Source organism: Coffea eugenioides, chromosome 10 (assembly GCF_003713205.1).
Source record: "Coffea eugenioides isolate CCC68of chromosome 10, Ceug_1.0, whole genome shotgun sequence".
Classification (NCBI taxonomy): Eukaryota; Viridiplantae; Streptophyta; class Magnoliopsida; order Gentianales; family Rubiaceae; genus Coffea; species Coffea eugenioides.
The window spans coordinates 1,852,805-1,971,311 of record NC_040044.1 but is presented as its reverse complement, the minus strand read 5'-3'; the positions used below and the strand labels follow the sequence as shown (position 1 = coordinate 1,971,311).

Below are 118,507 nucleotides of genomic sequence, written 5' to 3'. Positions count from 1 at the left end.
GTCTTCTTCGTCTATGGTTTGCTCCATACAGCTGGAACTTGGCGTTGGGCGGCTGTGGAAATCTCGTCTACACCCCAGCCCCCACTTCTCCCAAACCCCCCCCCCCCTGCCCCCACTTCGCTAGTCTCTCTCCCAAGTCTCATCTCTCATAGGAGATTTCAAAGCCCTTCACTTTTTCCCATTTTACCTTTTCATTTATTAACCATTAAATTATGGCCCTTCCCAACTTTTTTGTCTTTCCTTTCATTTTCATGCATACCGTTTTTCTGCTATAAATCCTCCCCACCTCTACCTCAAAAACCTCTTCCTCTTCTCCTCTCCTCCTCCTTTTAGCCTTTGTAGATCTTATTTCTACACAGCTGCTATCTTCTTCTTTGTAGTTTACGTAAGGCTTTGCTTTCTCTGGGCTGCCTTGCTTTCTCTCCCTTCAGATTCTGCTTCCTTAGGGCTCTGATTTCTAGTTCAGTGTCCTCCTCCCTTTGCTTATTACCAAAAGCCCATTTGATCATCTAGCTCATAAAGTTTCAATCTTGGCAACAAAAGTTTCGATCTTGGCAAGAAGAAGATTGAATCTTTGTTGGTTTTTTTTTTTTTCTTACTTAACAAAAAAACTTTCTTTTGTCTCCATGAATCTTGAAGCTGCATATGTTCCAGTTTGAGACTCATGTCTCCTGTTGTTAGTGAAATCCTCCGTTCCGGGCTTATGATAAATTCCTCCCTCAGGCGCAGGACCCATCTCGTTCAATCTTTCTCTGTTGTTTTCCTCTACTGGTTTTATGTTTTCTCATAAACATCTCGCTCACTAGTGCTTGATTTATATATATGTATTAATAGTAATTAGTGCTTAATAGGACATATCATAAAGCTATTTTAACTGAAATAAATTTCTGGGTTCTGCGTCTGTTTTTCTGGATTTGTAAGTTTAGGATTACTATTTTATATAGTATATCATAAGCTGCTTGGTGTAAATAGTGTAGTTCTGTCACCATGGCTTCTTCTAGTGGTAATTCTTCGGGGTCAACTTCTAGTCAGATCAAGAACTCTGGATCTGAAGGAGACCCTCAGCTGTTGATGGACCAAAGGAAGAGGAAGCGAATGCAATCCAATAGGGAATCTGCAAGGAGATCCCGAATGAGAAAACAGAAGCATTTGGATGATCTGATGGCCCAGGTGGCTCAAATCAAGGAGGAGAACAGCCAGATTCTCTCAACCATGAATATCACTACCCAACAGTTCTTGAATGTGGAGGCTGAAAATTCAGTCTTGGGGGCTCAGTTGACGGAACTAACTCAGAGACTGCAGTCTTTGAATGAGATCTTAAGTTACATGAATACCAGCAATGGCATGTTGGACACTCTGGAGCTTCAGCCCAATTCTGAGATTTTCATGAATAACCCGTGGAACTTGATTTATCCTAATCAACCAATCATGGCCTCAGCTGATATGTTTCCTTATTAATTGGTGATTATTTTGATCACCAACTTGGCCTGCTGATCAATAGTATTTTGTTTGCCAACAGCCTTCACTGTGCCCATTGAATGTGTGGTGGAGAGGGGGATGATGAGTAGTAGCCGTCCTATTGAATTAAAAGTATATTACTATTTAGTTATAATTAGCATCTGAGATAAGGTGATGGAAAACTGCTTAAGCAGTCAAAAAAAAAAAGAGTGATGTGGGGACTGGCTTATTTGGCATGTAAATGATGCAGTATTACCATGGGAATTGAATCGTTTGTGTTGACTTACTGCTCTTTCCATTTTCACTTGATGTTTAATTATGTCCCTGTTTTTAGACTAGAATATCTATTGTTATTGTTATTCTCGACTTTTGATGTGTAAGATCTTGCCGTAATTAAGGTCTAAACTTCTTGTTTGGCCATCTTTTTTGTTTGTTTGTATTGTTTGGTTCCTGTTTCCTGGGAAATTAACGTTCCTTGAGAATTGAGTTTCAAGGGATGTAGTAGTAGTCTGATGAGCAATTGAGCATTCATTAAGAAGAAACTGGATTTATTCCGTACTATTGCAAACCCACACAACAACAATGATCTAACTGTGGAAAAAAGGCTTGTTTTGGAATTACAATAATAGCATCCGACGATTCTAAAAGTCATTATTATTATTATGGTGCTAGATCTCAATGGAAAAATTGGATATTGTACAAGCAAAATTAGTTGAAGAAGTGGACGGTATGACTGAGATGGTTCCGGTGGCTAGTCATTGAATTGCTGGTGCTGCGTTGATTCCTCTGTTATTAAAGAATGGTAAATGGCAAAGCAACCTGCCATAGCAACTACTTCTTCGGTTCTTCTTCTCCTTCTTTTAATTTTTTTTTTTAAAAAAATGTTAATTCTATGAATACTGGAGAAACGAAAGTTAATTCTAGGTGGTGAATTTTTTTTTTTCAGTTTCTAATATACTGGTTTTTTTTTTAACAATTCTATCCATAGGAATTTTTTAAAACGTTACAAAATTTTTAAATGCACACCTAAAATACTGAAAAGCACACACCCAATTTCTCAATCCTCTCACCACCTTTCTCAATCATTTTCACTTCTTCTGCAGTTGCCAAAGCCGGCTCACCCTTCCTTCCATTTTTCCGTCTCTCCCTCCCTTTCCTCCTTCCCCTCTTTCTCCTCTTCTCTCTTCCTCTCTTTTTTCATTCTTTCCCCCGCCACCCTCTCTTCCTCCTCTCTCTTCACCTGCCCATCTTCCATTTAACAAGAAAATGGTGGAATTTAAGAAGTGGAGAAGGAAAAAAAAGATTAGGATTCTGGACCTCTAAATCCTCAGGCAACCTTAAAATGGGAGGTTAACCCATTTTTTTCAATTTTTTTGAACCAAGAAAAATAATGAAGAAATTGTACTTAAAATCAATGATCAGATTAAGAATTTGTTCAATAGAACTTTAATCTCTTGCAACATATAATTATTTGAAACCGCATCACCCCCCCCCCCTCCCAAAAAGCCCCACCCCCACTAGAAATTTGGCCAAGAAAACGACACCATTTTCTGAAAAGCCCAAACTTTCCGTGACGCATGCTTTTTAGGATCAGTTTGATAATATAAAAAAGTGCTGAAACTGAATCTTTTCAGACATTCAGATATTTTGAGTGTTTGGTAAATGAAAATCTATCTGCTGAACTTGTATGTATTTTTTTGTTTTTGTTTTTCGTCTGTCCCAAATTGTAGTCCACTTTCCAATTGAAGAATGTAGTTGTCTTTTAATTTCTCTAAAATACCCTTATTTAATGTATGTTGTTATTACTATAAACTACCTTATTTAATATAGATTGTTAGTATTGAATATAACCTACCCCATTTAATGCATTTAGATTTTCCAAAACATATTGATATATGAAAAGCCAACTTTATTTAATGTAAGTGTATTTTAGGAAAATAGTAATCTAAATTTGTTTTTCCAATAAAGTTAACTACTTTTTCTTAAACTGTGTGAAAAAAAAACTAGGACTATCAAAATGGGACAGAGGGAGTAATTACTTCAACTACCATCTCTTATCTACCAAATTTACCCTTATTTATTAATTATGTTCAAAATTCTTATTTAATTAAATAATATGATATTCTCTATCTAACGGTTTTCAGTTTCTCTTTTCTCCCTTTTTAATGACTTTCACATCTTCTCCATACTCCTCATATAATATATTTCATCTTTTATATTAATTTGATTTAAAAATAAATATTGTCATTTTCATACCTAACAATTTTAATCTAATTAAATCATAGGTTCTATTTCTTTTTTGAATGAAAAGATATAAGGGCAAAATTGTCAAATTAAACTTATTAAGCATTCGGTTATAAATATTTATCAAATAGTATAAATAGGTTTAGTATTAAAATTAAGACATTCATATGCTTCTTTTCAATGTTTAAAATTCAGCAAATTAATTATTTCAGTATTTGGATTTCAGAATTCATATTCAATTTTATCAAACAAAACCTTAGTGGCCATCCCTTTGTGATCTACTGTGTCTTGCAAACCATTTTAAGGTTAGATCAGATCACAATTGCCAAACCTTTTGGGTTGGGAAAATGGCCAGGACAGGCTACATACCCAACGCAACAAGGGAATCACGACAATACATAAAGGTTAACAACGAAGGATAGTTGGCTGCAGGATTTGAACTTAAAAGTATCCAAACTATATCAACTTATCTAATTCTATTCCATGGCATACTCAGTCTAATACAAGAGGTGCAAGCGAAAGAAATGTAGGCCCTTTTAATTATATGCCAAAAAATTCTTGTGGAGATACTTCGTTCTAGTCTTAATTACTGAAATTAGCTTACTTGATTATGGACCAGGACTAAATGATAATGATGTAGATGGGGACGAGTGAGGCCTGTCACGATTAAACTTGGGCTTCCACTTTAGCACCCATTTGATTAAATTGAGTTTAGGCTTTTTTTTTAAGCCAGAGAAAAATGAAATTTTTTTTTTCTTGGTAAATTAAAGGTCTTAAATTCAAAACCTTCTACTTACTATCTGTTCCACCTTATCATATAATCCATTACTTTCCGCAAAATGTGAATGCATTACTTAGTATCTTATAGTCCAATTAATCAATAGACAACAAGGAGGTTTCCATTATTTAGCTTCTAAGCACTTCTTTGAAGATTTTCAAATTATTTTTATTCAGTCGGTCCTACTACATAATCTACTAACTATCACAGTCGCTGCATTTAAGAATTTCTTGGGATATCTGTACACTAAGCTGAGATTCAAAATCACATATAAAATTCTGGAATCTCTGTTTAATCATTTATTATGAAATTGAACATATATTTCAGCAACGGTTCAAGTGGGCAATCTCGGTGTACAATGAAGTATAACAAATTTACCTAGGATTATTATCAACTCATGGTAACTTCTAATTTTTTTTTTCTTATAAAAAATTCATTTTAATTTGTATACTGGAAGCTGCAGACTCGTGTAAATTTTTTTGTTTAAATGTTGTTCTGAAAGGAAAACTAATTAGTTTTTAATAATTTAAGATTTGACGTGAAATTTGGTGGAATTAAAACGGAGAGCAAGTGACACTCGTACTAATCTCAAGGAAAGAAAGTGTATCATGCTGGGGGCTCAGCCTAAAGAGTCCAATCATGTAGAAATGATAATTTCCTTTGAAAAAAGGTAGAGGAACCCTCGAATGAATATTCTATCTGGGATTCCTAGTGTATCACAAGGAGGAGGCCACCGCATTAAAATCTTAGTGGTACGAAATAATGAAGAAGATGACAATCAGATTGCAACCCGTGGGTGGTCCGTTAACTGTTGATTTCAACTTAAATTCTTGATACTATATTTGACTTGTACAGGCTTTTCTGCAATGAACTGGCTACCCAAGAGCTGTTTCATGGGCAACGGAATTATCGACCTTAAATGCAGTTCTCCATCGATTACCTGTCCAAATATGTACGAATTTTGTTGTAGTTATGAGTTGGGGTACGTGGTTATTTTTTCTTGGTCAAATTCGAAATGGGGATATCAAATTTGGTGAACAACGCACTCGAAACCATAGAAATGCCACCTAACCGACCTGCTATTATTATTTTTCTTTGATCGGTTTAAATCTCAAATTGATGAGGGCCCTGAATTATGGAATTTTCTTTCCATACACTCCCAACCAGAAACCAGAAAGTAGAAAGTAGAAAGATCTATTCCTGATGAAGATTAGGAACATTCATTACTGGCTTTTCCTTCTCAAAAAAGCTTAGCTTAGCTTCCTCTTAAATCTTTTACTCATTGTTACTCAACAGCTCGAGCTTGTCTATCTAATCAAATAGAACTTGTCCCTGCTTCCATTAGCATCAGCATTTTCAGCAGCTCAAACTAGATGGAGGATTATATGGCGAATGTAGTTGTATTTGGTGTCATTTCATGGACAACATTGTTCTTGATAGCCAGAAGGATCTTTCCCAAACGTTCGTTTGATTTCTGCAATCGCCTGGTCTCAACAGTCCATGCAACTTTGGCAGTTGTTTTGGCTTGTCTTTCTGTTCAAGATTGGAGCAGCCCCGTTTCTCCCTTGGCCTCAAAATCTTCTCCAAGACAGGCACGTCACTGAATCCTTCCTCTGTAGAGTATCTAGTTGTGTATTAGTGCCAGTTATGCTTGCTCGTCTTTTTCTGCTGGGTTTCTTGCTGAACAAATTTGGAAGAATACAAAGTTCAAGATTTCGAAAGAAATTGGTGATTCCCCTTTTAGTACTAAAGTAGTTTAAAGTTGTTGCAGATGCAAACGCTGGCGGTGACCACTGCTTATCTCATATATGATCTGGTCTGTTGCCAGTTTGACAAGAACGTCAAGATTGATAATGCAGTTCATCATTTAGTCACTATTATCGGACTTGGAGCAGGCCTTGCCCATCAGAGGGTATTTATTACTCGCTTTGGTAGTTCTTTATTCTCTGTTCATTATGATTCACTCACATCAAAATTTTGTGATGCAGTGTGGAACAGAAATGGTGGCAGCATTATGGATTACGGAGATATCCAGTCCATTTCTGCACTTGAGGGAGATCCTCAAAGAGCTGGGCTACAAAAACACGGACTTCAATTTGGCTGTTGATGTCAGTTCATATCCCCATAACTCCCAACTTCATTATCTTCCAAATTTTGATATTATAAAATCTGTCAGTCACCCTGCATTAGAGTTACACATTCATTATCTGCAGTTAATTTGGTTACATTATTTAGCAGAGAGCTGAAATGAAACTCTGGTATGTTACATGTCCATATTTATCTTGCTCCAATATCTGCTGTAACCAATTTTAATTTGGAACAGATCTTGTTTGCAATCGTCTTCACATCCGCAAGAATGATTGGTGGACCATATCTCACTTACGTGACTCTCTCCGCCGACAATCCGCTGCTCATAAAGGTAGTTTCTTTATCTAGTGAAAGTTTAATTTACCCTAGCATAGTACACTGCTACTATGCCCTTCGGCCTTGGAGAGACTGAATTTTCTCCGCTATCCTATTGTGTTTTATGCTGTATGAGCATCTTTTTTTTTTCTTCCTTTTTCTTTCAGGCAATGGCTCTGGGGCTGCAGCTTGTCAGTGCTTTCTGGTTCTACAAGATTGCAAAAATGGTTATGTACAAACTATCCAGACGGACGTCATCCAGAAGGATGCAGTCAAGCTAGCCCCCTTGCCGGAAGTTCAGCGCCTTCATACTCTCTTGACTCCAAGAAATTCTACAATTACTTCTAAAGTGCTTCAAAAAGTTTTGAAGTTTGATGAGAGCTGACATTTCAAGAGGTGGTTATACACCAGTCAATCATATCATACAGTTTTCAAATTTTTAATGTCATTCCTATAAAAAGCGGCACATCTTTGACACTATCATAAAGATGATCAAGGTTTTCTGGTACTCTGATTTTCATTCCCCTCCCTATGTTATGATTTTGCAGTGACATGGATGGGGGAAGAGAAAAGTTTAAGCATTATTCTTTGCTTTACGCAGAACATCCTTTAAAACAACAGAAATTCTATGTGACATGTGGTGTTCCAGGAATATTTCTTTGACCCTCTCGTAGCCCTTTTTGCCCATTCTCAGCCTCATATTAACATCGGTTGAAAGTTTGATAATGTTCTCTGCAAGAGCTGTCACACCTTCTTTTCCAGCAGGATGCAGCCATCCGGTTGTTCCGTTTAGTACAATCTCCATTGTGCCTCCAGCAGCTGTGCCCTGTTATGAGAATAATTCATGTAACCAAACAATTTTACAGGCAGAACAGAGCTGAAATACAACAAATTTAGACTATTAACTACTTATCCCACGGAAATAATCTGTTTTACTAGATGTGTAGAGTTAATAATTTAGCCTGCTGTGGGTTACCTGACATAATCAGTAGACCTTTTTCTCCATTATGTTTCGGTGGAAGCAAGAATGATCCTTGCCAAAGATGGTTGCATACAAATACATGATCTCACTGTCTAATAGCCTGAATATCAACTCAATCAAGAAGCCGATTTAAAAGGCAGAGGACGTTCACTTTTCCATTTCTAGTAGAATAATTAATACCATTCACAATAAAAAGGTTGATCATTCAGATGCTGAATTAGGTGGAGAATTCACGGATGAGTAAATTGTAATAATAGAAAAACTAAAATTCTAGCTCAAGCAATGTCATTTAAATGGTTTAATACGAAAAAGAAATGGATACAAAATGAAAAAGAAACAGGGAGAACGGTTTAAGGCTCACAAGTACAGGTAGCTGGAAAGCCATAGCTTCAATAGTAATCCTCCCAAAGCATTCTCCCCTGGCCTACATTTTAAGAAAAGGTTAAGGAGTCGAAATTCTGCAGAGAATATAACTAAAACCACGTACAGAGAATCAACCTGAAAGATCAACAAAATTCAATCTGCTGGATTACTACATGTGAGCATAAAGTACCATGTGAATGAAGTAATCTTCCAACATTTATTGAAGCAAAGTGGCCATAAAGTACCATTACGATCATAGTGATCAACTAGGTTATTGCTTAAAACCCAACGGCAACGCATTAAAATGAGGTGAATTAGCAGAAAGTACCTGAGAGTTCTGGACAAGCACATCAATTGAAGCAAGGTAAGGAGATACATTAAGGGTTTTATTTACAAAGTGGACCCGGTCGTGAATCCTTTTCTCCACTACAAAGTTACGAAGTTCTGTTTCAAATTTGGTCTGCGCATTCATGTCACTTCCAACTACTACTGCATGTAATGATGGAACCTGCAGTTTCTTCTCTTGAATAATTTGCAGACTCTCATAGAATGACCGGAGGAACAGATCCTGACCTTTCCCACGAGAAACACCTAGAATAGTACAATGCCATTGCTCAGGAGATACATATCGAAAGGAACTTTGCAAATGAATTTCAACAAAGAAGAAATAACTTTTAAAGTAAGTGCCATAATAGCGAACACAATACAGTAGACAATACTTCTCTCTCATAAAAAAAAAGTGAAAGAAGGTCATGGAGAATGGAATCTTCTGATTAGAAGGTGAGGAAAAAGATATAAAAGATAAATTACCAGCACAACATATTTTAGAATTCAAGCAGGCAGCATAATGGTCCAATGATTTGCTTACATCTACATAAGTTATATCAACACAACCGCACAAATGGGTAAAGAATCTCCAAGGATGAACTGAAGTCAAAAACAGGCCAAAAATATGAGGTACCGACACTGAAGGGTTTCAACTTATTGAAAGAAAAAATGAAGTTTGTAAGTTACATTCAGTTGGAGAAGATATAGGCATCACCCACAATAATCTATTTTCAAATTAGAAACCAGCAGTGGAGCACAAAATGCAGGTGAATCCATAACATTATTTCATACATCCGCCGTCCGTATGTGAGTTCTTAACCTGACTATCTAATATGTATCCAGGCATTGCTATCATGCTTTGATGGCTACTACATAAGACCACAACAAATTTTAATTGGAGAAAGAAGGTAATGAAGGAGAGTATATTTTTCATGAACCAGAAAACATACTATTGATAATGGCAAATACTAAATCTTCTTTTCGCACTCCAAGTGATTCCCTGACATGCTCATGAAGGACTCTTCTTGCCACAGTGTCTTCAGCCACTTCCATCAAGTCATTGCTATTCCCAAGGTGCACAACATAGGTATCAGGCATCTTAATTCTGCACCATTTGAAGTAAAGATAAATACCGGACAGGTAATGCATTAGGGATTACTTATTACATGTAGTAGAGCATATTAAGAATGTTACCCTAAACGCTCTTGGGTCCTATTCTTCCAGTAATCTGCTGTGGTGTGCGAGTCAATCATGGCACCTGCAACAAAAGGGAGGTGCTTAACATACTCTAGTTTAAAGTAATGCCCTCGCATTTCATGAATCCACCACAAAACCTTGGGAAGAACACGAGAAACATCTTCCTTCAAGACAGCATCGAGCCACTTCCCAGCAACAGCAGTATTTAAAATGATCATATCAGCTTTTAGAGCAGTATCAATAGCCTCCTGACCCTTAGCTGGAAAAACCTAAAGACATATAAGTAACTAAGCAAGTAAAGTCAAAGCTACACCTAACCCAACTGAGAATTGAAAAAAAAAAAAATATTTAAATCGAAGCAGAAATATGACATAAAAACTTAATAGCATACTTCCTAGGACTACCTTTACTCCTTTTTCCAGCATCTTGTGTTCCAAGCTGTAAATAACTTCATCCGGTTCCACGGGTTTTTGATTAGTAATCCACACAACTTCTGTGCCAACTCCACTTAACAAGAATGCAAGTTCCATCAATAGCAAAGGACCACCTAATTATCGTTTAAGAGAGCAACAAAGAAAAAGCTTCAGTTTTTCTATCTCCTGTAGCCTAAAGGTTATGAAATAACACAATCAATAATGAAATATATAATGGACCCAATTATGAGAATCCCACAAAAAATATATAATCCTGCATATCCATCTCAATTGTACTCAAAGAGTTTGGCATCAGTAGAGGAAACCAAATAAAAAAAGAGTACCAGAAAGGGAGAGTTCGTGGGAGACTAGGAGAACGAGCTTGAACTTCATGAAAGCCAGAGGACTTTCTTGGAATCTCAGTGAAGGAATTGGCTTTAACCGATGGAAACTTTCTGTCTGGACATACCCGTGGGCATTGCAAGAATCATAAGCCGCTTTGATGAAGAAAATAATTGCGGTGAAGAGGATTATCAATAGCAGAACCATCAGTGGCCATCCTCTCACCGCCGCCGAATTCTTGGCCATCCTGCTAAGCTGTAAATATGAGCATTCAGATGTCAGCGGTGTAGTTTGCCCAGTACCCGGCGTCGGTTGGCCAGATCTAACAAGTCTCAGAAGTTTAATGAGAGGTTTCTGATAATTTCATTGAAGTTTTAAAGTTTTAAAACTGTACAAATTATATTTTAATCTCTTAAAGTTTTAAAAATTATATTTACCTCCCTTATCCTTTTAGAGTAACAATGCAAACTTTAAACATTTTAATCAAACTCCTTACAAAGATATGCATATACAAAGAATGGTTTATAATTATTTTTTCTTTTCCTTTTTGCCTTTTTATTCCTCATTTTTATATTTTTACTAGTAAAACTATAGAAAACTATGAACACCAACTACCCTAAATGTTGAATTAGTGACCATTTTTTTAAACAACTTTGAAAGTGATCAAGTTTTTATTTGTCATTTTTTTTTGGTATCAAAAGCAACACTAATTCAAAAAGAAATGATAAAAAATACTATCAAATTTTGGTAATTTGATCAATCCAAAAATTCACACAGTTTAAAAGGCTTATGATGATATTTTCTTCTCCAACTTAGAAAGAATATGTATCTATGGTAAAGCACCATTAAAAGCATTGTGTCATAACGATAGAATTATTGTCATAATTGCTTATCAAACAAAAAAAATATGAAATTGAAAACTTGATACTCTTTACTTATATTTGTGCGAAACATATTATAATTGCTTTGAAAAGTAATTAAACTTTATGAGCTGAGGGTATTTTGGAGGTATTCATTCAAATTGTTGACCAAATGTAAGATTTGTAGTTATCAAAAGTGACAAATCAAAATAGGTAGGCGTAATTTTTGAAATTTCAAGAAAGCTCAATAAAATTATCAAAAACCTCAAGGATGGTTCATGAGATTATCCCAAAACAAATGCCATAGTTGAGCATATTTGTTTTCCCCGCTACATCGATTTACCTTAGGAGGAGGAAGAAACAGATATAATTATGTACTGAGCGCTCCTTTGTGCTATTATAATTGAGCAATTTGAAGGGACTTATACAGGATTTATAATGCTCAATGAGTCACCTGAAAATTTTTGTCAAAGAATGTTGGTGAGTTGTTGTGTCCATTTCATGAAAATTTTAAACATCATTTATGCTTTTAGATTTTTGCTCATTCTTGAACTCGAGCTTTGTAGAATTTCTTGTAACACTTTAAATGATATCTCTGGAAAGAATAATTTAGCATACCCACTAAAACAGCTTATCCCTGCTTGGCTAAAGTTCAATTTACTTGGCATTCATCCGACCTAGATCACATTGATAATAATTTGAAAACATAATGCATGCAGGGGGAAAACAACAAAAAGAAACCCTTTTGAAGTATAAGAATATTTTCATACTAGCAGATTTAGTTGCGTTAATTTTGCGCAAGTATCTAATTAGGCATATTGAATTTCAGGGGTTAACATCATCTATAGCGGATGATGGAGCTGCGAATTTTCAAAAGAACCTTGACACGTATAGTAGCTTTGGGGGGCATCTGTTGTCATTGTTCGCATGCATAATGTCCTGACGACTCAGTTAGATGTTCCTCTTTTTTGATGAAGAAAAATGGATTTGTTGATAAAGGCAAGTCTTTTTCACAATTGAGCAAGTCTTTTTTCACAATTGAAAACTTTGACTTGCCAGTTTGCAGTTTTTGCTTTCTAATCATCAGAGAAGTTTGCAATTTTCCTGCAGTATAGCAACACCTATCAGATATTAGATGGCGTACGCACAAGTTTATTATCTACTTTGTATTTGATGAAGGCCATAAGCCACCTTCTTGTCCATGTTCTCTTGCGAATTTGGCATGTTAAGCTCGGTGAGGCTTTAACTCCCCTAGCTGGGGGAACCAGTTGACTTGGTTTTTCCACGTTTTGGTCTCTTAATGGGTGTAATGAGATGTTGATGGGAAAAGGTACTTCCAATCACCCGGTTGGATTTTGGGACGGTGGATTTTCAGGCTTTCTTGAGACAGTGGAATGCGTGAACTAGATTTTGTCTTGAAAGTCCAAGCTGCTTTATGTAGGTTGCATTTGAAGGCTTCGTTTTTCAGTGTACGTGACGCATCACAATTCAAGAACCAGGCAAATTTTCTAATAAGCAGAGGAAGACAGGAAAGTATTTATTACTATTAGGTGAATCTACACATTTTCTTAGAGTAAGAAGATAAATGCATGATCTTCAGAACACTAGAGCATCTTCAAGACATTGAAAACTTCCCAGAACTTTTGATAAGCTGGTTCGGAGTAAATCCAACGCAAACTGCAATATTGGATGGTAGACACGCAAGTCTTTTTTAGTTGATGCGACGACAGTTGTTCCTAATTTCACCTTTCGAGCCGGTAAGAGGTTTAATGTTGCCCATCTTCATCATAGAATTAGCAAATTGGTGGAAGAAGAGGGATTCATCTGCAGCATAGCTTTTCACCAATTCCATAGTCCTGGCCACTTTTCCAGTCAGAAGCACTTCATCAGAATTGAGAAGGCCTTTGCCATACAATATGAGCTTGTAGTATGTGTTGTCAAATTTGACTGGGGATGCAATGTCCAGGGGCGAGATGTTATTATCACCTCCACTGTTAGGACAAACAGCTTTCAGACCGTTGTAATAGGTTCTCTCCAATGTCATGTCTGGTTGGTTGTTTCCATTTTGATTGTAAAGCCTCTGCCTGAATGTCACACATCTTGCCACCCCTATGGTGTGGCCACCTGGAACAAAATCACAGCATCATCAGGCAAGTTCTTGGACTTACCATCTTGCAATTTTCTTTCCACCCTGAATACTGATCTTAAGAATCATTAGCCAAGCCAATAAATAGGAAAGTTGCCAACTGCGGGTATATTCTTTATTTTGTAACGATCTCACCTGAAAGAGCCACAAGATCTTGTTCATTGAGACCTTGGCGCTGGAAGAAGGTTATGAGGTTTTGGATGGTAGAATTTGGTGCAGGAATGTCACTGTTTGATTTACTCAGGCTTGCTGTTCTTGAGTCTCTCCTCCCCAGTGGGACTTCCCAATGCGGTCCACCACTCTGTTTCACCATATTTACCAGCATTAATTTGCTAGCGCACACGCAGAAATTAATTTCGAACAATTTACCACCCCGGTGATCTGACAATAACTTGGGGCTGGGAGTTTCACATTCTAGTTGATAAATGGAGCTAATATATGTTTGATATAGCAAAAAGAAAAAAGCCACAGGATTCTTTAATCTTAAATGGTCCCAAGTTGCTTACTAATACAGTTGAATCGCGTGCAGCAAGGGCAAGAATATCTGCGCAGGAGACTGTATGAGGACAAACTTGCTCAAGTCTAGCCTTAATTTCATCAATCACTTCAAATCCCCGGATAGAATTCTTGTTTGGTCCAGAATTCTTCTCACTTTCTATTGTTGCACTATCATCTAAGAGTATTGATGCGTCACAACCCTGCAAGAAACAGAACATAAAATGGAGCCTGATCAAACCACAAAGTCTTATGTTTTAATTATTAGTCTCATGGCCCAAGGAAAGTTTCTGTTGTTAACCCGTGCAAGCTTCAGGAGTGCAATGGTACCTGCACAAAGCAATCATGAAAATGGAGCCTGAGCAACGAAGCTGCCATTCGGGGATCTTGTGCAATGGCCCTCTCCAGAACGGACATGACAATTTCATTAGCTTGTGGGCACGAGAACTGATAGAATTCTGGGAAAAGACCAGGGTAGCCAGCGCCACCACGACCAAAAGGGAAAGCTTGGGATGGATTGCAAAAGAGAAAAGCTGCTAAAATGAGGCTTAAAACAACCATTCGAGTAGCCATTTGTCTGGAACTGAAATCCTATGTAGTTAGATCTTTTTCAGAACGAGTTTGTTTTGTGGACTTCATAAGCAAAATCACGTGGATTTATACATGCAAATCCACAGTAATCCTAATCAACTACTTCGTTACCAAATCCTCTAATAAAATGGCTTGAATGGTCATCTCTAGCGTCAATGCGTGCAATGTACTTGCACTTCTGACAGAAATGGGATTGAGAGAGTCCGATTCCCCCGACAGTGCTTTTGGTTTCAGTTTCACCTGCTCCATTGAACAAAATTGCGAATGGTACATTGGTTGTTCTATTTATCCAAACTTATTTGACTGATTAAATTGTCATCATGCAGTAAAAACTTTTTCTTTCCAATTCTAAATTAGGACCTGAATAAAACAGAACCAGCGAAAGATATGCAGACATGCCATTTCCCCTACACTAATGATTTAATTATTCCGTCCATGGGAACTCCCCTCTTTGATTGAGTTGATAGAATAATTACCGGGAAAGAGACTTCCAAGGAACTGGAAAAATTCACTTCTTTTTATTGTTTTTGGCGCACAAAGGATCATTTCTTCTACAATGCCGAAGCACCGACTCCTGTGATTCTACATTTGAGAATTACACCTACCTTATCAAGAGTCAAGGCTCAAGATGAGGGGTGGTTCAGATGATGACGAGAGGCCAAGACCAAGTATACGGTATGGGCTGGTTTAACGTTCACAATGATCCTATGCATACACAATGGATGCTAGTCGCACAGGTAATCTTACTCTTATATTCTAAAACCAGCCAAAAGAGAAAAACAGAATTGTACGCTTTCATAATTTGCTGCTGGCAAATCAACCCTTGTAATAGGATTGGGCCAGTAGTACTTGCTAGTATACTTTTCTTCCCATTTTCTTCCTTAAAAACATTGGAAGGGGAGACCACTACCAAATCATGGTTCCATCAAAACTGATGTATTATTATTTAACGCCAAACATGGCAGGTTTCAGACCAATCAATTAAGGGGACGGGCGCACCCTACCCCGATCAAAAGTTTCATGAAACATTAGATTAGGATATCTGGTGCTTAGAGGAACACATCCAAAGGACTCCCACAGAAGCTAAAAGTGAGTGGACATGCCAACATCTACAAGCTCTATGTACAAAGATGCATGTACAACCAAGCCTTATCTTGTGACAAGACACTCTGAAGAAGGATGACATTTCATGAAATCATTAGGTCAACAATGAGCAATGACAATCTTCTTTATCGCCATTGTTTCCTTTGCCCTAGATGAGTTGCTTTTCGTGTTTGATAGTTGGCCATGCAAGCATCAAAGTAGTTTGGTATTCATGAATTGGTCTTCAAACAACCCATCGCATCCGAACATCATTTGTACAAATCCAAAGTCATGATACACACATCTGCCTCATTGGCGTCAGAAGCCTTGCAAACCGGAGAGGCACATGGGCTTTAACCACTGTTCCCTTGTCGATGTATTCCTGGTAACAGAAAAAGGAGAATTCGTATTTGTAAGAGAAGTAAGATGGGACAAGTATGTTAAAACAAGCATCCTTGCAATGTATAAAATGCACTCACAGTTTTCTCAACCATCCCTACACGATGGATGGTACTAAGAAGTTCCCCTTTGTCAAATGGGATCAAAGCCTCAACCCAGACCATTGTATTCTGCTAGACAAATGTGTTTCATCATTTAAACAAGAATCATACACTTGTCCTAGAATACCTAGTTAACATGAATAAGGTTCCAAAATTTGATCTTTTCTTCTGTACAAAGTGAAAGTAAAAATCAGTTCAGCACCTTAAGCTTTTCCTGGACCATATTGCAGAAATCATCTAACCCTTCTCCAGTTAGAGCAGATATGCATACAACATCTTCTCCCGTCTTGGCTTCCAATTTTGTTTTTTCAGGATGTTCAGCTTTATCAACCTAGAAAACACAAAGGGTGAGGAAGATGCACAGAACAATTTACAAAACAAAGATACATACAAAAAGAGGTCATGGCAATGATAAACTACATTATGATGCAATCTCCTCAATCATGCAATTGAAAAGTGAATTAAGAAGGATATTTTAATGTCATTGGAAATGTATGAAGTTTTAGGCCCGAATATGTGGATGACTCCCATTACCTTGTTCCAGACCATCAACTTTGGAATCGATGTGGCATCAAGTTCAGAAAGAACTTTCTCCACAGCCTCTATTTGTTGCTCTGCCAGTGGATGGCTGAACTAAACGAAACAGATATCAGTGGCTAATGATACTTGTGTTTAAGGAATGCTTTTGGTTTATGAACTATACCTTATATCCACCACATGCACAAGAAGTGATGACTCTGAAATTTCTTCTAGTGTTGCCCTAAAGGCAGCAACCTACAACAAAAAGACTATGTCAAAGTAAAACACAAAGAAAATATTTAATCCAGAATTTAGTAAGATCCTACAAGCACATCAAGATGCATAAGAGATAAGAGCCAATGCTCTCGGGACGAAAAAAAGCTTACCAGGGTTGTAGGTAGCTTTTGGATAAATCCAACAGTGTCTGTAAGAAGAAATTCCTTCCCATTTTTCATCTGAATTGAAGACACATCAATTAACAGCCATACTTAATCTATTTCCATCGCATAGAACTACTGGCCACTTGTAAATAAATATTCACAAACAAATTATCATCGACCTCTAACTGCAACATATTCACATCAGATATTCTAAAGGAATGTCTAAATGAAAAGATTTTTGCTTTGATTATGAGACAGGAAACCAGTTCTAAACCATGGGAACAAGTATGAAAAATCAAAGCTTCTTCAAGTGTTGTTAACCTGTACTCTTCGTGTAGTAGGGTCAAGTGTAGCAAATAATCGGTTCTCAGCAAGGACGTTTGCACCTGTTAATTGATTTAGTAGTGTACTCTTTCCAGCATTGGTGTACCCAACCTAAATGGTGCAGCTGGATACAATTAGATAACATGTTCATTCTGGTTGTCATTATTTATAGGTTTGATTAAAAAAGGAAAAAAAAAAAAGTATACGCTATTTATTCCTCACCAAAGATACAACAGGAACAGGGACAGAGATGCGCCTAGTCCTATACTGCTTTCGATGTTTCCGAACCGATTCCAGCTCCTTTTTTAGAACACCAATCTGCCAGTTCAACAAAAACAAAAATCTTAAGCCTAACACATGAGGAGAAACCAATTCAAGAAGCAAAGCATAAGCTAGACTGCAGAGCAAGCAACTTACTTGAGTGCGTAGGATTCTCTTGTCCACTTCTATTTGTTTCTCACCCATACCTTTCACCTTGCCTCCAGCTTGTCGCTCAAGATGCGTCCACATTCTTGTGAGCCGTGGCAACTGGTATTCCATTTGAGCCAATGAAACCTGAAAGGTTATCCCACTGAGCATCAAAACATGCAAAATGATATTTATTACAGAAATATAAGTACCAGTAAAGATTTACTTGTAATGCAGCTTCACGGGTTGCTGCCCGCTGGTTGAAAATATCCAGAATGAGGGCTGTCCGATCACACACTCTGACATCTCCACCGAAAACCTTCTCCAGATTTCGCAACTGTCTAAATTGATCATTAAATATGTAAAAGATACAGATACCAGATCTCGCAATTTCCTTCATTAAACCATAACCCTGCCTTATATCACCTTATATCACTACAAAACCATAAATGTCTTCATAAGCATCTAGAGTAATCTCCGTCTAGTTATCTGTTGTTAGGAAGTTAAAATATATTTGACATACTTCACCATCAATCTTGCTCCTTATTTGTCATAAAAATAATTGCATTGTCTTTTTTTTTTTTATTGGGTGTGAACATTTTATCATACCATGCAAAGTATGGGTCGCTAGCTCATTAACCTGTAAAAGTTAAACATATGAAGCAGTACTGTTCTTGAAGTATTTAATGATTCATTTTATCTCTAAAAACTCGCAATACAAACTTTCAACAAAAAAAAAAAGAAAATGGACATTTGACTCAAAAACAGTGATGATATCAAGCTAAATTCAGTAGGCACCAACCCTGGTGAAAGCTCGTCATCAAATATCACAGTCTCAACACCAAATGCTTGAATTGTGGTCTTGATTTCTGCAACTTTCCCAGATCCTATATATGTCCTTGGATTCAGCTTGGAAAGTCTGCACCATGAAATAACAAAGAGATTACATTCCATACACATAGGAATAAGAAAGAGATTGCTATCGCAAGTCGCTCAAAAGCTTTTCTTTTAAGAAGACTCAGCCTCATCTAAAATTCTAGATAGCTACAAGTTGTTGCGCACTATTCAACTAAAGAAACATTAACACTAATTTCAGGTGCTTTTAGTAATCTAGCTAGGAACAAGTCATGCAAATGCATAGGTTCTTTCATAGAGTTTGCGAAGTTGTATTTACAGCATTACGCCTCACTAGTTACATACAGAATAGGAAAAAGTGAAAGCAAATACTCACTTCTGATGCGTGGAACCAACAACCAATAGTCCAGCAGTGTCAGCTAGCTGGGCAAGTTCTTTAAGTGATTCCTCTATACCAAATGAATCTTCTTTATCACCTTTGCAAGCAACACCAACAAGATAGGCTTTCTCTTCAAGAACCTAAAGTACCCACCAAAAAATAAAATCATAATTTCCCCACTAAAAATGTTATCTTTTCAAACAGAACAATGTTCTGTCAGTTCCGGAACTAGAATAAAGCAGGGAAACTGCAATCAAGAAAGCCACAGGGATGGAACTACAAAAACACAACAAAACAAAAGAATGAATCAGAATCGTTTCCTTTCCTTCTCAAAGGAGAGTTGAAACTGAACCCAACAAAGAAAGGTGAAAAAACAGGAAGGGCCCGAGTTTATATACTACCTCTTTTCCGTTTCTAAGAGTGAACCTATTATCATCATCAGACTCTTTTTCTTCCTTGTCAGCAAGTTGTTTCTTTCTGGGACGGGTGTTGGGTACTTCTTCCTCTAACACAGTAGCTGCTACTCCATCATCAAGAATGGCTTCCTTGATTTCTTGGTGGGTGGTATCCTCAACAACTGCTGGGTAGTTTGGTAGTGAAACGGTGTCGTCAGGAGGAGGAAGGATTCCAGTTCCCTCCTCTTGAACAGCCCTCACAGAATGGTTATGCTTCTGCTGCCTAGTAGAATTGTGGTAATTGAGGAAGTGACTGGGCAGGGTGGTGAATTGAAGATACCTCGTATGCTTTGGAATCAGCCATCGAAAAGCGGGTTCTGAAGTTGGAATCGATGGTTTAGAGATTGAGCAAAAGCACAAGCTCATGATAGATTCTGGGAGGAATTTTGGTGAGGATTAATGGCCAGTAAAATATCAAGTTTATCAGTCCTCTGTTTCCTCTGGAGTCTGGACTGTAAAGCTCAGAGCTTGCCCATGTTCGTCCTTTGTGGATTTTGGGACTGGCGACGGAAGCGGGACGTACCGTTCACGCCTTTAAGTGTTGGATAGGATATCAGGCGAAGTGTGATGCTAAGCCCACAGCCAAAATGAGCCCATGCCCATCCTAGTGAACTCAAACCTGCCCCTATCTCGGCCCGTAAGCTGGTTAGCCTGGCTTCTCATTAGCATCCTTTTAAAAAAAATAAAATAAAATAAAATCTTTCTCTACGGGAGAGGTAAGATTTAAAAAGTAGAAAGGGGAAGAGAGATTAGAATTCATGAGCTCTAAGTCTGGAGTTTCAATTTCAACCATTAGATCAAGATCTCCTTAATTGTTAATACTTTATATTAGCAAAGATGTTATACAATTTGATTAGCGAAATCACTATTTGTTTACAATTCTTTTATAGTATTATGAGGGTTGGAGATGAACTTCTAGACCAGACGAGTGCAATACTACATTTTCTTGAATGAAAGAAGCACAATGCCTCCTTATAATGTATAATGTATTAAATGGTGTTTGAACTCCAACAATGAAACATTCTTGTTATTTTACCAAGAAAGTTACTTTATCTAATTTCCAAATGTAGTAAGTTTAATTGCAGAAGTTATATCTTTGTTATTGTTGACTAGTAATAGCGAAGTAAGACCATCAATAGAGCTGGGTCAATTCGAGTTTGGCCTATTTGGTTCAAAACAAATTCGCTATGTCTAAATTTTAATTGGGTCAGATAAAGTTTGGGCCTAAATCTTGGACCCAAACTAAATGTGAGTCGAGTTTGGGCCATACTAGGCTCAGGCCCAATTAAAGTTCAGCTCATATACGAGTATAATTTTATATATAAAATATGTATTATAATATATAATTATACATATTTTGACATAAAATGTTAATAATTTATATATAAATTTGTATTAATTCATAATTATAAAATATATAGGAAAATATTATTTGCACTCTTATTTTTGTTAATCACACTCTCACTATTATTCTAACCATATAGTTTTCATTTATTAGACTATATGATAAAGTAAATTGTGGGAGTGCAAATAACATTTTTAATATATATTATATATAATTATGTATTTAATTATGAATTTTGGCCAATCCCAATTTGGATCCAAAACTCATATAATATATAATAGTATGAGTTGAGATTGAGCCCTTTAATATGAACCTGAAGCCCGAAAGCCCAAAATTTGAAAATCTATATAATTTGTGAGCCAAGATTGAACTTGCTAAAACCCGACTCAAAAAGTCTAATTGACACTTACAAGTTACGGCAAAGTACCAACTCATATGCAAAAGTTAACACTTTGTTTGGGTAAATTGAACTCTTTATTAGCAAAAGTTTTCTCTTGATTAGATTAGATATGTTACTTCATCAGCATAACGTATCAATTCACTACAAAAAAGTTACTGCTTCTAAGTAAAATGTTTAACTTAATCGGAAAACTTATTAAAAATATACAAGGAATCTCCCAAATAGTGGTAGTTTTTTAAAAGAGTTTTCAAATAATAAGAATTTTGAAACAATTTATTCAGTAAATGCATTCTTTATACAATGTATTCACTAAATGCTCTTTTATATATATAAAAAAAACTATTTAGAAAAAATCAACGAACGCATTTGATGAATGCAACTTTTGAATAAACATTGCATTCAATGAACACGTTTTTGCCTTTTACAAAGAGATTTAAAAACTACCACATTTTGAGAATTTTTTTTTTTTTTTTAAATCACTCTTCAAGAATTCACTCTTTTATATACCTATTCACTGGGGAAAAAAAATCCCACTCTAATTAGAAAGATGATATCATGCTCCACTTTGCTAGAACTCTACAAAAATGTACTGATTCATTACTATAACATACCACCTGACAGATAGAAATTACAACTCCTTGAGCAAAAATGTACCACTTGACTAGAAATTACCCAATTGATTGCGAAAAATACAAAAACAATGCTGATGCTATCCGTTGTTGGGTTTTTTCCCCCTATTTTCCCTCTCTGCTCCGTTTGGATTAGTTGTTTTTGGGGGTATTTTTGAAAAACTTTGCTGTAGCAGAGTTTTTAGAGTATATTTTGAAATATTTTTAAAAAATATTTTAGGATATTTAAGAGAAGAAGAGTTTTTAGAATATATTTTGAGATATTTCTTAAAATTTTAAAAAAAATTAAAATAATTTTTAGATTACCTTTTAGAGTACTTTTTAAAAATTTTAGGGCAAATTCCACTTTACCCCCCTGTGGTTTAACATTTTTTCACATAACCCCCATATGGTTTCAAAAGCTATACATAACCCCCTTATGGTTTGAATTAAAGTGTCAAAGTAACGGAAATAGTCACTCGTAACGGCGTCACCTAAAATGTCAAAAATACCCTTATGTAAGGTTGAAATTTATGTATTAACCAAGGGGGGTTATGTGTATATTTTGAAAATCATAAGGGAGTTATATGGTAAAGTATTAAACCATAAGGGGGTTATATGGTAAAATATAAAAATCATACGGGGTTAATGTGTCATGTATTTATAAGGGTAATTTCGACATTTTTAGAAGTTCCGTTACGAGTGACTATTTCCGTTACTTTGACACTTTAATCCAAACCATGAGGGGGTTATGTATAGCTTTTGAAACCATAGAGGGGTTATATGAAAAAAGGGTAAACCACAGGGGGGTAAAATGTAATTTACCCAAAATTTTATTGTATTTGAAAAACTAGTTTTTGAAAAACACCCAAAAAACAGTAGATCCAAACAGAGAAATTATACTGCCACCGAGAGATAAATGTAGTCCTCCTTGATTTACTATTTTTGACCAAAAAAGGTAGGAAGGGAATACATGTCATTTCATGTACTGGAGAAGAGATTTTACATCACAAGAAGAGTTTTGAGGAAATCCAAGTGCATTGACTAATCCATCAATTCCGGATATCAACAGGACTAAGATATCCTTTCTGTCTGCATTTTCCTCAGCATTCCAAAAATGACAGTCATAGCCAGCAATTGTCCAGGAGCATTATCCTGTTCCATCATGTCAAATGTCACTGGCCTCCATGTCTTGTTCATCAAAACTTCTTCCTGGAAATGCTGCCTACATATATAACATGGTCCAGATCAGTGACTGAATAGCCTCCAAGATGTCTAGGCTTCAGAGCATGACAAACATCAATTATTTGTTCTTTTATGCCATTTTACTGCTGCACTTTTGAGGAAATAGGACTTGTAAATAGACGTGTAATGTTAAATCAGTGAGATGGAATAAACTGGGAATGGGAAGCATCGATCTACCCCGCAATTAGATCTTTCTGCTTTTCAGTCCTCAGCAGAATCTGCAAAACCTTCACGGGATATTGATGGATTGGATTCAACAAAAGACTCCGCAAACTCCTCCTTGTACATTTCTTCGATCATTGGCTTCCACAGCCGAACTCGGGCATTTATGAACCAATTAGAAACCTGAGAAGCAAATCATGAAAATGACTTGTGTTGATACCCTCATTGGTCAATACCTGTGTATACTAGTATTTGATTGAGAGGAAGAGTTACTTGATTCTTTGACAGGCCCGTTTGTGATGCCAATGTTAGCTTTTCGGAGTCATTTGGGTAACTGCTGTAGAACCTTACTATCAGTAGGGGTAGAACTGTAGAAGCTATAGAACATGGAATCATTAGAGGAAAGAAAGAAATACATACGGATGTAGAAAATGTTCGAAAAGCCAAGACCGAAGAATTGCCACTGAAGTTTCTGGTAGTCCTCTGATTGGTCTCCATGCTTGTCTTGAGCTTTGGATCATGCTCAGCTGTTGTAGAGACAATCTGCTGTGCCTATTCTCTTGATCAAACAAGCTAAGCTGCGACATGTCCGAGCTAATTTTTGGCATGTCTTCTGATATCTTTCGCTTTGTGACATAAATTTGGGATAAAATTGCCTCTCTTAAGCAGCAGAAATGCCTGGACATTGCTTGAAGTGCAAGAGCAGTGTATGATTTACCTGCTCCTAAGCCTGCTATCATCTCAAATGATGACACCAACTCATCCATATGGTGATAATATTGCTCATACCTTCTTTCCACCTAAACACGGAGGAGACAATTAACATGAAAACAAAGTTATGATAGTGCGCAAACTAAACAGTTTTTGGAAAAAGTAAACCATTAGAAGCATTGGGTTGATTCCAACCTCCTCCAGCAACGCAATGAGCTTTAAAAGCTTGGCTTGAAGTTCATGTTTCTCGGTGAATACTTCATTGTTAGGAAACTCCAAATTTATTTCAGAGCGAAGTTTCAAAGAGCCCCGTTTGCTGCTGCTGGATAATCTCCTAGCATATTTCTCATTGCTTAAGTCAATGGCCTTGCTTCCAACCTTAACCACTTCATCCAGAAGCCACTGAGCAGGTCTCAGATATTTGGAATTGCTAATGGCAACAACCAGAGCTTCAGTTCCGTAGGAGATGCAAGAGGATTGATGATTTGGCGAAGTTGAAGATGCAGCAAAAACACTTCCTCCAAAAGAGTAACTACTGTTTATGCTGTCGCCGCGGGGATTGCAAGCTTCTCTTGCATTGTCTCCAGAAATTATGTATCCAGGATCCACGAGAGTAGAATTCAAGGTTCTCTGCCTTCCAGCCACGGGAGAAACGAGTGTACGGGTGCCTAGGGACAGTGACAGCCTCTGGGCGTGGTAATTAGCCTCATTTGATGCCCCAAGAAGATCCATGAGATGTCTAGGGTGGTTAACATCAGATTCGTCAGTCAGCTGAGGAGCATTGACAATATCTATGGATCTGGGAATCCTTTCCCCGAAACACTGAAGGCTAGGCGTGGAACCAAGTGAATCATATGTACTCCCTCCACTCAAACCATTTGCATAAGCATCAAAATGTTCCCCACCAAACTGATTTTGGCTAGCAATGGAGTTTGAAATGATGAACTGGTGTAAGATACTTGTATTAGGATTTGACGGCGAATCTTGTGAAACCATACTTAAAATATTGGAAGATGAATTCTACCAACTATGAGAAGAAACTTAATCAAAGCCAATTTTTAAATTGGCCTTGGGGGTGAAATGTGCAAGATTTAAAGGTTCTAAGATGACGAGTTTACTTTCTTTCAATTTTGTGGGAACAAAGTAGAAAGAAGGTTTGAGACCTCTAAAACGAGGAAAATGCAAGAGCAATGGTATGACATGGAACTAGCGTTTTATAGTTACAACTGAAACTGTTGTAAATTTGTAATGTAACACAGAACAATTTGACATTTTTGCGGGGAAGATCAATGCATCATCTATCACTATAGCATACAACAATGTTGTATATGCTACGCATAAAATGGGCAAAATAAAGCGAAGAACCAGGAAGAGATTTAGGAGTTACTGGGAGGATTGACACACAACCAGGATCAAAAATGATGCAGAACTCAAGTACACGTGAGACAACAAAATCTATGGATACAAACAGAAGAACAGAAGCGTTCAATGAGCAAGTATATGAATAAAAAGAGAGGAAGAGAAGAAGAGGAGGTACATTAACCTGGAAAATTAGGATGACAAGTCCGTATATAAAATGAACTCTAAGCAAGCATAATTAAAGAGCTTACATATTGTCAGGTGAGCAAATTTCGAAAAGAACAAAGGTTATGACTTGTGAGGGGCAAAGAAATATACATGAATGCGACAATAGTTCATTCAAGAAAGAAAGCAAAGATTCCCTGCTTCCTCCTCTGTGTGTGTGTTTTTATCCTTCTTTTTTTTTTGTGTGTGTGTGTGAATGTATGCAGCAGCTTAAGCTATAGGACCTAGCTAGAAGTATACAGGGCTCTGCAAGTTCCCAGCGAAGCTAGACACAATTAGCCAAGTGAAAATGCTGAAAAGGACGGGAAAATATGGTCCCCCTCCTTCCCTGACTAGAAAACAAGCAGCAAAAGCACCAACACAGGTTCAGCTTTAATGCTTACTGTTGCATTTCTTTGGAAGACTCAAAAAGCGCTTTCAGCTACAAAAAACTTCTCAGTCTCTCTCCCCATAGTCAGTACAGTAGTCACACAGAAGAAGTAAAAAAAACCGAGATAAGATGGTTTTTCTGAAGGTCTCTCTCTGCTATCAGTAAAAGGAAAGGAAAAAGCATCGTGTCTTTAGCACACTCGCAGTTTTAAGATTGTCTGATAGTGAATCTGTAACCATATGGGAATATCTAGTCATTTTATTGTTAGCTGATGTTATCATGCATAAAGATGTTGAAGGGACACTGCAATTCACAATCTACCAAGGGGAAATGTGCGCAGAAACTACAAATGACTTTGTCATGAACTGATGACGCTCATAAAAAGATAGGACTCTGCTCGACCATACTGATTTTATGTTGTTACATTACAATGTAGGCATTGCTTTTTGCCGGGTTTTGGACACTTTTCTTGTCTAAAGGGAAATGAAACTTGCATCCCAGTTTTCTCCTTTCTTGTTTCTCCTCAACCTCCTTCCCTTCCGTTTTAATCAGTGAATATGGTATAACCATATTGATGCGCTCAGAAAAATGGGGTGATGGATTCTAAGTAGTAGACCTTGGGGAGACAGTCATCCATCCTTTATTGTATTGGCCCCCGCTCTCCACCTGTTACCCTTCTGAATATTATAGTTGTATTGGTTAGAACCTCAAGGCCCACTTACTGATTAAAGTGTCTGCACCATCTGAACGGCAAGTAAATACCAAAGAGAAGTTTGGCTACGCTAGCTCTCCTGTAGCTGATCATCGGCTTCCCAACCAAACACCCCAGTAGAAGATGAAATAAATATGAACAAATTATGACTAGTTAAAAGAACAACAACTTTGAGGCAAAAGCATTTTCAATCCTTTTAAGGTTCGCAATTCCGCTTAAGCATTACTGCACTGCTGTGTTGCTCAATGCATCCCATATGTGCTTACAGACCAGATTGCTATCATACACGACAAATCAAAACCTCCTTCAAACAGAGTTTGGAGCAATTAGTTGGCCGGAAAATGATTGCATGACTCCTTGTTTTGTCAAAATTGATCCTTGAACTAATCTGTTGGCTGAAAACTGATCGACTGCAGTTTCTTGTTCGTAACGCTTTGGTGGGTGATACTTTTCTAGCTGGCTAATAGCGGGATAACTCATTACAGGTTTTGAGCTCTGATCTTGAAAAGAGCACTCGGGATGAGCATAATTTTTCCCAAATACATTGCCCGAATGAGCTTCATTGATTTGATGTTATTAGTATCATTTTCCAGATATTCAATAAACCATCCTGGAACCTACTTCCAGATATTCAGGCGGGTCAGCCTCCTCGATAAGGAAACACAAGTATTTCGTGTTTATAGACAATAAATAACTTTAAAACCGTCCATTTACTAGTTCTAAAGGATTTGATATACCAAAGAATACGCAAGAATGTTTGTACCGTCTTTATAAATGAGCTAATCATTCACCAATTTCTTTTCTATTATACAGCAGATTATCCATATGCATATTTACAGGCATGTTAACCCATTTCGTCAATAATTTCAGGCAGAAAAAGCCTGGAATTCATGAATCCAGCCAAAGCTTCTTTCAGACACTGTCTCAGTCTCTTGCGCTCACGCAGGCACACGCACATTTACAGATGCTTTTAACTGTGGTTTTTGCTGTAAGAGATATTAAGAATCCAATGACAAAAATGCAGGAGACCATATTCTCACAGAACAAAATCAGATAGCAAATGAGGGTGGGAAAATCTTTCTTGTTGGTTTATTGCATCTAGACAATAGTATTCTGCTTTGTCGAGGCCCACAGAAGAAGCAACTGTGTCATCCACTCCTGTATGTGTTCCATCAGATATAGGTTGCGAATCTTTTGAAGGATGCTGTAATCCTAGTGCAAGGGAGACTTGATTGCCTACTGGACCAGCCAACATGCAGAAATTATGCGCATTAGCATCAGAACTAATGCTTACTTCACCAGTCTGATTAGACCTGATGGTCTCAATGGCGCCAACTTTATGATCAGCCATGCTAACTACATCATCTCTACTTGATTTATTCACATGATCCATGTCATTTTCTTCGAGAGAACCCGCCTGAAAGCCCATTCTTGTTGCGTAGGCATGTACTTTAAGGTCAGAAGTGACATCATTCCTCAGCTCGCTAGACTGCGCCAATCGGCCACCATCAGCACTGGGAGACATCAAGCTTTCATGAAGCTCTTCTCCCGTGTCCTCAGATTCTGACTTCAATCTTCCTGTTGGTTGTCCATGTTCTTGAGAAGATTTAGAATCGGCTTCCATGTCAACAAACTCCTCTTTGTACATCTCCTCAATCATGGGTTTCCAAAGACGAACTCGTGCATTGATAAACCAGTTTGCAACCTGAACCAAAGACGAGATTATGGAATGCCAATTGACTATGACCGTTTATAAAGATAGAAATATTTCTTCGCTCATCTTTAAAGTGCCGATAAGATGATATAGGCGTTGGCAAAAGCAATCGTCTATCTAAACTGAAACATATTAAGGAAGCATGTTTCTAATGAATGCTATATTGCTATGCTTAGCTTCAAAATTTGAGGAACAATGGTGAGGAAAGAATAGCAGGACATTGCGATAAGCTACCGGTGAGAGATGAAGTCTACTCTAATAAAGATCAAGTTCCGGAGTCAGTGCAGTAGAAGCCAACAACTAACAAGCTTCTTTATTAGCAATGCTTCATCATCTTCGAGATTTTTCTAACACTTTGCCAGGACAAAGAATGACACAGATTTCAAGTGTAAATGTATACCTGGCTTCTGGTCAAGCCTGTCTGTCTTGCTAGCATAATTTTCTCAGAATCCTTGGGGTAACTGACGAAACACATAATATTAGATTAGTTAGAAACCACGATATCTATAATTGACAAAAACAAATGAGATGTAATTTAACCAAATACATACGGATGAAGGAAATGTTCGAAAAGCCAAGCACGAAGGACTGAAACAGCAGTCTCAGGCAAGCCTCTTTGTGGCCTCCAAGGTTGTCTCATCACACCAAATTGCTGAAGTGCCCTTTGTTGCCTCAACTGCTGGTCCAGATGGCGGAGACGAGATAATCCTCCACCTTGACCATTGGGAACTGTACCTTCCTCGCCTAAGCTTTGCTGCACAACTTGAATCTGGTTCTTGATTGAATCGCGTAAGCAACGGAATTGGCGGGAAATTGTCCTACGAGCAAGTGCTGTATATGATCTAGCAGCCCCACATCCAGCCACAATTTCAAAAGAGGATACTAAAACTTGCATCTGCTGGTAATATTGTTTATATCTCCTATCCACCTGGAATGGGGCAACAAGAAAATCTTCAGAAGATATTTCACCAAAATACATAGGAAACTCAGTATAAGACTAATTACATTCTACATAACCAACAATAAGTTAACAAAAGATAGAGACCTTCTGAAGCTACCCACAAAAAACACGGGAATAAGAACGCAAAACTATAGCTAATTCTGGAGTTCAGTGGATAGTTTTCCCTACTTGCGAGTTAACATCTTATTTCACTCACTCTATATTATGGAGAACAAGACGTTCACAGGAGACAATATGATCACAGAGCATGCCATACAGAGGAATTTAAGCCAAACGTGATGGGTTCTTTAAATGGAAACACAAAATTAGACAGGCTAAATTCAGAAAATTATTCATATTTGACCAATGGTGTGCTTTTTCAATGAACTATGGCTGAATTTGTTGTCTTTTGGAAGCATAGCTGCAAAAAGTTCCCACTTTAATGATGGAGAATATTAAAAAATACCAAAGAAGTTAACATGATGAATAAAGCATCTTAAGGAAATGAATGCAGCAGCCAGCTGAAAATTATATTAAAAAAATACCAAAGAAGGCAACATGATGAATAAAGCATCTTAAGGAAATGAATGAAGCAGCCAGCTGAAGATTTTGTCCCCACCTCATCCAACATGGAGAAAAGTTTAGTCAACTTGTTCTGCAGATCATTCCGTTCAGCAGGTGAAAGCACATCAGAAGAGATCCCAGTCTTAGAAGGGATTCCAGATTGATATTCAGCTTTCAACTTGGTCGCTTCTGTGACACCAAGACCAGAGGACTGGAACTCATTGCATTTTTCCGACTGATTCAGGGCCTGGTGAACATTAACCACTTCATCGAGTAACTCCTTAGCTGCCTTGAGATACTTGGAGTTGTATATCGCTCCTGAAACAACTGTTTCCTCGTGTAGTTTTGGATCAGAATTAATCCCTTTGGAGCTTAAGGAAGACTGAGGTTCATACACTGCTCCAACTTTGGAGCTATTGTTAACTCTTCCAGCTAGATCAAATGACAAGTATTCAGCTGTTTTAAGTTCACTACTTTCAGAAAAGCGATCAACTAGATGCTCAACATGGGAACTCAACAGAGAAGAAAGGCCTGAATTTGAATAAGGGTTTTGATACGAAGGCATCTCAACTGAGGACGCTGCCTGACTGCCCAAGCTGAGAGATAATCCTTGATTCTGAAGATTCTGGTCAGCGTTTTGGAGATGGAGCAGTTTTTTAGTGAAAATTTGATCCACCACAACAGCATTACTATCTGAAAAATTGGGAGCAAAATTGAGATGCTCGTTAATTGGTTGCATCATAACAGGGTTACCATGTGGGGCAATGAATAGCATCTCTTCTCTGCTTTCAACAGATTGAGCTTCAACAAAGTTGTGTGCTTGCAAGGAAGTTCCAGAAAACAACTCAGGACGCAATGAGGCAGTAGACGGCGGGTTTGGATATATTATTTCAGGAAGATCTGATGATTGATAGGAAGTAAGTTTTGGATTCAGCAAATATTGAGTCTGCAGGACATCTTGTTGACTGGTTAAGTTTGGATAATAAGCAGACATCTTGTTCTTGCACTGCCACAGAAACCCCTAGTGCCAGTTCAATAGCTTCAAGTAAAGTACAAATCATTACCCATGCTCTTGATTCTGATAAACAGCTGAAACTCTTTGGATGCTGGAAATGAGAAATGGAAGAACATCATTGATAGAACCATTCTAAAAGAAGTCAACAGTTGTTGGGTGAGATAAAACCAGAATAACTATTCTTTCTTTCTTTCTTTCTGCCTGGTTCTTTTCTTGGTTCCTGTTTTGACTTAGGAGGAGGTGCTTCTGAATTCCAATGACATTAATCTTGGAATCCCTCATACACAACTCTTTCAGTTCAGAACCATCAAGTTCGCAGCATTCAAAAGCATAACTTACAGTAAGCGTGATAATTTTAACTTGAGCAAAAAGATAGACCATAAAAAGGAAACAAAGGAAGCCGAAATCTTTTATCCTTGCTCAGACAAACTGGGAAATGGATTCCAGAAAATACTTGGAGAAGAAAGTAAGTTCACATACAGATAAAGGCTTAAAATTCTGTAACATGAATCACCCGGAAGAGCAGAAAGCTTTTGTATCTTCGTGATCATGAATGATGATGGTCGTCATCATTGAGATAGGCAATAATACCCAAATCACAAACATCATCAAGAAACAAGCTATCTACATTAACCCCTTTTAGTATATCATTTAATCACCGCATGAACCAAGAAACAGAAAGAGTAAAGGGAAAGGTTAACAAAAAGAAGTGAGGACTACCTGGAAAACAAATGCTCCTGTGATTGCCCTGAATTGGGGGAGCAGACAGAAGCAGAGAGTGATTGAAACAGGGATTCAATTGGTTCAAAACCAAGTCTTTCTCCGGATGGAGACAAAAACTGATCCAAATATCCCAAACACACCAACCCTCCTTATCATTGAACAATGACACCAACCATATAAATACTCAAAAAAGGCCAATAATAATTAAACAGAAAGCAAGGATGACAAGCTCCAACCTTCCGTTCTAGAGTTTAAGACAGTGGTACCATATTCCCTATATGAATCATTCCACCTTTCTCACGTGGGGACAAAAAAGTACAATCCCAACAAGACTTGTCAGCCAGTACCTTCTTTTTCTCCTGTTGGGAACATTTTTATTTCCCCCTTTTTTTTTTTTATTTCCAACAAGAACTCAACATTGAAAAACATTCGTAGTGGTTGTTTTGGGGGATTTGTCAATGTTAGTATTAGCTTTGATGGTTAGAGGTTTTGAACCGGTAACCACCAGTTGGTGGACCTAAACACTCGTTCTTAAGTTTAAGCCTCCAACCGTTAGTTGAAATCATGCACAGTATTATAATCATTTTTAATCGATATCTCTTGCCATCAAATACTACTCTTTATCTTCAACCAGTTTTGTATTTAAAACTACTGAAATGCTGGTATATTCATATTCTTCCACCCATTGAACTTAAAAAAATGACACCACACCATACCTAGAACTAACACTTGTAAACAACACACAGCTTTGGTTTCTTGCGTGTCGGGACAACGTCACATAATCTTTTGGCCTGATTTAATAATGATGACCAATATGAATGGGGAATTCAAACTCTTTGATCCTTAAAAAAACCGGACAATATGTCTTTTTTTGTTGTTGTTGTAATAGTAGTAGATTGACATGCACGGATGAGCTAAGTTGTGGGCTTGTTTGGGGAGGGTAACTTGAAAACTTGGCTGGACAAGTAGGACGGATGGTTAGGTGAAGTCGTGAACGAGACAGATCCAATTCGATGACAAACTAACACGTTTTCAAACCCGACACGTGTATTTCTACGATATGTCATTTTTTTTGTTTTTTTATCATTTTATGTGCCGAATCTTACACGCATCGGCGCCGGCGGCCAGTCCAGCGGGGCCTTTCTTAACTTGAGCGGAAGAATCGGCAAATACAAAGAACATATATATATAGTAGGATATAAATTCTTATTGGATGACAAATTCATCCACTTTTACCTTTAGGCCTCTCCGTGGTTTAACCTTTTCTCACTTTTACAACAAACCAACTCATATGTTCTTGGTAACCTATGAAATTGTCGGTGCGTGCAATGTCATACTTGCAACTCCAAATTATAAAATCCTATCCAATGCTATGTTCGATTACATGTATAACCCTAATACTTGTGTAAATTACAATTGAACTCCTTTAATGAGGGGTACCACTACAAACCACCCTGCTCGAGTTTAACAATCTAGTGTTAAAAGAGTGCTAAACTTGGCTTGTTTTGATGAGAAACTTGGCTTGTTTTGTTCATCAAGCTGAACTTGAGGGAGTTTAGTTTATATTGAATCAAGCTCGAGTAGTTTTAATTTTTTTTTCTCTTCTTTTACATATGAATTTCAAATTTTATAGTATTCAAGCCAAATTCTAATTGAATATAAAACTTTATCGAACACAAAAATCCTGTTCGTGTTTGACTTATCAATTGGCAACTCAAATTTCTAACAACTCGAGTGTATCACAGTTTTTTTTTTTTTTTTTTTTGCGTTTTGTGAGGGGGTGTTTTTTTTTGTGGGGGGGGGGGAGACGGAGACGGGGACGGGGACGGTTCATATAAAAAAGAAGGATAAAAGAACAAAATAACAAAAATGGAATTGCAGCAACAAGAGAAAAGATTATAACCTCAATTTATATTGTTTCTTTTTTCCTTCTGTTTTAAATTTTTTTCAACAATTTAAAAAGCAGGGACGGGAAGAGAGATTTAAACCAAAACCACTAAATTCTAAGATCTCAGCCTTAACTACTAGAACAAGACCTCCTTGCCCAATAGCTCTATTGTTTCGATTATGAACTAAAATAAATAAGGTAATTTACAGGTTGTGCTTCTCTTCTTAGCCTACGATGGTAGCCATAATACTTTGGGCGGCAGGGCGGTTTTATGATGTAACTGTGATGTGCAGGAGAATTTATGCATATAAATCTAAAGGGATCTAATCTGTAATTTGTCCAGATATCAGGGGTATATTCTTCTAGCAGGGTCTGAACTCAATCAAAGTATCAAACCCTTTCATATGAACGGTTTATGCGCTCATAGAAAGGGGATGAGAAAAAAATACAAATTATCAGTCAATTGACAATAAACACTGCTTATTTTCACTTTGAGTTTTAGGTCAACAATGAAGCATGGCTGCAGAAATCATAGGCCGTATCTAAGAGTGGAAGACAGAAAATGCTAGAAACTACTGTTAATGTTGTGTAGCCGTTGTAACTTAAGCCATTTGATTCTCATTAAAAGAGAGAGAGAGAGAGAGAGAGAGAGAATGTTGGACCATATATACTTGAAAGAGACTAGAATGTTAAAAAAGGGAAAGATGCCAAACTACAAAGCTAAACAAGAAATTATCAGTAAAGAAGTAATCAATCTAACGGGTTTTGTTTCTTGCTCTGGAAAATTGGTTATGATGGTCTAATGCAATGGTGACATAAAGAGTACATAAATCAGCCCATCAAAATGATTACTCTCAGTTTAGCGAATACTAGTCTATAAAAACTTGCCGATCCTTTCCCACTTCCTTTTGACCCAAAAAGATAATCTTGCTTACTAGTTCCAGGCTCACATTCGCAATCACATTGCCTGAGAGCATGGGGATTACGACAGGGACATAGGATTGCCAGAAATGTATCTCTACCATTGACTCTGGACGTTTACATCATTTGGTATTCCATGGCACATGAGAAGATGACCCTTAGCCTTCCTCCAGCAGCGACATCTGGAAGTTAACGCAGGTCAACCACATGAAAACAATTCCTAGATTTCATTTAATATAATTCTTCGCAAGCTAATGGTTATATTTATGGATTGAAAAGGTGCTATGAGCAAATCAGAAGATTGTTTACTTATGATTGAATAATTAAAAAAAAAAAAATTAGCTTGTTGGGATGCTTACATTCTTGTGGCACTTCATTCACTATGATCTTCAGTTATCTTCTGATTCAAATTGATTCCCAAATTTTCTCAAAGCAATAGAATATATTGTTTTTCTTCTCACCGATGTTCCTGCAGCCACCAATTTTACCGCCTGCAATCTCACCCATTATGGTTACTGCTAATTCTGCTTCATAGCTTTGTGATTTTACAGGAGCAAAAAAAAAAGGCTATAAAAGATGTACAGATTTAGCTCTGCTATGCTACATGAAATATTTAATATACAAAAATACAGTTGGCATGCTGGATCTTTTATGTCATGTTGATTAACTGGTACAGTCGACATGCTGTTCTTAGTCGAAGACATTTCTGACTGCAGTTTGATTTGATTTATAGATGAAAAAAACCAAGAATTAGTGATGTCAATAGTTTATCAGATGACACAATGCTCCTCAATATTGTGGTTCTGTACATTATAAAAGATTGAGTACATTCCAGCTTCCAGTGAATATGATATTGTGCAGGTTCAATTAATGTAAGAAGTTCAATCAGATGGAAAGCATGAAATAGAGTTAATGCTCTGAAATGCAAAACACAAATCTGAACATGTTAAAAAGAGGACTATGAAAGAGTAGACCTTTTGGAGATCATTACAGTATGAAGAACAAGTATGGTCATGGAGAAAGAATACCTCTGAAAGAGAATTCCCTTTTGAGATCATTTCTCTCAGATCATTTTCCAGCTCAGATTCTGACGGAATTTCATCCACACAAGTTGTCTTTCCTTCAATGATGAATGTAATTTCTCCCTTGGGCTGGTTTGTTGAGAAGGCTTCTTGGGCTTCCTTGACAGTGCCTCGCCAAAACTAAAGTAAAACTCAAAAACATAAGCCGCCCTCAAATTGATTAACAAATGGCTCTGATATATGTTAATATGATGCTTTACCAAACTACGTAAATCCAAACGAGCAAAATTCATAAAAGAAACATAGCACCTCTCAGTTTCTATGCAATCAACAATATCATCGACCAGTATCATGGCTTACTGGATGGATCTTTCAAGTGCATGGACAGTAGAGTCAGTATTTCTAGATGAAGCACCTTAATGCCAGATATAGTGTGTGTTGAATCAAGGAACCTGAAGGCTTGGCCAAGTAAAGATTGAAAAGTTCCTGATATTAAAAGTAAAGCACCTTTTAATTTCCTTTATAACACCATTCATTGTCACGCAAGAATCAAGCCTATCCTCCAAAATCCTAAGTGTTTTTGGTGTCGATGTGTTTCCTATAGATCCAGCAATTTTGATTACGCTTTAAATATGGGGATTGCCACAGGGTGCATCCCATCAGAGCACCCATGGTGCGTTTGTATCCTTAAAAGAGAGAAGGCAAGACATGCACTTTTGGGGAATGCTTATTAATCCACTAGTTTCGTGATGGGTTATGCAGTTCAACAGTTTAAAGATCCAAAGAAAGACCAAGGAGAGACCATTTATTGGTGACAAATTTAGAGAGAACCAACCTCTTCGTGTACTTTGGTCATCTCTCGAGCCATAACACATTGCCTACAACACCCAAAACAAGTTGTTATTATAGAATCCTAAAAAACAAACTTCCACAGTCTAGTTTTGGAATCAAAATAGACCAAGAAAATACCACGTGAAGCTGAAGTTTTACCTAGAGGCACCAAAAAGACAATTAATTTCCTCAAGAAATTGAGAAAGCTTGTGAGGAGGAACGAAAAAAATTTGAGTTGCTGCTTCATTAGCTGAAATCAAGAGTCTCTCCTTTCTGGAACCAGCATGTTTAGGTAGAAAGCCAACTGCATGGATATACAATACCAGGCATCAGAATTATGAACTTGCATTCGTACAATCTCATCAATGTTTCCTGGTGTTCAAGTAAGACATATTGAGACCTTACCAAATGTAAATTCATTTGTAGATAGTCCAGAGGCAGAAAGAGCAGCTACCAAAGCAGAAGGGCCAGGAATAGGGATAACTGGTATGCCCTTACTTACACACAACTTGGCCTGCATCATATTCCCGAATGATCAATGTCATCATTATGGAAAGATCATGTAGGATGCCATTCACTAACTTAATGAATTACTCTTTGCTAACACGAAATGTACTACTATCTACAAAACATATGGTCTCCTACAATATCAAAATAAAATGTGCAGGCCATGAAAAATCAATTGCAGAAGACACAGACACAAGATATGTTTTAACCAGCAATCCTGTTCTGAATATCTAGGTGCACATCGGGTCAGCAGAACACAAACTAGCAGCACTCGTACTCACCAACTCTGTACCGGGGTCACTGATGCCAGGTGTCCCAGCGTCACTGATTAAGGCCACCATTTCACCATCTTTCAACCTTTTCAATACTTGTTGTTCCCTTTGAGCTTCATTGAACTTGTGATAACTCAGCTGAAAATCTAAAGTACACAATCAGAGAGATCTAAATACATGTATTACATAACAACCATCTAAAAAGTACAAAAATTCAGGATATACATACAAGTGGTGTACTTATAGAGTAATGTTGAAGTAACTTCCCAGAATGCCTTGTATCTTCTGAAAGTATCACATCGGCTGATTTCAAGACTCTCAGAGCTCTGTATTTGTCAATTGAACGAAACCCCACGATGATAAGGAGATCAAAAACTGGAACTTGATTTAAATGCAAGTGAATTATTGAGTTTAAAGGGAAGCAAAGAAAATGGTATTATTGATGCTCACCTAAGGGTAATGTCTTCAAGATTCCCAATTGGTGTCGCCACTAGATATAAGCCTGGTTTTAAAGTACCCTAAAATATATTTCAAAAAAAAAAAAAAGTGAAAACCTTTTGCCTTTACTAAGCATCAAATACCTGCACCACCATTTCCTAGTGTTTAATAAACAAGAAATGGGACAAAACGACATCGAAAAGGTTCAGTCTTTACAGAAAATGTGCCTGAATTATCTAGGAAAAAGAATAAAAAAGAGAAACAATAAACAGAGCATTGAATTCAGTTCAAGAAATTTGAAAATTTTACTTGTTTCGAGGACTCTGATTGGGAGTGATCAATAGAACAGAAGGAGAATGCAAGTTTGGGACGAGGAGGGTAAAGGATTCGATAAGGCACGGATGCTGAACGAAGAGCTGAGGTGTAAACTGGGCAAAAAGAGCCTCGCCATCGGATACTGGCATTGATAGAGGAGGAAGATACCACCATTGATTGAAAACAGCCTCTCAACAACATTAGCAGCTTCTCCCCGCTGCAACTCTTGTTAGTATTCGACTATTTTCCACTGTTATGATTATCAACTGGGCTCAGGAGAAGATAAACTCGATTATGTTGTCGATACCCACTTGATAGAAGTGAAATAAAATGTCCGCTTGCAATTTTTCGGCGAAATGTCTGCAGTGCAGAATTTTACTCCATGGAAGAGTAACTTTGGATAAATTTTTGGGTAAAATACAAGGAACCTCCTCGTGGTTTCGCGAAAAGATACCTTACCCCCCTCTACATAAACACCCTAAACTTCATAATTAAAATGGAAATTATCTTCTGAATCGGTTGAGTTACCGGCAGCAAATCGAATACCCAAAATACCCTCATTTATAATCGAATACCCTCCCAGATAGATCTTTTTTTTGAGGGTATCTGTAACCATATCACCACCATCCGATTCCAAAGGGGTAAAACGAGATCCAGAAATCTGTTTCCTCCCTTTATCAGCACCAAAAACAAAAGCACTATCCCCTTTATCCCTCCCCAGAATTTTGGGATCAGCATCTCCCAATGAACTCTTCTGAATATTTTCATTTTGATTAGGTTCCAACTTTATCGCTCCCTTAGTCTCCTGTTTTTTCGGCAATGTCGACTCCATAGCCACCGCCGCAAAGCTCTTCTTGGACTGCGGCTTCCTATTTGACGATGAAGCCATCATCCAAGGATTAAAATGAACCTCGCGTACTATATGGTGCGAAGTTTAATTACCCGTCTCTGATGATCACATCCATTTGTAACCAGCTGCTAGGTGCTGAGCTTTTCCACATGATGATGAGTGGGGATGCTTGAAATGGCACGACGTCCGATACTTTGAGTTTTTGGGGCAGGGCGACTGGTAGTAGTGATCAGGGCAGTGGTAGTGGACGACTTTGTGCCCCGGCTACTGAAAACAAGTGATCCTACCAGGGGGCTGGCAACACATAGCAAAAGGATGGCTTTCCTAGAAAGTACTGATGATTTCCTAGCCCGCATTCTCTTAATTTTTTTTTCGAAGAGAGGAGAGAAGGGGGGGAGGTCAAGTTGCCAGGCTCGTGGCCCTGAGTTCAACAACAAATGCCACCACAATCCAACAACGGTTGGCCTCTTTTCTGTCAGCACTCAACTGCAGCTTTACCTCATGTGTTGTGGGCTGTAGCTGCCGAGCGCTTTGTTGCAGAAGTTCTTGAACATGCATGGACCAAAACGCAGATGTCTGGATGGACGAGGATGCAGTGGATGGACTTGGGAAAGTGGAAAAAATTGATAATAATGATTATCAATATATATATAAAAGAAATGGTCGGAGCTTGAATTGTTTTATGGAAGAGATAATTTGTTAGAGACGCATGTAGCTAGCTAGCTAGTGTACCCATTTGGCTTGGAAGCTAATCGATATTTATTGAGGGTTAATTGGTGTATCTGCTGTTCCATCATGCATGGGAGGCAGCCAGTAGCTGGAGACGAAGCGGGGGAAAAGGGACTAATTATGGGAGGGCAGTTTAATCATGTGATTTTCATGTTTCAACAAACCCACTGATATCCTAGCTTCTGCCAATATTCTTGGACTGAAGGGTAGCTTGGGAATGAAACTCAAGGTCTTTGAAAAGGAACCTCGCGTACCGATCGTCACTAGGTGGCACACCCGGTTACAAGTTAATTTCCATTTTAGTTATGAAGTTTAGGGTGTTTATGTGGAGATTTCTAAACGATAGGGAAGTAAGATGTCTTTTCGCGAAATCACAAGGAGGTTCTTGTATTTTACCCTAAATTTTTTGACTCATCGAGGGAGAAGAGCGGTGTTGGGGTGGGCTTAAAGGGACCGAGGAATAAGAGGCTAATGATCCTTTTGGGCTTCGAATCACAAGCTGAGCGTCATTTCAGTACGTGACGTGAGAGACAATGTCAAAAAAGTTTCATATTTTGATGGTGCGCCGTGATGGTGTAGAGCGGCCCAGATCCGTTTTTCAAGCAACTCCCGTGATGATGTGTCTAGACCCATGTGAATGAAATTTCCCTTGAACTAAAACGAATAGACAACTGAAATTTCCTACACAGCACTTTTTTGTCCCTTGCTTGTGAGTTTGGGCTTCTTACCAGTTGACTATTTTAACTATAGATTCTAATCAGTTTTGGTGTTATTCTCTATTGCTTTTGTATTTTGATTATGAATTTTTTAATCACTCAAAAAAGTTAAAATTCATAATCACCTCAAATGTAACTTTTGCTTATTATGATTATTTTCTACAATCAATTTCTATAATCAAATTTTATAAAATCTAAAACAATAGAGAACAAGGCCTTTATGCATTGGTGTATCCTATAATGGATCCTCTCACTGCTAAAACTTTTTGCATAATTAATGCTTGGGTTAAGAATAGTGACCAACAACTCAGTTAAATATCGTGAGAAAAAAACAGCCACCATAGGTATAATCCGTAGTGTTGTGCTCAAAATGTTAAAGCAAAGATGTTTCTAGTAGTACAAATTTGTTTTGCTCACCAATAAAAAATTACTGATTGGCTATTGTAACCTCCAAAAAATAATACCGATTCCATAATCGCAAATAAAAATTTTTTGTAGTACGATAGTGAAACCAGGTCGAACCCAAGGGAGATTTAATTGTAAATATGCTACAAGAAACTGAAATTAGGGAAGAAAGGAGGATTTGAATTATGAATTTAATAAACAATTTTAAGAAAAATTAAATAAACTAATCAATTAAAAATGACTCGGTTCAAAAGGTAAAACATCCATTCCATAGACTTGTTGATCATTGAAGTGCCAAAAATCATTCCTTTAATTCATACAAATAAATTTGATTAGCCTTAAAGTTAAGGAAAATGAAGATAGTCATTAATGGTACAATTAACCAGAAAACTTCCAATTAATTCCTTATTATCAATTGAAATCACTATTGAAAAGTAATTCTCATTCACCCATTAATAGTGTTAAAGTACTAAATGTAAATTTATGCCAAGCAACCATTTGAAAGTTTAAATGATTTAATCTTATCTTATTTCTCCCTAGCAAATTAACATAAAAGGGGTAGACAATCAAGTTAACTCACTTTATTTCTTGTTCTAATTCCTGACAACAACTATGGATTAATGAGAGGAACTAGAAAGCATGTATGCAATCATCAAAACTACTTCAACAGGCAAGAAATAATAATATGTTGCATAAAAATCGAACAAAGTAGAAATAAATACTTGATTATAAAGGAATTACAAATGATCGACGTTACTACTCAAAACCAGATGATGGAGGCGAAAGTTGTTCCCCTCGAATTGAAGTAGAAAAACTAGCCACTTATCTTCCAATGAAAATGCAGAGAAAACTAAAGGAAAAAAATAATAGTATGCTTTGGTGTCTCTATTTCTCCCTGTTTATACTAAAAAAAACTACCTTAATATCAAAGCTAAAAGATAAAAGATAAGACATTTGAAAAATCTCTCAATTTCCACCAAAGTTCTTTTCAAAAATTGGATTGCATCTGAATTCTCTTTTGATTGGCCAATGCGTCATCACTTGATAAAATTTCCAAAATTCAATTGCATTTCTTTCATAAGTGCTTCTAAGATATCTCTAAGCATATCTTTGCTTAACTTCCAAGCATAATATCCTTGATTTTCCTCCACATTTTCTCAATTCAAACTTTCAACTTGTTTTCCTGAAAATCATAGAAACTAATTAAACTCATGATTTGACAAATCTATAATAAAAGTCAAGCAAATCATATCATAAATATGTATATGCAAATAATGGATTTATCAATTACTTAAGTTAATTGTTTCTTCTGTTCAGCTGTGAATTGAACTTTGAACAAGTAAAAAAAGTTGGAAGAATTGAGAAATTAGAACACAACAAAAATTAAAACAGGGCTTCGATTCGATGGGCTTTTACAATACATCATTCATGTTTTGGACAGGAGCTAAAGAGGAAGTTGACAGAAAATGACAAAGAAAACGAGTGATTGAGGTGAGTGCTACTAAATATGATGGCAACAGGTTGGAGTTGCTAATACCAGCTGAGCACGCAAAAGGGGCCAAAATATGTCATAATCTTGATGGGGATTTACTCGATCTGTTTCTTTCTCTGCCAAAAACCGAGATGACCAACAAGTTACACTTATTGGCCAGATAAGCTGAGGATTGATGTAAGATGAGTGTGGACTTCACTTGATGTGATGTAATGATAATTAATCTAGAAGAGGTAGAGAAGATTGTACTACTTCAGATAAACCCACGTAATCTTATGCTCGCAATTATATTCTTTCTTTCACCATGCATCTTGTCACTAGGAGCGGAAGATTGTATTCTATCAGTTTGGTACATGTCCAGCAATTATAGGATACATAGACAAGCAATATCCGTATAACTTTCGTTTTCTTGAACGAGTAAGACAGTATACGTAATACATTGTCCGGTAACTGCAGAGAGGATAGGAAACCAAAAAGCACCGGCGCCCCAAATCTTTGACAATCATATATACCTGAATCACACACATTCATATTATTGAGCATTTGTTTAGTTCTCGTATTCGAATTTTGTCTCGTTTACTAGTTCTGCTGCAGAAATCAACATCTGAAATCTGCTTTGTTTTGTTATTATTTCGCTTTTTGGGTTATTTTAATACTCCGGCAAATTTGTGTCACGGTTTCATCAGCAGCAGTTCAGTACTGCAGATTTTATAGTTTACATGATTAATAGAATTGTGATGCCATCACGCACATATATATATACATATAGAAAATGAACAATCTTGATCAAACAAGGTAGCTATAAAAAAACAAAAAGGACCATCTCTGATTGGGAAGATATGCATGTATTTTCCATTTTCTTTGACGTAATGCATGAAAAATCTGGTCAAATTAGTGGTGTTCCTGATTCCAGAGGGGCGAAAATAGCCTTATCAAGATTCTTACCCTGGCAACTTGTGAGACAATATCAAAATCAACACTACTGTGTTTTATATTTCACGTAAACTTCCAACTTATTCGTTCATATATATACAAAGCTATGAAACAAAAAGATGGAAAGAAAAGATAGTATGAAAAGGTGAAAGCCACTGGGACAAACCCCCAACAGTCAATAACATGATACAAGAGGTTAGAAAATTGGAAAGAGCCATTATAATCTTGAGAGGGACCTGAGTGAATGATTAAGCAGTTATAGCTGTCAGATGCCAAGCAAATTAAATACAGTGCCCAAATAATACTAGTAGAGAACAGTAATAAAAAGGATCAATTGATCCCTGCCCATGACAGGGCATGGGACCCTTAATTTGTGCTGCTATCATGATGTAGCACCTGATAACAGCCATCTCATGCCCATCATGCTGTAATAATCAACCCGGATTCTGCCAGATATTATTCCCTCTGGCCTACAATATTTGCATTACATGCAACGTTTTTAATTTAATGATCTATGACATGTTTAGGGTTTATAATTGCTTCTATTATTCGTGTGTATTAGATGGGGAGGAAGAAAGGAAGAAGCGTCAAGTTGTAAAAAATCCACCAATTCATCTTTCTTGTTATATCATTTTTCCTCAAGAACTCAAGGCATAATGGCAAATTGGCACCTGAAAAAGATGGAGATTTTTCTTCATCTCAGGAAAATCTTGTGATTATCATTGCTGTTTGATTCGACAGCATAACCTATATATGTGTGTATATATTAACTCTTCCACTCATTCGTATGTCTTTTTCACGTCTAACTGTCAAACACAAGATTCAAACACTAAATTGACACTAAAAAAGACTTTGAAAATCCTATTTTGATCACTAGGCCGACTCCAGTGATTACAGCTTGACTTTACGAGTATAAAGGAGATCAAAGCACACGTCTTCATGGAATCTAAAACATGGGAATTTTCACCCTTAGTTCATGAATGCCATATCATTAGTAGTTCAATTTATCCATTTCTTTTGCAGTCAATGTAGCTATTAATCTATTATCAAGATTCTTTAATCATGTTTCACTGCATATTAAGAAGAACATTCTACCCATTTTCTTTGCTTAAAATGCTAAAATCATCGAGCTGAAACTCGATATGGCCAAAATACAATAATGAAGCACATAGTAAGACCACAATCTTGTAGTTTTTGCATTGCCTGCAGGTCTTCCGTTGGTTTTAATGCTCAACATATCTGTGAATTTTGGGAAAAGACGAAAAAGAAAGTGGCTTACTAGATTGAATTAGTAAGAAATAAACAAAAGATGATGACTAAAGAAATGAAGAGGGTCACGATTTCCTTCACGAGCCAGAACGAAACCAATTCAAGACCTACTATCAGACAAGGGAAACTGGGATATTTCTTAGTAATTCTGTAAAGCTGTGTACAAACTCGGAACAGCTGCTCAAATTCAGGAGAAGAACGAGTCTCGACATTCAAGTTGTAGTCAGCTTAATGCTGTTAGACACATGAATCAAAATACTAGTATTTTACTGTCAATGGTACAAAATACTAGTAGTATTTCTACGTTGAAAACATGCAGTACTATATATGATGCGATCTTAAACGGATCCCTAGAGTATTAGGAACTGGATACAAATGCTTTCAACAATAATTTGTCAAGAGTGCTTCCCAATGATATACTTTATTACAAGAATCATCTCAAATTCTTTTCTGTTTTCTTTTAGATTTTCTGAACCTTGGAACTAACAAAATAGCTAATTAACCAACTATATATAAACTTTCTAAACGAAACACCTCCAGCGCTTCCCAAAAAAAGAAATAATAATAAAACATAATTAAACCAATGCAAGTTAATTTATAGTAAGATTATTCCGTCACATAAGATAATTCGAGTGATGTGGATAGAGCATCATGGTGGATATATTCCAGATTTAAAGGTGGCCCATTAATCGGGAACATGCTCAAATGGAACCATGTGTGCAGCGTACGATTTTGTCTTACAACACGTACGAAGCTTGAGAAAGTTCAGCTGGCCAATCTTGCATGTATTATCTCTTCTTCAACGAACGCTTTGTTATCATGTCCATGTGTGTCGTCATGTTCTGGTGTTTTTAGTGATTCCATGAAACTTCCCTCTGTTAATCACTTTGGAGATCGATTTTCCAGTTTGGCTGTAGTTGTGATCTTATATATGAAGCTCATCCTCCATGAGCACGGAGCACCGAAAAAGTTCATAAATATGTTTAATGTCTCTTCCATTCTGTCCTCCTGCTGGCCACCAACATGCCGCTGCAACCCTACCAAAAACAAAAACAAAAAAAAAAAAAACAAAATGATGATAAAAAACATACTCATATGGGACGTAATTATAATGTGTGGCATCACCATATGGTTGTGTCACTCGTTTTATTTGTCTCCCCAACTTCATTACAATATTGTCGTATGTGCCACCATTTTTTCTTTGGTTCGTATGGCATTCAAATTTAATTATAACCCATAACAGGAGAATTTAATTAAATAAAAGTTCCTTTTCAATTCTTGTGACTAAGTAGAATTCCTAATTAAGGACTTGTTTGGCATACAAGTTTTTCGTCAAGTTTGTCTGCTACAAGTTTTTTTAACAACTTTAACTACAGTAACTTCAAAATACTTCTTAAAAATTTTAAATTATACATTTCCAAATATCCAAAAATTTATACGTTTCAAAAATTTTTCTTACAACTTTTATAGTAAATTACAGCAAAGTTTTAAACAAACACTCAAAAAACTCATTTGTCAAACGAGGCCTAAGTCCCTCATGTGTGTGTGTATATATAAATATGATCGAATCGACCTTTAGGTTTGAGCAGCTAATCTATTTCGTAAAATCATGCAGCGGCTACATGCACTAACTAATGTTTCCTGAATTTGTGACACACATTTTATTGTATGCACTATATCCACCTTTTACGAGATCTCTAGGATATGGAAACCCTAAAGTTGCTAAAAGCTTTTTTCGTACAATCTATCTTTCAAGTTCTAAAGCAACAATAACTGGAGTAGAAAAGAATCAAATCTGAGGAATAATAAGGTTGTCAGCGAGAAAAAAAAAAAAAAGGATTAGTCTCTCTTGCGGATCGAAACAAAAGTAGCTGTCTTCTTCTTTTTTCACTAGCGGCTCTCTACGAAGTGCCACTTGAGTAGGTCCATGTTGCCTTTTGCTCGACACTTTTGAAAGAGAGAAAAAATACGGGTTCTGCCCAAAAGAGCGACAAAATGATGGAATGATATGGCAAAGAGATACAGAATATTGACAATCGATTTCAGCCACCGGAATTTCAGAATATGGGTTACTTAACAGCTAGCTGAAGAAGTACCCCCACTGCGCTGGGTGACAAAATATAATTGCGCAGCTTCGCATTTTTCTTGTAGGTTGAAGAGAAATAAGATCTAAGAGCTAGTGTAAAGATATTATACGAGATACACCAGCTAGTGTAAAGAACTTAAACAACCAAGAACAGAAGCAACAAATATCCAAAAACCCAAAAGGTACGTAAAAAGCCAAGAAGATGATTCTCATGAGAACGAAAGGATTTGTTTTGTTGTCTTAGTATGAAAGTCTTATTGAAACTCCAACACCCTCTTTTTTGATCTTCGTTATATATTCTATCCCCCTCTTAAAAGGAAAAAGAAATAAGGCACATTAAGCTGCATATTTTGTGATTGATTCTTGATGGACATATCGATCGTCATGAAGACGTGATTCCAAAATCAGATATATGGCTTCTTAGATGCTCGAAACGATCAAAAGAAGTCCTGCTGGTAATCAATCTTTGTCAGGAAATCGGAGGAGCAAATGGTTTAGGGAAGGTTACAAGAAGTTGAGTTCAGCCACCACTCACGTTAAAATCAGTAGATTTGTGCTACTTTTGGCAAGATTGCATGGGAAATGCTTGATTTCCTTCAGAAAAAGAACTAACCACAAGCAAACATATATACCGGAAGCATAATGGGAAGGTACTCATTAATGTAGTACACAGGTTTATGAAATTGCGGATCACGTAACAAGAAATATATTTGATTTTGGAATCACATCTCGATGACAACGATTGAAATTCTTATCAAAAAGCAAGGGATTCTTCTTAAAGGAGAAAATAAGAACCTTTTTTTTTTTTTTTTTTGCTTATGTCAAGGAGTGGTGGACATAATCACTCAAGTGGTGTCTGTTTGAGTCGCGAATTGAAACTTCCTGTCGTTGGCAATTTGCAAAGATCGGATTGTACTTTTGAGCATTATTCAATTTTAGCCACTTAGGTATAAAATAATAAATTTGGTTGTTGGCATGGAAGATTCGTATTCCAATTAGCAACAAAAGATATGCCTAGATCTCCCGCATCTCTCTCTTTTTTTTTTTTTTTTTTATGAAAAAGGAAGCCAACAAAGTTTTTAACTCAAACTATATATCATTTCTAAGTATAAACTTCTGACCTACCTGCTCTTGTTTTGGCCATTTTGGTTGATTTCCGGCCGGAACCCCTTCGGCACTCGAATTAATTACTGCTGAGTTTGTTAATAGAGAAGTCGTTTTTCTCAAGCAAATGCACTCCTGTTAATTATCCTCCAACTCAATGATCAGGAAAAACAAAATCCAATCTTTTCTCTTCCCGAACATATATATCTATATATATATATAAAGAACTTAAAAAACACGCAACCATATTCTTTCATATTTACTTTTTCTCTAGTTTCTTACGTCTTACCTTGCTCTTTGTTTTTTCTTCTCTGGACGAATTTCAATTTCTAACATAATAAAACATGATTAGATTCTAGTCTACCCAAGTTGAGAGAGATATATATATATATATATATATATATTGTAAATTTATTGGGAAACATTTTTTCTATTTTTGGTTGTTCAAAAGCCATATCTAACATCAATTGATTGATTAGCTCATCACAAGATCTATATATAGAACCCTTAATCTTATCTTTATCCTGTGTTTGAAAAAAATGATGCTAGCTCTTTGCCATATATAGTACCAAGTACCAATTTTTACTCTTCTGGAGAGAGTACTAGAAGATAGATGGCCAAACTGGTGAGGGTTCTTCTTCCTTGTTAAATATATATATTGGACATATGATTCACATTACGCTCATTGATTGACTGGTCTATCTACTAATTTATGTATTAATAGCACAGTTTGGTTGAACGACCAACGTCAGCACAAACGTGTAATAAGTTGATAGCCACAAAACCAGTTGCCATCAAGCTATTTTAAATCACACTACTAACTTCAGCTTTTGATTAACAGTCCAAATTTAGACAAACTTGCTAATTCAGATGTCTTTTTTTTTTTTTTATGAAAGCCAGGATGATTTTTGATCATTTTACAAATCTAAACCCCGAGAAAATCACAAAAGCCGGCAACTCTTGAGGTTCCTCAGGAGACTTATAAACTAACCCAAACCCCCCCCCCCAACACTCGATGTGGGATAACTACCTTAAGCAGAACAACTGCTACTAAGATCTAAAGAGACCTCACTAACCCCGGACAGGCAGTTGTCTTTTTTACCAAAACCAGGATGACTTTTGATCATTTTGCTAATTCAGATGTCAAGTGGATGGTTTCTCACATACAATAAAATCCGTGGTGGATCCACTTATCTCTACATCTGGTTGACCATGACGTACTGATTTTCCTCCTGTCTACTACTAACCACTTCCTAAACGAGGCTGCTGCCGTATGATTTGGAGAATTTGCGGAGTTACTCGTCAACTATGGCTTCTTCTTTTTTTTGGCCAAATTCCATTTAGAGTTTCCTTCGAGCAGCCACCAAAGACCCTAGTAATGAGCCAAAATCCATGAGCTTCTACATAGATGATGTACCTTTCCAAGTACGAAAGGAATATTTGCTAAATTTAAGTGTTTTGTAGCGTGAAGCAATATAGGCTATATATATAGCCAACAGTTTAAGTACAATGGATTCAAAATTGGTGGCTTCTCAGTTAATAATTTAATCTGATGGGAATCCACAGCGGTGGTATCTCATGTACGTATATGTGCCTGAAATCAAAGAGTATTATAGTGCTGTGAGTTATCGATCAAGAGGCATCTATGTTACGTAGGAGTAATAACAAGACTGAGTGACTATTATATCTCAAATCTATGTTATTTATTTTCTCTCTTTTTTTTTTCTCCTTCATCTTCTTTTTTTTTTTCCATTCATTCATTGGTAATCTTTGAAGAATCTATCGTCTACATGATCAAGTGGACATAATCATTGATTTCAAGTCTTTCTGTTGAGCATTAAGGTAGCCAGTAAAGGGCTAGCTTGCCAACTAGCTAGCTCGATGTAGACTGATGTGAACAAACAAACTAGGAATTTAAAATTTCTGGCTACACCATGGCAAAGCCGAGCTTGCTGACAATGCAAAAAGTGTATGACAACCTGTAATGGCTTTTTATTCTGCTCGTTGCTTCCATTTTGCAGTTAATTTTATCAATTAGGTTATTTATTCCTAAGTATTGAAGAACTTTAATTTGCAGATAAAATGCCTAATGCATGATGTAAGTATCACACACACTTGATTACTCCTCGTACAAAAAATGCAATATAGTGCACGAGTCTTGTGAGGTTGAGTTGAGCGAAAAATTGCAATAAGAGAACTCACTATTGCACCTCTCAATCTATTTTTTTTTTTTTTTTTTTTTTGTCGATACAAGTGTGTTCGGGTTAATCCCTACGGGGCCCGATTAATTCCCTGCAACCCGGGCCTGACGCCCCAATCCGATCCAAACACGATAAGTGCGTGGAAAAATTCAACAGAGCGGAGACTCGAACTTGGAACCAAAAGATCACCTCTCAATCTATTTGAAAGGAAACTAATTAAAGCAGTGTCGTGCCAAGTGCCAAATGCCAAATGCCAACCAATGTTTTTGTAAATAATAAAAGCTCATATCATCAGAATAGAATGGATGGACCGGCCACTTGCAACATAATTGGAGGCTAACTCACCGCAAGTACACTAATTAGCATTTTCCATGAGATATAACCTTGTCAGGAAACAGGAATAAACCCATTAATAAAATGTGCAAAAGTACAGAGAGAGAGAGAGAGAGAGATACAATCTAAGCCTAGATATGACATCCCTGATACGATATATCCTTGGAATTCAAAATTACTTACCACCTCTTCTAAACTCCAAACTCCAACGTAGTTTCAGTGATAATGACACCATCATTCACTTACATCCATCCATCAGTTCCCACCACTTCCTACCCCAGAAAGAGACTAATCTCTTAAACAAAACTTAAAAGCTCTCTCTCCCCCTCCCCCCTCAAATACCAACCACCTCCTCAAAAAAACAAAAACAAAAACAACCAAAAGAAAAAGTGAAAGAACAGGATGCCAATACAACAGAATCACCACCCTCTCTTGGTCTTTGACCTGCCTCCCATCCCATGCAGCAATTGCATTGCAATCTTTTTCCAGTTTCTAGTAACATGAGTATATGCTAAAATGCTGCTACTCTTGCACAGTCTCCTTTTCACGATACAATCTTCCTCCAGTCTCTGCAGCCACGTGAACCTTTCCTCGCTCCTGTCCCCACATAGATCCCTCCGTATCCCTTTGTAGGGTCCCTTCTCACACACATCCTGTGGACCCCACTCCCTCCTCACACGTGAACAGCGCCCCCCCCCCCCCCCCCGGGGTCACGGCACCAGAAAGAAACTTTCTCCTCTTTACCCTGTAGTATAGTCTATGCCATCCCATGTCCTATAAATATAAAACCTGTACCTCATATCCTAGACACGACTCGCAATACGGACCCGAGTTCCCAACCCAACTCCCCCCCTTTTTTTTCCTTTCTTGCTCGCAATACAAACTCAAGTCTCTAAAACGATACGCTACTCTTTTTCAGAGATCAAAGAATCATGCAAGCTTTCTAGCTAACGCAGAGAAAAAAGCGCACAACCTTATTTCGCTTTTTGCTCCTGATTTTGATCTCTATCAAAAGCTGAGAATACAGAATCTTTGCATGCTGCATAGTAAATCTTTAAAAGCGCAATCCCAGCTTACGTTTGCCCCGCGACTCCCCACCACTGCTGCAAAGATATTATCCTTCCTTTTCCACGACTCTCACGACAATCTTCCACCGGTGTGCACATTTTCTTATCCTTATTCTCTTCCCCCTTCCCTCTCCTATATATAAATATATTCTTTCGTCGGCACTGATATCAATTGCAGAACTTAAAGCCCCAAACCCAAGGCTCTGCGTCGTAAAGCATTCACGATGGCTGCCAAGCTTCTTTTAATGTTGGCAATATGTCGATGGATAGTGACTGTTGGATTGATGCTGGACCCGACGGAGCTTCTGCTGCTGGGAGTCGAAGAACGGCTCAGCGTGGATCCGTTGGACCTGGAAAGCGCTTCTCTAGACTTCGGTGGCTTGCATAGAGCCGAGCCATGGGGGGTGCTTCATCCGGCTTCGGCTCAGGACGTTGCCAGGCTGGTCAAAGCGGCGTACGACTCGAGTCATGGGTTTACCGTGTCGGCTAGGGGTCACGGGCATTCCATAAACGGGCAGGCTATGACGACTAACGGAGTTGTGATTCAAATGAGTACTGGCTCCGGCGAAAGGAGGAGGCTTGGCATCGGGCGGCCGGTTGCACCCAGGGTTTATGAGAAATTCATGTACGTGGACGTATGGGGAGGAGAGCTATGGATAGATGTGTTGAGGTCCACCTTAGAATATGGACTCGCACCAAAATCATGGACAGATTACTTGTACCTTTCCGTGGGTGGTACGCTCTCCAATGCTGGCATCAGCGGACAAGCTTTCAATCATGGCCCTCAAATTAGCAATGTCTATGAGCTCGATGTCGTTACGGGTTCGTCATCACTTCTTCATCCAAATTGACTTGATTTTCCTGTTTTTTGTCGACATGCCTTGAATACTGAAAAAGGAAAAGGTGAAGAAGAAAAAAAAAAATTTTATGGGTTCTCCTTTTTTTTTTTTTCTTTTTCGTGGGGTGGAGGGATTCTCTTTGTTGGGGTTGGGGGGTGGGGGTTGAACGAAAGTGATTGTTAGTTAGAATATTTGGTGTAGAGATGACCGAGATGGTAAGTAACTAATAAGGCCGGTTTTGTTTCTTCAAAATATAATCTTATGTCTCTATTTTTTGCAGTAGCTGTAATTGGAGTCTCTGTTTGTCTGAGGTGGTTTCTTGTATGTCATCAAACGAGTACTTGACATAGTCTACAGCATATTCTCACATGGGTGGTTTTTTGTTTTATCCAAATGATCTCTCACTAATTGAATGTTCTTACGTTTGATGCAATGATTGTAATTCGTATGTCACAAATTATATCTGATTTTTGGATTCGCCCCATGACTGTAAACTAGCAATTATCGTCTTTGGCTTGATATGGGAATTTTTTTTTTTTTTTTTTTTGGCAAAACAGGCAAAGGGGAACTATTGACGTGCTCAGAAGAAGATAACTCAGACTTGTTTCATGCCGTTCTTGGTGGTCTTGGACAATTTGGGATCATCACTAGGGCTAGAATTGCTCTCGAGCCAGCTCCCCAAATGGTAAAACACGGTTAATTTCCATACGTATCATTTACTAATATTCTAGCTAGCCAGGTAGAAATTTTCTTTTTCAAGTCTCTGTCTCCTCATACGGGCATATACAAACTAACTAGGTTTCGACCAATTAACGAAAGTGTAACAGTAATCATAACCTTTTAATTGTGGGTTAAATTAAATCCAGTCGGGATCTTGGCTGGTTCCATGGTGGGACAGATAATTTTGTTGCTAAACTTCTTTTCCAACTGGTATTAATTAATGAGGAGCTAAAGAGGAAGCAAGTATATGGTGAGCTAAAAGGGTGTGAAGATTGGTTGGGTCCATATGTTCTTTTTAACCCCATTCATTCGAACGGCTGTCCGAAAGCTGGCAATGTTGTTGACGCTTCATTTTTAGCTTTCAAACCTAGTCATTTTCTCTCACTTTTCTTTTGATTTTTGGACTATCAGGTGAGGTGGATACGAGTGCTGTATTCGAATTTCTCCACTTTCACTCATGACCAGGAGTATCTAATCTCCTTGCATGGTCAATCAGACAGCCAGAAATTCGACTATGTGGAAGGTTTTGCTATTGTCGATGACGGCCTGATCAACAACTGGAGATCTTCCTTTTTTTCTCCAAGAAATCCTGTGAAAATTTCGTCTATTGATGCTAAGGGCAATGGTGGCGTGTTATACTGCTTGGAGGTTACTAAAAACTATGGAGATTTAGATGCTGATACCATCGATGAGGTGATTAATTTGCTACAAACCAACTACGTGAAAGCACTCTTTTCTTTATTAATTTAAGCCGCTTCAATTATTTGCTTGTTTATCGTATTTAATTACAAACTCACACATGCTTGTGTTAATGTGCTCTGCATGTGTATAAGGAAAGCAAAAGCAACAAAAGAAACACCTAGCTATAATTAAAGTGGTCTCTTAACCTTTTTTTTTTTTTTTTTTTTGCTTTTTTAAAAAAGAAAATATGGAGAAACGAGACCCCCTGTGATTGATTGTTGATTCATTCTGTTGTAAGAGTCCATTTTTTGTCCCCCTGATCCTACGTTTTCTTTCGTAGCAGTAGTAGTATTCTTTAGAGCAAGCCAATCTAGAAGAGTAAAATAGCTAAAGAGGGACCTAAATTCAGGCAAAAGAAGCTTCTTTCTTCTTCTCCAATGGTACTGAATAATTTACGTCCGGAGAAAAAATTAAAACTTTTTGTGATGTTTTTTTCATTGTACAAGCACCCACACAAAATAAAACAAGAAAAATAACCATGTTTAAGTATGTCCCTTTTCTTAATTAATGTTAGAACATTCTACTTGCATCGCTGTCGTTGTTTAGACTTCGTACATATCCAAACCATTTGCATATATATATATATATATATATATAAGAATATGTATATATTTTTTTCGTTGCCATGGTAATTAATTGTCCCTCCCTCCTATAATACTACTGGTGATTACTATAATACGATCAGGTTAGTTTTTTAAGTACCTAGCATTATTTAAAGGCTACATCAGTCCATCAAAGGATGAAGCACAATAAAACACACAAGATCTTCTGCAATCTAGCCATGAGCATTATTAGTCGCTGATTTAATGTTTTAAGAAAGGGTTGTAGAGTACGGATTAAAATATTACTGAATCTAGGCCGTCCATCCACCAAATTATTCCCCCTAATTATTCACTTTTTGCATTAAAATATGCACATATAATCGGAGAGTTGCATGAAACCAAAGTTATCCTGCCAAAAGCACCACCAGCTGCTTTTTCGTACTTTGAGTCGTTTTTTTTTTTTAAGTTGCTTTAGTTCCTTGGATTCAGAATTTTCCTTTTTATAAAAATAAAAAAAAAAATTTGAGCGGTTTAATTAGTACTTGCAATTTGAGAACCGTCGTTTTTTTTTAATTCTAATAATTTGTGCAATTCGCAGGAAGTGGACGCTCTATTGACGAAGCTAAATTTTATTCCAAACACGGTTTTTACAACGGACCTTCCCTATGTGGATTTCTTGGACCGGGTTCACAAGGCCGAGCTAACTCTCCGGTCCAAGGGTTTATGGGATGTACCACACCCGTGGCTCAATTTGTTCGTACCCAAATCAAGAATCGCAGACTTCGACAGAGGGGTATTCAAAGGCATCTTAGGCAGTAAGAATAAGACCAGTGGTCCGATTTTGATCTACCCCATGAACAAAAACAAGTAAGCCCCTAAAATTTGATCCGTATTTTTTTTTTTGTTTTGGTTCGACAATGAGTTTATGAACCCTGCGCATATATGCATGCCCTGCGGGTACAGTTTGTATGGTATAATAAGTGATCAACTACCAACACAACCATCATCTCTATCTCTATATTTGGCTACATAAAATATTGAGGTCGATTTCAACTGTCTTCGAGCAATGATACTTGGGTTTTGCATATATGTTATTTTATATTATAAACATATATAATTCGGTTAGATTGTGGTTTGTAGGCATATGTCTCAGGATTCCTTGTCTTTATTATTTGATTGAATCGTAACTGTCTGGAAACTAATATATATAGAATTAGGATAATCTGAACTACTAGATTCGAGTACTACTTGCAGGTCTGGTCTGAGTGAATTTGTTGTACGTGTTGATTTCTTCCCTTCATCAGCCTTATCCTTATAGCTGTTGCTGACGTCCAAAGAAGAACATGAATCTATGATCTAATCAATTAGACCCCAAACATTAGGAAAATTTGATGTTGATGTACCCACCCTTAATTTCGTAATGTGTTGACAACATGACAAGATTTGGATCACAGAAACAAACGCAGTATATATATAGATATACACTTGTGCATCGTGTAATTAATGACACTTCTCCATCAGGGTTACAGAATATTACTAACTTAACTGCTAGCTAGGATCGTTTTCTTGAGAACAAAACAGTAGTAATTCACAGTTTTGACCAACTGGTTTGCTGTAATTGGTGGATTAATCCTTCGTAAAAAGGGAAAAAAATAGCACATATATATATATATGTATAGGTTGACAAGGAGGGTTTTCTGCGTTATTTTTAGGACTCTTTGAGTTCTTTAGTCTTTTTCGAAGTCACCAAACAAAACATGAAAGATTCTGTTGGAACTACTTATACTGCTCATTCAATAGATTGATTGGGTTGCAATAAGAAATTTGAGTAGGGGAAAATAATACTCCATTGGAAAGGAATGCCCATCAATCCATTGTCTCTTCTCTACTTGGCAACTGGCATGGCTTGTGAAACGTGGCACTTACAGTGGTACACGTGGCCGTCATGCAATCAACCAACATAGCAATATGGATCCAGATTTTCGGCCAGGTAGGAGCTACAGCATGATGACCACCCCAAAACCTCTCGTTATTTTATTCTTAAATTCTGACTGCAATCAGACAAAATCAAACGGTAGAGATGGGCCAAGTTGGAAGATCTTCATGTCAGCTGATCCTGCCTACCGGACCCCCCCCCCCCACCACCCCCAAATACTGTCGTCTTACAACATAGTCCCAACAAACTTTGCCGTTTGTACAGGTAGGTAATATGTATGACCCTGTGCAGCGTGCACCAATCACGCCTTCTGTTGGACCTTCCATCAATTCCAAAACCATCAATCCACTGCCATCTATGCAGGATCCATGTATATTTTCCATTTCTTTTGATACCAAAAAAGTTTAAGTGATTTCTTTTGATACTGACAAAATATATTTACTGAGTTTATTGATACAGACATGTATGTATATATATATATGTGTGTGTGTGTGTGTGTGCTGTGTTCTTACGTAATTGTCGTGTACGTACGTAGGTGGGACGAGAAAACTTCAGCGGTGACGCCGGAGGAAGATGTGTTTTACTTGGTGGCATTGCTGAGGTCTGCATTGGATAATGGCGATGAGACGCAGACGTTAGACTACTTGAGCGATCAGAACCGACGGATCCTAAGGTTCTGTGGTGATGCGGGAATCAACGTCAAGCAGTACCTTCCTCATTACACCACACAGCAGCAATGGAGGGACCACTTTGGCCACAAATGGGCCCAATTTTACCAAAGAAAATTGGAGTTGGACCCCAGACACATTTTGGCCACCGGCCAACGTATTTTTAAACCTTCTTGCAATCCGACCTCAGCTTCATGGTATTGAGGAACGATAATAGCAGCAGCAGCAGCAGCAGCAAATTGATTAGATTAGATTAGATAGGCGACATCTGAGAATTTCCCATATCTTATCTTGTACAGATGGGCAAATAGTTAAAAAGAATCTTGGCAATTTTTTGCCGGGTTAATCGCTTAATTGTATCAATTGATATATTTTTAGCAATACTATGATTACTAAATAGCACGCAGGATTATTAGACGTGAGGTCTTTTCTTTCCCTTTTTTTTTTTCCTTGATGTACCGGTACTGTTTTTTAGGTTTTATAAGGTGGTAACAGTTGAGGGTGGGCTCTAATTGTCCGTTTCGCATATGTAAATGTTATTCTCCCATGACGATCGTTATAATGACGAAACAGTTTTTACCTGAGATTACATGTTATCACACTTTTAACGACCATTTGATTACTTCTTAGACCCATCCACTTGAATAGAATAATGTCTAAAAACTTGGTAGTAAGTTTCTCATTTAAAATAATAAGTTAACATAGTAAATTAGTAACTTTTATGTCTCATAAGATAATTTGAAATAAATATGAAACTTACTCTTTCTTTAAATAAATAAATTACTACTTTATCTTCCATACTTACTTTTTATAGAGTAAGTTTGGTTCAAATAATAGTAAGTTTTTTCCAAATAAACAGTAAATCTTACCGATGACATAGTAAATTTGATCATTAAGCATTTTCTATCTATGTATGGTTTTGTGTAATTTTTCTGGTGGTGTTGGTGGTAACTGGTAACTATTATTCGTCTTTTGTCTAGATTCTTGTTGGTCTTTTGAGTTTTTGTCCCTACCTATATCACCAGATCCATTCAACACGTAATTTGCTTTTTTCTTAATTAACAATTTGCTTATTAAGTTTTTTGACCAAGAAATTTGATGGATTGGTGTTTAGCATACTTGTTAGGATTGGTTATATGATGCATTTAAGAAGAACTATATGCTATACTTCTAAAATGCTGCTCTTCCTCGTATATCTACGTAAATTCGTGAGCTTCTCCTTGATTGTAATGAAATAGAAAAGATGGAGGATTAGCATTTTAAATTTCTTGGATGATTGTGATGGAGACTAATATTTACCCTAGTCTTTTACAATCATTACCAATTCCTACTCATGCATGATCCCACATTGGCATGGACTTCATTGAAAAACTACCCTTATATGGAGGTTTTGACACAACACTTGCGGCAGTGCACAGGCTGACTCAGTTTGGCCATTTCATACCCTTGACCTATCGTTTCTCAACATTGCAAGTGGCCCAAACATTCTTAGACAACATCTACAAAGTCCACGGATTACCAGAATTTATCATCACTGACAGGGATAAACCCATGTTTCCATGGATTACCAGAATCTATCATTACTGACAGGGATAAATCAATGTTTGGAGTCCTTTCTGCAATGTATGACAGGAGACATACGTTTTCAGTGGAGCAAATAGCTCAGTTTAGCGGAATGGTGGTACAATTCTTCATTCCATACTAGCTTGAAATCTTCACCATTTGAGGCACTTTATGGCTACAAAACCTTTGCCATTGCCCACGAGACCTCACTTTGATACCATTATACCAACAGCTGACACACTAGTACAATATAAGATTCACATGCTTCAAACCATTAAAGAACACTTGGCCAAAGCTCAAAACAAGATAAAGATTTTGGCTGGTAAACATAGAATTGAGAGGCAGTTTTCTGTTAGAGACTAGGCATATTTAAAACTACAACCTCATAGGCAACAAATAGTGTGGCATTGAGGAAGAGTTTTAAACTAATTGCAAAATATTTTGGCCCTTTTTAGATTGGAGAAATGATCAGTGCAGTAGCTTACAAGTTCTAACTACTTCACCCCATCTTCCACGTATCCCTCTTGAAGAAAAAGTTGGGGCCATAGATGAATGTCACACCTAACCTGCTATAACTTGACTCTAATGATCAGTGTTTGTTAGAACTAGCTGCAATCCTCAAACGCAGGGTCATTACGAGGAATCAATAGCAAGTCATCCAATATCTGATTAAATGGCACCAATTAAGTGATGAAGAATCCTTTGAATTGCTATTTTTTGATTTGATGTATATAAGATAAAAAGTTAATTGAAAAATGTGTATACGAGAAATGTAAAAAATTTTTGAAAAAAAAATGCCTTTCCAAACAAGGCCTAAAACGTTTATTGAAAAACAGTTTCCTCAGTTTCAGCCTCAAGTACAAGGCTCTTTTCACTGGCAAGGAGGAATTTGTCATGCATAGAAGGACATTATAGCAAATATTATGAATTAATGGCCTTAATGGTAAATAAATAGAGTTAGTAACTGTCAGAAGAGTTATGTTCCGTTTGATAAAACTGAATTTGAATTTTGAAATTTGAATATTGAAACAATTAATTTGCTGAATTTTAAACACCAAAAAGAAATATATGAATGTCTAAATTTTAATATTGAATTTATTTATACCATTTGATGAGCATTTATAAGTGAATGCTTAATAAGTTAAATTGTACAATTTTGCCCTTCTATCTTTTCATCTAAAAACGAAATAGAACCTATGATTTAATTAACTTAAAATTGTTAGGTACGAAAATGATAATAATCATTTTAAAATCAAATTAATATAAAAGATGAAGTATATTATATGAGAAGTATAGAGCAAACGTGAAAGTCATTAGATAGGGAGAAAAGAGAAGTAGAAAATCGTTAGCCCTGATAATAAAAGGTTGTTTAATTAGATAAGAATTTTGAATAGAAAATATCAAATTGTTTAATTAAATAAGAATTTTGAATATAATTAACAAATAAGAGTAGATTTGATAGATAAGATACGATAATTAAAGTAAATCCATTGATTCTTATCAGGATTAAACATTCAATTACGATTCTTGTACTGAAAAAAATACATACAAATTCAGCATCGCTTAACAAATGTAAATCAAACACACAAAATATTTGAATGTTTGAAAAAGTTCAATTTCAGTAATTTTTTTATGTTGTTAAATAGACCCTTAGTTAGAAATATTGAGATTCAATTAGTCAGTGAAAAATCAATGAGACTTAGTGACCACCGAAAAAGAATTAAATCCCTCTCTGAACCATAGGTCGGAATTCAAAAGAGGTGTCGGAACACCTTTTAGTCTAGTTAGGTTATTCTATATACTAACCCTTATACACAGTCAGTTTAGCCTCCCCTCCCGCAGAGTATTATAGATTAGGTTAAACTTGAAGAAAAAGACGAGCAGCTCAGACGAATTTTACCGGCCAAACTTGAAGAATAAGACAACTCCGTAATTCTGTCTCTCTCAATTCTCTCTCCCTCTCAATTTCCCGCTCTTTTCATTTCAGTTCTTATTCTCATTTCTTCTAACTGCAACTCGGTCACGAACTTGAGTTCTTGACAGCACATTCACCAAAAAATGACTTAGCACATTAATTTGTGCTTGACGACGCTCTTCTGCTTGTCAATTTAACGAAGCCCTTTCCTCCCTCCTTAGTCCAGTGAGAGTAGCGACGAGAAGGTTCTTTACAAAACGAGAATACAATACAAAACGAGAGAAACAATACAAAACGAAAAACTAGAAAAAAAATGTCCTCGGAGAAGTTCTCGGCTACACTGAGTATAGGGGATCTGAATGATTATATAGCACCATCTCAGGGATGCGTTGTTTCGTTCAAGGCTAATTCCAATTCTAATCCCAAGGCTTCTACTTCCTCCTGCTCTTCCAGGCTCGATAAATCTTATGCTGGGGTGAATTACTTCTTTTTCCGCGGCCTTTTTTCCATTTTTTGGTTGATTTCTGGATAATCATACATCAGTGTTATGATAAGGATTTTAATTTCAGCTCCTAAATTTTTTAAACTGTAAAGTAGTCATCTTCTTCCAGCTATCTTAGTTAATCTCAATTTTTTAAAAAAATTCCCAACGGAGGAATTTGCTGATTTCTGGTCTGGTTATTCTGGGGGTTTTTGGTCTAGTAATTATGAAGGAGCAATTTTTTCCTTGTTTTCTACCTGAACATACGTTTACTTAAATGGTGAGTTTGTGAAATCGATATTAAATGAAAAGAGGCATATCTTCTTACATGATTATCGGAATTTCACCTTCGTTTTGTCTAATTCTTTGTAATCTTTGTTAATGGGCAGAACTCTGCTAAACTTGGGTCAGCTATCAAACCATTGGAAACTGAACCTGTAAAAATTTCACTCAATGACTGTCTAGCTTGCAGGTATTATTTCTTTCTCCACCTGCATCGGTCCTCTCTCCTTTCATCATTTGAACTCTATTTTGAAATTACAGATAGCTATAGCAAGTGGCAATACCTTTATATTCTTGTTTGCTTCATCTTAAAGCAAATCTGGGATTAATGTCTTACGTTTTCAACAATGCATATAATTTTTACATTGCTGAATGAGAATAGATACGGTAACGATTTCATAGTAATAAATGCCTGTTTAAGGATAATGATGGTGCAGATTCTGAAGGTCCTCATTGTGGATACAGAACAGCTGTTCATTACTGTTTCTAGCTGTTGAGGTGACATTTTGACACGTTAGTCTAGACGTTGAAAAAGCTCAAGTAGAATTGTGGTGACTCGTACATATATAGATCCATATTTTGGACTGACAACAATGCTTAGGTTTCGTCTTTTACCTTTATTTTCAAGGCTGATTTCTGCATTGGTATTTCTCTGACTATCAGTTTCATAACATGAGTTGCTTATCACTCCATTACTATATTAGGTTTAACAGTTATAATACACTAACTATTGAAATGAAAAAGTGGTCAAGAACTCATTATGAGGTTCATAACATGAGTTACTTATCACTTCATTACTCTATTAGGTTTGACATGTATCGGACATGAAATGTTGAAACAAAACAATTGGTCAGGAACTCATTATGTGCATGGTGATCTTTGCAGTGGGTGCATAACCTCGTCCAAGACTGTGATGCTTGAGAAGAAGAGCTTAGATGAATTTCTTTCTAATATCAATAAAGGAAAGGCTGTCATTGTCTCTGTGTCTCCCCAGTCTAGAGCTTCTCTTGGTGTTGCCTTTGGCCTTTCTCCGCTTCAGGCAAGTTTATTTTCATACGTAGTGTTATGGATAGCAAACCAAATGAGCTTTTCACTTTGCATTTTAATCTTATAATGGCTTTATATGCCTATGACAATCCTTGCGCTTCAATCCAGGTTTTCAAAAAGCTGACGACATTATTTAAGGCGTTGGGAGTGAAAGCTTTTTTTGATACCAGCTGCAGCAGAGACTTAACACTTATTGAATCTTGTTATGAATTCATAACTAGATATAGACAATGTCATTCTACTACTGATAAGAAATCCAAATTGGGCCTACCCTTGATTTCTTCTGCCTGTCCAGGTATACCGAACATCCAATTCCTTATTGACTTTTATTCTTGTTACCAGCCAAGAAACCTTGATATTTATAGTTTTACTGAGGATCAACATGTAAACAGCTTTTAGTGGAGCTACTGTTTTGCCGTTTTGCATTCTTTTTCTTTGTTGTATTCTTCTCATTGGCCTGGCTATTTAAGTGCCTGCTCGACTCTTTTATGTGTTTGTTATATGATTGTGATTGTTCATTCTTTAAATGCAGCCTGGATAAACTATGCCGAAAAAAATCTTGGGTCATATATTTTGCCTAATATTTCATCAGTCAAGAGCCCTCAACAAATCATTGGAGCTATTATTAAGAACCACGTCTGTCAGATGCTGTACCAAAGGTAATATACCATACGAGTGCCGAAGTCTATGACCATTCTTTGTCCTGGTTATTTACGCCTTTTGGCACTTAAATCTTGGACTAGTTACTTGACCATTGCTATGATGCTGAGAGCTGAGCTCTTTTTAAGAGAAGTTCAGGATATATGGGGATAAGATAGTAAATATTGCCATCAATATATATTATTGCGAGTACTTACTCCTTGTGTGCTTGAAATGTGGAACAGTGGAATAGTCACTTTACTATTGCTATGAAGCTGCTGATTCAGCTCCTTTTAATACAACTTCAGGATAAATAGTACCATCACTTCCTTCCCAGATTAGAACTTCACATTTAGAGGTCCTAACGTAATGGTGTATTGATGGTCTAATTACATATTTGTAAGCAGTCTGCGAGAAACTGCACTGGTCCTTTTTTGTGCCTTTTGCTTGTTGACTCTTTCGAGTTTGAGAGTGGTTACTGGAGCTAGCAAGTTGTTCTTCTTGTTCAGGACAGGCAAACAAGTAAACTAGTTGCTTGGTTGCAGTATATGTATACTGTTAACCCATTTGGTGTTAATCTGCATGAAGGAATCACATGATGTTTGATACTGGATGCACAGAGATTATATCCCAGTACTTTATTACATGGATTAAATTTCACTGTTGACAGTGATTTGTTCATGACAGGCCGGAGGATATATACCATGTAACAGTGATGCCATGTTATGACAAAAAACTCGAGGCTGTTAGGGATGCCTTTGTATTTCAACTTGATGCACAAGGTGAAAAGATCGTGGAGGTGGATTCAGTGTTAACGACAGTAGAGTTGTTAGATCTGATAAAGGTAATTTTTGATTTCTTTAAATGGTAAAATGGGCTAGCGCCAAGGGAGAATATATACTTTTCTAAGATCGAATTCAGTCCTGTGGTTGATGGCATTGTTTATTATTTGGAAGCATGGTCCGTTCCCCACTTTCTCCATCCTCCATCACTTTATCAAAAACATTTCTTCAAGCATTTGTGCTTTTGTGGCTTTTTTCTCCTGGAAAGTGGGTTGTTGCGGATGTTTGGACATTTATTGACATGCTTCCTGAATTTGATTTTTTGCAGTCAAAGTCAGTTGATTTTGCAAGCTTAGAAGAGTCGCCGCTAGACAACTTGTAAGAAAACTTGTCACTTTTTTCAATTTCTCTTGTTCTGCAAGAGCAGCCGTTGACAATACTAGTTTTCACTTCCTACAGGTTAACGAATCTTGATGAAGGCAACCTCCTTTATGGCGTCCGTGGAAGCTCTGGAGGATATGCGGAGACAATATTTCGTTATGCTTCTAAAAATCTTTTTGGCAAGGAAATTGTTGGTCCTCTCAACTTCAAGACTATAAGAAATCCTAATTTCCAAGAAGTGACGCTTGAAGTAAGTCTGTCCATTTGTCATATTTGCTCTATCAACTCACAAGAATGGGAAGACTGGGTCCTTTCTAATATTTAAATGTCTAGTGGACTTGTAGCCGTGCATGGGTATCTGGAGTCTCACCATCCTATCAGGAACTAAATTGATTGACACCTCCTTAGACAGCTGACCATTCCTTGTGAACCGCATCTCTTGTTGAGTTAGCATCCATTTGTATGGAGATACTTAAAGTTCTTCCATGATCTCAAATATACATGTATCTAGTTTTGGCTGGCACTGAATTGCATGATAGCTGCTTCAAATTGTAATTTATACTATCATCAAGTTACTAATGATGATTACTCTTCTGGACATTAGATGGCCTTGTAAGTTCCAAAACTTGATCTACATTAAGTTGTAATTTTTGCTCATGTTAATCTGCAGGTAGAAGGAGAGACCGTCTTGAAGTTTGCTCTCTGTTATGGTTTGCAAAACCTGAAACAGGTTGTTAAGAAAATTGATTCTGGAGAATGTGAATATCAGTTTTTGGAGATCATGACTTGTCCCTCAGGTAGATGTGTTCTAAAGCTGCTCGTTTGCAAGTCATATTAATTGATTTGTGCTATAGCATATTAAAAAATTTATGTGAAATTGTGTCTTTTCCACTAGCAGGATGCTTAAATGGTGGAGGTCAAATCAAGCGTAAGCCTGGTGAATCTGTCCGGTCGTTGGAATTGAAATATATGGAAAATGTAAGTCCAGGATTCAGACTTTGTACTCTCTGATTTCAATCTCTCTATTCTGTTTTGGCTTGGAAGTCCATCCCCCATTTAACACACACAGAAAAAGAAATTTATCTCCGTGGCATGCTTAGAGGACCATGTGCTCTCTCTTTGAACTCGGCAGATGAGGGCAAAAGATGAATTCAACTTTCTGTACAGCATGACCGGTTAATTGACCTTTCCCCACTCATGCCTGTGGTTTGTAGAGAGCTCCACCAGTTTCCTATTTATGTCTGCCATCTACCTTACGATTTCTCAGTCGAGTAGTCAAACTGTTATTCATCCAATATAAAACTGTTATTCATCCAATATTTTATACATATTGTCAATGTGGAAGGTATGTTGTATTAGCATGTCCAGTATTATGTGCACTAGTGCTGGGAAATGTTCATGCTTTCTGCTCCTCTTGTTGTTTAATAAGGGTTCAAGTAACTGGTAAATATTTTTTTTTTTGGTTAGGTTATCGAGGCTGACCCTTTTGAAAATCCCATCATTAAAGGATTATATACTGAATGGCTTGATCAACCTGGTTCAGAGAAAGCAACTAAACACATGCATACAGAATACCACCCTAGAGTGGAAAGCAGAACTTCTCAGTTGCAGAACTGGTAAGCGGCATTGCAGGACTGGTCAGCCAACAGCTTTGACGAGCGTCTGATGATCTCAACTACAATTCTGGTGAACCACTCTTCAAGCACATTTTCTAGTTTCTTCGTGTGGCTGTTTCTTTTGTTGATGTTTGTCTCCTTTCGTACCAAATCATATCATCTATTACCATCACATGTATCCTTTTTATTTAATATGCAGTAATGAAAGATCGAAAATGACGGAGCATCCAGAGCCATCATTTTTGCCTTTGGGTTGATAGAGGCCGGCTTGTACCACAGCTAGAGCTGGCAAATTAGACCCTCCTTGGCCTTTAAACTAATCAATTATAGCATTCACGGACCACCCACTCAAAATTCACAGACTTTCCCAACGGTTTTGAAGCACTCATAAGCAGGATAAGCAAAACCCAAATACCATTCTGCAGAACAAAATTATAAAACTGAGAAACTCACACAAACACAAAGAGAAGCCTAATAAATCTTCTTCTTTAAAACGGGATGCAATGCTATGCTTACACAAGTCCTATTGGTGAGAAAAGACCCAATCATGTTGGTTACCTAATTAACAAAAAAAAGTAAAAAGCTATAAGCGCAGCTATACATTGGAAAACAAAAAGGATTCATAAACCTGGAAGAAACTTACCCCTTCAGCGGCATGGATTTGGGAACGACTTTTGAAAAGGGAATAAACATGTCAACTGCAAAAGCTAAACCTCTACCAATTTTGTTTGAAAGCAATTAGGAAATGTAAGACTCGGATTTCAGAACGCCATATTCTAAATTTCCTTTTGTTTTACTCAGAGAAAGTAATCGTTGTGTCCTAAAAGAGGAAAAACCTGGAATTATACTTGTTCTTTCTATAATATGATGCTCAAAACCAACCCCCCAAAAAAAAAAAAAATTTGCTGTTGTTTTTGAGTGTTCAAATGGGTTAGCTATGTGTCTAATTTTGAGTGACGCTGGGCCCAAGATCTGTCACCCACTTGACTTGACCTGTGACTGTGAGACTTTCAAACATGGGAACCAGCTTCAGACAATACCCAAAAAAAAAAATCATATCAATCAAAGTCGCCCTTACCCAATTTATAACGGGCCCATAAGCGATGGATCCTATCTAGACCCAAAAGAAAAGCCATACCCACAATTGCGCTTACGTTTGCTCCAGCTTTCCCATGTGTAGGAAAAGAGAGAAGCATTTTATGCTGTCAATTTTTTCTAGGGTCCGGTCGTAATAATGGAGCCATTATTGTTATTGTTTTCCCTTCTGGATTTCCAATAAAGGGCGAATAAATCTGAAGTCAGAAGAATAAATAAAGCATGCGATTCACTGGAATATATTACCCTTATCCATCATTTTTTGACTTATGAGAATTTTAAATCTGATGCTCCAACTTGACAAATATAAAACATTATTGAATTAGCTGTCCATTTTCATTCTCTCTCTCTCTCTCTCTCTCTCTCTCTCCCTTTTTTTTTTTCCCCTCCTTTTGTTTTGTAAGATTCCCATTTGTTCGATCTTATCAGCGGAGAGTTGATCATCTCAAGAAATTATTCCAGTTTTGGTTCACTCATTTCCTAAACACCGGAAATCTTTCGTTTCTATCTCTTCAGCAAAAGTTATGAAACAATAATCATTCACAGTTTTGATGCACGGGATTATTTTGACGTTAAAATACATTTCTTTATTATTTTTCCAGTATATTAGCAGATATTGGATGGTAAATTTTGAATAAGGTCATTTATATAATTTTTTTTTTTTGGTATACTTTTCTGTCTCATTGGCCTAATGGCATTGCTATAAAGTAAGGATTTGAACTCAAGACTAATGTCCTGAGGCCTCAACCAGTTTTTTTTTTTTTTGGTCTAAATTAAGCACTCCAAATTCTGTGAGTTTATTGCTCAACATTTTTTTTATAGTGTAACTTTCTAATTCCGTCAAAATGGAAAAAAGGCACACATATTTTTTTTAAAAAAAAATTTTTGATCTACAAAATATAGCACTCAATCCATTCCATCAAACCCTCCCAAAAAAAATAAAGCAAGGAAATTTTACCGACTTTTAAAAGTATTTTTACTGTTTAACCATTTTAATTGTAAAATTTAAAAAAAGGATTTAACATTTTAAACAAATTAGCACTTGCTAATTGTACTCAGTTCAAGTGCTTTTAAAAAAAAAAAAAGAAGAGAAAATTGTCAGTAATATATAAGGATCTAATTATGGACGTTTAGATTCTGTTTCAACTGCTACTTTTTGGGAGAAAATTCTTCATTTTTTATGAATATTTATTTTACATACTATTTGTCAATCAACATTTTACTTCACATATATTATATTTTAAGAAGCATCACAATAATTTTCTCCAAAATTTCTGTAGAGATCGCAATCCACACAACCTCTTGTATTCTTCTTGTATTCTTGCAAGAGACTAGAGGCAACCCTCCTCACGCTCACATGATAGTAAGGTAGTTCGATTGATACAACCTTGGCTAAGTTTGGGAGTTTAGGATAGAAAAGAGAAGAAGGGAAAACTTAAGTTACGAGAGAAGAGAAGAGAAAGAATTGTTTTGTTGTTTGGGAGTTTTGAAAATTAGGGAAATGATTTTGAATATGAAAGTCATTAAATATTTGTTCCAGACATTTTTAAGGACAAAATAGGTATTTTAAAAAGTTTTCACAAGTTTTTTTCAACTTTTTCTCAATTTCTCTCGAATTTAGAAGGAAAAATTTTGTCTACTATTCATTCTCTCAAATCCTTTCATTTCCCTTCTTTTCTTTCCTACTAAAAACTAACAAATAAAGGAAAAGTTAACTTTCTCTTCTTTTCCCATTCTTTTCTGTCCAAATCCTTCGCTCCCAAACGAAACTTAAACGGACAAACTGAAATTTTCAAAGTAAAAATTTATTCCCCACTAAAAAAAAAAAAAAGGGCGTTCCAGATCAGTTAAAAGTTGAGCATGATCTCACCCCGCCCCAGCAGACAGTCTCGCTAACACATGCGCCCACTCGCCCATCCCACTCTCTCTCAATAGACTTTTTCTCTCTGCATTGGGGAAAAAAAAAAAAAAAAAAAACCGGACGCCATGAGTAGCTCTTCTCCTTCTTCCCGTAAGGTAAAACCTATTCCTGTACATGCATAAGAACGTTAGTTTGCAAATTTTTGTTTTTGGTTAAAACTGTTGATTATGTTATCTAAATATTTGGGTGATTTTAATTGGGGGTTTTAAAATGAGGCCTAGGGTTTGAGCAAGATCGCATGCAACCGCCTACAGAAGGAGCTGGTGGAGTGGCAGGTGAATCCCCCGGCTGGATTTAAGCACAAAGTTACTGATAATTTACAAAGGTTCTTTCTTTTCTTTTTCCTTTTCCCCCTTGTCCTCAGAACCATTGCTCAAAATTTCGAAATGAGATTTTTTTTTTTTTTTGTATAAATGATGATGGGGTTGGAGTACAGGTGGATAATTGAAGTCAACGGTGCACCGGGAACGCTTTATGCTAATGAGACTTATCAGCTTCAGGTTGATTTCCCCGAGCATTACCCCATGGAAGCCCCTCAGGTTAAATGCAAGTCCCTTTTTTTTTTTTAATGTTTTAATTTTCAAAAAATTTCTGAGGGAAATTTTGTTTCGGGCTTTTATGATGTGGGTTTTGTTGGGCTTTTGATTTTATAAGAATTTATGGGATTTTGCTGCTTTTAATAGCTTTTGCTGCTTTTGTGGTTCAGTTTTTAAGTAGCATTCTCATATTTGTCATTATTATTATTTTTGGTTTGGGATTGTTGAGCAGGTTATTTTTCTTTCTCCGGCTCCACTGCACCCTCATATTTATAGCAACGGACATATCTGTTTAGGTTTGTATCGTTACTCCTTTTGCTTACTTTCATTGGCACTTATGTTCAACGTTGATTGTCGTCTTCTGCCCTCTTAGATTCTTTTTCCCTTCTTGGTTAAACGATGATGATGCAGTGAATTGTTTCAGAATAGAGGAGAAAATTGAAGGATACTAATTTCATGAAATGGCTTTGGTTTGTTGTTACATGTATTACTGCTTTTTCACCAAGAAAGAGGGAATATATTTCTAAGCTATAGAGTACATGTTAGTGATTGAAATGAATAAACCTCCCTGCATAGGTTTATCTTATAATGTTAAAATTGGATGGGTTATGAAGCCAAAGATAGATTTTATGTGGATTTTACGTTCAGAGACATTAGGGTAAAGTTGTTGGCTACTTTGGTTTAAAGAATGTTGGATTTGCTTTCCTTGGACCATTGGGAAAGTTATTGGAGTTTCATATATGTGAAGAATGTCATACATTTGATGTTAGCTAGATGTCTTACATTCCTTGGACATTTTGGAAAGTTTTGGTTCTCATTCTAAGTCCCGAGGGTTATATATTTGATGATTTGGGGTAAAAGTTTGATGTTTGTGGTGCTTGCATCTGGAGGCGTTTTGTTTCCCTGGTCTGTGGTTGTAATTAGCTACGGGATGATACATTTGCCTGAAGAATGGTGTACACTTGTGTTTATTCATCGTCTAGCAATGTGCTTATGGTACTGCCCAGAGTTTCTAAGTTTTGAACAAGATGAGTTGGCATGGATGTTTGTCATGCAAATCTCTCTCAATCATGCTGAACTGCAAATCAATTGAACATTATCTAACTTTGTTATTGATATAGCAGTGGCTTGAAGGCGGTTTAGTGCAGGAATCGTTTTAATTTTATATATATATATATATATATATATCTTGTTTGCTCTGTTTAGTTATTATCTTTACCCACAGATAAACAGACTGGTAACCATAATTATACCATATTGGGTATAAATGATTGCAAAACTCAGATTTCAGAATGGAAGGATGAAAAATTAGGTTCAGATTGGAAGGATAAAAAACTGAGCTTCAGATTGGAAAGATGAATTAGTAATTTTTCTAGTTATGCTTCTGCATGTGTTAATATTAGTCTTCTATGCAATTCAATCATGGTACTTCAGAATAAAAAATACTAGTTAAACTCTTGCTGCTTCTCATATCATGGTTGTGACGGTGGCAGACATTTTGTATGACTCCTGGTCCCCAGCAATGACTGTCAGTTCGATTTGCATCAGCATTCTTTCCATGTTATCCAGCTCTACTGTAAAGGTGTGTTTGGTCTGAAGTTTTCTGCTGTGCTTCCTTTATCAATATGCTTGAGCAGTGCTCCTTTTAGTGAAATTTTTTTCTCTCACAAGGTTTTTCCTTTGCAGCAACGCCCAGCGGATAATGATCGCTATGTGAAGAATTGTAGAAATGGCAGATCTCCAAAGGAGACACGATGGTGGTTCCATGATGATAAAGTGTAATGACCCATTGTTACTGATTGCTGTTAAGACCTCTAACACTACCTTATCCATGTTTGGGTCCAAAAAGTTCACGTTTCTTTCCTGGTCGATGGATTAGGAAGGTCGAGGACTTTCTAAAACTTTTAGAAAAGGAACCCTGTATTGGAATGCCCTAGTTGGTTTCCGGGCTTTGTTAAGTCTAAGCAAATATATAAAAGCTGCTGTAAGGTGGCGATCTTTGGTGTATGCTGTATATAATATTATTAATTGGCTGTGTGAATCGGAACCCAGCTGCTGTTGTCACGTTGCCTTGGGAGCTAGGAACGTCAAGTCTGAAGATGTCCTCGCCCTCGCCCTTCTCTACGCCCCGCCTTTCAAATAGTGTGTTACAAATATCACACCTTTAAAACCTTTTTTTTATATATAAAAAAAAAAAAAACCAAACGGCATCTTTACATGGCTGATTTATGTTTTGGTGTTGAGCGATGGTGCTTGCAGAAATCATCTAGAGCCGAAGGCATGTGCTTCCGTGGAGTACATTCAGATGATGTCTTGTGTGGATTTAGCTTGTTACAAGGTGATGACACACCTTGATACTCTCTATCTTGATTGAAATTGAAGAGTTTCCTCGGCAAGCTTAGCTTCATTGCACGGACTAGAGAGCTGTGTCTCTGCAAACTTATAGCGCAACTAACACAGCCGCAGTAAGAGTGTCATAATGCAGAAGAGGAGTAGGGAGCGTCAAACTTGGTCAAGGCTGGATATCCTATTTCTCAGTAATTATCTCGAGAGGATAAAAATTGAAGTTAAACAATACTGAAATCGGTACTGCTGTTCCTGCAGTTCTCGGATGTAATGTTCAGCTAAATGGATAAAAAAAAAAGGGAAAAAACTGAAGCATGAATGAATGATCAAGAGAATATTTTCGTGAGGTATGATGGTCTGGACGATCTTTGATTCCCCAGCCAATGTTGCATATGCACTCCGATGGCATCCAGGTACATCCCACTCTTCCCATGAAACCCTACCACCTTTCCTTCTGTGGTTGTTGAGCTGAAATAGTTTCCCAACTCCTCGCCAAACGGACCACACATCCTCCTACTCGTGTGAAAGGTTAAAGATTTGATGACCTGTGTCCCCTGGTCTTTGTTGACAGGACCATAGTATCCACTTACTCGAGTTAATACCTCGTGAGGATACTCTAGTTTTACCTGTAGTAGATTAACAGAACAATGTCGGAAACCATAATAGTAAGGCAAGGCAGTGGGTAGAAAAGATAAAAATGCATGTGTGTTTTTGCAAAGTAAGCAATCAGCTCAGCCTCAGTGGGCAAAATTAGCTTGCTAGTGAACGTAATGTTTTTACCCTGGTTGCTGTTACTCCACCATTACCACCATGTCTCACTGACCACACAGATTGTCCGTTTCTATCATACTCAATTTCCATGCTGCAGATGGCCTCTCTCATAGTCAAAATAATCTGTTTAATCCCTGTGAATACTCCATCGTCCCATGGTTTCCCACCCACACCGCCCCATGGACCTGGTCCGTAAGGAGCTGGATCTTTCACTACTCGCTGGACAGCCTGAGAAGAAAGAGTAACAAAATTTGAAGGACCATCGCGGAGTGTTGTCACCTGAAAAAAACAAAAAAAGAGAGTACCTCCTGCATTAGTCCGTGCCTTCCTAATTTGAAGGACCATTGTGGAGTGTTGTCAGCTTCATTGATGGACGGTCCTCTCTGAGCAATGGAGCCGGATGGAGAACTTGATACTGGAGTGGCTTTGCCTTCTAATACATGAACACCAATTGCATCAAGAAACAATCCCTTCCGTCCATGAATTCCCACAATCACTCCCCCTCTCAGTTTGGTCGAAAATGATTGTCCTTGTTCATCTCCAAAGGGACCGTGTTTCCAGTTTGTAGTATGGAAAGTCAGAGATTTGATAATATTAGGCCCCATACCCATTGCAGGGCCATAGTAGCCTGTTATGTGAGTCAAGATTTCAGATGGATAGTTGAAGACTATCTGCCAAATGTTGAAAAATTTCAGTGATCAAGTGATATAGAGCTACAACAAAACCAGCATATCTCTGACATGGCAACTAAGCAGTATTTCATTTTACCTTGTCAGATTTATATCCACCACTACCGCCATTTTTGCTTCCCCATTGAGGCTGCCCGTTCAGATCATAACAAACTCTTATGGAAACGATTCCTATGTTTCTAGATAAGTGAATTTCCCGGATTCCGTCATAGACTCCATCATCAAACAGAGTGCCACCGTTACCACCCCAGGGTCCATATGTCATGACTCCTTGTACATTTTCTGAGGGTACTCTCGAAATCTTGGACGGAACCACATCGACATCCTGGAATATGGTTGCATAAAGAATCATATTCAGCAGCATCGTACAAAGGACTAGTGCAAAACTAAGTTGTAAAGCGGTCTATGTACCTTGTTTTGGGATTCCACCCGGCTGAACTCGCTTGAGTTTGAAGTTTGCCTCGACCAATTTTCTGGAGTAGAATTACTACGATACTGCCCCTTCTGCCTCACTGCAAGAATCAGATCATAGCTATTCCCGAGATTACCTTGTAGCATTGAGTACTCGTATGTTTCCGCCCCCTGGACAACATAGTTTTGCGAATGCATTATGGAATTTGATGGAATCAGGTTGGTGAGAGGCTCCAAATGAACTCCTATAGCATCTAGAAACCAGCCACAGTTTCCATGGAACCCTACAATTTTGCCTTTAGTCATTGGAAATGTGAAGTACGTCCCCTGTTCGATACCATAAGGTCCGTATGATCTTTTGTTGCTTTCAAATGTAAGAGATCGAATAAAGATAGGCCCCCATTCTTGCAAGCTACCATAAAATCCATGAATGGACGTTAGAAACTCGTTCGGATAATCTAGCCTGACCTGCAAATCATGCAAACAGTGACATACAAGCAAACTTTGGCAATCAGCATATGATCAGATAACATGAAGTTAGTCATTAAAAAACTGATTCGGAGAAAGCCAGCCGCTCAACCATATTTTGAGAAACTCACCTTGTCAATTTTAGCGCCTCCATTGCCGCCATGCTTTTCTGACCACATTGAGGTGCCATTCCTGTCATATTCAATCTGAATGCAGTCAATGCCTGCACCATGAGCTATCACCAATTGCCTGACAGTGGAGTATACTCCATCGTCCCAGTGATATCCATCTTGACCTCCCCATGGACCTACAGAAATGGAATGTTTTCCGTATTCCTGAAAACGATAATTCATTACTAATGTGATAAACAACATTAGAGAAAAGTTCATTTGATAGCCATTATTATTATTATTGTAACAAAATTTAGTCTTACCATCATTAAGTGCAGAGGGCCAGCGGTAGACTGTCAGAGCTTGAATGCTTGTGGAATGACGGTGAAGAACTGAAGATGCATCTAAATATATGGAGCCGATGACAGAGGAGTTTGTAGTGATGATTGTGAAAAGTTTCAGGTGCTTGACTAGGAATTCGGTGATCCCCTTTAGGAGGGAAACAGTACAAAAGTAGAGAATTTGATTCCCAAACATGACAAAGCCTTGATAAATACCGTATTCCTGCTGTAAAAGCGACATTGGTGAGGGGACGCCTGTATTCTATAATAAAGCCAAAAATCTAAATGCTCCACTTTCGTTGTAACTTGTAAGCATAAACGTCTTGATCATCCGAACCTTCATTTTCATGGCTGCAACACAGCTATACCGCAGAAGACTTGATTCTTATTTTTTTTTCCAGACCACATATCCAGAATAGATTCTGTAAAGTTTGTCTTGGTACATTTTCACTTGAAGCTGATTTATGAGGCTTCTTTTGTTGCTATAAGCTGTCGGGAAAGTATATTCTCTTATCTGATGTGAAGTGGTGCTCTGAGTTCTTGTCTTATTCCTCAATAAGGAACAAAAAATGGGCTAAGGGTAGGGTGGGGTGGGGAGGACAAATTTTCCACCGGTGGATAAGTTCGATTTCAAATTTCCAGAATAACTTTGCTTATGGTAAAGCTCTTCAATTGAATAACACGCAATGTTTATCCTCCAGTTAGATTGTAAAACGTCAGTACTACTTTTGAAGGGTCATTGTGAGCTATGCGTACATTGAATGACCCATATTCTGATCATTTTTTCATTTGATGAAAGGAGAACAAAGTACCTACTGTTTTTTAAAAAAAAAAAAAAATTGCAGGATTATACATTAATTAGGAATGTCATAATCTTGTAATTACAGAACACCTGCTGGCTGCCAACTGTCCAAGTAGAAGAGTGAAAATCATTTTATCATTACAAAACGTGGTATGCAGTTTGACCACTGTTACACAGTTGCAATATTATGTACATTCTGGAGCGGTATTGTTACACAGCCTGGTATCAAAACTTTAGATTTCAGATGACTCGCTCATTTACAAATGACAATATCCAAAATTATGTGACAACGCTGCTGCAATATCTACAAAAAGAATAGCAACTCAAGAAGTCAATTACCATGGTATCAGATCCTGTTCTTACAGGAGAATTGGCTTCCTTACCTTCAGCTACACTTCAGCCCTTCAACTTGTGCCTCTGTGATTTCCTTGAGAAAGTATAATGCTATCAACAGAACAATTGTTGTGTTCATCCCCAAACTACCAATAATCATTGCAAGAACAGTGCCCATCTCTAAAATGGTGCAAGCATTTCGAGTCACACAGATATATTTCACACCTATAGGTATTTGAAATAAATTTGGCAGTCTCATGGCAGCCTTTGCACATTCTCATGTTCTTCACAACTCGCATACATATGGATGCACTTGAAGATTTAGAGAGGGCAAAAGCAAATGCAAGTTTTTCACTATGAACCCCACTTAATGCTTCACTCTCCTCTTCCTCAACCGGAAGCCCATTTGACAAATCGGACCTCTTGCTCTTTGGAGCCATGCGCTTTATCCAAGAGTGCATCACCCAATTAATCTGCTGACATTGAGAGCCACCAACAAAGGACTGCACTGTGTTTTCATCTTCAATCCAGCTCCAACCAAGACATTCCTTAGCATCTTTCATTTTTCTAGGCTCTTTTGCTTTAAAAGAATCCTCAGGAATCCCAGATAATGCATACAATTGTAAGACCAACTGATAGATCAAAGCATTTTCTGGTTCGAGTTCCAGTAACCGTTCCCCAGCATAGACAGCCAATTCAATATTTCCATGAACACGACTAGCAGTTAGTAAGGCAGCCCAGATAGAAGAATTGGGCTCAATTGTCATGTTGTTAATGAAATCAACTGCATCTTCCAGCATACCAGAGCGTCCAAATAAATTTACCATTGCTGCACAATGGTCTAAACATGGTGATATATGATGCTCTTCTATCATTCTAAAGAAAATACGGTTTCCCTCACCAACCATTCTAGCTAAACCATATGCCGAAATCATACTCACAAAAGTACCTCTATTTGGTTTAAGTTCAGTATGACTCATGTCGTTAAACAGCTCAATTGCATCAACTGCGCGACCATGTATAACGTAACCAGCAATCAGTGTGTTCCAGGTGATTATATCTTTTGCCAACAAACTGTTGAATATGGTTCTGGAATACTTTATATTACCTGACTTGGCAAAAGTATCGATAAGAGAATTTGCAACTGACAATTCACAATCCAAATTTCTGCGCAACACACAACAGTGCAATTCCTTCACCTTTTTGGCTGCAATCAAATTGGAACAAGCAGGTAAAATGCTCAAAATGGTAAATGAATTTGGTTTTACACATAAAGATTGCATTTGTCGGAAAATCCCCAATGCTTTATCTTTGTTTCCGGTTAACAAGTAGCCTGCTATAAGAGCATTCCAAGATGCTGTGTCCTGCTTGATATGTCCATCCTTCTCCATTCTTTGGAAAAGATCCATGGCCTGATCGTCATCTCCATTTTGCATGTAACCGGAAATCAACGTGTTCCATGTGATTACAGTTGGCTCCACATCTGACTCCTGCATTTTCCTAAAAAGGTCGTGGGCTTTCCCACAATATCCAGCTTGGCAATATCCTCCGATCATTGAGTTCCAAGTGTACATATCTCTTGCTGACATCATGTCAAAGACTTGCCTAGCAGCCTCAACTTTAGCACATTTAGAGTACATATCAACTAGTGAATTTCCCACCAATAGATTTTCACCAAATCCAGCCTTCAACGCCCATGCATGCAATTCTCTCCCCTTCTTTAAATCTTTTAGAGAGGCGTACATAGAGAGCAAACTGATAAGTGTGACCTCATTTGGCTGAACCCCGGCCAAAAGCATTTTCTCAAAACATTCCAAAGCCTCAGTCTTTCGATTAAACTGAGCAAACCCAGAAATCAGACAAGTCCAAGTAAAAACATCTGGCAGTATCCCGCAACTTTGCATCTCTATCATCATTTCCATCACCACATCATATTTCCCCAACTGGCTATAGCTTGATATGAGTATATTCCAAGTCACCAAACTTGGCTCAAACCCTTCTTCACGCATTAACTCGAAGAATCTCCGAGCCTTCTCAAGCTCACCCTTTTGGCAGTACCCTGTTATGATTGAATTCCAAGAGACTGTATCCTTCAGCACCATACTACCAAAAAACCTTTTCGCCAAATCTGAAAACCCGCACTTTGCATAGACGGCCAAAATTGCATTATTCACGCGTAATTGAAAATTCATCCCACATTTTATCACAATGCCATGAATCAACCTCCCTGTTTCAACATCCCCACTATTCCCACATGCCTGTAAAATCTTTGGAAACAAAAATTCATCTGGAACAATACCATCTTCCATCATCATCAAGTAAAACAGCTCAACCACCTCATCCCATTTTCTCTCCCTCGTACACGCACCAATCATTGCCGACCACGCGTACAAATTCCTCTCAGACATTTCATCGAACATCTTGTATGCATCCTCAAGAGATCCACATTTCGCATACATGCCTACAATCTTGGTTTCAGTAAAAGGATCCAAGTCTTTTAGTAGATGTTTCATACGGGTATGAAGTTTACGGCCCAAATGAATTGACTGAGAATCAACGCAAGACTGAATTAGGTACGAGAAGGTTTTGGCACTTATCATGGACCCACATTGCGCTATAGAGTCCAGAGATGCTATGGCTTCAGTTAGGCGTCCATTTCTGCAGAGGTAGGTCAAGTGGGCATCCATAATAGTAAGGTGGGCGTTTCTGGGGATATTTTTGAAAGGGAGCCTGGATTTTACAGGATTTTGTGAAATTTCAGGAAATTTGGGGGTTACAGTTTTGCATGGAAGGATTGTACCCTCCATTGGAGAGTGATTTCTTGGTAAAGTCTGCTGCTTTGCAAGATGATTCAAAGCTGCAGAAGCTGGACAGCCACACAAAATGGAGAAGATTGTCTACAGTCGGTCGCGCAACGGGAGCTGCTTTGTCCAATAACAGAACGACACGCGCCGACAATTGGGATCGATGGCCTGTACTGTTGGGCTGACTGTCCAACGTTTCTGGAGAAAACCAGTAAGAACTACGAACAGGTCAATGGAGTCCCGAACCTTTTGGGCCCAAAAGCGGCCCGTTTAAATTAAATTCCTTCGGGCTTAACCATTTTTGCGTGGTCCAGCATTTTATTAATAGCAATCTCCGTAAATTATCGCATTGGCTCAAACGGAGCCAGGGTTATTCATTTGGGATTGAACTAAACTTTGTTCCAATTTTATTTTTTTTAAATGAGTGAAATGTCTCGAACTCGAACCTCTCACTGACACACTTTATAGCGCACTCTATATATCTCCGTATCATCCAACCCAATATTCCATTTTTAAGTGTTATTGCGTGATTACCAATTCACCACCACTTAGTTGCTTCCTCATGTTAGAAGAACTAAATCATACACTCGACAGATTACAAATTAAATCAGAATTTTGTCAAAACAGTGGAAAACGTTGAAACATAACATTGGTAGTCCCTTGTGCACTACACAAAGATGTTAAAATGGTTGGCAAACTGAACGTCACCTGGAGCTTCACATACATTTTTTGAACAAAGAAGATAACAGAAAATTATTTAGATTATTACGTTGAAACCAGATTTTGTAACCATCAACAATCAATCACATTTATAAGTGTGTTTGGATAGCAAATTTTTTTCAAATAATATTTCGCTTGCATCATAAACACATTTTCTAATCCAATTTTTCTTATATTTTTTTTTTTCTGAAGTCACCTTTTGATATTCTCAATCATGTTTTTATCTCACATACATCCTATCATAAAAGGTATTATAATAATTATTTTAAATAATATTTCAAATAATATTCTATTCAAACACATTAACCGTCCTATTTGCTGTTGAATTCAGAGTTTGAATTCAGAATCAATAACATTACTTGAATTGTTAGGTTGAACCAAGATCTTTAGGCTCAAAGCGTCCGTCACTAGTGAATCCGGCACCATCGATGAAGGAAAATTGCGGCCAGTTTCGTTGTGCAGGAATACGTATTGAGGCAATCGAGAGAATAAAGTAGGCATTAGAACTTGTGAATAAACTGACGTAGACGAAACGAAATGGCGAGAGGGACAAACGGCGGATGTACGGTGCCTACTTGCTTAGAAGTTAGGGGCTTGGAATTGGTTGCCGCTCCCCGCAACCATTAAGATAAGTAATGCATGCATGCGTAGTAAAATGAAATTAAACTTCTTTTACAGTCAAGACTTCTTTTTTTTTTAAATCATCAAATCATAATAAGCTGTATCTGGCATTTTAATTAGTTAATTTCTTCTATTCCCATTATAAAATTCTTGCACAGCAAAACATTTGAAAAAAAAAAAAAAGAGCTCACGACGTCATTCATTACGAATATGCACGTCTGAAGCTCGTAACTCGCATGTGTTCGGAGATCACAATAATGTCTATCCATCTACTCTTTGTTAGCTTCAAATATATATATATATATATATATGTATGTACATATATATACGTACATATATATATGTATATGTATAAGTACAAGGTACCCTGCAGATCCAAAAAACGCCTGGGGTCGGTGGGAGTGCCGGGAGCACGTGCCAGTGAAGGAGAAAAACATTTCTTGAAACACCCAATTTAGATTTTTCTTCTTCTTTTTTTTTTCTCAAACAAAAATGGTGAATAAGCTACTGACATATTCAGACACGGCTCCATCGGACGGGATTATGACCAATCTCTGTTTAGTTTCTCCAAATGGCAAAGGGAAGCGTGTAAAGTCAAATCCAGACTTAATTATAGAGAGGACGAGATTGAGATGAACGATTAATACTGGTGTGTTTGGATAGTCAAATAATGATTAAAAATTACTTGTTTACATCACAAATATAATTTTTAATAAATTTTTTTATTTTTTTATCTTACATACATCACATCACAAAAAGTATTACGGTAATTATTTCAATTAATATTTCAAATAATCTCCTATCCAAACACGCTTGAGCAGGCAACCATGGAACGGAAGTTTACCTAGAAAGAGGTAACGAGGTTTATTAATTGATCGTCAAGTTGATTCAAAAACAACAAGATCGAGATCCAATTTTTGCTCTAAAACAGCAGTCCAATGTCCGGTGATTCACGCTAATCGAGCATAGGCCCGTTGTCTTAGGATTAGGCCTATTAATTATGTTCCTGAAAACTATCTTCCTTCGCCCAAAAAAAAAGCCCAAAAATCTCAAACCTTTTTCTTTTAGCACAAAAATCTAAAAGGTAGCAAAATTCTTTTTCTAATTTCTCTTGCTAGTTTGTGTGCATGGTATCCTAATCCTAGTTTACTTTCTTGTTGCTCTATATAGCCTTCTTTTTTTTTTTCCTCTTTAAGTGAGCAGTGTTAAATTTAGAATCTTTCACTTACAATCATTTTCACTTTACCACCCCAATCTAATCCTCCGCAAAAAGAAAAAGAGTGAGCAAAAGGAAGATCTTAGTAAGTGAGTGATATTATTGATCTATATTATTAGAGGTTCAAGCATTACTCTATTATACATATAGTTATTAGTTAAATGAGCAAAAAATGTTCCACTTCTACATTAGGTATTCTTAAATGCCTGTAAGTTACAAGTGACCATCTTATCAATTAAATAAAAATTTCTAGTTGAAACACTAAAATATACAACAATTGGAAATTTTGTCAAAGAAGTAGTTTGTTTCTTTTGTCTGCCTTAATATGCAGTATGGCCTTACTTAAACAAGTAATAATCCAAGTTTTTATCAACAATGCCCAAAGAATGCTTCCAACCAAGATCACATTTTAAGAATGTGATCATTCATGTAATAAAAAATCAGGGTTGTAGACAAAGTACAGTAGATTACTGCTTTTGAAAGCATGAGGACGGCAACTTTCCACCTTGCATTGTAAATGCTGCTTTTCGTGATATGAATGTACAGAAAGTTTCTTTTTCCTTCAAAAAAAAAAAGAAAGCTTGAGGAGTGGCCCTCAAATTTTGGTTTTTTTTTTTTTTTTAAGCTTTCAGTCCACAACATAAATGTCCCACAAGGATAAAAGTTAGCGCGGAGTTCAAAGCAATAACACCATGGTGAATCATAAGGACGGGATTTCTGACTTTCTTCCAATTCAAATCTTCCTCTTCTCATTCTTTACTAGCATTCAAACACTTGAATTGATAATATTTTAAGCTCAAGATTCATAATCCCCAATTAAATATTTGATTTCCAGCCCGTGTTTCTGTTTATGACGAAACAACCCCTGGCATTTAAGCAAGTTTTACTGCATCATTATCTATGCATACTGCTAATTCAAACCACAATCTTTTTTTTTTTTTTTCAGCCACTGATCTAAACTCAAAATGATTGTTGAATTGCTGACGTACTAGTAATTCGTACTGTAATTATGAATAAGGAAAAAATGAGGATGAAGAATTCAAGTTATATACTCCTACAGGAGTAAAAGAAGTGGTACTCGCTGTTAATAGTTGGACACTCTGGCTTCTGAAGAGTGGCATTGATATTTGATACGGGTAGATCACAAGTGTTCTCCTGGACTTCCACAGTTTCTTCTTCCACCCTCTCTCTCTTTCAAACTTCCCTCCTTATATGTATGAGTTTTTAGAAGACAAACAAGCAACAAGGATAGACTTCTTGAGAGCAAAGTTACAATGGAAACCGACTCAGTTTCCAAATTGGTCATTTTCTTCTTCAGCATTGCGTTGTTAATGGGCGCTCAGCTAATCCAGTGCAGTGTCACTTATGATAAGAGGGCAATTATCATCAATGGGCATAGGAGAATTCTTCTCTCTGGCTCGATACATTATCCAAGAAGTACCCCTGATGTACTTTCCATACTATTCTTGATTTTTTATTTGTGGATGCTGTGTTAAAGTTTGTCGCTTTCTTGTGATTTTAAATGGACAATGTTAATCTTTGTGAAGTATGATGATATGGGTTGTTTGCAGATGTGGGAAGATCTTGTAATCAAGGCTAAAAATGCTGGCTTGGATGTTATTGACACCTATGTTTTCTGGAATATCCATGAGCCTACCCAGGGAAATGTGAGTCTCCTAGATCTCCTTTTGCACTTCTATTCTTTTGCATTTTTGGACAAGAGTCGAGGACCTTTCTAATGCTTTAACAATTTTTTGCCTTTGAATCTTATTTAGTATAATTTTGAGGGAAGATATGATCTTGTACGCTTTCTAAAGACGGTGCAAAAAGTTGGACTCTATGTTCATTTACGCATTGGACCTTATGTTTGTGCAGAGTGGAACTTTGGGTAATTGATGAGCCCTTTATCTTTCCATTCTATCCTTTTTTTCGAAAACCTTGATTTTGTTGATGCTTCTTGCTTCATTATAATTAACTATTTTTTTTTCATGTTAAAGCTTCATTTTAGTGTTTTTTGTCCAATATTTTCTTCTTGAAACTAATTGAACTTCATGAGCTCCTGACTTTTCTGATGCTCTTAATTCAGAGGATTTCCTGTTTGGTTGAAATATGTTCCTGGAATCAGCTTCAGAACAGATAATGAGCCCTTCAAGGTTTTATCAGCTAAACCATTCTTTATTTTTTATCTCCACTCTATAAAGCTTCATGACAATTTGATGTTTACTAATTTTTTAATTCCACGTAACTGAGAAATTTTATAATATATCGGTGTTTTTCTGCACTTAAATGGGAAGGTGATTCTAATTAGAACCTGTGAATGGAAAATGACAGGAAAGTTATCAACTACTAAATTATGGGTACTCATTGACACTCACTTTGTTTTTCTTGGGGTAAAGGTGGCAATGCAGAAGTTCAGCCAGAATATTGTTGGGATGATGAAGAGTGAGGGCCTGTTTGAATCTCAGGGCGGTCCCATAATCCTATCTCAGGTAAATATCATGTAGGTCATGTGACATGATGTCCGAATGTTCTATTCATGTGTGGAGTCTGTACTTGGCAAATGCAAAAGCTGGAGAAGAAAATGGTCAGATATCATTTACAGCATTCAGGCTCATAGCATTGCTTTTCTACTTTGACTCTCATTTGTATAGATTGAGAACGAGTATGGAACAACAGAAAAAAGACTTGGAGCAGCTGGTTCGGCATACTTAAAGTGGGCTGCAGGAATGGCGATTGGATTAGATACTGGGGTTCCATGGGTCATGTGCAAACAAGATGATGCGCCTGATCCAATTGTAAGTACTGCTTCAAGTGCACAGATGCTATAGGCCACCGTTTCTTCCTTTTTAACTCACTTTTATCCATGCACAGATAAATGCATGCAATGGTTTTTATTGCGACACATTTTTGCCCAATAAACCATATAAGCCCACAATGTGGACTGAGGCTTGGAGTGGCTGGTAATTGTTACTTAAGGAATCAGATCCATTGTAATTTGTTCATGATAAAAAGTATGTCCTGTTGTTCAGTTCATTGATTTATGGTTTCTTCTTTTTTCTCTAATTGAGAAAGGTTCACGCAATTTGGTGGGACAATAAGTCACCGCCCAGTCCAGGATCTGGCATTTGCAGTTGTTCGTTTCATACAAAGGGGTGGCTCATTTGTTAACTATTACATGGTAAGCGATTTTATCATGGATAAACTTGAATATATTTCGAATCTTACAAAGTTTACAGCTTGACTAATAAGCTTATGTAGCGTTTTAAGGTTCTTCTATCAATCCAAATTAAGTCATTCACCCTTTTTGTGACAGTTCCACGGAGGGACAAACTATGGGCGCACTGCTGCTGGTCTTTTCGTTACAACCAGTTATGACTATGATGCTCCAATTGATGAATATGGTAAGTGGCAAATCTAATGCAATATTGTTATATAAGAAATTCAAACTTATGCAGGATGCATATTTTTAACAAGAAATACTTGACCCACCAAAAATGTCAAGGACGATGAATGATTAGCAGTAATTTTGTATCTTTTTTTCGTATCTCTATTACTTTTGAAGATATTATCTATGGTATTTGTCTTTTTAGTTGAACCTTTAAGCAACTCTTCAGGTCTGCTAAGGCAACCCAAGTATGGCCACTTGAAGGAGCTTCATACGGCTATTAAAATGTGTGAACCAGCTCTGGTTTCTTCAGATCCTGCTATTACTACTTTGGGAAGCTCTCAAGAGGTCATCCCTTAAATGTACCTTTTATTTCTCATTTAAATAGTAATATGCAAAATATGTTAACTTAGATCTTATTATTGTTTTTCTCTAACTTGTTCTTTCAGGCCCATGTATACTCTTCTGCCAAGGGAGGCTGTGCTGCCTTTCTCTCAAACTATGACAGCAATTCTGCTGTGAGGGTGACATTCAACAATATGCACTACAATCTTCCTCCTTGGTCCATCAGCATCCTTCCTGACTGCAAAAACGTTATCTTTAACACTGCAAAAGTGAGTGGAGTTTACTTTAAAATCAGCCTAAAGCAATCATCAAATTAACATATGTACCAAAATGTGTTTGGTTTAAAGTTCTGTCCATCTAAACCCACCAGAGAAGACATAATCAAACTAATTACTTTCTGACTCCCCTTTTTGAGCTGGCTGAATGGTGCTTTAGTTTTACTAAAATAGATCAATTTATGGCCATGAAGGTTGCAACTCAAACTTCACATATACAAATGTCACCAACGAACACTCAACCACACTCCTGGGAGACCTATGGTGAAGACATATCTTCTCTGGAAGACGGTTCAACTTTGACAGCTGTTGGACTTCTGGAGCAGCTGAATATCACAAGAGATAACACTGATTATTTGTGGTACATGACCAGGTAAATATAATCTTGATCACCTTTAAAACTACCTCCCCAAACTTTAATTCTCCATCTCATATGCTGCTTCGTGATTTCAACTATTAAGCAAAACTTCGGGAAGTACTCCTTGTATGGAATTACAATTTCATTGATATGAAAAGAGGATGGTAAAAACATGATAGTTGCTAATGCATGTTCATCATTAAGTACAAGTGTAGTCTTTCAAGACATTTTTGAGGTTTTCAAGTCATTATGAATGGTAATCTTTTGGATCCCCATCTCCAATGGGTCCAACTTAATAATACTTTTCTTCTTGCAATCCAGCATTGACATCAGTCCATCAGAGTCATTTTTTCGGGGACGACAAAACCCAACTCTCTTTGTGCAGTCAAGAGGTCATGCAGTACATGTCTTTATAAATGGGAAGCTATCAGGTAATATGTCCAGGTTACTCTTAACCAGGACTCATGTTCTTTAACAGTAGATCTTAGCTGAAACCTTCTGCACTTCACTCCATTATACAGGATCAGCTTACGGTACACATCAGAGTATTAGTGTTAGATTCAATGGACCTGTAAACCTTCTAGCTGGAACGAATAGGATTGCCCTGCTGAGTATAGCTGTCGGACTACCAGTAAGTAGTTTCTCAATCAGTTTGCTTCATATTGTAACTTGGTCTAAGACTTATCAAGAAGTCATGATTGACTAATTGAGCTCCATGGTCCTGGTGTTCTTCAAAACCAAAGGAAAGTCAATAGAACTCAACTTCTCTGCTTTCATAAACAAGTAGACTTATCTATGATAAATAATGATGGCATTGTTGCATTACTTTGAAGAACAACGGCATACATTTTGAGAATTGGAACATAGGAATTCTGGGGCCAGTGGTGCTGCATGGTCTTGACCAAGGTCACAAAGAATTATCGTGGCAAAAATGGACCTACAAGGTAATTGCGACAGAGTAGGTCGTTTTTGTATATTCTTGTCAATGTGTCCTAAAATCCCTTTATCTTACATAGGTTGGCTTGAAAGGAGAGTTAATGAATTTAGTCTCTCCAAATGGGGTCTCCTCTGTTGAATGGATACCTGGGTCATTGGTGGTCAATGGTCAGCAGCCTCTAAAATGGTACAAGGTAAAATATTAATAAATCACAGACTATGAAATGTTCAATAGGTGCTGACTGGAGGAACTTGAAGCTCATCTGACACTTGCAGGCTTACTTTGATGCTCCAATGGGGAATGAGCCCTTGGCCTTGGACATGAAAAGCATGGGTAAGGGTCAAGTATGGATCAATGGGCAAAGTATTGGAAGATATTGGATAACTAATGCAAATGGTAACTGTGGCACTTGCCAATATTCTGGAACATTCCGAGTTTCAAAATGTCAACTGGGCTGCGGTCAACCAACACAGCATTGGTAATATTCTGTCATTCCTATCCTTTTATCTTTAGGTACTCCTTGAAAATAAGGTTAGTTTAACTTCAGAATAGGATGTAGTAAATGTTTCTCTTCACCTTTGAACTTGTCTATCAGGTACCATGTGCCCAGGTCCTGGTTGAAGCCATCCCAGAATTTGCTGGTGCTTTTTGAAGAAATAGGTGGAGATGCATCAAAAATATCTCTAGTGAAGAGAGCAACTACAAGTGTTTGTGCTAGTGCGCAAGAGCACCGCCCCACCATAGTAAATTGGCATATTGACAGCAATGGAGAGAGTGAAATGCTTCGCCAGGCCAAAATTCACCTGGAGTGTGCAGCAGGACAGACTATTTCAGGCATCAAGTTTGCAAGTTTCGGGACTCCTTCAGGAACATGTGGTGCCTATCAGCTAGGAACTTGCCATGCAAAAAATTCGCATGCAGTTATAGAAAAGGCACTCATACAAGACTCCTCTTTTTCACTATATGTTTAACATATTCTCACATACTTCAAACCAAATTTGCCAGTGAGATATTTATACTGATGTAGTTGCAATCTTGCAGATGTGCCTTGGGCAAGAAAATTGCAGGGCCACGGTCTCTGACAATTTCTTTGGGTCTGATCCGTGCCCAAATCAGTTGAAGAGATTATCTGTTGAAGCAATTTGTTCAACCTCAGTTTCCAAATTTTCAGATTCCATTATGGGGTGAGTGGTGGTAGAATGTAAAGAATATGGATAGCAGTATAATGAAGATTATTCACGTAGAACAGGAACGAAGGGAGGAAAGAAGCAGTGCTGCTGAAGGTGGATAAGGAAGAGTTTTGACTTTCCGGATTGACAAATTGATGACAGTCTTGAACCATGGCCTTCAGTTGCTCCGAAGTTCACTGTATCCCAATTGTCCATAGTTTTGGAGAGTTCATTAATTTTGGAGGGTAGGCAGGAACGAGCGATAACTTGTTCAAATAAGCCATCAGTTCCAAGTGTAACTATTCTCCAGCAGTTTTGAGCCTAGTTGATAGTCGTTTAAGATCTCCTTCCTCAAATTTAAGTCATCTGAAGATTTTCAGTGTTACAACAATATTCCTAGCCTCAAGAAAATGAAGTAATCCAGAAAATGTCGTATACTGATTTTAGTAGCTGATCTGTCCAATTCATCGGGAAACGGTTAAGAGGACCCTTTGTGCCGATAGTTGGCACTTTTTTGTTGTGCAAGGCTGTTATGAGCTTTAATTCTCTTTATTATCTTAGCCAACTTTTTTGTTGTGCAAGGCTGTTATGAGCTTTAATTCTCTTTATTATCTTATGGCCAAGACCAAGGATGATCCCCTTTCCCTCTTCATTTGAGGCGTTTGGTTTGATTGTAATTGAGGCCTTCAAAGGTGAGCTCCATTCATCGTCTGCCCACGGCCATTCCCAGCCAACTATTTACATTTTGTAGCTCGGGGGTTCCAGAATCCAGAGTGAAGGGTGCAAATTACTTGGTAGGGCAATTTTTCTCTAGACTATGTCGGAGAACTATGCATAAGAGTTACCAGTTAGAACACAATGACCTCTCGAGGAAGTTCGCATCAGAGGGACAAAAGCTGATGAGAATAAGGATTAAGGAGAGTAGTTAACTAGATAAACGAGGAATTTGATTATTTATAGAAAAGTAAAATCTAGCAGACACTGGATGAAAACCATGGAAAAGTAAACACACAATCACATCCACTACATCTAGAAATTTATAACATCCTTGCTACGACAATCACTGACGGATAAAGTTCCTTATTAAAAAGTTTGTTTCCATGGTGAATCAAACTGAAACAGAAGCAGTAGTAGCAGTAGCAGCAGCAGCAGGAGTAGCAGTATCAGCAGCAGTAGCATGCTTGGTAATAACTTGCAGAAGTTCATCTTTCTTTGCACCGACAAATTTCTCCACAATGTTTCCATCCCTGAAGAAGATGAACGTCGGCATTGCCTCCACTTCATATTTCTCAGCAACAGTCTGCACATGCAATTAAAAATTCAGCCAAGAAATCCACTAAAGAAAAAGAGAAAAATCGCTAATCCACTCAGTATGCTAAGCTGTTTATATTTAAAAAAATATTAGTACGATAACACGCAATTAGAAAGAGAAATCCACCTTCAGTTCATCCACATCTACTTTGAGAAAGATGACATGGGGAAGCTTCTTGGCAAACTCTGCTAGAATTGGAGCAATGAAACGGCAAGGTCCACACCATGAAGCTGTAAAATCCACCACAACCTATAAAAAGGATCAAGTCATGGTACATATTAGAACCTTGAAGTAGTGCCAGAAGATTAATGCATAAAAGATGCAGTAATCGGTAAAACACATGGAAGACACTCAATATAGCTGATACAACGTAGACTTTTACCAAAGCAAAGCATCAACCAAAAACAGGCATCTATAACAACGGCAAACTGCAGTATCCTGCTAGCTCGAGAAGAATACAGGTTTAAACTTTTCATGCACACAAAACATGTAGAATTTAGAAGAGTAGTCAAGAACCTCAAGTTAACACAATTGCTTCAGGTTAAAATCATTAAAAGCATCCATAAGAACCAGTCTCATTCCTCCCTCGGGCATGAAAAATTATACTCCATAGGTATGACCGATCCCACCTCTGTTAATTTGCTGTTGTCGTATGAGAAAGTATTCTATCTCCCGGGAACAGACGCATTTTTACTAGATATGAAGGTCAGTAAGTGGAGAACCAAATCAGAGCACAAGAAACACAAGACAAAGGAAAAGACACGTACTACTAAGCTAAGTTAACAGTAATATTTTGGTTAAATCACTTAGCTTTCAAAATTCATTTCATGCTAACAAACAAACCTGGTCTGAAGCATCATAAGCCAGGATTTCGCAAATGATTGGATTTAAGCCAGGATTTTGCAAATCATTAAACTTAAACCACAACTACAGAAGGAAACAACGCAGAGACATCTCTGCATATAGCATACTATGAGCAAGTAACTCGACCCAAAGCCAAAAAACTACTACATCAACTCCACCAACCCCACACCACCCCCTCCCGCAAAGAAAAAAGAAAAAATCTTTGGGGCAAGCTCACATCTTTACACAACAAAATATGCACCTAGCAAAACTTACCATCTTCAAAAATAAAAAACCAAACGAAGAAAAACAACAATCGAGAGAAAGAATCAACAACCAAAATTTAAGGAATTAACACCAAAAGAACAAAAAAAAAAAAGACGATTAGTACAGAATAGAATAACAAACGCTTAATCAGTAATTTTCCAAAATTCCTATTACAGGTATGCATCCAACCAGAGTAAACCTAATACTATAAAAGCACGAAAATTTTGAGGTACGATTACTGAAGTTCGAGAATCCCATCTCTTAAATTCGACCACAGCATCCAAACTATTAAGGGCGACAATTTCCCAAAAAAAAAAGGCATATAATCAAGAAGCCCCTAAGCTTATAGTAATATAGCATACCAGCTTCTTGGATTCAACGCCCTTGGTGAAATGCTCATTCCATTGATCAACGCTGTGGCAACCGATCACTTGTCCCTCTTCTGCTGCCATTGTTTACTCCACTCTTGGAATCACAGAAAACCCACAAAAAGATTTCTACTTGGTCTGTTTTGTCTCTTGCTTTCTTGGAACGCTAATGCTTTTTTCCCAACGCCAAACCGGCCTTCTTATAGAGGGGGAAAACGGGGACGGTTATTCATTTATTATTGTAATATTATCGTGCGAGGAAATATTGCGGAAAATCCTATTAAGTATTGCTGTATTTACTACAATAGTATGCTAGAAGGAAAAGAAAATGACAATACTTAGTATTGTGTATTGGTGGTAATACACTTATTATGCTGACCTAATTGCTTACTACAATTTGCAAATTAGTACCTTATGACATGTGGTAGGATGTCATCTAATTTTCTTACAACCGACTTAACGTCACATGTAAAGGCAAAAAGGGTCTTCGTATCTCTACATAGAATGAATGATGAGTAGGCTGCTTGTTTGTGGATTATACCTCGGATAGGACTTTTCTACAGGCATGCATCAGCATCAGCATCAGCATCAGCAGCGGGATTAAATGTATGTTATATGTATAAAAAAAAATTGAGAGTCTAAATTTTGATTTTGTAGATATTTTATGCATTCAAATTTGTGTGTATACATATTAACTGTGTTTAAATAGAAGACTATATGATATAATTACTGTAACGGTTCTATTTCCTTTTTTTCTGTGATATTATTTCTATAAAATTAAAAAAATTAAAAAATATATTTACAATGCAAGTAAAGTAATATTTTAAATAATTATAATATCCAGACACACCCCTAATTTATCTATTAGTATAGCAAAGATTTTACACATAACCAATTTATTAATTGCTTGTTTGAAAAGCAATGACTAAGGGATGTTCTCATTGTAAGAAAATATGATGACATAATGACGTTTGGTCACATTACAACAAAGAAATGAATTTAAATTTTAAATGTAAATTTCTCTTATGTGACATTTATTTAATTATAATAATGTATAATACACGATCAATAACGATCATCATGCTTAACCAAATTCGATAGGGAGCGTAAACTTGATTAAATCAGAACAATAGTTTAAAGAAGTGACGAGAAAATTCTAGAATCCGAAACTAGGAGGGAAGCAAGTGTAATTATACACTCATTCTTTTTCTTCCCTAAAAAGAAAACAAAAAAGTGAAAAAAGGACGAAAGAAAAAGGCAGACACGTGCATCGTCTTGGTTGGTTTGAGTGGAGTGTGTGGTTTGGAGAGCAGCAAGTGTGAAACATGCGCAGTATCCGGAAATTATCCACATGGAAATTGTCTGGACTGACTCTGGAATCAAGAAAAGCCATTCATTTTTTTTCGCACGGTCGGCAATGGATGACCTTCCCCATTGCATACTCATGATGGCTCATGCGTTGCGTACCCAATGATATTGCAAACCCCCGCTGGCCAATGGCTCGGTAGCCACAAGAGAGGAACTTAAGTCCCTCTTTGGACGGTAGGTAAGAATTCAAATTTTACCTACAATAAAAAAAATTTAAAAATAATGTCATAACATTTTTTTGATCTAGTTGGATTCGTATACCCACTAACCCTCTACTATAGTCTCCTTAGGCTCCCCCTCCCCCCTAGATTAGGATAGAGTAAGTTATACAAATGTATCGTTGCTGACAAAAAAAAAAATGATATCGCAAACCGATATATGAACATCCAAGAAGCAAATACTTTTTTTTTTTTTGTCATTTGTCGCTATTTTTATCTATATCAAACTCTATCCTAATCTATCTAAGGGAAGGCTCAACTGAACCTATGGGTGACAGGTAGAGACTGAATCACCACCGGACCAAACGGGTGTATTACGCACCCGTCTGAATTTTTTAGAAGGGCCACTACGAAAATGTTGGATTATTTTCTTGTAATGCACCGGTTTTGTTCCCAAATTTTACACTTAATCACAAGGCAATGAAGCTGATGATAACAATATTGATTTTCTTTTTTTTTTTTACAAGAATATTGATTTTAATTACCATGTTTACATTTTTCAAATCCTCAATTTTTTTTTTTTTGGTTTAAAGGAAACTCTGAAAACTTATTGAGAGGAAGGGAAAATAAGAGGGCTAGGAAAAAAATTGAATGACCTCATCAACTGTTTCATTAATATCGTCATTGCCAGTTAAATCAGCGACAGTTTGTCATCTTTGTGGGACACGGACAACTTGTCATCTTCGTCACGACTCACGGGTCTTTGTCACAGGGCCGCGGATAGGGCATGGAAGCCCAGGACTTGGAACAGCCCATTGATGTGAAAGTAGTGGGCTAACTACTGCCACCATATTCGGTTACGGTGAGCCGTCCAACTAAACTAAGTGCCGGAAAAGTATCGGACAGAACTCCTGTCCAAGCCCAGGCTGCTGCAAGCCCGTTAGTCCAAATGGTTAAAGAAGCCTGATAACTTCTTGAGAAGGAATAAACTTTTGACAAAAAATATTAATAATAATGAATAAATAAATAAGAGAAGGAATAAACTCTTGGAAACATACGCGTTTGTATAAATGATTGTTTGGAAAAAAAATTACTATTTTGAATAATGTTGCAGTATTTTTGGAATGTGATTGATACATGTGAAGTAAAAAAAAAGTACTGATTTAATTGAGAAGGTAAAAATTGATTGAAAAATATATTTATAATACAAGTAAAATAATATTTACGAAATAAATAAATAATGCAGCATTCAATCTATCTTATTCACCTCTTTAGTGAGTCATAGTTATATGCGACGTCTGTGGATCCCCATTCCACATCCCTATCTTATTAGTGGAATTTATGCCACTTTGAAGTTTGCAAAACCATAAATTTACGAGTGAAATCTCCACCAAGCAAGTTTTTGCATTTCTTCCCTGCCCCATGAAATGAAGAGCTGCAAATATCTGAACACAAATCTGCTTAGATTTTTTTTTTTGACTTGAGAAGGTTGAGGAAAATGACGGAAATGAACTCTCGAGTCAATGGACAGGCCAAACCTTCCAAACCATTCACTTCTGAATCATGTTCTCTTCCCTCGCAGAAAAAAAAAAAAAAAAAACTGAATACTCCAAACATTCATTCTCATTAGTGCAGCGTTTTTTCCAGTTCTCCTCTTATGATAAATTATTAATAATAATAAAAAAGAAAATTTTCAAAATGTCCAATTAAAATTGCACGTGCCCCACAAGGTCCGGATAAATATAATTTCCACGTGTAATCTTCTAAACCACAGCCCAGAAATACCCCACCACAACACAAAATCTCAACTCCCTTGTTCGTATTCTCCCCTCGCATTATTATTAGGGATAATTTCAGAAACCTCCCCTCAGGTTTCTTGTAATATCACACCTGAAGTTTTTAAAATCTCACTTACCTTTATTAGATTGACATTTCTTGTAACATTTTAACTCCTTTGGAGAAAATAGAAGAACAATAAAACTTTGTTTCAATACTACCCTTATATTATCCTACTTATATAATTTATAACAACAACAAAAAATAAAACAAGGTTAAATTTTTATAAGGTGTAAATTTCTTGATATAAACTATTTATTTTAGTTGTAGTGGAATAAAAGTAAAATTTATACATTGAAAAATTCACACGTATGACGAGATTATTTTAATTTTCAATATAACTTAAACTACACCATGAATTAAAACATAATTTTCCAAAAAATTTCCTGACTTCCTTAATTGTAACTGTGCATGAAATTTTTAAGGTGTTATTTACTCTCTAAAATCCTCCTAAGTGGTTGATCTTGATTAAATTTAATTTATTCATATCCTTTGCTATTCTACCATGACTTCAATGTAAAGAAATATGGACCATTATTAACTAGCAATTTTTTTAATTTACATTTTTTGCTTTTAAAATCTTATTTTGTTTTGATTTTTTGGTTAAATAGTTATTAAGAGCAATGGTAATGTTGTTAATTTATGACATTTGATAGGAATATTTAGTCTTATCAAGTTGATAATGGAGATAAGTGAGATTTTTAAAAATTTAAAGGGAGCTGAGTGATATTAAAACAAACTTCAAGGTAGGTTTCTGAAATTATCCCTTATTATTTTCCCCACCCCATATCTCAGCTCCCACTCAATACCTCAATTCCACCATCATCACCTTTCTGCATTTGATTAGATTAAAGCCACAGTTTTTATGCTCTTCTCATTCCCTTTTTTTTCTTTGTTGTCTGAGGCTCTGAACTCTGAGCTCAGTCACTAACTACTCAGTACTGCTACTACTCCTACTATGCCAATCAACAATTTTTCTTCTCCTAATTACTACTCCTACTATTATTCTCGTCGCAATTCTATTTCCATGCCTTCTTCTTTTCTCATTTTCTAACTTTTGTTCCTCTTTTTTACTTCTTTTCTTTTGATAGGAAGAAAAAAAAAGCTTAGCTTGCAACAATATATTTCCAATATGGCTCTGCCTCAAATCTTGCCATCCACTTCTTCTTCAATAATCCCAAGCAAATCCCACTTAAACCCCCCTGCTAATTCCCACTTAAACCATCCCCTTAAACCCTTCGTTTCTTCCCCATCAGCACCACCGCCACTTCACCACCGCCAGTGGCGGCGCAGACCCAATCTCCTCCGCTGCTCTGCCTCCTCATTCTCCGAGAAACATCACACCAACTCCCCCAAATCCGACGACGTTGTCGAGCTCCCGCTCTTCCCTCTCCCTCTCGTCCTCTTTCCCGGCGCAATCCTCCCTCTTCAGATCTTCGAGTTCCGCTACAGGATCATGATGCATACCCTCCTTCAGACTGACCTCCGTTTCGGCGTGATTTACGCCGATGCCGCCACCGGCACCGCCGACGTGGGCTGCGTCGGGGAGGTCGTCAAACACGAGCGTCTCGTCGACGACCGGTTTTTCTTGATCTGTAAAGGCCAAGAAAGGTTCCGGGTAACGAAACTGCTTCGGACTAAACCATATTTGGTCGCCGAGGTGACGTGGCTGGAGGACCGCCCGTCGGCCAATGGGGACGAAGACTTGAACTCCTTAGCTAACGAAGTCGAGACTTACATGAAAGATGTGATACGTTTATCCAACAGGCTGAACGGGAAGCCCGAAAAGGAGGTCCAAGATTTGCGGAGGAATCTGTTTCCGACGCCGTTTTCGTTTTTTGTGGGGTCGACGTTTGAAGGGGCTCCCAGGGAGCAGCAGGCGTTGCTGGAGTTGGAGGACACGGCCACGAGATTGAAGAGGGAGAAGGAGACTTTGAGGAATACTTTGAATTATTTAACCGCGGCTTCTGCGGTAAAGGACGTTTTTCCATCATCTTGAAAATGTCGAACTTTATACGATTATTATGAAGAATTATATGTTATGGATTTTGTAAATGTTGATAGATGGATGCTGAATTACTATAATGGGCAGCTTTCAAATTTTTTTCTTTAGCTAATCAGATTAATGCAATGCAACATAGTAAATGAATATGAGTCGAAACCGTAAGATGATAGAATAATACTAATAATAATAATAAGCAGAAAAGAACTTGAGAAACTTTATCCTTTTTTCTTCCCCAGAGTAAAGCTGGGATTTTTTCCCCCTGGTAACAACTATCTTGGATTGTTTGCTTGGTTTGTATCTAATCAACATGTCTTTGGATTGTGGTACTGAGTCTGTGTGATATGCGATAGCTAGTGGCGTCTTGTAATCATGAATTTCATGAGGAACTGCTGATTGGCAATTTAATTCTTCTTAATATATTGCATGTTTTGAGTAGTCTAGCAGGGGAGCAAGTGAAGAATACAGGAAATAGAGTAACTAGAATTTCAATACATGATGGAAGTGGATGAGATGGTTTGAAGGAATCCTAAAGTTTGTTCTCTGTGCCTATTGTGGGATCTTTTCTTATGATAAGCACAAGTAGTGATTGATGGTAGCTTTTTGTTGATTGTGATGAGTGAGATGATCGAGGAGATAGGACATTCCAAGGTGATTTTCTAGTATTATTGCTGTTGATTTATGCCAGTATGTTGTGCTAATTTTGTTTAGAAACATTTTACATGCAATTGGTGCAAGTGACGGTGATATGACAAAGGCAGTTGAGCTTTGTTTTACAATTATATTATGCTCTGGCCTGTGTGATTGAGTATTCGAGAAAAAGTTTGCTGTGACCTTTAAGTGTGGAAAATCTAGTTGCTATAAATCTTGGAACTCCTGACTTTTTGAGACTTTTTCTCAAAGCATACGAAGCATTTGCACTCATTTATTTATTTAGGAATTCTGCAGCAGTCAAGCTTGATGTTCCCTTTTTTATTATGCTTCTGATGGTTTCACCTTTTTTGTTTGCCCCTTTTGGAGGCTTTTTATATATGGCTCTATTGCTTAGAACGGTTGTGCCTCAGATTTTCTGTTCTGTAATCTGTAATAACATTGGTCTTTCAACATGCTGAGTCTTCAAACACTCTTTCAAATCGTCTGAGGTTTCTGTTGGAAATGTGGAGAACATTTGTCACAACAGAGCTTCCACACACAGCGTCGTGGAACTAGCAGATGCCATGGTGGAACTTTTCAGCGCAATAGAGCTCCTTCTGTTGCGCACAATGTCGTGGTGGAACCATCTATCATTTTATTGGAGCTAAGCAGATTTCTTGTGCAATAATTTCAAACTGATACTACTACAGTGTGCTCGTCGAAATCATCCTCTGTGAAGGTGTAGGTGGGAATTTTATTTGCAGGTCGTGGTCCTTCATGGTGTTCCCTTGTCGTCCCAGTATTGTGTGCGTCTCTTTTTCCAATAAAGATTCAGGAGATAGATCCATGGAACATTATTATTCTTTTGTCCTGGAGATATCACCATTTCTGACTGGTATTTATTCACTTTGAAGGTTTTCTGGGTGTGCACGTTCCCGTATTGTAGCTCTACAATTTAAACTGCTTAAGAGAGATCCCAAAAGTTACGTAGCATGCACATGGTTTAGCAAACTGGGAGATTTGTTGTGCATAAAAAGGGGCTATGCCAACTCCTCTCCTGACTTAAAGACAGATTGTTCAAAATTGTTTAGCGTGAGGGTTTGTTTATGACGAAGCAACAGCTTCCCGGACAGTAGAACAGATTGGAAGATGCAGAAAAGTTGTGGCAGACGTGTTAGCACCATTCATCCCAGGAACACAATTGGTTTAAACTTGGAAGTTGCTGGTGAAATGCAGGAAAATTCCTTATCTAGTGGCATAAGGCCTATCAAAATGCTCCTTTAAAGACCTCATCAATACCTATCACAAGAAGAAAAGATTAAGGAATGATAATTACGTTACAGATCCCAGACATTCTTGTCATTGCCAAAGATACCACACTCGATCTTAAACATATTAATATCCTGTAAATAAAACGTATTGACAACCAAAGCCAGATGCCTTGTGTTGGCAGCGTACGACATCAGTAGGAGAAGCAGATGCATTTCAAGGCAATAAGATTATACACAGATGAAGCTCCCAACAAACTAAACTCAAATCTCTCGGATGAAATCCATTCTTTTTTACAGTACCAGAGTGAAATCAGGAGCTTCTTATATGAGGTGCAACGAATGACGAGCACCAACTCTACTCAAGATTCAGTGGTAAATACAGCTATACTTCAGTATGTAAAACATTATGTAACTTCAAAGTAATTCAGTACACATTTATGAAAAGCTTATATCTGGTACTGATACATGCTACAAGAAGGCACTATTAGACTACTTCTAGTTCGCAAAGAGGGAACTCCAATCACCAAATTTTCCGGAACGGCCTCCATTCTTGAGCTGTTTAACTAACGTGGAATTCCCCATTCTCTGCAATCACATTTACACCTCTGTCAGATAAATCAAAGAATAAAACTGCAGCGAGTAATCATGTCAGGCATTGCAAATAAGATGGAAGCTGCTTTACAGCATGATAAAGCTGCTTCTATTGAACAAATGCAATGAAGAAGGTAAACTTAGAGCAATCAAAAAGTGTCAGTACCAATGATTATGGTGGCAGTAAAGAAAGGGACAGGATTTTATCACAAGTATGAACATTTGATAAGGCCAGGAGACATCGAAAAGCACAGAAGTGTAATCAATGTCTATGCTACCAAAGGGTGCGACAGTTGCACAACAAAGTAGCTTCAACTGTACTTAAAGATATCAACTAAATGAAATGGGTTGCAATGACATAATTGAATAATGAACCGGATGACGTCGATCTGGGAATGAGTTATGGAGCAAAACTTGAGAATCTCAAGTTAATGATCCACAATAGCTAAGCAGACTTGTTCATCCATTGAGAAAAGTTCAAAAAACTCTCTCCAAGCCTTTAATTTTCTAGCATTCTGCTGCTAATGAATTCAAGGCCTCATCAACCGGATTCTATATGGATGACAGTGTTGCCTTTTCTGCATTAGTGGATGCTAAGCCAGGACACTTGTACTCATTTTAAGCAAGTGGATATGAAGAATTTAAAACGTACCCTGAGACACAAATTCCTTTTGGTGTCACAAATTGGATAATCATGAGGGCAACAGTGAAGACGGTCCTTACAGCAGACAGCAGATTCCAGATCACAACACTTCCATGACAAGCATAAACCCAGAAATTCCATTGAACAGCAGCAGGTTTCACCTGCAGGGCAGGAGGAGAAGAGGCTACATTTTGTGGGACCTGGAGGAGGGGATGGTGGAGGATTGAGGCTACTTTTAGTAGGATAGGATGCCATCATGTTAATCCCACATACACCTGCTGAATTGCCAGAATTTCGAATTATGTGAATATAACCATTTATTCCCCAACTTGTTCCCCACGAATTCTTCACGATCCAGTAATCCGCGCCATTTTTAGAATCATAACCAACAATCAAAACAGCATGGTCCAAAGAGGTAGAGCATGGCCCTGTAAATATCCCCTGCAACATAGTTTTAGAACAGATTATAATTTGGTTTCACCTGGAATTTAGTAAAATGTGATGGAATTTGATAGAAGCACCAACCCCAGAGTATAACTGAAATCCTCTTTCACTGCCACATATCCCAACACTCACAGGTTGTGCTGCTACAGCTTGTAGAAGCTCTTGCTCATTATTTGGTGGTACATCTATGTAACCATCTATACTCACAACACGTCTTTTCAACTGAAATGGTGAATAACAACTGGTTGTCAAGCTAGCTTTGGATGTCAGAAGATGTATGAGAAATTCTAAACTCAAGATCAGATAGAATGCAGAAACTAGAAACCTTGTTACTGTTGCATGTCCCGTCCCGACCTTTAAAAGGGTAATCCTGTTCAGTGTCAATTCCACCATTTTTTACAACAAATTCATAGGTATAGTCCATGAGTCCACCATTGCAGCCATTGTTATAAGATCTATCACAGTCAATTAACTCCTGTTCAGACAGGCTTACTAAAGATCCAGTGACAATCTCATTGATACCTTCAATTGCACCGGTAGCTGAAAATGCCCAACATGCACCTAAATAACATAACTAAGAAGTGAGCAGGACTATGGCAGTTGATAGGTAAGAAGATCAATTGGAGTTCCCTCAAGTAAAAATCAAAAGATAAGGCAGAAATTCTCATCCTTAATCACAAATTCTAAAAATGGAAATTGAAGCTACTACTACTTTATGTACATTTTTCTAGCCAAAACTTCTCAAGAATCAGAAGACATGGAATTCAAGATCCGAATTCAGAGAAAGCTCTCAGTCACCATCAGTGCAATACCCAGTTAAATTTTTTCACCAGCCAAATGAAGTTCCAAATTTCTAGACAAAGAATAAAACTTTGCTGAAAAGCTTGAGGTACAGATCAGGAGTTACTCTGACAATTCCTACAGAGTTGCTACTTGGGTCACTTCCGTCCACTTCTTTCATACTAGATTTGTTTGTTTAGTTGCTACTTAGATCTAGATTACTACTTCGTCTTTTTCATCATTCTGGAAAAGGCTAACCGCTCTCCGCATATACACAGACTTCGACCAACAAACTAAGTACAGGTGATCAACAAATCAAATACCAAATGAAGCCAAAGGTACCGTGCATAGACTAGTAAATTGAAAAAAAAAAAAAAACATAAGCATACCATCTTCAAACAACCCCATAATTTTAGATAAAGAGATAAAGACTGAAACTTTGTATCTCAACAAGATCATGATAAGATGAACACAACTCTGGATATATGGGAAAGAAAAAACTATACAAGAAGAAACAATCACATACCACAGCTTCCCTGGTCTTTGACATTGGTGACAGTTCCTTTATTCCTCCAATCCAGGGATGAAGGGATATCATATTTACCAACAGCACCAGAAGCTCCAATTGATGATGACCCACGATTCAATCTAATCAAACCATCGGCAGAAGCCGAGAAACCCAAATACTTAGCTTTGAACTCATGGTGAGTGAGATCGGCAAAGGCGTTGAGGGAGAGGGTGTATGTGGAATTTGCCAAACTGTTATGTTTTGTAACATAGTCATAGTTGTCTTCAAAGACTCTGAGTCTGTACTGTTTTTCTTCCTCAGAAGGATAAGTCTTCCCATGTTGTTTGCACCAATTCTCAAAAAGATCAGCTGTGAGTGAAGATTTGCATATGGGCGGATGAAATACTAGCAAAACAACCGTCAAATACGACCAAAACCAACTCATTCTTCTATTTTGGGAAGAATGATGGAAGGAATTAAGATTGTGATTTTCTCAGTTCTTGAGTTTGGAGACACTAACGATTGATTCTCCTCGGAATGTGGTGGAACCAAGGAGCTGGAGAAACATACGCCTTTTTTATTATTGGTTGGATTTTTGTGCCTAGGAAAGTTCCAGTTTGCCGCGACCAGCAGGGACATAAGGGGATGACCACACACAAGTGTACAGCAGATAACTGTACTGATCAGTCGAAGTCAATTGGTCGAATCCAACCATGAACCTTTTTTTCTTCGTTTGTGGTAATTCATGCTAACAAATGATTCCCTCATTTTGGTGGTTACTCAATTGAACACGTCTTTCTCGTAGGGCACCCAATAAAGAAAAAATCATCTATCGAACGAACCATGCATGTATTAAATCTAGATAATGACTTTTCAGTTTTTCTGCTGCTCGAGAAGTTACTAGGTGTTTTTCCTTCTTCTGTCTCCACCTACCCGTTACCCAGTGTTTTGTCTTCTTTTCTAGCTGTTACCACTTACCATACACACCACACGGGTGGAATAACTCAAAACTTGCGCCGAAAATTGAATGCTATATCAATTAGCATTTACATTTACCTTAAAATTTCAACCAACCAAGTTAATATGATTGATTTTCCTATAGTTTCTGAGAATTTTATAGCCCTATAGGTTTTCATATGTTAAGTTCCTTTCATTTTTGTTTCTTCTCTTAGGTAATCTTTTTACCTTCCACTAATATCACCTCATAGCTGCCATTGACTTCACTAGAAGAAATGGAAAACCTGCAACCAGCCAAAGTTGCCGAAGGCCATACTGGTAGTACAAAAGTCATTAGCTAGCTTAGAAAAAATATCGGACTGACTTTCTTTTACTACGATTTTCACCATTCTAACATGTTGAAAGTTTGTGGAGCATGGCATGGCATAATGAATATGTTAAGGCAAAACCTGAATGTGTCACATAGGTTAAAGTAACCTGAGTGTGTTACAATCTAGAACCTATTTGCCTCAACAAAAGCTATGGTTTTGTTTTTTTCCCTTAGATTCGTGTGCTGATCTTTTCGCATTTCACTGATAATCTAATTTAATATTTAAATTTAATGGGTTCAAAATTTATGTTTAGATGTGTTAATCGGATTCACGTGTTGATATGTTCAAACGTATATGATAATAACGAATATAAACTCTTAATTAATTAAATGGCTCTGCATTGCTTAAGCAAATCTTACTTAAATAAAAAAAATAGAACGTCTTAATTAATTAAATTTAAATGCCTCTAAATTATTTAGACAAAACTTACTTAAAACAACAAGTGATAAGTTGTTTATTTATCATTTAACGCACAGTACTCTCAAATATTAATATTTCAATACTTAATAATTTAGTAACTTAACAAATTCAAATTTCACTTCAGTTTTTATCAAATGCATATTGAGTCACAGCCAACTAAACAATCATATTGAGTCCACAAGTGCCTCCACGTGACATGAGGAGCTTGTCCAAGGCTATTATACTCTATTCTATTCTATTTATTTATTTTTATTGAAGACTCTAAACCTTGAGAGAGATGGTTGAACCTACCCATATATTACACTGTGAAATTAAAGTTCTCATAAGATATACATCAAAAGTATTTACAAGTGCTCAAAACTTTGGCTTGATAAAGAAATGTAATGAAAGAGATAGAAGAAATAGAACGAATAGAACCTCAAAATCAAGAAACAGAAGAACGAAAAAAAATCCCTTTTTTCCTTTCGAGAAGAACAAAAGAAGGTAATTTCATTGCAAAGATGGCTAGAAATCATCCAACACGCACAATTGGAAACTAAAATAAAAAATGAAAAAATTATGGATTACGTTAGCACTAAAGCCCAAATTTTTTTTTTTTTTTTTTTTTTTGTCGACGGAGTGGATGTCCGGGTCAAGTCCGTAAAGGCGGTCCGACTAATCCCACTCCGGCCCGGTCCAGCGCCCCAACCAGACCTAGCACGTTAGATGCACGGAGAAGCCGATGTTGCTGCGGAGGTTCGACCCCAAGACCTGACGGTCCCGAGAAAGAGGCGCCAACCACCAGCCCATTCACGTGGGGGACTAAAGCCCAATTGCCCACGAAAAAATGTAGGGGAATCTAAAGTTCATGGGCTATTTTGTAACAATCCAATGTCTAAATTAATCATCTGGGCTCTTTCAAGGTACATTTATTTGCCCAATGGTAAGGAAAAACCACTTAACCAGCAAGGAGGGTAGACGGTGCAAAACAGCAAATTTGATTTTCTTTTATTAATGGGATAATTTCACAAACCTCCCCTAAACTTGTTCAATCATCCTTGTCAAATCATACCAGTCACAAAAATGGTGCCAAATTTCTTCCTCAATTGGTGCCTTTCTGTAACGGACTATTGATCAGCTTAATTAGACATCAAATTTCTATTATTCTAGTTAAATGTAATTAATTAATTCAGATGCATTTGTTCCCCATATTTACGTTAGTCATTAGTCCCAAATTCATAGGACGAAGCGGTAATTTCAGCTATCACAATGTAAGCAAAGGGCCTCAAATCTCTATTAGGGGAGGTTAGCGAAATTTTTAAAACTTCAAGGGGTGTCAGTGTAAGTATTAGAAACCTCAGGGGAGGTTTGTGTAATTATCCCTTTATTAATTGCGGTTCTCCCACGAGGGAGCATATAAAAATGCGAGTCCAGTGTCATATTTCCTAAAAAAACCTAATTCTGAATCTCTGATCCTATAAAAGTTAATTCTTTTTCATACCAGTATTTTTTTTTCCAGTGCAAATCCTGTGCCCAAAACTATGCTTTAAAGTCTGAAATTGTTATAGTCACCGTCTACCTGGAAAGATCGATCTTTAGCGCCCCTTCCTGGTTAATCAAAAAAGGCCAAATTTCCTAACCATGGACCAGCGTCTACCAGCAGGATACGGTACGTCAAATACGCTGAAGCTATGAGACACGTATCTCTGCCACGCCACGCTATTCTTCATATTTAAGCACACAAGGAAATACGCTACGAACATCCTTTTCTTTTTTTCTTTTTTTATTTCCCTTAAAAACAGCAGCATAGATTCTCCGGATAATATCTTGTCGGTGCCAATTATGGATATTGATCCTCGGCAATACGAGAATGTCGTAAGCTCCGCTTGTTTTCCTCAATCTGGGTTTATCCTATTTCTCTCGATTTTTTTTTTAATTTTTGAATTTGTCATTGATGTTGACTTTCTGAACCAACTCGAATGAGCAAGGGTTTGTCAGTTTTGATTTTAATTTGGGTTTTGGAAATTAATTGTGGGTCTTTTCCTCGGAGCCCAGCAAAAGTATAACAAAGAAAATTATAAGGTACGAGGGTTTTGGAGAACTACATGTTTGTCTTTGGGAAAATTTGTGTCATGCAATGTTCAGCAGCAAGTTGAATTTTTTTAAAAAGATGGTTTTCTTCTCTTCTTCTTCTTCTTGTTTTCTATCGTATTAATCGAGGGAGACCGGAGGGAGTAGACGTGGTTAGTTACTGGAAGATCAGTCTGGAATAAGAATCACTGTACATTGTTGAATTGGATTTTTGGTAAACTGATTGTTTTTTTAGTATTTAAACTGTTTAATCATTGATTGAAGTAAAAGAAAAAAGGATAAATTGTGCAAAGGGAAATTGGACCATTTTGGCTTTTAGCTTTTGCTCCCATGGTCAGGTGAGGAATATACTGATATCGTCTTTGTTTGACATGATCAGTTGTAACTCTTCATTATACCTGTCTCGTTGTGGAGTTTTGGATATTGTTATAGTAAAGTGATGCTTTTGACATACACTTGGACAGAAGATAGAGAAGTTCAAAGGCATGTACTTTCTCAATTGTGATACATTTCAATGTTGATAGGAAAATCTACCAAAAAAAAAAAAAAGGGAATGTGGTAGGAATTAAACGCGGTTAACTACTAATTTATGCACTTCAGGCTTGAAACTTGCTCAAACTGCTAATAGTTAAAAGGCCTTCTTGTGATGCATTACTTTTTGGAATTTATTTTTGCCTATGTTCTTGTTATCTGTCTGTAATTTTAGTCTTTTGCATTAACATCTTAACTATCCATGACTTCATGTTTATCTTGGATGAAACATACCTCTGGAGGCACTCTTCAGTTTGACCTGTTGGCCTTAATCGTCCCAAAGTCTTCTGAGCAGTGTTGATCCCATAGATGTTAATTCCGTACACAATAAAGATCAAAATAGAGTCCTGTTGCTCGTTTATTGAAAAAACTCTATGACGCTCTTCAACTTCAATTTTGCATGCCTTTTTGACAGGCCATTAATGACAGTGATATCCACAACATTGTCCTGTCATATCTTGTCCACAATTGCTTCAAAGACACTGTGGAATCTTTTACTTCCTCAACTACAATGAGGCAGTCAGTTGATCATCTCGAGGACATGGAGAAAAGAAAAAGTAGGTGTTTATCTTTAATTACCAATAGATAGAGTAATATTTGTGAAATGAGATCTATGATTCTTAATCGTCTCAAATTTGAAAGCTTGTGGTAAATCTGTTAAACCTGATATTCTGAATTGGCATATTTTGGAAATGTATCCTGATAATATTTTTCGTGTGTCATCTTCTTTAATAGTTTTTATTTGGCATGATAATATTTTTCGTCTGTCATCTTCTCTAATAATGTATGAGGTGGCTAATAAGTTTGAGGTATCAAATAGTAATCAGTTCTGGACCTACTGTCAAAGTTAATATTTGTTGGTGACTTGCTTTCCCTTTGAAGAACTAGTGGTCAGAAGCTGATGTTGGAGGATACATGGTGGATTGTAGTTCTTTGAATGGCGTAAGAAGTTAGATTAGAGTTCTACAAGCCAGCTTTTTGTGCAGTTTTCTTGAGTGCATTGTGTCCTGATTATGAGTTTGCTGTATCATATTTATTGCGGTTTCCCACATCTTTATATGGCATAGTTAAGTGATGATGTTGCAAATTTTTTGCTCAGAAATATTTCATTCTGCATTAGAGGGGAATGCTTTGGAGGCCATTGAGTTGACTGGACAGATTGCACCTGACTTATTGGAGAAAAATAAGGACTTACATTTTGATCTTTTAAGCCTTCGTTTTGTTGAACTTGTGTGCTCAAGGAAATGGTGAGCAAAGTTGCATGGTCTTTTCTGACTTGCGTTGTGTCTGATCATCTTCTTGGCTAAACTTCTATTTCTATGGCAGCACAGAAGCGCTTGGATTTGCTCAATCAGAGTTGACTCCTTTTGGGAAGGTGCAGAAACACCTGAAAAAACTTGAGGTATGTTCATAAGCTAGCTGAGTTATCTTCAAATTTACCTTTCAATTGCCAGCTTGCTTTCAGGTTACAAACTGATTGTTGATTCAGGATTTTATTGCTCTACTGGCATATGAAGAGCCAGAGAAATCCCCAATGTTTCATCTTCTAAGCTCGGAGTACCGGCAGCATGTTGCAGATAGTCTAAATCGAGCCATTCTTGGTGTGTTTCTTTTAAATACTGTTTGCCTCTTACTAGTGCATTCGTGGCAAAACTTTTCTGTGTTTTTCTCCTGGAAATTATTTTTGCTTAAACATGTCTATATACCTAATTCCTATAGCTTCAAATTTATAATGCTTTTAATTCTTATGTTTGTTTTCCACTGCTTGACTTATTTTAATGCCAGCACACGCCAACCTGCCGAGCTATTCTGCATTAGAAAGGCTAGTACAGCAGATGACAGTTGTTAGACAATGCTTGGGTGAAGAGTGTGGAAAGGTTTGATGTTACACATGGTTTCCTCTTTCTTTTTGTTGATTAATTTGTGAAGTTATGCTTAAGGTTTACTTGTTTCATTTTCTAACAAATGACAGTTTGATGATGCAAAACGAATTTAGAAAGAGCAAAAAGAAGAGAAAGGAAGCAAGGGCATTATATTAGAAGGATTTGCATGGTTCACTTGTCTCATCATCTTAAATTGTAATATTCATAAATGTGGATTGCCCAAGTCTCATTGAGAGGAAACTGCATAATGGTAGAGTGGCAATTGAGGCTAGTAGAAACGTCATTTGATGTAGGATTTAGGTGAAGGTTGAATATTTTGGTTGCTCAGTGTGTAAGGAACATACAATAATGGAGTACCCTCTATTCCTTGCTTTGTAGTTTTTGCACGTTTAGTTATTCATCCTGGGCTCAAATTCTGTATGACTAATTTTTCTCTGAATTCCTAGGAAGGGCATCCGCCATTTTCTCTCAAGGACTTCGTAAAAAGCTAGTTGAACAGTTTGCCTTGCAGTGGAAGATGCAGTATGAGTCAGGATAAAGTTGCCATGCATATGGTTCTTGTTGATCTCGAGTTAATGGACATCTTGCAGATTTGCAGTTATATGGCAATTGCATGGCTTCTGTAGTTTTGTTGTTCGAATGCGAGGGTTCTTCAGTAAAAAGAAGTTTACAATGCAGTAACCTTCTCCTTCCAGCCTCTGAAACCAATTTTCTTTTCCCTCCTGAAACATGGCTACCTTCATCTGGATTGATGAAGGCAAGGCCCCAGGGATCGGTGGCTTTTACTTGTTCCTGACTATATAGCGGTGTAGAGCTGTGGGATGTGGTTTTGCCTAAGGATTGCTGGTATAACAGATTCAATCAGATTTTAGTTGTCTTATCTCCTCTTTGCTTGAACGATTTAGGTGCTGTCCCAGGTTACCAACGAGAAGTTCTGTGAAAAATGGGCGGAGGCATTGCTATTTTCAATCGAGCAAATTCAGCTATAGAGGAATATTTGTTTTTGTTAAATCGTTTTGTTGTATATTCTGTTCAATAGGTGAGTAGTGTTTATCTCTGGTGATGATTTTTTCTGCATTTTCACACTCTTTTGAACTCGATGAATCTCTGCAAAAGGAACGTCTTTACCAGTTTACGTGGGCTCACCTTTAGATAGGGAAAAAATAAGGAGCAACAACGAGCCCTAGTAAACCAACTACCTCTAGAGTAGTTGGCCACCATATGTCTCGTGAGGTGGGATGTTAAGGGTTGAAATCTTGTCTTTTATAAAAATTGTTATTTACTGTGGCTTTTCTTAAATTCATATGGACTTCCGTGACTCTGTTGGGTTATCTTTAAAATGAGTTAGATTAGAACATGGAGTAGAGGTAAATGATGAAAATTGATTAAAAAAAAAAAAGGACAATGAGTCCTAGCAGGATAACAGACCCTGTAGCAACCCGCTAGAACAGGTTTCTTTAGTATTGCAAAGGGCTCCTTTATGAATCTCTTGGACTGCCACCACTATTTATCCCCAATCTCTCTTCACCACAAATTCAACCGGCGCATTTCCTTCGCCTCCTGCTTCCCCTAATCTTCTCCGGAACCCTGATGGGTGGCACGTCGTGTGCCTATAGGCTGTGGATTATTTTGTAATCCTTTTAATTGCAGAATGCACTCAACGACAAGTCTGATTCATCCAAAGTTTCATTTGAAGTGTTAATTTTGATAAATGTCTACCAGAAACAATTTGAGTTAAAGACCAAAAGTTTAAAAAAAAAAAGAAAAAAAAAGAGACAATCCCACAGCAATTGGGTGGATACGAGGAATGGCGGTTTCTTCTGGTGGACTGCAGTGGAAGCCGCGACAGAGTTGCATGTGATGTTCCAACAAGTGAGTTATAGTCTTTTCCTGTTGGCCTAAAAAATATTTATCGGACAAGCCGGTGGCCTATTTCCCTTTACGGACCGAGACGTTGAAATTTTAGGTTATTTACTACTTTTCATTTGATTTGACGTCCTGATCAAATAATTTGCTGATGTATTCTAGACGACGGAAAACGAATCCTTTGGGCTTTCAATTTTGAAGTGAACCCAATATCCAAAGCTGCTCAGTTATCTGGTGTCGTCCCCCTACTAAGACTGGTAGTGCACATTAGATTATCAGAAACGGATAATTGGGCCACAATCTGGGACCAACACCATGCTAACAATCGGTTGAACATAAAACTGAGTGCCCAAGTTTTCTTCCTTCGGCCAAGATTACAGCCCGAATCAGTTGAAGCGGGTCGGGTGGGCGACGTATATAACGATGATATATCCTGCCCGCGCAGGTACTTCGTCCTCTCTAATCCAAAAGTACACAAACAAACACAGCAGAGCAGAGGGAGTTGAAGATGCAGTGTTTGGTTTCTCCTCCGCAACGGTCCCTGAATCTAAATTCTCGTAGCAATGAAGCGTGGCTCTCAATTTCGGCTTTCTTTTCCCAACGTCCTCTTCCATATTGGTAAGCTAAAGCTCTTATCTTTTTCACTAATATTCGCTATTATCCGCTGCTTCCTGATTTTACTAGTCCAACTTTTGCTCAACTGCGGATGGCGTTGAGCATCTATATTTTTTTCCCCTCAGTTGGGTGGAGCTGAGGAGTCTTTGGTTCCATTTAAATGTAGAAATTAGTTGTTCTAAAGAATTCTCTGTAGATGCTTCCTTGTACTTGCTTACCCTGAACATGTTACGAATAGTATCTGGAGCTCACTTCCACGGAAACAAGAAATCGTCTGATTGTGGAATGGAGCAATTCCGATATTCGGCAGAAATGGGCTTTAAACGTTCGGATTGTATTTTGCAGAAATGGCTCTAGTATGTTTAACTATATAGTTTGCATTGTATTTTGCAAAAATGCGCGCCGATTATTTTGATTGTATTACCTCATAATCAGCGCAGTGCTCTATTACCTGCTTTATTTTGACATTTGTTTGGAGCTGATGTGGGAATCCCTGTCATTTGTTTATTTTTTCAGTCTTTATAACAGGAGCAGGTTTAGAAATGCAAGAGGTCGCGGTCTGAAATGCGCTGTTGCTATAAAAAAGGAGCTTGCTTTGCCTTCCGAAGAAACTTTAATTAGAGAACCACATAAGTACTTTGATCAGGTCATAATAACTGTTCGTGCTGGAGATGGTGGTCATGGTGCAATCCTCAGTATGCCAAATCAGAAACCTCCTCCTAAGTCGAAAGGAAAATTTGATAAAGACAAGAACAGGAAGAAAAGTTCGTACAAAAGGGATTTTGATGGCTCTCTCATCCTCCCTGTTGGTGGCCGCGGTGGAGATGTTGTGATTTACGTTGATGAGAGCAAGGATACATTGTTGGAGTTTCATAGGAAGAGTAGTTTTAAAGCAAAGCGTGGGGGAAATGTTGATGCAATGGGTGTCTTGACATCTCTTTTGCATGATGGGCTTAACGCACCAGATTTGCGTATTCCAGTACCTCCAGGTATCTTGACAGTAACTCTACATCGCTAACTGTAGAAATTATGGTTCCTCAAAAGGAAAGAATCTAAATATGCTACTTTTTCATCTCACCACAACGAAGATGGTCAATATCCATCTGACGTATTTCTTCTTTATATGGCAGGCACAGTAGTAAAGCACAAGAAAGGAAAATTTTTGGCTGATCTAGCTAATCCAGGTGATCAAGTTCTTGTTGCGAGGGGTGGACAAGGAGGGGTGAGAAACTTATGATCTCAAACATGGCAATGAATGCGTGATGTCCATGCCTCTGTCTTCTTCCATTACTTCAAAAGAGAAATTTTAGTCTGATGATGAAAATATAGTATTTGAGTCTGAAAAGTGGGAAGCAACACCAAAATTTCTGGATTCTGTTTTTAGTTGTGGTTATTTTTGAATGTTGACGTCCCCTTTTCTTCTGGCAGATTAGCCTATTGGAAATGCCTGAGCATAGAAAGAAAAAGATGATGTTTTTGACTACAAATGTAATGAGAGATGAGAGTGATAAGGTAAATATCAATTTTTTCATGGCCATCTTCTGAACAACCATTTTTTGCACAAATTTGATTGTGTGAAAATTAATTTATGTCAAGAAGAATATTTATGCTTGAAGCAAGCTGCGCAGCATTTCTATGATCAAGTAGTGCTCCCTGCATTTACAAATAATTTGAAAGGGGAATGTTTCTTGATTCTGATCTAACTTCTTCATGTGCTCCATACATGTGAAATTGCAACTTATGGAAGTAGCCACTTGGTGCCAACGGTGCTCTAAATTGGTCTCTTCCCAGTCATCTCATTCCTGTAACCCCTTGTTTAGGAGGATTCCAGAATGGATATTATTCGACACATCTTGGAATTCTATTAACTCCCCAAAATACCTAGTTGGTACTGAGTTCACTAATGCAATATGAAAAAGAATGGTTGCAGAAACTGAAAAGATTTTTTTTTTTTTTTTTTGGTTGAGGAGTGCCTTGGCATGTATTCATAAGGCAAGCACAGTTATGACAATGTGGTTAAGCTTATCTACATACTAAATTACTAGAATATCATACATGTAGATATCATTGTCCAAATACATACAGAAGCATTCATTCTGAAATTCTCTTCTCTTTATTGCTAATAAATGTATAGATGGCACAGGATCTCTGTGGATCAAGCTTAAATACAAGGGATCTCTTTTTATTGTTCCTAATTTAAGCCCTCATATTAGTATTATCATTATGAGATTAGACAGGCACCTTTCAGCTATTTATCTCATTGAGATGAATTCTCTTGGCTGTACCGACTAAGCATAGTTATTGAATACCCAGACCATTTTGACATGTTGACATGGCTTGGTTACTGACACATTATAGTCTAGAAGCATGATTTAGAATTTTTTGCATTTTAATGATGAAAAGTGAAAACCTGCTTAAATAGCATTAAGGTAAGCTCTTGAAATGGGAATCTTTGCCTAGTTAAAATAGCGTCCTAGTCCTGCATTTTCATACATTGACAAACTTTTGATCTCATTCACAGCACCTTGCAGGTTTTAGTTTTTGGTCAGCCAGGAGAGGAGGTTAGTTTGCAGTTGATATTAAGAGTGGTAGCAGATGTTGGTCTTGTGGTAAGTATTTCTTTACCCTACTTATCCTGGTTTATACTTAGCTTCTCCGTTTGCATGAGTATAGCTTGGGTGATGCACTCAACAATCAAGTAATATATACTTATTATCTGGCCACATCATTGTTCCTTTGAATTAACTGATTGTCCGTTTTGCAGACCAGCGTGTGGTCTGAGTTTCTCCTGTCTGAGAATTTGTTCCGTCTTTTGATTTTCAGGGACTCCCAAATGCTGGAAAATCCACACTATTAGCATCCATTACACTAGCTAAGCCTGATATTGCTGATTATCCCTTCACAACATTGAAGCCAAACCTTGGACGCCTTGATGGTGACCCTAGTTTGGGTGCGCAGCAATATTCATCCGAAGCAACTCTGGCAGACTTGCCTGGACTTATTGAAGGTGCTCATCTAGGGAAGGTAAATTGGATATTACAATCTCGTGAACACATTAATGGTTTGGCATTGCCTTACATTAGGATTATAGCTATGATTGAATTCTTCATTAATTTCACTAGACTTATCAAAGGTTTGTCAATTTTCAGGGTCTTGGTCGCAATTTCTTGAGGCATTTGAGGAGAACTAGGGTGTTGGTCCATGTTGTTGATGCAGCTTCAGAGGACCCTGTGGCGGATTATAGAACGGTAAAAGAAGTATGTGTCACTAGCTTCAACCATTTCTTCTTTGTTATTTTGTTCGCAACTGTTTCTCCTGAAAGTTTTTCTTCTCTAAGGGATCTTTCATGGACTTTGGTGTAAAAGATGTATTTCTGATGATGGTTAGTGGTCTCAATTTTGTGTTGTCTCCTGGCCCTACTTGCTACCTATTGGGGTCACTAGACATACTCTTTAAAATATACAGGATTCTGATAATAAGCTAGAATTTCCAATGAATGTAAGCATATTAAATCTGCACACGAGGCAAACTGCTTTGCTAATCTTTCTGATACAACTCTAAAATTCTATAGCATGAATCACAAATGTGGACTGTAGATGTATACTTCACAGTTTTATTCATTCTCATGTAAAAACAGATTAGGGAAAAAGGATGAATTTTGTGATAACGTATCTAATTGATTCTTCTAAGCAATGATTTTTAGTGATTCTTAATTTGCAGGAATTGCGGATGTACAACCCTGAATATCTTGAACGACCATATATTGTGGTTCTAAATAAGATTGATATTCCTGAGGTACGTAGTTGTAATTGTCTGGAACACGCATTTTTTTATGTCCTCATGTTAGTTATTTCATGATACAACTACGGAATTTTCAAAGTCTTGAGCACAAATATGAAAGTGATTTTGACTGCTTTTTAGGCAATGGAGAGGTTGCCATCATTAGCTGAAGAAATAAAGAGCATTGGAAGTGATACTGGGACTGCAGTTCAATCTGTTTGTGATGATGGAGAGAAAGCTGATGGTCTCTCTTTGGAGATACCTGATAAAGAGCAGAAGATCAAAGGAGTTGAAGATTACCCACCCCCTCTTGCAGTGGTGGGAGTTAGTGTTCTGTAAGTTCAGTATTTGCAATCTTTTCCTTCTCTACTTAGGAGTTAGATTTCATGTCCTTGTGTTTTAATAAATTCTAGATGCTAGACTGATGCAACTGTGTTGAAGTTAACATTTATGTTCTTATTGTGTTCAATATAATTGTGGGACATATCTTAAATGTCTCAACAATTTTACGGATACCTCCAAACTCCAGAAAAAGAAAGGGAAAAATTATTAAATTGTAAAAAGATTGAGAGAGATTTGAAGGAAGAATTAACTCCTTTTAGATTATGATAATCAGGAATTAGATTTGGATTTTTTTTCTTTGTTTTTTGATGCCCAACTGCTATATTAAGTAATCTTTTTTTTTTGCTTTGTTTCTGTATCATGTTTGCACTGTATGCAAGTGCAAATGTATCTGTTGGTCATTGTTTCAACCAACATTGGTTTGGCTGATTTGGGTATATTTTCCTGAGTAGGGCGACTCAGCAATCTTTGCATTCCTTTTCTCGTGTCTAATCTGAATTGCAGTTACATCATGTTTAAATGTGACATTTTGATGTTATCCGGTCAATTGTAGATGGCTTTTCTCCTTGCTTCTATACTCTAAAAATTGTAGAGCATGTGAACCAACTGAAATTCATGTCAATTTGAATAAATTGAATGACCCTGGGATCCAAAAACTGGATAACTTGTATCTAGATCTTGTGGATTTGTTTAATTGTGAAGATATTGGCCTGTCACATGTACAATTTGTTTCCTGGAGTTTTGAATATGGCTGAAGATCTTGTGAAGATGAAAATGGCTGAAGCCAAATACTTTTTATCTTATTGTTGCACTGGGTTAATCTCGAAACCGCAGAATGTGCCTCATGAAATGAAGAACGTAGGCTGGTTCGCGGAGAGTATGAAAGTTGTATATTTGGCTTTGCAGGAAAGGCTTTAAGGTGAGCGAGTTATTGACGGAGATACGAGCCGCCTTGCGAAATTGCCAAGTCAAGAACAATGCAGCTTCAGAATTATCCGTGGTGCAATAACATCTCTGATGACTGGTAAAATTAGGATACGTTTTGTCTCCATCAATGCTTCAGAAGCTTGCGCGACGCGACGATATGTGTGCTTGGTGCATTGCTGCGGTGAAGAAACAGCACCGACTCGGTCGGAGCTCGAGGATGTTGGGATGTCCGAAGTTACACTTCAGTCAATTCATGCTGTAAAAATGCCAACACGAGGACGGCACTGATTTTACAAGTGCATGCTTGGCTGCGCCTCTGTTTTCTGGGTCAATTCATGTGGGCGGCTTTGCTGCTTGTTCCTTTTTTCTTCTGTCTCTTGCCTACCTATAGGCTTGTAAATGAAACTAACTTCAAATGTTTGCCATGATTTCCTGGAGGCTATTGAAATACGAATTAGTTGAGATTGTTTTTTTTTTTCCTTGAAGAATCGACATCGAGAAACCCATTGTGCTGAAATTTTTTGTCAGGTTCTTACTGTAGGTCTACCAAAATTTTGTGTTCGATCACCCAGCAATGAGCTACTGTCTATGTTTCTCCTTTTTGGTTTAACTGCGCAGTGTTTGGGACTTTTCCGCGATGTTGCACGTTTTTTCTCGATTAGTTTCACTTGCAATCAACAATGGTTTCGTACAGATTTTGCACGTGGTTGCTCTCACTTTGCTATCTATTGCTATATAAAAAATGTATGATAACAATGGTGGTTTTGCACAGATTTTGGTTACTCTCACTTTAGCTATCTATTATCTAAGTATGAAGAGTTTTGATATTGTAAGTTGTAAGCCTTTTTATTTTTGAAGTTTTTGTTGCACACATATACCCTCATCTTTCAATTAGAGTTATTGTATTTTAATTGTCATAGTGATTAAAAATATGAAACATTCCATATGATTAAATCTCCGTAATAATGGTAATGAAAACAAAAAAACTCCCTATTAAAACTATTTAGCGACCCTTATACCCCGTTTCCAATTCTTATATACGTCAAAGATTCTTACCCAAACCAATTTCTTCCTCGAAATAGTGTGACCAATTGCATTAACCACAATTTTAAATTTGTGAAAAATATTAGTATGAAAAAATTGGATGCTCTTAGAACAAAAGAAAAATATATAAGAAGAAAAGAGTCTATATTCATTTGGAGAATCTTGCTATGAATATCATGAAAAAGATGTATAATTATGTACTTTTTTCACTATGAAGAAACACTGAAAAAAAAACAAAAATGAAAGAATCCAACTATTTCTATCAATTCACTGTTAATTAACAACTAAATAGTCGATCTAAAATAATTAAATAGTATATATCATTTTCATTCTTTACTAACCTCAATAACACTTAGAAAAAATGTAAATAATCCAAATTCAACAATGCACATCATATTATTCAATTCAAATTCACAAAAAATTGAAAAGTTCAACTAGAAAAATTTAAAGTAGAATAATTAAATGTTCATGCAAAGTTGGATATGAGCACTATTCATATATTTTATTCTTAAATAATTCATTCATTCTAATTGTACAATTGCATTCCATTTATCTTAGCAAGGAAAAAAGTACATCAAAATATTGATAGAAATTTTTTCATTTACTAAAATTTGTTGATTTCGTCAGAAACTTAACCATGGTTTTAATTTTTAAGTAATAAAAAAGGCGCATCTAGACTTTGGCTAACAAAAGAGCTTTCCAAGAGGTAAAGAAAGGGATGATTGTAGTAAAAATAAGTAGAACGATAAAATCTACCAAGCCAATTTATTTACTCTAATATCTCTCCAGAAATTGATTTTACAGTTAAGTCTTTATTTTGGTAATAATTGTGAATTCTATTTACTGAACTTACACTTGATATGTATACATGTATTTATATGAAAATAGGTAGAGTGATAAAATCTAACAACCAATTTATTTACTCTAATACCCCTCAAAAAATTGATTTTACAGTTTAAGTCTTTATTTTGCTAATAATTATGAATTCTATTTACAAAGCTTACACTTGATATTCATACGTGTATTTCTTGTTCGGCAACACCTTTTGTACAATATTAAAAAAATAATATTATGAATTAATGGTAAAAATATATTGTAAGTATAAAACAGCTTTGATGAACCATAATTGTATTAAAAATTGTTTATCAAACTTGAATCCATAATTTATCAAAAAGTTCAAAATAAATTTAGAAAAAAAGAAATATCGAAATGAATTCAAATATCAGTAAATCAAAGAGTTTGTATTTAGATAGTTTTTGTAACAACAATTAGTTTAAAAAATTGAAAAAATAAAATATTCTATTACCAAGTAAACAGTCAAATTTTACAAAAAAAAAATTTATATCTAAGATATGTTATATCTGAATTCATATAATCACGTGCAGAGTACGTGAATGGAATTAGTTTTGTAATTATAGGTCAATTGTTTATCATGGCAAACACACACGGACACGAAAACTTATGAATAGCTTTCGTTTGTTCGTATACTATCTATCTGGAATCCTCATTCTATTTTTTTTTTGTAACATCAACACTTTGGATGAAATGACCTTGGGAATCTCCTTGTATTCTTTCTCTGGTGGGATTTTTTTTTTTAAATTTCTAGTGCTTCTTCCATTATGTTTAAGACAACTCAAAGACAGATTGTGCTACTTCTTCGCTCATTTTCTCTTTAGTTTATAATGGAAATTGTTCCGGTATCCAATGGCAACTTTCCATTAGAAAAACATGATACTGGGAAGTGCTGTTGAAGAGCTTCTATAGTTGGAAAAACAATAAAGTTCATAAAAAGGATTTTTAACTCTTTCTCTTGCACAGCTCTATTTCCGTATACCGTGTCTTATGATTCTGCTTTGTTGTTGCAGGACAGTTGCGGATGCAATTTAAACTTGGACTGTGGAATATGGAACTGCTCTATTAGGGGTTAGAATAGTGCACTATTTTGGATTCTATTTAGCCATTTTAACCTGTTTTGTCTGGGGGAGAAAAGAGAGATCGTAAAACTTCACCTGACGTACAACTCTTTTTCAAACAGTGGTGTTTTGAGTATTAACAAGTCATGATACTAGTAATCCAGTTTATAGAGGATGCCATTTGATTTGCTTTCTCTTATTATTTTTTGTTGATTGGCTATTGGAGGAAGGTAGTTCGAGCTTTGGATGGTTCAAAGATTATCTAGATTTCAGATTACTTATCAAGGATTTGGGGTTACATGCATTCATGGTAAACATGAGCAAATAAAAGATTCTCAAACGACCAAGTCGCAATTGTTCACAGCACTGGAAGAAGAGTTTCGTTTCTCATTGCACAGACTATTCGTGCAAGAATCGGCCAACGCGACATTTCGCACGAATCATGCAAGTCGAAAATTTGGTTATTTTGTTGTGGGGGTGGCATTTTATGCAATACATTGTGTACTTGCTTAATTCCTCTTGCGCGGAGCTCATTTCTCTCTGTGTTCTTTCTTTTTTTTTTTTTTATGCAATACATTGTAACTCCTGTCTTCACCTTAATTCATCACTGAATTTTATCTTGCCTTAGCATTTTGTCATTATTGCTTTTTATCACAATTCATGGGTTTGATTGTTGAGACTCCTAGTGCCTACCCCAGGAGTTAAGCTGCCCCTTTAATCGTTGGCTCGACAGATATTTTTTTTGGGAACTTGATAAATTATATTTTATACTTATTTTTACTTTACACTAAGAGGAAGGAGTGGATTCAAAAGTGTCAATGAAAAATTTGAAAAAAATTGAACCGTCATCGGACCAGACTAGTGCCTTTACACCCGCTGAAAAAATTTTAAGAAAATTCTGAGCAAGGATACCAAATGAACCGACCTAGAGTAGTTGGTTGCTCGACAGATACTCAACTTGCGTCAATAAGTGGAGAAACTGTGGGAATGTCAACCTCATCGCAGAAAACAGTTTTCCATCTTTGGTTCTCGCCTGGGTTCGAGGAACTCTTGTACCGTACTTATTTGATAATTTCTCCATTTTGAAGCTGTACTTATTTATACCCCTACATCTCTGACTCTTATTTATACCCCAATTTGGTGTGCCCTTTTACGTAGCGGCCAAAGTTACGCATGCAGACGCCAACTCGGACTCGGGGCACGGACGGTTACAGGTGCAACCGTCCCAGGCGGTTTTGGTCATATTATCAACTGCGCGTAACTTTCTTTGTACATCGCGTAACTTTTTTTTCACAGGATGTATTTTCACAACAGATAGTGATGAACCCCACACTTAGCACGGAAATCGAGTTACATGGTGTAATCTCAGCCGCACAAAATTTTGAGGGCAAATCTTGGCCCTTAACCGTGCAGGGACAGTCATCAGTATGACCGTCCCTGCCCCAAATCCCGCCAACTCTTGGTCGTCACTTACTGCTTATAGTTGACCAATATACTCCACGTGTCAAGGTGGGAGAGCTCCATGTGTTGCCCCTTGACTTCACTTGTGGGGGCTGAGAAGGACAAGTGTCATCACAGGAACGTGCCACTGTTCTGTTTTAATCCAACTACATTGACCTAGACACTGGAATGCTTTCAGGTTTTCTTGCGAGTAAATGCTTCCTAGGTCTGGAGGAGTTTTGACTGCTAAGGCATTCTCATTTGAGCTGCTTGGTGACAAAATTTACATCTTGTGGCTAAAACTGTAAATCTAGGTACTGTAATAGCTACACATTTATTCTGATAGGAAAATAACTATAACTTCACGTTTGCTAAATTTTCACCTCGTTCTCGTCTGTTGTATTTGATTAGATCATTTTTCACAATTTTCTTAATTCATATGCTTTCTAGGTCATTTAAGCATAGAATACAACACATGCATGATGCCTCGCATCAAAATCATTTCATTTCTGTTGTAATGTAACCTTTTTTTTTTAACTATGCGT

At 37.2% G+C, this 118,507-nt stretch overlaps 18 protein-coding genes across 28 annotated transcripts; 9 read left to right on the top strand and 9 right to left on the bottom strand.

Moving 5' to 3' along the window:
• The first annotated feature begins 242 nt into the window (after positions 1-242).
• Positions 243-1,754, top strand: LOC113748939 (bZIP transcription factor 11-like). Its single transcript, XM_027292543.1, has one exon. The coding sequence runs from the start codon at positions 988-990 to the stop codon at positions 1,456-1,458; it is 471 nt and encodes a 156-aa protein (XP_027148344.1). The 5' UTR covers positions 243-987; the 3' UTR covers positions 1,459-1,754.
• A 3,877-nt stretch (positions 1,755-5,631) lies between these two features.
• LOC113749448 (transmembrane protein 136-like) lies at positions 5,632-7,519 on the top strand. Of its 2 annotated transcripts, XR_003464525.1 has the most exons (6): positions 5,632-6,072; positions 6,252-6,392; positions 6,469-6,588; positions 6,804-6,899; positions 7,051-7,279; positions 7,432-7,519. XR_003464525.1 is itself a non-coding variant. In XM_027293197.1 (5 exons), exons 1-5 carry the CDS (start codon positions 5,854-5,856, stop codon positions 7,162-7,164), a joined length of 690 nt encoding a protein of 229 aa, XP_027148998.1. In that variant the 5' UTR covers positions 5,632-5,853; the 3' UTR covers positions 7,165-7,391. The 2 variants fall into 2 exon arrangements, 1 of the variants encoding a protein (XP_027148998.1); XM_027293197.1 differs by lacking the exon at positions 7,432-7,519 and having other exon boundaries at positions 7,051-7,391.
• LOC113749446 (lipopolysaccharide core biosynthesis mannosyltransferase LpsB-like) lies at positions 7,438-10,806 on the bottom strand. The gene is made up of 7 exons (XM_027293195.1): positions 10,510-10,806; positions 10,157-10,299; positions 9,750-10,021; positions 9,506-9,660; positions 8,557-8,819; positions 8,227-8,289; positions 7,438-7,709 (listed from the first exon to the last, which is right to left on the bottom strand). Exons 1-7 carry the CDS (start codon positions 10,751-10,753, stop codon positions 7,458-7,460), a joined length of 1,392 nt encoding a protein of 463 aa, XP_027148996.1. The 5' UTR covers positions 10,754-10,806; the 3' UTR covers positions 7,438-7,457.
• Positions 10,807-13,033: 2,227 nt separating this feature from the next.
• Positions 13,034-14,581, bottom strand: LOC113749447 (peroxidase 9). Its single transcript, XM_027293196.1, has 4 exons — positions 14,339-14,581; positions 14,020-14,211; positions 13,649-13,814; positions 13,034-13,491 (listed from the first exon to the last, which is right to left on the bottom strand). Exons 1-4 carry the CDS (start codon positions 14,579-14,581, stop codon positions 13,079-13,081), a joined length of 1,014 nt encoding a protein of 337 aa, XP_027148997.1. The 3' UTR covers positions 13,034-13,078.
• Positions 14,582-15,580: 999 nt separating this feature from the next.
• On the bottom strand, positions 15,581-19,992 carry LOC113749927 (GTPase HflX). The gene is made up of 13 exons (XM_027293806.1): positions 19,449-19,992; positions 19,045-19,187; positions 18,616-18,732; positions 18,040-18,154; positions 17,823-17,960; positions 17,628-17,723; positions 17,403-17,516; positions 17,088-17,156; positions 16,886-16,956; positions 16,717-16,810; positions 16,385-16,513; positions 16,162-16,251; positions 15,581-16,064 (listed from the first exon to the last, which is right to left on the bottom strand). Exons 1-13 carry the CDS (start codon positions 19,866-19,868, stop codon positions 15,972-15,974), a joined length of 1,689 nt encoding a protein of 562 aa, XP_027149607.1. The 5' UTR covers positions 19,869-19,992; the 3' UTR covers positions 15,581-15,971.
• Positions 19,993-22,790: 2,798 nt separating this feature from the next.
• On the bottom strand, positions 22,791-25,454 carry LOC113750028 (BEL1-like homeodomain protein 11). 4 transcript variants are annotated; one of them, XM_027293936.1, is made up of 5 exons: positions 24,169-25,454; positions 23,683-24,062; positions 23,536-23,599; positions 23,278-23,445; positions 22,791-23,186 (listed from the first exon to the last, which is right to left on the bottom strand). In XM_027293936.1, the coding sequence occupies exons 1-4, from the start codon at positions 24,967-24,969 to the stop codon at positions 23,302-23,304; spliced, it is 1,389 nt and encodes a 462-aa protein (XP_027149737.1). In that variant the 5' UTR covers positions 24,970-25,454; the 3' UTR covers positions 22,791-23,186; positions 23,278-23,301. The 4 variants fall into 4 exon arrangements, with proteins under 4 accessions (XP_027149737.1, XP_027149736.1, XP_027149738.1 ...); XM_027293935.1 differs by having other exon boundaries at positions 22,791-23,080; XM_027293937.1 differs by having other exon boundaries at positions 22,791-23,076.
• Positions 25,455-27,477: 2,023 nt separating this feature from the next.
• Positions 27,478-31,817, bottom strand: LOC113749664 (BEL1-like homeodomain protein 3). The gene is made up of 5 exons (XM_027293488.1): positions 31,593-31,817; positions 29,913-30,963; positions 28,905-29,281; positions 28,754-28,814; positions 27,478-28,344 (listed from the first exon to the last, which is right to left on the bottom strand). The coding sequence occupies exons 2-5, from the start codon at positions 30,849-30,851 to the stop codon at positions 27,676-27,678; spliced, it is 2,046 nt and encodes a 681-aa protein (XP_027149289.1). The 5' UTR covers positions 30,852-30,963; positions 31,593-31,817; the 3' UTR covers positions 27,478-27,675.
• A 2,379-nt stretch (positions 31,818-34,196) lies between these two features.
• Positions 34,197-38,150, bottom strand: LOC113749451 (ribosomal RNA small subunit methyltransferase I). The gene is made up of 10 exons (XM_027293199.1): positions 37,784-38,150; positions 37,487-37,554; positions 37,266-37,362; positions 37,046-37,174; positions 36,663-36,771; positions 36,417-36,561; positions 36,262-36,304; positions 35,433-35,606; positions 34,764-34,895; positions 34,197-34,586 (listed from the first exon to the last, which is right to left on the bottom strand). The coding sequence occupies exons 1-9, from the start codon at positions 37,988-37,990 to the stop codon at positions 34,794-34,796; spliced, it is 1,074 nt and encodes a 357-aa protein (XP_027149000.1). The 5' UTR covers positions 37,991-38,150; the 3' UTR covers positions 34,197-34,586; positions 34,764-34,793.
• A 12,589-nt stretch (positions 38,151-50,739) lies between these two features.
• On the top strand, positions 50,740-57,004 carry LOC113748724 (cytokinin dehydrogenase 5). 2 transcript variants are annotated; one of them, XM_027292269.1, is made up of 6 exons: positions 50,740-51,063; positions 51,153-51,796; positions 52,371-52,498; positions 52,945-53,226; positions 54,415-54,683; positions 56,288-57,004. In XM_027292269.1, exons 2-6 carry the CDS (start codon positions 51,199-51,201, stop codon positions 56,622-56,624), a joined length of 1,614 nt encoding a protein of 537 aa, XP_027148070.1. In that variant the 5' UTR covers positions 50,740-51,063; positions 51,153-51,198; the 3' UTR covers positions 56,625-57,004. The 2 variants fall into 2 exon arrangements, with proteins under 2 accessions (XP_027148070.1, XP_027148069.1); XM_027292268.1 differs by having other exon boundaries at positions 50,740-51,796.
• Positions 57,005-60,012: 3,008 nt separating this feature from the next.
• Positions 60,013-65,446, top strand: LOC113749746 (protein NAR1-like). Its single transcript, XM_027293576.1, has 11 exons — positions 60,013-60,373; positions 60,769-60,851; positions 61,547-61,700; positions 61,817-62,003; positions 62,241-62,367; positions 63,035-63,191; positions 63,458-63,507; positions 63,589-63,760; positions 64,181-64,307; positions 64,409-64,488; positions 64,978-65,446. The coding sequence occupies exons 1-11, from the start codon at positions 60,212-60,214 to the stop codon at positions 65,128-65,130; spliced, it is 1,452 nt and encodes a 483-aa protein (XP_027149377.1). The 5' UTR covers positions 60,013-60,211; the 3' UTR covers positions 65,131-65,446.
• Positions 65,447-68,113: 2,667 nt separating this feature from the next.
• Positions 68,114-70,742, top strand: LOC113748841 (probable ubiquitin-conjugating enzyme E2 16). The gene is made up of 6 exons (XM_027292416.1): positions 68,114-68,237; positions 68,364-68,467; positions 68,579-68,681; positions 68,911-68,974; positions 70,172-70,260; positions 70,365-70,742. The coding sequence occupies exons 1-6, from the start codon at positions 68,208-68,210 to the stop codon at positions 70,458-70,460; spliced, it is 486 nt and encodes a 161-aa protein (XP_027148217.1). The 5' UTR covers positions 68,114-68,207; the 3' UTR covers positions 70,461-70,742.
• Positions 70,743-71,186: 444 nt separating this feature from the next.
• LOC113748840 (jacalin-related lectin 3-like) lies at positions 71,187-77,778 on the bottom strand. 2 transcript variants are annotated; one of them, XM_027292415.1, is made up of 7 exons: positions 75,887-77,778; positions 73,495-73,718; positions 72,896-73,363; positions 72,564-72,809; positions 72,101-72,466; positions 71,805-72,023; positions 71,187-71,650 (listed from the first exon to the last, which is right to left on the bottom strand). In XM_027292415.1, the coding sequence occupies exons 1-7, from the start codon at positions 77,754-77,756 to the stop codon at positions 71,351-71,353; spliced, it is 3,693 nt and encodes a 1,230-aa protein (XP_027148216.1). In that variant the 5' UTR covers positions 77,757-77,778; the 3' UTR covers positions 71,187-71,350. The 2 variants fall into 2 exon arrangements, with proteins under 2 accessions (XP_027148216.1, XP_027148215.1); XM_027292414.1 differs by lacking the exon at positions 75,887-77,778 and adding an exon at positions 73,797-73,873 and having other exon boundaries at positions 73,495-73,698.
• Positions 77,779-81,377: 3,599 nt separating this feature from the next.
• LOC113749893 (beta-galactosidase 3-like) lies at positions 81,378-87,892 on the top strand. The gene is made up of 19 exons (XM_027293768.1): positions 81,378-81,758; positions 81,882-81,977; positions 82,086-82,198; positions 82,397-82,463; positions 82,707-82,799; positions 82,962-83,105; positions 83,182-83,270; positions 83,383-83,488; positions 83,624-83,711; positions 83,925-84,043; positions 84,145-84,309; positions 84,510-84,688; positions 84,995-85,104; positions 85,195-85,304; positions 85,507-85,617; positions 85,690-85,803; positions 85,886-86,088; positions 86,206-86,542; positions 86,652-87,892. Exons 1-19 carry the CDS (start codon positions 81,585-81,587, stop codon positions 86,796-86,798), a joined length of 2,565 nt encoding a protein of 854 aa, XP_027149569.1. The 5' UTR covers positions 81,378-81,584; the 3' UTR covers positions 86,799-87,892.
• On the bottom strand, positions 87,710-89,760 carry LOC113749894 (thioredoxin H-type-like). Its single transcript, XM_027293769.1, has 3 exons — positions 89,564-89,760; positions 88,218-88,340; positions 87,710-88,079 (listed from the first exon to the last, which is right to left on the bottom strand). Exons 1-3 carry the CDS (start codon positions 89,651-89,653, stop codon positions 87,888-87,890), a joined length of 405 nt encoding a protein of 134 aa, XP_027149570.1. The 5' UTR covers positions 89,654-89,760; the 3' UTR covers positions 87,710-87,887.
• Positions 89,761-93,773: 4,013 nt separating this feature from the next.
• On the top strand, positions 93,774-96,472 carry LOC113748795 (lon protease 2-like). The gene is made up of 3 exons (XM_027292344.1): positions 93,774-94,903; positions 95,244-95,249; positions 95,496-96,472. The coding sequence occupies exons 1-3, from the start codon at positions 94,064-94,066 to the stop codon at positions 95,517-95,519; spliced, it is 870 nt and encodes a 289-aa protein (XP_027148145.1). The 5' UTR covers positions 93,774-94,063; the 3' UTR covers positions 95,520-96,472.
• Positions 96,473-97,028: 556 nt separating this feature from the next.
• LOC113748793 (low-temperature-induced cysteine proteinase-like) lies at positions 97,029-100,411 on the bottom strand. Its single transcript, XM_027292343.1, has 5 exons — positions 99,822-100,411; positions 98,841-99,076; positions 98,597-98,737; positions 98,081-98,512; positions 97,029-97,422 (listed from the first exon to the last, which is right to left on the bottom strand). The coding sequence occupies exons 1-5, from the start codon at positions 100,246-100,248 to the stop codon at positions 97,333-97,335; spliced, it is 1,326 nt and encodes a 441-aa protein (XP_027148144.1). The 5' UTR covers positions 100,249-100,411; the 3' UTR covers positions 97,029-97,332.
• A 2,598-nt stretch (positions 100,412-103,009) lies between these two features.
• On the top strand, positions 103,010-107,334 carry LOC113750901 (glucose-induced degradation protein 8 homolog). 4 transcript variants are annotated; one of them, XM_027294846.1, is made up of 7 exons: positions 103,010-103,199; positions 104,568-104,709; positions 105,252-105,399; positions 105,479-105,554; positions 105,642-105,753; positions 105,938-106,029; positions 106,482-107,334. In XM_027294846.1, exons 2-7 carry the CDS (start codon positions 104,664-104,666, stop codon positions 106,524-106,526), a joined length of 519 nt encoding a protein of 172 aa, XP_027150647.1. In that variant the 5' UTR covers positions 103,010-103,199; positions 104,568-104,663; the 3' UTR covers positions 106,527-107,334. The 4 variants fall into 4 exon arrangements, with proteins under 4 accessions (XP_027150647.1, XP_027150646.1, XP_027150645.1 ...); XM_027294845.1 differs by lacking the exons at positions 103,010-103,199; positions 106,482-107,334 and adding exons at positions 103,213-103,405; positions 106,125-106,472; XM_027294844.1 differs by lacking the exon at positions 103,010-103,199 and adding an exon at positions 103,214-103,405.
• A 1,030-nt stretch (positions 107,335-108,364) lies between these two features.
• Positions 108,365-114,132, top strand: LOC113748646 (probable GTP-binding protein OBGC2). Of its 2 annotated transcripts, none has more exons than XM_027292155.1 (10): positions 108,365-108,519; positions 109,045-109,505; positions 109,647-109,738; positions 109,945-110,028; positions 111,048-111,125; positions 111,340-111,540; positions 111,666-111,773; positions 112,237-112,311; positions 112,438-112,631; positions 113,545-114,132. In XM_027292155.1, the coding sequence occupies exons 1-10, from the start codon at positions 108,410-108,412 to the stop codon at positions 113,645-113,647; spliced, it is 1,506 nt and encodes a 501-aa protein (XP_027147956.1). In that variant the 5' UTR covers positions 108,365-108,409; the 3' UTR covers positions 113,648-114,132. The 2 variants fall into 2 exon arrangements, with proteins under 2 accessions (XP_027147956.1, XP_027147955.1); XM_027292154.1 differs by having other exon boundaries at positions 109,033-109,505.
• The last annotated feature ends 4,375 nt before the right edge of the window (positions 114,133-118,507 follow it).

Bases quoted from the DNA above. Each gene is read 5' to 3' on its own strand.
- LOC113748939 (XM_027292543.1), top strand. From the start codon at position 988: ATGGCTTCTTCTAGTGGTAATTCTTCGGGGTCAACTTCTAGTCAGATC.
- LOC113749448 (XM_027293197.1), top strand. From the start codon at position 5,854: ATGGAGGATTATATGGCGAATGTAGTTGTATTTGGTGTCATTTCATGG. The intron at 6,589-6,803 runs GTCAGTTCATAT...AATTTGGAACAG, and splicing joins ACTTCAATTTGGCTGTTGAT to ATCTTGTTTGCAATCGTCTT. The intron at 6,900-7,050 runs GTAGTTTCTTTA...TTTTTCTTTCAG, and splicing joins ACAATCCGCTGCTCATAAAG to GCAATGGCTCTGGGGCTGCA.
- LOC113749446 (XM_027293195.1), bottom strand. From the start codon at position 10,753: ATGGCCAAGAATTCGGCGGCGGTGAGAGGATGGCCACTGATGGTTCTG. The intron at 8,290-8,556 runs GTACTTTCTGCT...CTTAAAATGTAG, and splicing joins TGCTTGTCCAGAACTCTCAG to GCCAGGGGAGAATGCTTTGG. The intron at 7,710-8,226 runs GTGAGCCTTAAA...TTCTCATAACAG, and splicing joins CTTTCCAGCTACCTGTACTT to GGCACAGCTGCTGGAGGCAC.
- LOC113749447 (XM_027293196.1), bottom strand. From the start codon at position 14,581: ATGGCTACTCGAATGGTTGTTTTAAGCCTCATTTTAGCAGCTTTTCTC. The intron at 13,815-14,019 runs GTAAGCAACTTG...ATGGTGAAACAG, and splicing joins CACGCGATTCAACTGTATTA to AGTGGTGGACCGCATTGGGA. The intron at 13,492-13,648 runs GTGAGATCGTTA...ATTTTGTTCCAG, and splicing joins AGATCTTGTGGCTCTTTCAG to GTGGCCACACCATAGGGGTG.
- LOC113749927 (XM_027293806.1), bottom strand. From the start codon at position 19,868: ATGAGCTTGTGCTTTTGCTCAATCTCTAAACCATCGATTCCAACTTCA. The intron at 17,961-18,039 runs GTAAATCTTTAC...ATAACCTTTCAG, and splicing joins CCCGTGAAGCTGCATTACAA to GTTTCATTGGCTCAAATGGA. The intron at 16,514-16,716 runs GTAATGGGAGTC...TGTGTTTTCTAG, and splicing joins AGTTGATGGTCTGGAACAAG to GTTGATAAAGCTGAACATCC.
- LOC113750028 (XM_027293936.1), bottom strand. From the start codon at position 24,969: ATGGTTTCACAAGATTCGCCGTCAAATCCTAATACAAGTATCTTACAC. The intron at 24,063-24,168 runs GTTGGAATCAAC...CTCCGTGTTTAG, and splicing joins TCATTGCGTTGCTGGAGGAG to GTGGAAAGAAGGTATGAGCA. The intron at 23,446-23,535 runs GTAACTCTTCCT...TTTGCTTCTCAG, and splicing joins CGGGCCTGTCAAAGAATCAA to GTTTCTAATTGGTTCATAAA.
- LOC113749664 (XM_027293488.1), bottom strand. From the start codon at position 30,851: ATGTCTGCTTATTATCCAAACTTAACCAGTCAACAAGATGTCCTGCAG. The intron at 29,282-29,912 runs GTGGGGACAAAA...GCCCCATTCCAG, and splicing joins TTTTCTCCATGTTGGATGAG to GTGGATAGGAGATATAAACA. The intron at 28,345-28,753 runs GTATACATTTAC...TCTTTGGTTCAG, and splicing joins CAGGCTTGACCAGAAGCCAG to GTTGCAAACTGGTTTATCAA.
- LOC113749451 (XM_027293199.1), bottom strand. From the start codon at position 37,990: ATGTTGTTGAGAGGCTGTTTTCAATCAATGGTGGTATCTTCCTCCTCT. The intron at 36,772-37,045 runs GTGAGTACGAGT...AATATGATGCAG, and splicing joins GTGACCCCGGTACAGAGTTG to GCCAAGTTGTGTGTAAGTAA. The intron at 35,607-36,261 runs GTTGGTTCTCTC...GTTTTACTTTAG, and splicing joins TGACCAAAGTACACGAAGAG to TTTTGGCGAGGCACTGTCAA.
- LOC113748724 (XM_027292269.1), top strand. From the start codon at position 51,199: ATGGCTGCCAAGCTTCTTTTAATGTTGGCAATATGTCGATGGATAGTG. The intron at 51,797-52,370 runs GTTCGTCATCAC...TTGGCAAAACAG, and splicing joins TGAGCTCGATGTCGTTACGG to GCAAAGGGGAACTATTGACG. The intron at 54,684-56,287 runs GTAAGCCCCTAA...GTACGTACGTAG, and splicing joins TACCCCATGAACAAAAACAA to GTGGGACGAGAAAACTTCAG.
- LOC113749746 (XM_027293576.1), top strand. From the start codon at position 60,212: ATGTCCTCGGAGAAGTTCTCGGCTACACTGAGTATAGGGGATCTGAAT. The intron at 62,004-62,240 runs GTATACCGAACA...CTTTAAATGCAG, and splicing joins GATTTCTTCTGCCTGTCCAG to CCTGGATAAACTATGCCGAA. The intron at 64,489-64,977 runs GTAAGTCCAGGA...TTTTTTGGTTAG, and splicing joins AATTGAAATATATGGAAAAT to GTTATCGAGGCTGACCCTTT.
- LOC113748841 (XM_027292416.1), top strand. From the start codon at position 68,208: ATGAGTAGCTCTTCTCCTTCTTCCCGTAAG. The intron at 68,238-68,363 runs GTAAAACCTATT...AATGAGGCCTAG, and splicing joins CTTCTCCTTCTTCCCGTAAG to GGTTTGAGCAAGATCGCATG. The intron at 68,468-68,578 runs GTTCTTTCTTTT...GTTGGAGTACAG, and splicing joins GTTACTGATAATTTACAAAG to GTGGATAATTGAAGTCAACG.
- LOC113748840 (XM_027292415.1), bottom strand. From the start codon at position 77,756: ATGGAGGGTACAATCCTTCCATGCAAAACTGTAACCCCCAAATTTCCT. The intron at 72,467-72,563 runs GTAAAATGAAAT...AACATTTGGCAG, and splicing joins GTGGATATAAATCTGACAAG to ATAGTCTTCAACTATCCATC. The intron at 72,024-72,100 runs GTACTCTCTTTT...CTTTCTTCTCAG, and splicing joins GGCACGGACTAATGCAGGAG to GCTGTCCAGCGAGTAGTGAA.
- LOC113749893 (XM_027293768.1), top strand. From the start codon at position 81,585: ATGGAAACCGACTCAGTTTCCAAATTGGTCATTTTCTTCTTCAGCATT. The intron at 84,689-84,994 runs GTAAATATAATC...CTTGCAATCCAG, and splicing joins TATTTGTGGTACATGACCAG to CATTGACATCAGTCCATCAG. The intron at 85,618-85,689 runs GTAATTGCGACA...TATCTTACATAG, and splicing joins GGCAAAAATGGACCTACAAG to GTTGGCTTGAAAGGAGAGTT.
- LOC113749894 (XM_027293769.1), bottom strand. From the start codon at position 89,653: ATGGCAGCAGAAGAGGGACAAGTGATCGGTTGCCACAGCGTTGATCAA. The intron at 88,341-89,563 runs GTATGCTATATT...TCCTTTTTATAG, and splicing joins GCGTTGAATCCAAGAAGCTG to GTTGTGGTGGATTTTACAGC. The intron at 88,080-88,217 runs GTGGATTTCTCT...TTGCATGTGCAG, and splicing joins TAGATGTGGATGAACTGAAG to ACTGTTGCTGAGAAATATGA.
- LOC113748795 (XM_027292344.1), top strand. From the start codon at position 94,064: ATGGCTCTGCCTCAAATCTTGCCATCCACTTCTTCTTCAATAATCCCA.
- LOC113748793 (XM_027292343.1), bottom strand. From the start codon at position 100,248: ATGAGTTGGTTTTGGTCGTATTTGACGGTTGTTTTGCTAGTATTTCAT. The intron at 98,738-98,840 runs GTTTCTAGTTTC...TCACCATTTCAG, and splicing joins GGACATGCAACAGTAACAAG to TTGAAAAGACGTGTTGTGAG. The intron at 98,513-98,596 runs GTTGGTGCTTCT...ACTATGTTGCAG, and splicing joins GATTTCAGTTATACTCTGGG to GGGATATTTACAGGGCCATG.
- LOC113750901 (XM_027294844.1), top strand. From the start codon at position 103,373: ATGGATATTGATCCTCGGCAATACGAGAATGTC. The intron at 105,400-105,478 runs GTGAGCAAAGTT...TTTCTATGGCAG, and splicing joins CTTGTGTGCTCAAGGAAATG to CACAGAAGCGCTTGGATTTG. The intron at 105,555-105,641 runs GTATGTTCATAA...TTGTTGATTCAG, and splicing joins AACACCTGAAAAAACTTGAG to GATTTTATTGCTCTACTGGC.
- LOC113748646 (XM_027292154.1), top strand. From the start codon at position 108,410: ATGCAGTGTTTGGTTTCTCCTCCGCAACGGTCCCTGAATCTAAATTCT. The intron at 111,774-112,236 runs GTATGTGTCACT...CTTAATTTGCAG, and splicing joins ATTATAGAACGGTAAAAGAA to GAATTGCGGATGTACAACCC. The intron at 112,632-113,544 runs GTAAGTTCAGTA...TTGGCTTTGCAG, and splicing joins GTGGTGGGAGTTAGTGTTCT to GAAAGGCTTTAAGGTGAGCG.